Source organism: Pygocentrus nattereri, chromosome 19 (genome assembly GCF_015220715.1).
Source record: "Pygocentrus nattereri isolate fPygNat1 chromosome 19, fPygNat1.pri, whole genome shotgun sequence".
Taxonomy (NCBI): Eukaryota; Metazoa; Chordata; class Actinopteri; order Characiformes; family Serrasalmidae; genus Pygocentrus; species Pygocentrus nattereri.
The window spans coordinates 8,068,887-8,213,065 of NC_051229.1; the positions used below are offsets into that span (position 1 = coordinate 8,068,887).

General features: G+C 40.2%; 4 protein-coding genes and 1 non-coding gene across 8 annotated transcripts; 2 read left to right on the plus strand and 3 right to left on the minus strand.

Annotated features, from left to right (window-relative positions):
• Window positions 1-451: 451 nt before the first annotated feature.
• LOC119261648 lies at window positions 452-635 on the minus strand. The gene has a single exon (XR_005129143.1). It is a non-coding gene; the product is annotated as a U2 spliceosomal RNA (small nuclear RNA).
• An 11,820-nt stretch (window positions 636-12,455) lies between these two features.
• On the plus strand, window positions 12,456-50,599 carry mmp16b (matrix metallopeptidase 16b (membrane-inserted)). 2 transcript variants are annotated; one of them, XM_017702500.2, is made up of 10 exons: window positions 12,456-12,879; window positions 28,881-29,029; window positions 31,932-32,054; window positions 36,534-36,853; window positions 42,265-42,426; window positions 45,208-45,425; window positions 46,793-46,931; window positions 47,228-47,378; window positions 48,035-48,150; window positions 48,644-50,599. In XM_017702500.2, the coding sequence occupies exons 1-10, from the start codon at window positions 12,757-12,759 to the stop codon at window positions 49,006-49,008; spliced, it is 1,866 nt and encodes a 621-aa protein (XP_017557989.1). In that variant the 5' UTR covers window positions 12,456-12,756; the 3' UTR covers window positions 49,009-50,599. The 2 variants fall into 2 exon arrangements, with proteins under 2 accessions (XP_017557989.1, XP_017557990.1); XM_017702501.2 differs by having other exon boundaries at window positions 36,534-36,838.
• Window positions 50,600-67,801: 17,202 nt separating this feature from the next.
• On the plus strand, window positions 67,802-79,283 carry pter (phosphotriesterase related). 2 transcript variants are annotated; one of them, XM_017702503.2, is made up of 5 exons: window positions 67,802-67,906; window positions 69,122-69,566; window positions 72,618-72,883; window positions 75,162-75,302; window positions 77,444-79,283. In XM_017702503.2, the coding sequence occupies exons 2-5, from the start codon at window positions 69,135-69,137 to the stop codon at window positions 77,652-77,654; spliced, it is 1,050 nt and encodes a 349-aa protein (XP_017557992.1). In that variant the 5' UTR covers window positions 67,802-67,906; window positions 69,122-69,134; the 3' UTR covers window positions 77,655-79,283. The 2 variants fall into 2 exon arrangements, with proteins under 2 accessions (XP_017557992.1, XP_017557993.1); XM_017702504.2 differs by having other exon boundaries at window positions 67,802-67,897.
• A 3,370-nt stretch (window positions 79,284-82,653) lies between these two features.
• Window positions 82,654-85,461, minus strand: c1ql3b (complement component 1, q subcomponent-like 3b). Its single transcript, XM_017702463.2, has 2 exons — window positions 84,580-85,461; window positions 82,654-83,199 (listed from the first exon to the last, which is right to left on the minus strand). Exons 1-2 carry the CDS (start codon window positions 85,423-85,425, stop codon window positions 83,020-83,022), a joined length of 1,026 nt encoding a protein of 341 aa, XP_017557952.2. The 5' UTR covers window positions 85,426-85,461; the 3' UTR covers window positions 82,654-83,019.
• Window positions 85,462-111,072: 25,611 nt separating this feature from the next.
• On the minus strand, window positions 111,073-141,569 carry gpt2l (glutamic pyruvate transaminase (alanine aminotransferase) 2, like). Of its 2 annotated transcripts, XM_017702507.2 has the most exons (12): window positions 141,430-141,569; window positions 140,804-140,984; window positions 121,503-121,592; window positions 121,040-121,148; window positions 119,216-119,349; window positions 117,699-117,942; window positions 116,663-116,742; window positions 116,423-116,559; window positions 114,851-115,025; window positions 112,740-112,895; window positions 112,538-112,650; window positions 111,073-111,642 (listed from the first exon to the last, which is right to left on the minus strand). In XM_017702507.2, exons 2-12 carry the CDS (start codon window positions 140,942-140,944, stop codon window positions 111,552-111,554), a joined length of 1,470 nt encoding a protein of 489 aa, XP_017557996.1. In that variant the 5' UTR covers window positions 140,945-140,984; window positions 141,430-141,569; the 3' UTR covers window positions 111,073-111,551. The 2 variants fall into 2 exon arrangements, with proteins under 2 accessions (XP_017557996.1, XP_017557995.1); XM_017702506.2 differs by lacking the exon at window positions 141,430-141,569 and having other exon boundaries at window positions 140,804-141,285.
• Between the last annotated feature and the right edge of the window lie 2,610 nt (window positions 141,570-144,179).

A 144,179-nucleotide genomic window follows, 5' to 3' on the forward strand; every position in this document is an offset into this window, starting at 1 on the left:
CATCCGTGCAGTGACAGTCGTGGGCTGGAGGTTAGGGAGCTACAGTCCGACAGTCCATGACTGAGGTGTCCTTGAGCAAGACACCTAACCCCCAACTGCTCCCCGGGCGCCGTGGATAGGGCTGCCCACCGCTCCGGGCAAGTGTGCTCACTGCCCCCTAGTGTGTATGTGGTGTTTCACTTCACGGATGGGTTAAATGCGGAGGTGAAATTTCCCTGTTTGTGGGATCAAAAAAGTATCACTTAATCACACTAGTGAAGACACACGTTAGGGGCAGTGAGCACAGTGGTGGGCAGCCCTATCTGCAGCGCCCAGAAAGCAGTTGGGGGGTTGGGTGCCTTGTTCAATGGCACCTCGGTCATAGACTGTCAGCTCAGGGGACCGAACCGGTGACATTTCAGTCACAAGGCTGGTTCCCTAACCTCCAGCCCACGTCCACCCCCCAAAAAAAAGGAGGTACACCAGAGGTGCTGCAAAACCAGGTCGATGCCTGGAGAGCACGAAGCAAGCTCCCCTCTGTCTCCCTGTTCTAAAAGTCTATTTAATATGTAGTCCTCATAAAGAGGACATATCAGATATTAAACTGATAAGAACAGGTGCTACACTTGGTCTTAGCCAAAAGACAGAGAAGTGACTTACTGTCCAAAACCATCAGAACTTCAGATGTCTGGTTCCTCTCACCACACCTGTGAACAATTCTGGCTCCGTAAGTTTCTCTAGAACAGAACAATTCACACCAAACCACTCTGAATGACTTTTACTACATCTTAACTACTTAGTTATGTGTAAATGCAAAGCTTTTCGTTATGCAAAGTTTAATTCAGGTAAATCTCTATTTGAATCTTCTGGGTTTGTGTTAAGCGGTTTTAAAGCAGGATGTGTTGCTATATGATCAGAGCTTTAGCTGCCCATCATCATGGATTAAACCTACACCAGCAATCCCAATTACAGCAGAGAAGAGGCCAATCAATTACAGCGCGTGCTCATGCACAGCTCATTCATGAGAACAGGAATTAATCTACTTCACACACTAAGCAGGGCAGATGAGGAGCGTGGCTGCAGCAGCCTGCGGCGGGCTGGGATTAATAACACTCAATTGAGAACAAGCTCAAGGTTTTCATTTTCGCGCGACGCGAGCCGGCGTGTGACAGGAGCGTGTAATGCACATTGCAATTTAGATATCAGCCGAGAGAGATAGTGAACACTGAGGCGCCAGCCAGACAATTATCAGCAAGCTTTCCTCTCTCAGCCGTGCACTGCAACCTGTAGCCAACTGAACAATGGCCTGATTTAGGACGATGGCATGTTGCACAAGGGGCTTTTCAATTGTTTATTTACTTATTTACTGCAGTACTCATACACATGTTTCTTGGTGTTATGTTGCACCAAAGGACCTGTTATTGGCATAAATGCATTTATGAATTTGTTTGTTTGCATGTATGTTTATGTGTCTATGTATCACAATACACATACATTTATGCCTTGCTTGTATGTTGTGCAAAGGGTTCCTCCAAAGACTTATTACTTATTTGCACATTTACTTATTTCTCACAGTACACATGCACATGGTGGTATGCAGACAGTATGTTGCACAAAGGGCAAAATGCTGTGTTATTGGCATTAATGTATATAATGTACTTTATACCTGATGTTTCAATATATATATATTGCTGCTGTTGGAACTAAACCTCGAATCTTGTTTTTTGTCATTTTTAAATTTTTAACATAATCTGGAAATGCCTATTGCCTTTTACATTATGTGTAAATTTCATGATAAACAGACCAAAAAAAAAAAAAAAAACGGTCCAAAATGGCATGAAAAGATGCCTGGTTCTATTGACTTACATTAAAAGTAAAATATGTTTTTTCTTTCTCCTGTAAAGTTACCATTTTGGAGATACGAGGTTTTGATCCAACAGCAGCGATGTTTATATGCATACATGCATACATATGTACGTATGTGTGTGTATGTGTGTGTATATATATATATAGCATATTTCATGCTAAGAGATATAAAATCTTAGAAAAATAATGGCAATGTGAAAATACATCAATACACAAAGTACATAAAATCATGCAAACTCCATACAAGATGTGTGCCCTTTTGCCCTTTTGCCCTTTTGCCCTTTTGCGACAGTGGGCCTCTAACAGTTAAAGGGGATCTTTGTCAATACTCTCTAAAGCCTTTCCAACCTATGTAGCTGCTATGAAACACATGGACAGGCCAACTGCACATTTAACCTGAAAATATCTGAATAAATTTCAAGCTGTTATTTCTTTTTAGGAAAAGCACATTTTCACTTTCTAAAGAGGAATTTAACCAGGTGACCCCTGTGTTGGTCATTGATTATTGTGATAGAAGCCTTTATCATAAACACATACAGTACATTGATTGTTGCTCCGGAAAAGGTTATCCCCATGATCAAACAAAGTCTTGGGACTCTTTCCTCTGCCTCCCTGTTGAGCTTGAGTAATTTAGGGGTTATGTTTGATCAATCCTTGTTGTTAGGCAGCTTACCAGGTCTTGCTTTCTTCATTTAGGAAAAATTAGCAAACTGAGATTGGTAGTTTCAAATGCTGAGGTAGAAATGCTTATACATGCCTTTCTTTAATTTGGTATAGACTATTGTAATGCTCTTTTCTCTTCGCTTAGTATGCTTGCTCTTGGTCGTTTGCAGGCTATTCAGAACGCTGCTGCAAGACTACTTACAAGGTCGAATAGAGGGTCCCATATAACCCCCTTACTAAAATCTCTTCATTGGCTTCCTCTTATATATAGGATCCCGTTTTAAATTCTTACTCTCACTTACAGAGCATTGCATGGGCAAGCTCCTGCATATGTGGCTGATGTACTTCACCCACATTTATCAGCTCGCTCTCTCAGGTCTAACAATCTAAGGTTATTGTCTTTGCCACATACTCGCTTAAAGACTCGTGGTGATCGAGCATTCGAGGTTGGAGCATCTAGATTATGGAATGATCTGCCTGCTCTTTTAAGGTCTGTTGATTCTGCTGATTCCTTTAAAAAACAGCTGAAGACTTATCTTAACAGGCATTTGGGTAACTGGTCTGTGTTAGGTTTCTATCCTATGTGTGTTTGTTTTGTGTTTGTCTTTTGTTTAACGCTGTGTTTTTGTTTTTGTAAAGCACTTTGTGACCTACGGCTGTGAAAAGTGCTGTACAAATAAATTTTACTTACTTTACTTACTTTACATGACCCGTTCTGGTCTTGTCGCTCTGACTTGCACTTGAAAATAGGTCAGTCCTCCTTGGCTATGAAAGCAAGCCGGCATATGTTGCTGTTCATTTACAAAGCTGTCTCCAGATACACGTACACATTAGTCTTGACCGCTTGACGCCCTGATTATTCCACTTGTGCACAAGGCCAGCCTGACGTGTACAGTTTCAATCATAATTCAGTTCTGATTTCTTCTGGGTCTCCACCCTGCTGTTGTAGATGTACCATTTGATTGTATTGTACTGCTTTACGTTACGTATCGCTGCTGACGGAACAAAACCTTTCATCTCCATTTTTGTCATTTTTCAGTTTTTGACACAGTTTGAAAATGCCTGTTGGCCTTTACACTGGGTGGAATTCTCATGATGGATGGACCAAAAGAGACAGCCCAGAATGACTTGGAAAAATGTCTGGTTCCATTGACTTACATTAAAAGTAAAGTAGGTTTTTTGCTTTTCCTGTAAAATTACCATTTGAAGTTTTGTTCCGACAGCAACGATTTACAAACCTTCAATTCAGACCAGTCGGCACATTGTGTGAAATGCAAATAAAAACAGAAACTGATGCCTGCAAACAGGGCAGGTTAAGACAAGGAACATTAAAAGGAACATGCAGGAAAGGTCTACACCTTTAAGAGCAGTGATGGGTACGAGCTCATCACTTGGAACAGTTAATAATCCAACAGTTTAAGAAGATCATTCCTCAATAAGTATTTTTTTGCATTCTACAGTGCACAATCTCATCAAAAGAGTAATGTTCTGTGCGTAAAGGGCAAGGCAAAAAACCTTACCTGAGTGGCTGTGACCTTCAGTCCTTGAGGTGGCATGCATTAAAAACAAGCATGCTTCTGTGATGGATATCACCACATGGACTTGATAATACTTTGACCAACTGTTGTCAATAAACACTGTTTTTTGTTGCCTCCACAAATGCAAGTTAAGACTGTACTGTGCACAGTGTAATTAATATGTCAGTATAGTCCAGAAATGCTGCCAACGTCTCTTGATACTTGATACACAGTGGAAGTGTTTTTTCAGGGTTGTTCATGTTGTTTTCAACATCACAGCTTCAAGCTACATTCAGCACTTGTTACGAGATCATGGCTACATAATGTGCAAGAGTACAAGTGCTAGACATGCCTGCCTGCAGTCCTGAACTGTCTCCGGTTGACAACATGTGGCCATTATAAAGCCCAAAATATAGCAAAGGCCCAGTCTAGTTACACAGCTGAAGAACTGCTTAACAGAAGAGTATCAAAACATTTAGCTTTCAAAACTGGATCAGTTTGTGTCTTCAGTCCCCAAGTGATTATTATGTGATAGCTCATCTGTTGCTACACAGTTTGTGTTGGTCATCCTCTAGTCCTTCATTAGTGGTCACCAGACGCTGGTCACCGGACGCTGGTCACAGGACGCTGCCCACAGGACGCTGTTGGCTGGATATTTTTGATTGGTAAACTATTCACAGTCCAGCAGTGACACTGAGGTGTTTAAAAAACTCCAGCAGCACTGCTGTCTGATCCACTCAGACCAGCATAACACACACTAATACACCACCACCACATCAGTGTTACTGCAACGCTGAGAATGACCCACCATCCAAAACCATACCTGAGCTTTGGTGGTCCTGTGGGTGTCCTGATCAACTTGAAGAACAGGATGACAGTGCCAGAGTATGCAGAGAAACAGATGGACTACAGTCTGAATTGTAGGGCTAAAAATTGGTGAGTGGAGCTGATAAAATGGACAATGAGTGTAGATACCATATGGAGGTGGTTTTAGCCCTTGTGTGGTGTTGAAGTGTTTGTTACTCAGTGGTATGGTGGACCCACCACAGTATTGTTTGTCTAAATCAATACATACCTAAAAATTTACGTAAAAATATCAGATATTTAAAATACCACAAGTGCCCAGTGTAAGGTTCTCCTTTAGCAGCTGTAGCCAGTCAGCAGCCTGTCCATGTTGTCGACCTTCACACAGGCACAGGCATATACAAACAGACACAGGCACACACATACTAACAGCAGGCCATGTAGGAGGAGAACAGAATGAAGGACACAGCAACTCCACGCCTTTATTCCCCGCGGGTTCAGCCCAACACCACATGTGTAATATACACTCACCGGCCACTTTATTATACACCTTGCTAGAAAAAGGTTGGACCCCCTTTTGCCTTCAGAACTGTCTTAATTCTTCGTGGCAGACTTTCAACAAGGTGTTGGAAACGTTCCTCAGAGATTCTGGTTGGTTATTTGAGTTCCTGTTGCCTTTCTATCATCTGGAACCAGTCTGCCCATTCTCCTCTGACCTCTCACATCAACAAGGCATTTTCGTCCACACAACTGACCGCTCACTGGATATTTCCTCTTTTTCGGACCGTTCTCTGTAAACCCTGGAGATGGTTGTGCGTGAAAGTCCCAGTAGATCAGCAGTTTCTGAAATACTCAGACCAGCCCGTCTGGCACCAACAACCACGCCACGTTCAAAGTCACTTAAATCCCCTTTCTTCCCCGTTCTGATGCTCGGTCTGCACTTCAGCAGGTTGTCTTGACCACCTCTACATGCCTAAATGCATTGAGTTGCGGTCATGTGATTGGCTGATTAGCTATTTGTGTTAATAAGCAACTGAACAGGTGTACCTAATTAAGTGGCCGGTGAATGTAAATGGGGGGGGGGGGGGGGTGAACAGAGTGAAGACACTGAAAATGTGTTGTTTACATGTTCTTCACAGAAAATGAGCAAAGACCAAGGAAGCTGGATTTAAAACAATAATAAATCAATAAATACATTTTTTTCTTTTGGTACACATTAAAAATGGGTCCCACGGACCCCAACACCACACAAGGGTTCTTGATGTGGCCAGTCAATCTATATTTAGACACATATCATGCTAAAGCCAGACCCTTCTGTGGACGCTTCCTTTGATCTAATTTGGGTCTCCTTGCATAAATAAAGATCTGAACTGAGTTCAATGTGTTTACATTGAGCTGAAACAGACGCTGCAATAGGTTATAGGCTATACTTGAACGTTTCCGGAATAAAAACCCAAAATATCCCTTCTATTTAAAATGCTGTAATACTTTACTAAGCCAAAGTTTAACTTTCTGTGTAAACAAAGTTCATTCCTATTATTACTACAAACCATGACTAATGTATTTAATCATTTGAATCACCAACTCTCTTCCCTTTTGCTGCATAGTGAAACAGCACCATCTATTGGTGATAGCTGTAACTGCAAGAAGTGATATGACCACTGATCCCTGAAGAGATCTTCACAAAAACCTTCTGAAATATTTGAAATATTTTAAGAACCTACATTCGGCCCACGGCATTAACCATAGTAATAAACTGTTTGTTGTAGCTGTAGTAGCTTGTTAAGTGAGAAATCCATCACTAAAAGGCTAATATTTATACTGCACAGGTATAAATAGAAGAAGCTCCTAACTTTTACTTGCAAAAATTGCAAATCAAACAAAGAAGTTGCTGGCATTCTCTGTCAGTATGCATTCTAAATATCTTCTGAACATATTACGATTTTACATATTACGGTGGAAAACACCATAAATAACTATTAACTATCTTAAAATACTGAGCTCTGCCAAATTCTGAGTAGACTGACAAATCAATGTGATCAGTTATTAATCTCAGCGTTATTGACCTCTTCAAAAGCCTGAGTAGACTGATAAATCAATGTGATGGTCAGTTATTAATCTCAGTGTTACTGAGCTCTGCTAAAGCCTGAGTAGACTGATAAATCAATGTGATCAGTTATTAATCTCAGTGTTACTGAGCTCTGCTAAAGCCTGTGTAGACTGATAAATCAATGTGATCAGTTATTAATCTCAGTGTTACTGAGCTCTGCTAAACCCTGAGTAGACTGATAAATCAATGTGATCAGTTATTAATCTCAGTGTTACTGAGCTCTGCTAAAGCCCGAGTAGACTGATAAATCAATGTGATCAGGTATTAATCTCAGTGTTACTGAGCTCTGCTAAAGCCTGAGTAGACTGATAAATCAATGTGATCAGTTATTAATCTCAGTGTTACTGAGCTCTGCTAAAGCCCGAGTAGACTGATAAATCAATGTGATCAGGTATTAATCTCAGTGTTACTGAGCTGTGCTAAAGCCTGAGTAGACTGATAAATCAATGTGATCAGTTATTAATCTCAGTGTTACTGAGCTCTGCTAAAGCCTGTGTAGACTGATAAATCAATGTGATCAGTTATTAATCTCAGTGTTACTGAGTTCTGCTAAAGCCTGAGTAGACTGATAAATCAATGTGATGCTCAGTCATTAATCTCAGTGTTACTGAGCTCTGCTAAAGCCTGAGTAGACTGATAAATCAATGTGATCGGTTATTAATCTCAGTGTTACTGAGCTCTGCTAAACCCTGAGTAGACTGATAAATCAATGTGATCGGTTATTAATCTCAGTGTTACTGAGCTCTGCTAAACCCTGAGTAGACTGATAAATCAATGTGATCAGTTATTAATCTCAGTGTTACTGAGCTCTGCTAAAGCCCGAGTAGACTGATAAATCAATGTGATCAGTCATTAATCTCAGTGTTACTGAGCTCTTCTAAAGCCTGAGTAGACTGATAAATCAATGTGATCAGTTATTAATCTCAGTGTTACTGAGCTCAGCTAAAGTCTGAGTAGACTGATAAATCAATGTGATGATCAGTTATTAATCTCAGTGTTACTGAGCTCTACTAAAGCCTGAGTAGACTGATAAATCAATGTGATGATCAGGTATTAATCTCAGTGTTACTGAGCTCTGCTAAAGCCTGAGTAGACTGATAAATCAATGTGATCAGTTATTAATCTCAGTGTTACTGAGCTCAGCTAAAGTCTGAGTAGACTGATAAATCAATGTGATCGGTCATTAATCTCAGTGTTACTGAGCTCTGCTAAAGTCTGAGTAGACTGATAAATCAATGTGATCAGTCATTAATCTCAGTGTTACTGAGCTCTGCTAAAGTCTGAGTAGACTGATAAATCAATGTGATCAGTCATTAATCTCAGTGTTACTGAGCTCTTCTAAAGCCTGAGTAGACTGATAAATCAATGTGATCGGTTATTAATCTCAGTGTTATTGAGCTCTTCTAAAGTCTGAGTAGACTGATAAATCAATGTGATCAGTCATTAATCTCAGTGTTACTGAGCTCTTCTAAAGCCTGAGTAGACTGATAAATCAATGTGATCGGTTATTAATCTCAGTGTTATTGAGCTCTTCTAAAGCCTGAGTAGACTGATAAATCAATGTGATGATCAGTTATTAATCTCAGTGTTACTGAGCTCTGCTAAAGTCTGAGTAGACTGATAAATCAATGTGATCAGTTATTAATCTCAGTGTTATTGAGCTCTTCTAAAGCCTGAGTAGACTGATAAATCAATGTGATCGGTTATTAATCTCAGTGTTACTGAGCTGTGCCAAAGCTTGAGTAGACTAATAAATCAATGTGATCAGTTATTAATCTCAGTGTCACTGAGCTCTGCTAAAGCCTGAGTAGACTGATAAATCAATGTGATGGTCAGTCATTAATCTCAGTGTTACTGAGCTCTGCTAAAGCCTGAGTAGACTGATAAATCAATGTGATCAGTTATTAATCTCAGTGTTACTGAGCTCTGCTAAACCCTGAGTAGACTGATAAATCAATGTGATCAGTCATTAATCTCAGTGTTACTGAGCTCTGCTAAAACCTGAGTAGACTGATAAATCAATGTGATTAGTTATTAATCTCAGTGTTACTGAGCTCTGCTAAACCCTGAGTAGACTGATAAATCAATGTGATGCTCAGTCATTAATCTCAGTGTTACTGAGCTCTGCTAAAGCCCGAGTAGACTGATAAATCAATGTGATCGGTTATTAATCTCAGTGCTACTGAGATCTGCTAAAGCCTGAGTAGACTGATAAATCAATGTGATCAGTTATTAATCTCAGTGTTACTGAGCTCTGCTAAAGCCAGAGTAGACTGATAAATCAATGTGATGGTCAGTCATTAATCTCAGTGTTACTGAGCTCTGCTAAACCCTGAGTAGACTGATAAATCAATGTGATCAGTTATTAATCTCAGTGTTACTGAGCTCTGCTAAAGCCTGAGTAGACTGATAAATCAATGTGATCAGGTATTAATCTCAGTGTTACTGAGCTCTGCTAAAGCCTGAGTAGACTGATAAATCAATGTGATCGGTTATTAATCTCAGTGTTATTGAGCTCTTCTAAAGCCTGAGTAGACTGATAAATCAATGTGATCAGTTATTAATCTCAGTGTTATTGAGCTCTTCTAAAGCCTGAGTAGACTGATAAATCAATGTGATCGGTTATTAATCTCAGTGTTACTGAGCTCTGCTAAACCCTGAGTAGACTGATAAATCAATGTGATCGGTTATTAATCTCAGTGTTATTGAGCTCTTCTAAAGCCTGAGTAGACAGATAAATCAATGTGATCAGTTATTAATCTCAGTGTTATTGAGCTCTTCTAAAGCCTGAGTAGACTGATAAATCAATGTGATCGGTTATTAATCTCAGTGTTACTGAGCTCTGCTAAACCCTGAGTAGACTGATAAATCAATGTGATCGGTTATTAATCTCAGTGTTATTGACCTCTTCTAAAGCCTGTGTAGACTGATAAATCAATGTGATCAGTCATTAATCTCAGTGTTACTGAGCTCTGCTAAACCCTGAGTAGACTGATAAATCAATGTGATCGGTTATTAATCTCAGTGTTACTGAGCTGTGCCAAAGCTTGAGTAGACTGATAAATCAATATGATAATCAGTCATTAATCTCAGTGATACTGAGCTCTTCTAAAGCCTGAGTAGACTGATAAATCAATGTGATCAGTTATTAATCTCAGTGTTACTGAGCTCTGCTAAAACCTGAGTAGACTGATAAATCAATGTGATTAGTTATTAATCTCAGTGTTACTGAGCTCTGCTAAACCCTGAGTAGACTGATAAATCAATGTGATGCTCAGTCATTAATCTCAGTGTTACTGAGCTCTGCTAAAGCCCGAGTAGACTGATAAATCAATGTGATCGGTTATTAATCTCAGTGCTACTGAGATCTGCTAAAGCCTGAGTAGACTGATAAATCAATGTGATCAGTTATTAATCTCAGTGTTACTGAGCTCTGCTAAAGCCAGAGTAGACTGATAAATCAATGTGATGGTCAGTCATTAATCTCAGTGTTACTGAGCTCTGCTAAACCCTGAGTAGACTGATAAATCAATGTGATCAGTTATTAATCTCAGTGTTACTGAGCTCTGCTAAAGCCTGAGTAGACTGATAAATCAATGTGATCAGGTATTAATCTCAGTGTTACTGAGCTCTGCTAAAGCCTGAGTAGACTGATAAATCAATGTGATCGGTTATTAATCTCAGTGTTATTGAGCTCTTCTAAAGCCTGAGTAGACTGATAAATCAATGTGATCAGTTATTAATCTCAGTGTTATTGAGCTCTTCTAAAGCCTGAGTAGACTGATAAATCAATGTGATCGGTTATTAATCTCAGTGTTACTGAGCTCTGCTAAACCCTGAGTAGACTGATAAATCAATGTGATCGGTTATTAATCTCAGTGTTATTGAGCTCTTCTAAAGCCTGAGTAGACAGATAAATCAATGTGATCAGTTATTAATCTCAGTGTTATTGAGCTCTTCTAAAGCCTGAGTAGACTGATAAATCAATGTGATCGGTTATTAATCTCAGTGTTACTGAGCTCTGCTAAACCCTGAGTAGACTGATAAATCAATGTGATCGGTTATTAATCTCAGTGTTATTGAGCTCTTCTAAAGCCTGTGTAGACTGATAAATCAATGTGATCAGTCATTAATCTCAGTGTTACTGAGCTCTGCTAAACCCTGAGTAGACTGATAAATCAATGTGATCGGTTATTAATCTCAGTGTTACTGAGCTGTGCCAAAGCTTGAGTAGACTGATAAATCAATATGATAATCAGTCATTAATCTCAGTGATACTGAGCTCTTCTAAAGCCTGAGTAGACTGATAAATCAATGTGATCAGTTATTAATCTCAGTGTTACTGAGCTCTGCCAAAGCTTGAGTAGACTGATAAATCAATGTGATCAGTTATTAATCTCAGTGTTACTGAGCTGTGCCAAAGCTTGAGTAGACTAATAAATCAATGTGATCAGTTATTAATCTCAGTGTTACTGAGCTCTGCTAAAGCCTGAGTAGACTGATAAATCAATGTGATGGTCAGTCATTAATCTCAGTGTTACTGAGCTGTGCCAAAGCTTGAGTAGACTGATAAATCAATGTGATGATCACTTATTAATATCAGTGTTACTGAGCTGTGCCAAAGCTTGAGTAGACTGATAAATCAATGTGATGATCACTTATTAATATCAGTGTTACTGAGCTGTGCCAAAGCTTGAGTAGACTGATAAATCAATGTGATGATCACTTATTAATATCAGTGTTACTGAGCTGTGCCAAAGCTTGAATACACTGATAAATCAATGTGATGATCAATTATTAATCCCAGTTTTACTGAGCTCTGCTAAATCCTGAGTAGACTGATAAATCAATGTGATCAGATATTAGTCTCAATGTCACTGAGCTTTGCAAAAGCCAGTGTGATGGTCTGTTAATTATAAGTTAAAAATAATGTTAAGAATTTAGTTGCTTTTTTTGCATAAAACATATTAATACCCTGCTGGAAAAAACAGTGCAGGCCAGTATGCATTCTGCACTGGCCTAAGCCGGTTTATGCTAGTCTAGTGCTGGTTTAGCTTGCCCAGCATACCAGCATCAAACACAACGTTCTGGTTTTGCTGGCGACAAGCCTAATAACCTCTATTGCTGCTGGCCAGCACATCAGCTTCCCAGACTCAAAAGGCTGGTTTTGCTGGTGTGAATCGAATAAAAATCACAACTGCATTTTCCCCATGAGCTCTGTCAGTAAGCATTCTAAATATCTTCTGAATATTTTCAGCTTTTTTTATGCATTCTATTGGAATACACTACTGAATATATATAGGACAGTCTATTCTGTATTCAGCCATCTCTGCATTTTCAAAGAATTCTGCTCAACTTTCTCTATATTCATACCCACCATGTGACGATATTTAAATATTATTTAATAGGAAAATATGTCATTTGCATAACCACATCACTACAATTGCTAAAGCAGTGTGTTATTTATGAATTGACAGACTGAGAATGAAAGCGGCCTCGTGGACAGTCGCCGGCGCGCATGCGCAGAACCCACAGATCGTTGCTGCTGCTGCTGCTGCTGCTGCTGGCCGAGGTGCTGCTGCCCGGCTGACCGTAAAAGGCGGACGAAATGTGGGGACAGAGGGGAGCAGCACACGATCCGTCCAAGGAATGTGGTTAACCAGAGAGCCTCGGACGCAAAAAATCCTTTTCTCCTGGGTCGCCCCGTTCTGGTCCGATATGCTGTTCACGGAGACTGTCTGACGGAGCGAGAAAAACAAGGCGCCCTTGATTTGAGGAAAAGCGACCGTTAGAAAACGACCGTTAGAATCCACAAACATGAACGTGTCGCTTCTTCCGAAGGGACCGAGGCTGGAGGTCGCTCACACGGCGCTGGTGTGGCTGTGTGTGTCGATGTGTGTCGCGTGTTCAGCGGTGGGAGAGGATGATTTTAGCGTGGAGGTAAGACTGGCTGGCCCGCAGGGTCCACCATTCATTCGCCTTCTCCTCTGTTTTTATCAGTAACGTTACAGCGCTGAGGCGCAGCTGTACGGCTGTGTGTATTCGCCAGCGTCTTATTCGAATTTTCCATTCCACCTTAAATGGGGTGGCCGTTGCATTCTGGCGCCTCGGCTAACTAGTGGAACTACTGCGCGGTTTAAGGTGGACTGGAAGATTCGAATAAGAAGCTCGCCTCAGCCGAGTGAAAAACGGGCTAGTGAGGATGGCTGTTGTTAGACTGAGACAAATTCAGTGATTTTGCTGACTGTAAATGACTGTGAGTGTTAGTCTGCTGTCGGTTGAGCCTTGTCTGTGTCTTGTTTTTCGAAGCTACTCGGATAAATCCCCGGTGTTGAAAGCCTCTAGTTAGCTGGGTTAGTGTCCAGTTCATACCGTGCTAATATCACAGCGATGATTTGACACCTATTACAATGTTCAGTAAGCACCACGATGCTGTAGACCAACCACATTTCGTTCCCTAAGAACATCTCAGTTGATGACTCCTTGAAGTAAGATGTGTGAGTATGGAGAACCTTTTTAAAGTTTAAAGAACATTATGAGGAGCTATGCCGCTCGAGAGCCATCTGTCCATTTGGAACATTTGCTAGCTAACTTAGCTCGCGTCACAACGTTGAGGTAACGTTAGGCTAACAATAGGGCTGAATTAATGACATATTACAAAATTATATTTAATACAATTGGCCTTTTTAGTGTTGAATTAGCTCCTATAGTGTTTCATTGACACCTAACTGTAGTCTTGAGTTAAAAGGCCTATTCTATATTTTCTCTAGATACAATTTTTATAGTGTTGTATGTATCAAAAATTTTTCTTACCTGAACATTTTTAAACATTTAATAAAATCTAACAGGCTGTTTTCTTTTTACTGTGCCTTGAGAGTGCTATATGTAAATGAGCTTTGTTCTATTTGGCTGCTCTGTATTACACTCCCTATAACTTCACTGCTAAACTGCTGTGGACTGAATAGGTGGATAAATGACATCAAACACATTGAAAATAGACTTTTTTAGCTTGGTTTCCGCATATAGACTGTGTGAAACTTTAATTTTCAGCTGGACACAAAATGAACAGCTGGACACTGTACATGTTAATTCAAAACTGGGGCTTTTGCTGTGGAAGGAGATGCTGTGGGCTCAATTTATTCTATTCTATTCTATTCTATTGATGAATGGGCACCTAAAGTTACCATGTTTACTTAAAATCTAACTAATATTACAGTTCTGAATTAACATCTGCAGTGTTGAATTGCATCTATTGAATTAGCAGTGTTTTATCTACAGTGTGGACCATGTAACGTTACAGTACAGTGTTTATTGGCATCTAACTGGACACAAATTAACATGGATAGAATTCAACACTGGCAACTCAACACTGGCAACACTGTTTTATTCTGTTTTGCTGTATTCCTTTCTATAACGTTCAGTCCTCCCACAGTCAGCCGCAGGCTCCTCTGCACAGCACTGCCATATCAAGTAGGTTATATTAAGCCTGTCTAAGCTACTGTACAGACTTGACTGCAGTTTCTTCAGATTAAAGCCAGGCCTATACATATCCCCTCATCGTGTATGCCTTTAGATCCCGAGCCCCAGCGGGTGGGTGTACGAGGTGCAGGCGCTGCAGTGTGTGATTGCTCTGCTTCTGACCCAGACCCCTGTTCTCTCTTTAACACTGGAACGTAGGCTGTTGTACAGTCAGTCTTTTTGAATTGTATATCAATAACCAGATTTTAAATGGAAATAAGGCTTTGAATATACCTGGCCTCAGTGCTGCAATGAGAAAAGTGTACCACATGAAGAATTAAGGAGCTCCCTCACGTTATGTAATCCGCCTGGTTTCTTTGCCCCATATTCCTCAAGGCCAGAGCGGGCCTAAACATGACACTAAGCGCTGTTGGGTTTGCTCGGAGAGAATTTGTCATCTTCTGTTGCTGTTTGACTGGAGGATTATTGTAGCGTATTATAGCTATGCACGGGAAATACGTGACCCATTGTCGTGCTTACACTGGGGGTTGTATTGGGTAAAGGTTTCAGCACAAAAAGCCTTTTCATGGATTTGAGAGAAAAGACAGCCGTCTAAATGGACAATCTGGCAAAAAAGGAAGCAGCGTTTTCAGTGTGAAGTTGATTTGTCAGGTCATGCTTTGAGCTTAACATTGCAGTTGACATAATTCATTCTTACCACAAGCCCATTCGTCCTTTATACTACACAGCAGGGGTCAGCAATGACACCATAAGCATTGTGCAGTCATACTCACATACAAAAATACAGTGTCAGGACATGGGACATGTATTGCATATATGCAAGCAGCTATATGTGAAAATAACAATTCTAGTATTGTTTTCATATATATAAGCATCTATATGCAATAATATGTCCCACATGTATAATACACACAGTCATGTACAGAAGTATGAATACCCCTAGTCAAATTACATGTTTTGGGGAGTTTGGTGAAAATAAGTTAACACATCCTCTACAGGGAACAAATGTAAATATATAATTTTTTCTTGTGCTGAGTTTATTTGGAAAGGAATAAAACACAAATGTAAATATAAAATGTGCCACAATCCTGCAATGTAGCACATTTTCTGTTTTATTTTTTATGCTAAATTCAGCAAATGAACAGTAATTGTGTATTGGAATGTGCACAAGTGTGTGCTTTGTAAAGGATGTGTAAATTTATTTTAATGCAGAAAATTGGCAAACACACACACACACACACACACACACACACATATATATATATATATATATATAATTGTTATGACAAGAGTACAGTATACCATTTTCTTTCTCTTGACATTGTACGTTAGACCTGTTGTTCTCTTTTTCTCAGGTCTTCCTACAACCCCAATTCCAAAAAAGGTGGCAAAGACATTAAAACTGTGTCACTTTATTAAATGAATGATATGCAGCTAAGTGCAACATATGTAAAGTGTTCGTTGCATGTAAAGGTGAAAAGCCTTCCAATCTGCTAGCTTCTGATTCACCATAAACGGTGCAGCAGTTATTTGTTGGTGCCTCGGGAGTTATAATAATAACCGCTGAAAATTTGAACAAGAAGCTGAAGGACAGGAAGCCAAATTCAGCCTTATTATTATAAATTCAGTGTTAAAACTACAGGTAAGGTAGTTTGATAGTCTGAATGTCCTTATCAGAAAATCTTTCCAGCATTAAACGATTAAAAAGCATATTTTGCTTAAACTTTCCTATTGGAGGGTTGGGGGGTGATATTACAATGAAAACGTAATAGGTAGCATAGCATAAATCGAGTCGATAGATATCGATACCAAGCAGTGTTGGTGTTGATATCCATATCAATAAAATCCTAAGAGTAGCTGTTCCTATCATTAACAGCGGTTTGGCAAAGTATTCCAGAGCCCATGTGGTGGTATCCATCGCAGAAACATTGGTTTTTAATGCAGGGTTGTCTGAGGGGCCGAAGGTCTCAGGCATTCAGTTGTGGCTTTCTGCCTTTTCCTTTATGCACAGATATTTCTCCAGATTCTTTGATAATATTATGCCCGGTGGAGAGTGAAATACCTAAAACTTTGCAATCGCTTGTTGAGGAACGTTTTCTTCTACACTGTTGGATTTTTTGTTGCCGCGTGTTGCCGGCATCAATTTCAGAACAAGCATGTATCTGAAAAAACAAGCAGATAAAACATTAAATATCTTTATACTGTTTTCATTTACATATAAAGTGTGTAATCACTAATTTCTGTTTTTATTTGCATTTTATTTACTGTCCCAGCATTTTTGGAATTGGTGTTGTATTAGGTCAGGACACTTTAAACTGAAAATGTGCAAAAACAAACACACACACACAATTTTCCTTTCATCCTCCCTCTTCTCTCTGTCATCCGTGTAGCTCTGTTGTCCTGTCGTGTTGTCCGCTGGCGGGGTTACAGTGGTTGGCAGCAGCTGAGTTGGGAATTCACATGTCAGTGGACAGTGTGTGTGCACGTGTGTATCTGATGCGTAAGGTGATGGTGCATGGCTGCTCAGCAGGTGGAACTTTACTTCAGCCAGGAATAGCTCAGAGAATGCTGGGCTCATAGAGCCAGCAGTTTATCCAGGATGCCCTGAGAGGATGGCCTTTACCCAAGGCTTTCAGTAGGTGGAACCATATTTAGCTGTATTCTAAGCTAGTGATGCACACTATTTGCCAAAAGTTTGTAGACACCTGCTCATCCAACGTTTCGTGTGGAATCGAGGGCATAAATAAAAAGTTCCCCTTTGCTGCAGTAACAGCCTCGACTTTTCTGGCAAGGCTTTACACTACATCTGTGTGGGTTTGATTGCATTTAGCCACGCCAGCATTAGAGAGGTCAGATACTGATGTTGGGATTATTAGTTCTGGATCACTAACACACCTCCAGCTCATCCCAAAGGTATTGAATGGAGCTCCATCACTCCAGAGAGCACAGGTCTACTGCTCAACAGCACAATGATAGTGGACTTCTTATCCCTGTAGCCAAAGAGGACAGTAATTAGAAGGGATGCTTACACATATAAATATAGATAGACAGATAGATTGATAGATAGATAGATAGATAGATAGATAGATAGATAGATAGATGGATAATATGGCCAGAAGTATGTGGACACCCCTCCTAATTACAGAGTTCAGGTGTTTCAACCGCCCCCATTGCTAAAAGGTGTATAAAATCAAGCACATAGCCATGCAATCTCCATGGACAATCACAGGCAGTAGAATGTGACTTGGAACTGTCAAAGGATGCTACCTTTGCCACATGTCAGTCTGTGAAATTTCTACCTCGATAGATCTGTCCCTGTCAACTGTAAGTGCTATTGCTGTGAAATGGAAGCATCTAGGAGCCACAACAGCTCAGCCACAAAGTGCTAGACCACACAAATCTGCATAGTTACAGTTCTTCACTTCCCCAGCCCGTTATACCTCTGGCGCTTGGCACTGGGCAAAGTGACCTTAGGCTGATGTGCAGATGCTCTATTTAATTATTTCAGCTGGAGTGAGTAGTGGAGAGGAATTGGGCAGAAGGCTGTGTTATAGTAAGTCTATAGTAAGTCTTTTGCTAAGCTGTTGATATACATGAATACCTAAAATACTACATGAGTTAATAGTGGTCACAACTCTCAACTGTTGCCATATGGACCTCGACTGCGGGAATTTATTTGTGGCTCTAGTACATAGCACTGGGTTAGACAGGCTTTGAGTAAAGGACTATTTTAAAAGTCTATAGATGGAGGTTGTCTTATCTGGGATAAGCATCTATGATCTCTTTTAATGCATCTACATCTCGGAGGGCTTTGGATTTATTAGTTTAGTGAAAGCTCACCTGCATTTTACCAACAAATCAGATGCATTGTGTCTTACAGGCTTCAAAGCTTATAATATCACACAAAAACATACAGATGAAAGTCAGAAAACACAGATAAAACAGAATGTTTGGCTCAACAGTGGAAAGCAGGTGGAGAAAGAGAGAGAGAGAGAGAGAGAGAGAGAGAGTGAGGGAGAAAGGATTAACTGGTACATATCTGAGGCTTTGCAGCTGGATGCTTGGTGCTTTGGCAGCTGGTTAGTGGGCAGACAGCTGTGGACCAAGCTGATCTGCTTTTGGCCAATTCTGATTCTGAACTCACAATTGGCCAGTTCTGATAGCGACCTTTGGCCGACTTGCAGTGTCCAAGCTAGGGAGCTCTGCTTGGCGATGATGGCAGATAAAATGTGGATGCTAGCGCGAGCTTCTCACTGGAAAACGTGGCAGTTCCTTTGTTTGTGTGGAAACAGCAGTGGCTAATGTTCAGCAGCAACACCATTTTGCTACACTGCCTCGTGTAGCTGCCTGCATTGATCGTCTGTTTCGCTGCAAGATGCAAACGAGAGTGGAGAGGGTGAGAGAAGAAGCAGGCTGGGCGCTCTGAAGGAGAATTGGCATGATGCTTTATTTTCTGTGGGGATTTCTGGGTTAGGTTTTTTGCCTCTGATCCCAAGTCATTTTAAAGAGAATATCTGCTGAAACCAAGTCCAGTTTGATTTTTATTTTTCATAGATTATACAGCGGCACAGTGCCCACTTGAATTACAGTGCAGTTTGCAAAACCAGTCCGGTTATGGTAAGATATAATGTAGATATTCTTTGTGCTGCATTCTAACATTTAGATTTTTTGGCTCCCCTTTTGAAATCACCATTATGTTGTTTTGAATAATCTACTTTTACATTTTAAGTTGGTGTAACATGCACAAAGTAGCCTTGTCCTTTTTCTCGCCTTTGAATGCACTTTTGCTTTTACCACTACATTTGATGGATAATTTTATGTGCAGCTAATTTAGCTGTGTTTTGAATAGAAATGGAATAGAATTCAGAACCACCGGCCAACTGTGTTTGCACACTGTGGAATTAGACCTCCGCATTTAACCCATCCGTGCAGTGAAACACCCACATACATACACACTAGTGAAAGCACACACACTAGGGGGCAGTGAGCACACCTGCCTGGAAGGGTGGGCAGCCCTATCCATGTCTCCGGGCAGCTGGTCTACCTTCGGTCCCATCCTGTTGGCTCAGGGGAATAACGACCCACATACGTGTGCAAAGCAGTTCCCTTTTCTCAGCTTTGAATTTGCTGGTACTCTCACCACTAGATATTTTGGTTCATTTAATATGCAGCTAGTTTAACTATGTTGTGACAAAGGCGGCTAGCCTGACTGCAGTGGACACACTGGCATTGTGGATTACAAGTGTCCTTTCGGTTGTTTTTGTTTTGCTCTATAAAATAGTTCCACATCGCAGACATTTAACATCTAATGACACATTCCGTGTTGTAGAGAAGTCCACTCCTAGTTCAACTTTGAAAGAAGCTCAGAAATGGTAGGAACACTGGACTATTTATGAGGGAAAGCAGGTGGACGCTAAGACTCAAAACATGGCATTGCATCATTTTAAACAGATCATTCATGAGATTTGCTGTGGCAGTTTCTCACACAACTAACATTAAGCACAATACATGTTAGATTGACAACAATGTGGTTAACGTATGTCTGTGTTCTCTCAGTCTGCTTCTCATATTAACCTCATATTTGTCAAGCGCAGCCCAAGGCATGCACTGTCATCAGGGGCGGTAACAGTGGTTGGCAGAGTTGCATATTATGGCGCAGGTCGGGTTTCCATTCAAACGTTTTTGCAAATGATATGTACATTTTAGAAATTTCAGTAGAAAAAAGGAAATTCACACACATGACACAGGCTACCACGATTAGGGGCTTCATCAAAATGAGCAAGACGGAGAGATTTAACTCAGCTTTTGCTTCAAGTAGAATTATATTTACAACCATTTGCCATCTTTTTATGGCAGCTCAGAGGTGCCAGGGCAAGCAGTGGCCCACCTAATGAGGGTGGAAATCTCAGTTCCACCCCAACAGCATCCATGCTGCGTCTGGGAATGCAAACCAGACAATTCTGGGAGCTTGTTCGCAGATACATTATTCAAACGAGCTTAGAAATATTTCAGAATATCAAAAGCAGCCATGAAGAAGCTGAAGGAATAATGCAGTCATGTGACTTACAGCTTGCTACATCATTGTTTATTCAGAAAACCCTCTACCATCACTTTCAGCATTCAGATTTGGTAATAATCTAACTTTCCACCTCATCCTAGCATAAAAATCTTTTTGCGATATTTGGGTGTTTTTTTGAATTTCACATTTTTTAAATTTGCAAAAAAATAGTGGATGGAAAACCCGCTATAGATTTGTACTCTAGCCTAACTGCAGCCTACTCTTACCTAATGTGACGTGGAGCGAGGAGGCGGACGCATGTGCTGAGTCGAGCGAGATTTATTTCAGGCAAATCCAGGGTCATACAACCAACACTGAGATATCACGGGACAAACATGAAGAACAGAAACGCAGAACCTCAAACAAGAATGAAACAGCACGTCAAACACAATCAAACAGTACATCCAAAAAACAACAATAAACAACAAAGGCCAACACATACCAAGGCAAACACAGGGCTTATATACACGAGGGCTAACAAGGGATCACAAGACACAGGTGGAAACACAGGTGGGAACAATCAGGGGCGGAGTAACCAAACAAGGGGGCAGGACAGAAAAACCAAAACAAACACACATAGAAGATCAGGAAGTAAACACGAGCACATGAGGAGACTGGGAGGGGCCAATTGTGACACCTAAATATTTTGGCAGCCAATATTTTATCTAAACTGGATTGTTGTTTCTTGATTTAATTTATTTGAGGGGATATTGTATATATCATTTACTAAAATACAAATATCAGATCAGACCTGGTCAATAAGAATAGGCCTATGCTGGTAATAGAATCCTTTTATTCAGATATGGAAATGTGGAAATAACTGGTATTTTTGGTTTGCTTGTCCTTTCATTTGACAATAATGACAAAGATTAAGCTTGAATACACATCACACATTATCATTGCTCCCACGTTCACTTCTGAGTGAGGAAGCGTTTCAAAATTACCGCAGATAAAAAAGTTTTTACTGCCCCTGGGAACTGTTATACATTAACTCATAAATATATTAGGGGTGTGATTCTCTAGGCACCTCAGGATTCGATTTGATTACGATTCAGAAGCCTGCGATGCGATTATAAAACGATTATCGATGCTTTTTTTCCTGTACAGCATTTCTATTTTCTCACTGTGTCAGGAGTGATTGGTACTTTTAAAACAAAGTATTTGCAATGATCTACAAAGAATTTACTTCCAATATCTTTTATTAATAAATCAAATGGAAGTGATGTGGTAAGTGAACTGGAAGGCTCTCATTCACTGCGCTTGCTTGGAGCACATTAGACGCTGCTGCCGCTCATCTGTGATAAAATGCGCAGTTACGGTGAAATAAGACCCAGTGGTAATGGATGTCCATGCAGCACGTTACAGCCATCCTGCCTGTTTTCTTTAGTGATTTTATATCTTGGGTTTTGGTCTCGTAGAGAGTGAGACATGGGGCGTTTGTAACACAACGCGATAGCGCTGTTTCACAATGACTGAGACTCAGACTGCAGGTCACCTAGCAACGATGCGTTATTCGCATTCATAAGCCGCGCAGTTGGTTTCCTGGCAAGCTAAATCTGCAATGAGAGACTGTCAAACACTAAAAAGTGGCAGAGGGGAAGTCAGCTTCTCTTTCAAATTCTCCCGTTCCACCTTAAATGGTGCCGCATTTACATTTGGCACCTCAGTCAGAATTTAAGGTGGAACGGGAAAATTCGAACAAGAAGCAGGAGCGACTTCAAGAAGAGACTACAGCCTCGTAAAACAGTCAAACACTGAGAGACATTTTACTAGAGACTGATCTACTTTAGAGGAAAAGTTTTCTGGCAGAGACGGGAGGAAAGTGGCTATAGCTAAAGCTTAAAGCAGAGCAATGTACGTCTGCGTTTTCATTTATATATTAACTTATTCTAGGACATCAGCACAACCTGAGATATACTGGACATAAATGTTGTGGCTCCCAAGGTGGTTTGATTTTTGTTGAAAGGACAAAATGGTTCTTCTAAACATTTGGGTTGTGACTCCTGACCTAACCTGGCTTTTAATGCAGTGGGAGCTGGCTGGACTTTCGTGTTTCCAGTGGCGTTTTTGTTATGTGCCGTCACAGAGTGTCTGCACCCCTAATATATATATATATATACATATATGGAAAACAATATATATGGAGAACAATATATACCTGTAACGATGGGGCATGATAATGAGGCGGAAATCCAGTGTCAGGGTCAAAACAGTCCAGGGTCACAGAGCCAACATGGATTAAACGGGGAACAGACATGACGAAAGAAACTCAGTATAAACAAACAACAGAGGCTGGAAGAAACAAATTACAAACATAGACCAAACAGCATGAGAATACAATACAAAGACCAGCAAACTCACAGGGGAAAACACAGGGCTTAAATGCAACAGGGATAACGAGGGTTAACAAGACACAGGTGGAAAACACAGGTGGTTACAATCAGGGGCAGAGTCTGAAAACAAGGGGGCAGGACTGGAAAGAAACAAAACAAAAGCGCGTGGACAGGACTGGGAGGTAAACACAAGCACATGGACAGGACTGGGAGGTAAACACAAGCACATGGACAGGACTGGGAGGTAAACACAAGCACATGGACAGGACTGGGAGGGGCCAATCGTGACAATACCGAATATATATTTATCAAATATATTCTTGCAATCTATGAAAATGGCCAAAAATATATTTGTGAAATATAATTTTACAAATGCATTTATTTGTATTACCATATTTTTTCAGTTTTATATAGCTCTAACACAAGTTACAGATATGACTAAATATCCATGAACTAAATGGCACTGACTTTGCATTAACCATGTACATATGTGGTAAGGCAGTACTCACAAAATGTATTTCAGATAAACATGATTTCAAATCATCAAACTGCATTTTGACAGTGTATCAATACCTACATTACTTCCTTCGGCCATGTTAAAGGCTTATTTGCTTATACTTAAAATTTTCAATAAAAAAATAAATGGAGCACAAATTAATTTCAAAAGGTACTCTAATTAGTGAGATACATAAGATGAGTACGTATTTCAGCGATTTTAATACAGATGTATCTGATAAATACATATGTACAAACATTTATTTTTGTATGGCATATTGATGTGTAATATTTTTCCAAACACTTTAAAATAAATGTTTGATTTGATTACTGTGGGAGTGAATTTTGAAATGCAGTTTAGTATTTGAAAAGTATTTCGACATGGACTGCAATGCGTTTGAAATGTATTTCAAATATATAAAAAATGTCCATATACTTTCCATATGTGTTATGTTGGACATTTCACCACAGTGTTTACTTGAGTTGTCATACATGACATTGGTGAAATGCTAGTCAGTCCTTCAAGATTTTTTTTCTGTCATTCTCACCATCTGGCACAAGTAAGCTTCTGTAGCTTCCTCACGCTGCTAATTTTCATGTTGTCATTAAATGATGAGATTTAGGCAGGATCCAGCAGAGAGCGACATGACAAAGCACTTTGAACACTGCAGCAGCAGGCTGACTGGCTAAACATTTATCTCCGTACGAAATGTGATAAGATGAAATGTCGGACATGGATAAACGTCAAGTTGCGTCCAATTGCTCATTCCTTTTGTCGAAAAGAATGAAGCTTGATTTATGTAAAAGCCTCTGCTTATCCACTTAGCATGACTTTGTGTCTCATTTCTATGCAGGTCCAACTCTCTCATTCAGAGATGGCCTGATTGGATGCAGACTCAGGAAGGCTATTTAAATTTTATATGAACTGGATGGTGTTGTGTAGCCTGTATCCCTCTGAAATCCAAGCAGAGATGTAGGCCATCCATAAATTTGTGCTTGTTGCATTGTACTGCACCCAACCTAGCAATGAAATAAACTGCCTTGCTTTGGGTTCTCTGTAATTATGCTTGATGTCTATGTTTACCACACAGTTTTGAGACTAACAGACACTTATATACACGTATAAAGACAATAAACTTGATTTCAGCTGAAATAAATTGTATTATTTTGTTTTTTTATTACCAAAATTTGGCCAAGCTGTGCAGAATATTGGCAAAAATCCTATTTAACCTTGTCTCACCTAGACCAAGTTTAACCCCTGGTATAGCAAGGGCCCGCTGCAGGCCTAATGTTTAATTTCACATTTCTATAACCTAAGAATAGCTCAACCAGTTTGCATTGGAGACCCTATAATTACTCAATAATAAGTCTGACTGTGTAGCCTATTAAGATCACAGAATGGTCCGTTTGCAAAATTATGACTGACGTGCCGCTTATCCAGTCACAGTCACATCTCTTAATATTCCCTCCTCCATCCAGCAAAGGAAAAAATGAAACGACATAACTATTAAAAACAAACCTGCAGTAAAAATGACGGTGGCTGTAAATTAGAATTCTTAAAGTAAGAAATAGTGGAAAGTTGTTACTGAGGTGTTACGGTCTCATTTGTGATTAAAACATTGTTTCTTAAGATTAATATTAATACACCCATACACGTACCATTCTTTGTAGTGTTTTATTAAAATGTGCTAAAATACTTTGTGTAGAAGACAACAATTCCTTATCCAACATTGCTCTGACTTACACTAGCGATAGCTCCTCTGAAGGGGCAGCTTCTATTGCTAAAACAGCTGTAATGATGAGCGACTACATAATTTCCCTGGTTTGATTAATGTAAACATCATTTTCAGAAACCCTTTTCTGTTCGCTTTAATGATTGTGTTGTTAGTTCTCAAACGTGTATGCCTCCACTGTGCTTCTAAGTGTTCCTTTGAGCTACCGAACCTTTTAAGTGTTAAACCAGGTTGCCTGACTTGAAGGTTTGACAGATGAAGCAACATTAACTAAGGGAGGTGGGAATTCTGAGAATTTTGGAAACCGTCAGTTACGCTGAATTACATTGAATTGATTACAATAGTTGAATATTAGAACAGTGAGTTTAGGACCTTGAGCTGCGGTGCAAATATTTTCCTGTTGCAGGAGATGGACAGAAGCTATGAAGGTCACCACCATTCTAAACCACCTTTCAACAGAAAGGCCTTGTTCACTCTGTTGCACTTTTCTGTTGCACAACAGCCCTGTTTTCAAACCGTGACGCCAGCTATCAAGACTAACATGATTTTTAGTCAATGAGAGTGTGTCTGTTAATGGTTATGTTTAGTAAAAGATAGATGTTTGTTTTGCAGTTGATTGGCTGTGTTATTTGTGGCTTAATTGATAAAGCAAGTGTTCCCAGTAATGTGGTAGTGTTCCTGGTATTTATTCAAAATCTGTGTACATACTGTATTGGGTAGGATCACTGTGTGCATATTGTACTGGGCAAAATGATTCTTTATTGGCTCTGAGTGCCTGCGGTACTTGTGTGTATTTAAAGCGAGTGGGCCAGGCTGCATGACTGAGACATGCTGTGGGTCTGACGACAGCACTGACTGCATGTATGGCTCTCACCATGGTAACACTCCTCTGTGTATCTAGACACAGCCAAACCCCTGCTGCCACTGCGTTTTCTTCTGATGAATTATTAAAAAGCAGAAGTAATCAGCTTCTCTCGCTCTGCTATAGGCCTAGATGTTATGTCTCCTGCTTGAGAATCAGTGTGAAGCTTAAGCACTGCACCATTAAGAAGAACTAGAATGAAGAAGAATGGTGCTTACACATTGTGTCCTTTGCCTTGAGGTTTAGTATTGAAATGGCATATGTTATATGGCATTAATATTCAAACTCTAAGCCAAAGCTAAGCCAGTTAATTGAATTGCCTGCGTCAGCTGTGGGACAGCCCCATCCTTTTCACCCCTAATCACAACAACCTCCTTATTCCATATAAAAGATATTCTTTATTCATGTCAAAGACATGTTGATGGTGATTTATAGTTACCAGAACAGCTCATTAGACTAAGTCAGATCATTATTTGAACAGTGTGGGTAAATATAAACTGAAGTTAAATGAACTCCCAAGCCTGACATATATGCTTTGTAGGAAATGGTCATTTTTTAAGGGTCAGTTATCTCCTCTCTAGCTGAAATTCAGGGGGCATATATACACAAATGGAGACACTTTGTGAAATGTTTAAAATAATGCAAAATAACAACTTAATAAGAATACGTTTTACTTACTTTTTAGTTACTGTTGCCTTTCTATCATCTCGAACGAGTCTGCCCATTCTCCTCTGACCTCTCTCATCAACAAGGCATTTTCGTTCACACAACTGCCGCTCACTGGATGCTTCCTCTTTCTCGGACCATTCTCTGTAAACCCTAGAGATGGTTGTGTGTGAAAGTCCCAGTAGATCAGCAGTTTCTGAAATACTCAGACCAGCCCGTCTGGCACCAACAACCACATCACGTTCAGAGTCACTTAAATCCCCTTTCTTCCCCGTTCTGATGCTCGGTCTGCACTTCAGCAAGTTGTTTTGACCACCTCTACATGCCTAATAAAGTGGCCAGTGAGTGCATGACATATTCTGCATTCAAAACACATTGAGTTTGCATGTATAAGCTCTAACAAGTCATGTATCAGAAATGCAGACTGCGTTTCGTGTTTGAAGTTTTGCCTCCTGGTTATTTTGTTTTTGATCTGATAGGACTCAGGTATCCTGTAGATGTAGTCAATGCATATTAAAGTCAGACATGAGTATGGCATACCAGGTAGACTGTGAAATACAAGCCGGGAGTTGTTTCTGAGGACATTCCGTGGCAGAGGAAACAAATCTAAACCATAATATCCTATCTCACGGTTGGTATGATAGTGTGGATGCCCATGACACTCAAACTGTGGGTAGGGGCTAACTAACAGCATGAGGAATAGGTTCCCTGTCACGACTCCATTTTTATTACAGTGGCGATGCAGGAATTTAAGTACCAATACACAAAACATTCTTTTCACAAATCTGAAATAGGATTGCATACATATCAGTTATGTACAGACTTGTTAGGTGTATTAAACTCGGGTCCTGGTAACAGACCCTTCAAACAGACCCTGGCAATTAACAGATGAGTGGAATCTCATATGTTTGAGAAGTGAAAAGCTACTCTGAGCCAAACTGTGCTGAGCACTGAAATTCAATTTTCCTCACCTATCAGAATGTCTTTAACAATATTTTGTTAAATATGTGGTAAATGTTTCAGTGATGTCATAATTTGATGCTGATATTTCAATATGAATAGAGATGGAGGTCTGTATGGGCATGAAATTGAGGCCAGACACCTGTACCTGTGACTTGCAGACCCAGTACCATTTGCATGCGCTAACAATGATGGATTATCTCATATTTACAGAGTTTTGCAGAGTTTTGTTACTAAGCGCTTGAGTTGATTGGCAGAAAATGTCATGCCAGGATAAACTGACATGTTACACATCTGTATTTTATTTAAAGTATTTATCATCATAACATTGTTGTGAAATTGCTGATTGCATCTGGCTGTGAAAATCATCTTCCCTCCTCTAATCAACTTTTCCACTGTCCTAAATTTCCCTTGCTGCTGGGGCTACTGCCAAAAGGCTTAATACTGCAAAAAAAACATGCAAAATTCAAGAAAATAAAAACAAATGTACTGTACAAAAAAAATCACTCATTAGAAACAAATCCAAGCCTGATATTGTACATGAAAGATCAGCCCGAAACCCAGTATTACTCCTATATGCAATATAAGGCCTACATGCTAAGGACTGTTTTTCTACTTACATGGCCATTGTAAGATCATGATGACTAACATGCATCTAATATGCATTGATTTCCACACGTAAAATATACCTGACATTATATATATGGGGGTTATAGTGGTGTCATATATATATATATTCAATTATCTGTAACAATAAAATGGCGAAGTGCTAGTTTGTGAGCTCTGCGTGAACAGGATTCCAGGACGAACGGATGGCATTTTTCATTTCAAAAACGGCTAATGAAATACGTTTTTAAGCTAATTATTGTACATAGTTAGCTACTTAATGTATGCAGCACTTTGACAGAATGGGCTGCCAAGTGTTTAGAAGTAGCTGGTATATTTCTCACACATTTTTTAATGGGCAGAAACTGATACGCTTGAGTGATGTTTGTAAGAGTATTGTTAGCTCTTTCTGTAAAATCGCTTACAGTGTGAACTGCACATCCTCAGGATGGAGTTAGGTTTATCAGAACACAAACATGGAGGCTAAGCTAATGTTTACGGACCGTTCTGCTTCAAAATTAACGTCTTCTTTTCCAGTGAAAAGTGAGCTGCTTCCGTCTTCAGGTTAAGTTGTTGTCTAACTCTAGGTTGGACATCGCTTTGAATAATGTTGAATGATTGTTGAATTTAACCAATCTGAATTTAAGCTGAATTGAATCTGTTTTTTTCCCAATATTGATGCAGTAAATATAACATTGAGGTGTGAATGTTTTCTTCTGACACTCTTTTCTCTTTTCTTCATTTGCCAGGCTTGGTTAGAGAGGTATGGCTACCTCCAGCATACTGAACCCTACATGGCTGTCCTGCGTTCTGCCCAGACCGTGCATTCAGCCATCGCTGCCATGCAGCGCATCTATGGTCTTAATATCACAGGCAGTTTAGACCAGAACACCATAGCGTAAGTAAACATAAACACTGTCCTAAGCCACTCAGACTTGCTGCTATGAATGTGCCGTTTCTAATCAATAATGTAGGCCTACCAGCAATAAATCATCAAATGTTTACCATCATTAGAGCTCGAGAGCCAGATGTACCTACAAGCACAGATGCATCAGAATATGCTTTGATGCCACCACAATTTATGCTCATAATCAGTGGTGGCTGATGCTTTCTGACACAGAGGTGGAGATAATCTATTGGTGAAAAATTAATTATAAAGTACCATTCAAAACCAAGGAATCTTTGGTCATATTAGTTTTATATTATTCTAAATCCAGTAATACGTTATAAAATGTAGATATAAATATATCTAGAAAATAAAATAAATAGAAATATTAGAAACAAGACTCTAAAAGTTATAGATGTTTTATTCAATATTTCAGTTATTTTGGGAATAATAAAAATTATGAATCAATGCTAATAAATATTATAATGTAATTGTCTTTGATGTATTTTCTGTCAAGTTATCTGCCTTGAGATTTGCTCACCACTTTGGGCGCACAAGAAATTGTGAATATTAATTTACATAATGCGGGACACATCACTGATGTTTCTTCTTGGTTTACTTTTTCTTTTTTCAGATTCTGTTTCCTACTAATCATTTTAAACCTGTGAAAGTGCACAGGACCAACATATTAGATTCATTTTATACATTTAACTGCAACCCTTTGGGTTTTATTCTATTGAAAATATTGATTCCAAGCTTTTGAATGCCTGTTTTGATCTGTTTTGCATTTATATATCTATTTTTTCCCCTGAAATCAGGCTGACAACATCAGAAGTGTCTCTTTAAAAAACAGCTATAGCTGCTTAATTGCACATTCACAAATTGGTATTGGCAGCTTCTTTCAAAATCCTCTTTGAAAGCTCCACCAGTCATCACATACAAAAGCTGAGCTTCCAGGTGGGAGACTCCTAGTGAAGGCCGGTGTTCGAGCGGGACCCAAAATGACAGCGTAAAAGTGTCCAATAAACGTTGATCTTGGCTTCACAAAAAAACATGAATTTGAATCTGCCATTGATTTGCATTGAAGCCTGGCTTCAGCAGGGGTCCATGGGATGTGCTTCCAGTGGCTCCCACAAACAAATCCATGTAGACTGTTCTGTCTATCAGACACAGCTTGCATTATTAAACGAGCAGTGCCAAAATACTGAACTGCAGTTTGAGTGATGAGTACGAAAGAGACATTGTCGTTGTCAGTTCCATGTTATGAATCCTATTTGTGCCTGAAACTGGTGCAGAAGATCAGGCCCTGATTGTTTAAATAGATAAATTTTTCAGTAGCATGAAGGATTGAAATAATAAATCATATATGGAGATTATATCAGATACACTGTTCCTGAGGTGACTTATCTGACATGTTTAAGCCATAGGTTTAAGCTTAGGTTCAGTGTTTTTAGCTATACTTGCTAGTGATCTAGATGAGGGTGCCAAACTGATTCTAGCAAAGAAGCAATGGTGCATATTCAGGGAGGGATGTGAGGGACAGCCTTCGCCACTTTTTTAAATTATGTGAGATCATTTTGGGGGTCATGGGATGGTTGTTGAGAAAAGTACACAGCTGATTTGCAAAACAACCATCAATTATTATATAGCTGTACATTCCATTTAAAAGCTCTTAATTTAAGCCAAAATAGACTTTCTTTCATGTTGTTTGCTCAAATATTTATGATGCAGATCAAACAATAAATTTTATAAGTGACACGGTGCAATTATATCAGTACCAATGGCAATAAGAAAAAGCCATTTTAATTGGCAATAAAATTTTATCTCTAAAATCTCTGAATATGTATGATATGATGTATGTATTACTTGTGTTTGTGTTTTTTAATATTGGCGTAAAAGTATGAGAAAACTATACTATAATGGCAGGTGTACTTTGTTTACCCAGTTTTACGTTTGAATTGCTCCATGTAAGCTACAGTTGTGTGCAACAGATTGAACTCTTCTGGTCAAATTACACGTTTTGTTGATTTTTTAAGTGAAATTAGGTTTTAACACATCCTCTACAAAATCTGGTGTTTTTCTGCTACATTTACAACATAATTTCTATTTATCTGCTGAGTTAATATGTTGGAAATAATCAAAACATACCTTAGAAAAAGCACCAGAACTTTTGCACAGGCCTCATTTTATGTTTAATTTTTTCCCAGTATGTTAAGCTTTATGCAAATTGTGCATTAAAATGTGCAGAAGTGTGTTCTCTGTAGAGGATATGCTTTTTTCACTTAGAAAATCCACAAAACATGGAACTTGGCCACTCAAACCTTTGCACATGACTGTATTGACTCCTGACGTTGGTTTCCCGCCAGCTTGTCAGACTAAATTTGCACCCCTGCAAAAAGAGACAAGAGATGACAGTGTGAGAGCATTTTCAGGTTCAGACAGCCTCAAGATGGAGGCTTTAAGCTTAAGTAAAATTCCTCTGTTCACTTCACTGGGATTTTTTTTTCTGTATTTCAAATTTTGCCCCTGAGCAGGATGCAGGTTTCATATATGAATAAGGAAAGTAGTTTTTTTCTTAAGAAAACAATTGTAGGCCCCTTATTATTTGTTTCATACACTTCTAAATGTCTTATGCATTTGAATTTGGTGACGGTGTTCAAAAATCTTGGCCTGTTTGTGTTTTAATCCATTTTTTGAATATTCTGTGTATTCCTGAATGAGAAGAATCAGCATATGAACTCTGTAGCTTAGATGCCAGAAAAGTGGTTCTACTTTATTAGCTTCTATTGACATTGTACACCAATCGTTAGGTGTCACATAGGGGTGCCAGATAATTGATTTGCATTGTCTGACATGCTGGGCTTTGGACTGTCACACTTCAATTTGTTTTTGTGGTGTTTTTTTCCCCTCACAGCTGGATGAAGAAGCCGAGATGTGGAGTCCCAGATCAGGTCAGGAGTTCTTATAGCTCGCGGTCGCGGAAACGACGCTATGCACTGACTGGTCAAAAGTGGCAGCGCACGCACATCACATACAGGTGAGCGAGAGATCCATAAACAACAGTCATGCTCTGTCTGATTTCGAGACCTATTTCATGCATAGATGCATATGCTGACTACTAAAGTATGTATGGGCCAAATTTGTGTGCGACATACCCCTTTGTATATGGAGGGCCCCATGACGGTTGGCTACTCCACCACTGGCTGGCTGCTAACTGTGGTCTTAAGATTTAGTCTTAAGTTTGAGAAATGAGTAAAAATTCATTTCCACCAAATACTTCCAAACCAAAGTTTCCAGATTTATAAATATGTTATGGCATTGTAAAGTCTTTCTTGGCTATAGAGGACAAACTGGGTGAACCTACTACAGCGCCACCCTGAGGCCCACCAGTGCTGCAGCTCTATTTATTTAAGAATACCAAAGGTAGAAGTTCGCTGATTGGTGGGTGATGTAGCTGACCGATTACCTTTCCCTTAATTTGTATTAGAGTGTCTATTTTTTTCTAACGGACAGCATAACTTCATTTTCAGGAACCCCCCAGAATGTTTAATTGGAGACATTCAGAGGTTAATTGGGAGGTCCCAGACCCCCCTCCCACTGTCCAAAGACATGCAGTCAGGCCAAAATTAGCCAGAATAGGCCAAATTGTCCCTAGGTGTGAGTGTGTGTGTGTTTGGATGTGTATGTCTGTCTTTTTGCCCTGCAGTGGACTGGCGACCAACCCAGGGTGTATCCTGCCTTTCGCCAAATGACCACTGGGATAGGCTCCAGCGCCCCACCACAAACCAGAAGGAAAAGCAATTTAGAAAGTGTGTGTGTGTGTGTCTGTGTGTGTGTGTGTGTGTGTGTGTGTGACAGGAGAATGAAAAAACAGACTTTATTTTTAATGTAAGTCAATGGAACCAGACTTTTTTCCAAGCCATTTTGGGCCATTTCTTTTGGTCTGTTTATCACGAAATTTACACATGATGTAAAAAATAACAGGCATTTTCAAATTATATCAAAAACTGAAAAAAACATCAAAAAGATACGAGATACGAGGTTTTGTTCCAATAACAGCGATATGTTTCCTGCTTTTATCCCTGATGCTAAAAAAATGAATAACTTGTACTTAATGACCATTTTGACTGACAGTTTAATAAAGGGTCCTCTGACATTTTGCACAGGACTGTGTTTGAAAATTACCATTAATTTACCGTTTGTGCTGTGTTATTGATTACTTACCCTCGATTGACTTTGCCTCTGTCCTCGGCCAGGAAATGGCATGGATATCACAACTTGGCAAATATATGCAGCTTCAAAACGTTCAGGGTACCCGACTTTATTATCCGTTCTTGGATTGTGGTGCTTCTTGGTGGGACAATAGCATTTCTGATAAAATCAAAACCACTTGAAAGCACTATTAATGCTTTAAGTGCTTAGTGGTAAAGGCCAGAAATAGAGTCTTGACAAACTGTTCTCCAGAGCAGTTAGGACAGGCACACATACAGGCCAGCGGTCAGGAAAAACTTCAGCTCTTCTGCCCCACATCTCACACTGCAATGGAGACATAGTGAAGCATAAAATAACCTGGAATATTGACTCTTTAACCTTCAAGGAAGCTGTTTTAATTTCCTGGAGATTATGCTCTGAGGGGCTGGGGGGGAAATAGGTGTTCTCACCTCAATTTAGAATTGCCTGGTTACAGCAGGTGATAACGGAAATGATTTATTCAAATCCATTTTTTTAATTGAAGGGACAACTATGCAAATGGAATGTAAATGAGGCCCAGGCCTGTCAGGCGGGAATGGTCTGCTGACAGGTCTCTAAAGAGCGAGAAGTGAATGGAGGAGCCAAAGGAGATTTTCTGTTTCTTTCTGTCTGTCAGCGAGAGATAAAGACTTTAATGTGCAAAGTTCAGCAAATCTGCCGCCCGTGGAAGGGCCTCTTCAGAGAGTTCACTTTTGAGCTTTCGGAAATGCGGACAGAAAAAAAAAGACTCTTATCCTGTTTCTGAGTTGTTTTCTCATTTTATGTGGCAGTCCATCTTCTTAATGGCTCCTGTTTGAGTGTATATAGAGGTCGGCCTTGTGCTATTCTGAGTCCAGCTTCGTGGTTACTTTTATAATGATTAGAATAAGGATTCGGAAAGAGGCAGCTGGTCCTAGGTCAGCAGCAAAAAATCAATGCCCTGCGCTCTGTTTTAAAGCAGTGGTAAGATGCAATAGATGTCCTGGTCATATTCTATCTGAGTGACCTACTCTACAGCGGCACACTTATTGATCATTCTCAGATTGGCTCGTCCTGTGTGGATGTAATTAGGATGTAGGTTATTTATCTGGATTTAGAGCTTGTTAAATTGCTCCCTAATGGTACGACTGTAAGTCATATGAAATTAAAATGCAAAAGAACTAAAGCCCATGAGGGTCTATGATGCTGGTGCTGGCAGGTTGATATTACCCATGAGCACGATCTCAGCAAACCAGCAATAGGAATTGTACAGTACTGTTCCAACAGTCAGAGACCACGCTTCATTTAACTTCTAATCAAAATGCCCCTTAAATATAAATGATTTGTTTTTCATGATCAGGAAAAAAACAACACATTTTAACAAGAATTCCAGAGAATAACTACATTTTTCAATATTTTTTTCAGTATTTAGTGCATCCACATTTTATGACAGTCTTTTCACTCACTTTCAATTTTTCTGCAGGGATGTTTTTCCTCACCTCCAAAATTCAGTCTTGAAAGTTGGTTGCATTCTCTTTTTCTCACGACCCAAATAATCCCAAGCACACTCAGTGCTGTTGAGGTCTGGACTCTGGGTTGATCAGTCAATTATCTAGAGAACATCAGCAGCTTTTTAGTTTGATTAGATCGTTTTCTATTTCCTCGTCTCAGTAAGAGCATCTTATATCACTGAGTCGTCTTCTCACAGTGGAAGGATGGACGGAAACACCTGTGGATGTTGTCAGATCTGAAGCAACTAGATTTTCTCCTCTCTCTCAAAGATGAAAGCGTTAAGCGCAGTTTATCTGATGGTGCTTTTGGTGTTTACCAGATCTTGCACAGTTGTTAGGGGTCACATTCACATTTTCTCTGTAGCTTTTAATCATTTTTTCAACTCCAGCTTTGGAACTCTTGGACTTTTACTTTGCCTTATGCAAGTGGACGATACTGTATCTCCTGAAAAATGAATAACTTGTACTTCATGGCTATTTTGACTGAAATTTAAATACAATCCGATAAAAGGGTGGTCTGACTTTTGCATTGTACTGTCCTTCAACATTAGGTTTCAAGAGACCAAGTGAAACATTACACATATATGTACTGAGTTTATTAACTCCACCTACTTTGTATCTATGCTCATAAATCATTTTGTCAGAAACACCAATCATATAAGTGCACTTTGAGGATTTACAATTACATACTGTAGTCAATCTGTTGCTACACAGTTTATCACCCTTCTCTGTGACATCCATCTGTGGAAAGGGACCACCAGAGGGCCACCACTTATTTAGGTCGTGGATCACTGTCAGACTGTCATACCAACATGATGTATGGTTTTGGGTGTTTCATGTAACTATATTTCACATCACATAAGCGTAGCTCATTTGTATTAACTCTCCACTCTGTTTGGGCTTTGACGAGCAAAAATGTCAGGAAAAGTTTTGCCAAGCTGAGTTCTAGATAGAAGAGCCACAGTGGCTCAGGGAGTTAGGGGTCCAGACCACTGACCTGAAGGTTTGCAGTTCAGTATTCCAGTGATTGTTCATTTAAAGCGAAAGAGCTGAATGCTGTAATACACCTGACCCTCCTCTGACCACGGTTGACCATTCATGTACAGGAGGCTAGACTGTTTCTCTTTTTTAGACGATTGCACTTTGACATCATTTTCACTCAGTCACACTGGCGTCTTTTAGGTTTCAGGTTCTTTTTATCACACACTTTTTATCACTTTGCCACTTTATCACTTTATCACTTCTGCTCTTGCATATTTTATTAGGGCATGTGCCAAATGAGTAAATATAAATGTAACTGTACATACTGTTGTGCCCTTGAAGCCAAGTGCTTAGTCATAAGTTGCTCCAAGCATGCTGTCATTTCCAAGGCGTGCATGGAAATGAGATTAAATAAAGGTATAATCCAACCATGAACTGGATCTGAGAATCTCACTGAGAATCACAATGATTTGATTCAGTTATGATTATTTAGGAAAAACGTGGCATGATGAAATCTCTGATTTGAATAGATTTTATTACGTTTGTACAATTTAGAATTATTTTTTTAAATGACTTAAAATATACACAAGTGTAATGTAGATCACAGAACAAATTAGACACACTGTTTAATTACTGGCTAAAAATGAGTGAATACTTAAGTTATTATTTATAAAATGGAAGAAAATTATTATAATCAGTTACAATTATTATAATCAATTATAACTGATTCTAAAATTCCAAAATTCATGTAGTTTGATCCTCACCTTGATTGATACCACCCTTAATAGCCAAAATCTGATGCTTTCTCTCTTCAGCATAAAGAATGTGACTCCTAAGGTGGGGGCTCGGGAGACCCATGAGGCCATCAGACGGGCTTTTGATGTGTGGCAGGGCGTCACGCCACTGAACTTCGAGGCTGTCCCCTATAGCGCTCTGGAGAGCGGGAAGCGGGATGTGGACATCACCATCATCTTCGCATCTGGTTTCCATGGTGACAGCTCTCCTTTTGATGGTGAGGGAGGCTTCCTGGCCCACGCCTATTTCCCAGGGCCTGGGATAGGAGGCGACACACACTTCGACTCAGACGAACCCTGGACCCTGGGCAACCCCAACCATGATGGTGAGAGAACGGCAGGTTAGGGTGTTTTTTTTTTACCTAATTTTTTGTTTGTATTGAAAGTTGTTTATCTCAAGGACAAATCGTAATCTGTTGATAATATGGTGATAGTATGATCGTAATTGTTAAATAGCTTTTCCAATACAAATATTTTTCTGCAAAGAATTTACAGAGTTGAAGTTATGGAGAATAAACAGACATTAAGTTTGAGGAAAGCATCTCAAAATGAGGAAGCTGTGCAAAAGAACATCCTTGGCAGTGTGGAACTCTTTCTTAAAAAAAAGTTTTCTTATATCAGATGTTTTTTCTTTTCTTTAATGTTAAATACTATTCAGATGTAAAGCTGACCATTAGGAAATACAGTGGTGAACTATGATTATTAGAGCTAGGCCTTTTGGCTGTAAATGCCAAGACCTGGTCAAAAACAAGGATAAAAACACCTCTATAGTAATACTAATTTTTGCTAGCACCCGTGTGTGTTAGTGCTAAGCTAACAGCAACCATTTTTAGCCATTTTGAATTAAACATGGACATTTGGAGCCTGTAAAAGATATTCCATATTATGTTTGAAACTTGTACACTTAGTACATGATCAGTTTTACAATAACTTAATAAAGAGTCTTGGCATAGAGCTGCCACTGTATTCCATTTCTAACAAGTGATTGAAACTACAGCTCATATTCACATTCAGTGATGTATCTAGAACTTCCAGAAGGTCTAGAGTCCATGTGTCAAACACAAGGCCTGAGGGCCAGATCAGGCCCAAGGCACAATCCTATTTGGCCCCAATACTGTTTTACTATTCTGTTAATATTAGCCTGTTTCACAATGCACTGCTCTCCTACCCTAGCAGCAATCTGTGGGACAGTGGATACACCTCACTTCTACACAATTCAACCAATATAAACATCTAACGTCAACAAAGCAGCTCAGAAACTGAGCCCAATAATTAATGAACTTGCCTAGTTCAAGCAAATAAGTAGGTTTAAAAGATTGAGCTCCTGTGGATGTTTACATTTTGAATATTTCAAGTATTCATGTAAGGTCTACTACAAGTGCCTGTAGTTTGAAGAAACAATAGCGAGTTTGCATTATAGCACAGCATTAATTAAAATGAAATAAAAACATAGTCATTCTCTGGCCAATGAGTTTGTTGAGATTTTTAAATGTGGCCCATTCAGTGGTTGAGTTTGACACCCCTGGCCTGAAGTGACATCATTCCTCAAAAAATTGGTCCCACCCCAAACATGATTGGTTGATTCCTGTCAGTTCCTAATTATGCTAGTGGTTATTCTCACATATTAGACCTTCAGTTCAGCAAAAAATCTGACTAGATAATCCAACACTAAAACAGGAGTTTTACTGTAATAACTACAGAGCTTAAATACAACAAGCCTGATGATTCTGTAGAATGAACATTAACTAAATAACAGACGTGTCATTTTTAGTTCACAGAAATCATAGGACTAGAAGACCCTGAGGGTTCCCATCTGAGGAAATGTCAATAATAATTACAAAAAATTAATGACATTGATTTGGCAAAGTATATCATGACAGAGTTTTTGCCCGTGTTGAACAACACTGTGATGCATTTGAACAGTCAGGACATTTTTTCTGTACTTCTGAGTCACAAAAATGTGTGGTGTCAAAGCTAAAAGCAGCAACATTTTGCGTAATTTTACTGATTTGCATAATCGCTTCATTTGCATGCGGTGATTAATTTGTTTTTTAATGAGCTGTGCTGTTTTTGTTTGTGGTTTTGTTAACTCCATGTCTGTTTGTGTTTTTGTGGGCAAAAGTTAGAGCGTGTTTGTGTGTGTGTGTGTGTGTGTGTGTGTGTGTGTGTGGTGTTGCTTGACACGTCGAGTTTGCAATGAGCATCCATTAGCCGAGGGGTAATCAGATCCTTCACTTTGCCATGAGTTGCACTCCGAGGCACTCAGCTTTAATAACGTGAATCAAGCTGGACACGGAGGGCTTTTAAGACGCTCTCCTGCCAGCGCTGAGCACCTCCGCCACACCCCTAATGAATACTGGCAGCTCCGCTTGCTCTGTCCTGCTGTCTGCAGGCCTGATAGCGCTCAGACACACTCGCTGTCTGCATTTGTTGTCCTCTTTATCCCTGCACGTGCCCCGCATAATACCACCACCGATTAACTGGCCTTTATAAGGTTCCACTCTGCTGTCCATATGGACCGTATACTGCTCCACTTTCTATATGTGGAGCCAGGCAGCTGTTTGTGTGGCCCAGATTAAACGACAATGACTGGATTACGAGAGCTGGATTTTTCAGCACTGTATGCCTACAATGGCACTGTTTTTTCTGTTGTTATCATAACAGTCCTGTGAGCTGTCCGTAGATGAATCATCTGATGGGTGTTCAAGTTTGTACACTGCATTATTTCTGCAGCAGTCTCATATATTAGGCCTCAGTTCAGCTCTTGACGTCTTAATCAGTGGGAGAAGTATCTTGGCTGTATCTATCTTGATACCACAGCAAAAAAATATCTAGCAATATAATAAGTACTTATTATAATAAGTATTATAATACGTTTTACTACGATACCACAATTTACTCTGTATTTTTGTATTTTTTAGTTCACAGAATTCATTAGGACTAGAGGAGGCTTCCCCTCTGAGTAAATGTATATTCAGTTCTGCATGAAATATATAAATACAACATGCTGTGTGCTTTGCAGTCTGTGTGTTTTTGGGGAGGGCTTTCATGGGGGTGAGTGGGGTCCATCAATCACTAATCCCAATTTTCAATGATAAGAAAATATCGTGCTAATTATTTTTGGATATTGCCAGACCTTGAGAGTGACACAGTGGTACTTGATGTCCTGGCAAAATAAGTTTGACAGCACTTTCTAGAATATAGAAATATGGTGCACATTCTGTATACAAGTAGTTTAATTATATCGTTTCAAACTAAAATACTGAAAACTTCAAATATATCTAAAAAACTCTTTTCTTTCTTCAGAAGTGTTGAAATATGTTTAAATCTTGAGTCTGTATATCGGGCGGTATGTTCTCAAGTTCTGATCTGCTTTCATCAGGATATAACTACACTACATTCAAAACAAGCTGAAGAAATGTGTCAGGTGCATATTCATCACAAATTGTACATTTTAATAGAAATAATACAGCTGCAATTTTTTTAGCCTATTACAATCATAAGAATAGGCCTATTGAGGCTGGTGTTTTCTTTTCTGTTCTGGCATGTATCACACATGGTAATCATTTTGCAAAAAATCGTGTTTGCTCAATGTTCCCCTTACAAAAGAGGTCATTTAAGACCATTAAAAAATGTAATTTATAATTATCATTCTTCCCCTTACTGAAAATGTAGTCAATCAGTCAAGGTACATTAGGAGTCCCAAGTTTGTTTCAGTTTTACAGTGGAGCTCAGAGGCTAATAGGCTAACAAGAAGGTAAAGGAAGCTTAGGACCATAAAACATCTGTGTTTTCTTCTCCAGTAAAGTTACCCGTTTGGAGATACAGTATGTTGGCTTTATGCTCATTATACATTATACAGGCTGAAGCACAGACACTTTGGGGGACAGCATGAACATGATTAAACTTAATTTAAACTTAATTTACTCACTATTGCAATGAATCTTATTAAGAGAGACACTAATTATGTTTCACCTAAAACCAAATGTAGGGTTTAAGAGTTTTTCTGTGCAGGGATTTTAACCCCAGTCACCAGCATGCAAAGCCATGGCGGCACTCAATATACTATTTAATTACCATATAGTATTTACTTATAACTCTGTTTAAGAGTTAAATATAAATCCCTGTTTTTTGTGTAGTAAGTTAACAGTCTTTATAGCTGATGTTATGTTTGGTTGTTATTCAAAAGGTCCAAATTATGGATGTGATGCTTTCTGAAAGAGATTATTGGGGTTTAATAACTATGATTTCCAGTGCTGTAGTGATTAGTAACAGGTCAGAGTTTCTGAGGAGACCCACAGGCGGTTGGTACTGCACCAGAGGGGGTGGCCAAGAGTGCTCAATCTCATAGAACTCAAGCCCATCAACAAGCTCTATTCCTACGGCAAGGCTGAGCCTCAGCTGCCTGAAACGGATCTTGAAGATCTTTAATTGTGCACACAAAATATGTTGCGTTTAATGCGAGTCATTATGAGTGAAAGGGGTTACTGTGCTGTTGCACCAAACTGTACTCAGAGGCAATCTTGACTGCACACTGCTGAGTCAAATGAGTCTGCTGGAGCATGCTGTGTGTATGTGTATGAGCTGTTTTTAGTATGTTCGCATTGGCTTGTTATGGAGCATTCTCCCTGAGGTAAAGATGTGAATGCCAATCCATCCAACTCCCAACTGGACAGCTTGACACACACACACACACACACACACACAATCAAGCAAGCACACACACACACACATCTCGCATGTCGTGATCTCCCTCTGCGCTCCTGGCTTTTCACTGTTGTGTATTATCTTCAAGCATGATGCACTGAAATGCCGTAGCCAGAGATTACTGACATGATTATACCTGACTGCAGTCACCCACGCACACATACATACAAAGACTTGCTGACCCTCAAGGCCAGATGCTGTTTTTTATGCTTATACAAAATATTACAAAACATAAACAATGAAAAATGCAATAGCGTGCACAGTAAGCTTGGCTTTTGCAGCTGTTACAGAAATCTAGTGTGTATGTATATTGTATTGTCAGACGCCACCTTTCATTTATTTAATTTCCAGTCAAAACAGCTATTAAATATGTTATTTACGTTTCAGCATCAGGAAAAAACAGAAAACATATATTTAACAGAAGCCTCAACAACTAAATGCAGTATTCATTTTTTCTGTGTTTAGTGTGTCCAGGCCTTGCCTGTATTAGAGCTTCCATTCCTTTTGAGCAGTTTGCTGTCAGCTTTTCAAAGAAATCTGTAGAGTAATCTCTATTACATTCTGTAATGGACTCTGGAGTGGACAGTCCACTGTTAGAAAAAGACCAGCTGTTTTGAAATTGCTCTCTTTTGTCTATTTCCTTTCTCAGTAAAGACGTCTTGATAGCTACACATCCTTTCAGACCCATAGCGCTGAGTTGTCTTCTTACAGTAGGAGGACTGAAAGAAACACCTGCTGATTTTTTCACATCTGTGAAAAGTGCTGTTTATCTGATAGGGGCAGTTTTGGTGGTCCTCCAGGTCGTGCACAGTTGTTCAGGAGTCCTGTTTTCTTTGTAGCTTTCAATCATTTTTCTTTGACTTTCTCCTTTAATATGCAAGTGGAGTATCTTCTATCTTTTCTCATTATCCTGAAAAATGAATAATATGTACTCGATGGCCATTTTGACTGGATGAATGAAATGAATGAAGAGTGGTCTCTGCCTTCTGCCCAGTAGTGTGATAGCGTGTGCATTTAGTTCACTTGTCCTTCTGCATTACTGTAGGCAATGACCTGTTCCTGGTGGCGGTACATGAATTGGGCCACGCTCTAGGACTGGAACACTCCAATGACCCCACCGCTATAATGGCTCCCTTCTACCAGTACATGGACACAGAAAGCTTCAAGCTGCCACATGATGATCTACAGGGCATCCAGAAAATTTACGGTATAGTTTGAATAATACTGAAAATCCTAGCTATTCTAACACTGTTAAACATTGTTTCCCGTTCTTTGTTGATAAGTGTGTCTTTAAAAGAATGTCCTTCTTATATATACCATTCATTTAAATTAGGGGTCCAGTCTTAACCACAAAGGGCAGCAGTGGCTGCAGGTTTTCATTACAGCAAAGCAGGACCACACATGCTCAGTTGTTTAAAGACTGACAGATTAAACGAATGAAATCAGGTGTGCTCTTCTTGTTTGAAATGAAAACCTGCACCCACACCGCCCCTTTGTGGATAAAATTGGACACCCCTGATTTAAAGGACCCATGTAATGAAAACAGTAAATGTCCTTGGTTTTTCCTGAAATGAAAGTGTTTGATTTACTGTGGCTTCTGCTGTCTTGTTCCACACTGTCCAGTCCTAAGTTGTAAAAACAGGTCATTTTGAATTCATCATGACTGTGATGTCACAAACATGAACACATTTACATATGACTGCCCATTCAGCCTATGACAGCTGTACCATCCAGTCATGTGGAAGTGATGTAGTGTTGTTTCTGCAGACAGTCTGTAGCAGAGCAGCAGAGCATTTGCTGTTCTTGCCAATGGAGCATTTTTAGCCTTCCAAAGCATTTGCACATCCCAAAGTAGTGGCTGAAGTTTATTTTAATCACTGTCCCTCAGGATTTCAGTCCAGAATTACAAGTTTGCTTCATATTTCAGCTCAAACTGGTTTTTCAGTGAGGCACAATGTAAGGCAGCCAATCAAAGCAGAGGTAATTTACATATACCAGTCTTAAAGGGCATATTTACCATTTTTATTGCTTTTTTGTTGTATTTGTTATATAAGCTGTCAGTGTGGTTTTGTGTACCAAAAACATAATACATAAATGACCATTTCCAGCCTCTGTTTATCCGTCAGAATTAAACAGCCTGTTTTTAAGTTGCCTTGATAAAGCCAGTTTACTCTTCACTTTTTTTGTAAAGGTGTTCACAGGTTACAAATTTTAGAGTAGAACCACAAAATCTTGCAAAAAAGGAGTGTCTACACAGAAGTAGTATCCTTGTGCTTTTGGGATCACACATATTGTTTTTGCACATTGTTCAAACACAATTTTTTTGCCCTAAGAAATGAATGTTCAGAAAGCTTGTAAGCAAACTGTTTCACAAAGGTCTGTCACACTGCCTCTCATAGACATTACATACCGACTCACATACATACTAGAACATATTTGTACATATATATTAGCAACCGCATAGGAGATCATATCTACGGCCTAGAAACACCTTAGCAACCACCTGGGATACCATAGCAAATGGCCTAGCAACACTAACCTTTTAACCATGAACCTAGTGTTCCATAGCAATTAGCTTTGCCAGGCAAACATTTTACACACAATGGTAGATATAAATGAGCTCTTTTCTGATGTATTGTGTTTTGTTCAAAAAGTCCAGGCTGAAACACTCCTCATAACTTTAACATGACTGGGTGTTAAACTCCTATAAACTAAACTAAACTACTATAGTCTGGACAGGCATATATATGGAAATATGTTTGCTTTGACATCACAAAAGCAGTGAATTCAAAACAGGCTGTTTCTGCTGCGTAGACCATGCTGCTGAGCAACCGGTGCTTTTTAAAACTTTTAACAATGTTTACATACTATATCAAATGCTTTTATTAAAAAAATGGAAACTTTGGCTTTCCATGATATGGGCCCTTTAAAAGCACATTAATAAAAACAGCTTATTTAATTATAAGAAATAAAGAGAAGTGAAAATGTGCGATGTTGAGGTGGACATGTGAAAATGTGCGATGTTGAGGTGGACACGTGCGGAGACAAGCGAGATTTATTATGGGCAAATCCAAAATCAGGGTCAAGACAGTCCAGGTTTAACAAGCCAACACGGAGAAATGGAGGGAAAGACATAACGAGATAAACACAAAAATCCAAACATATCAAACGAAGACCAACACAGACCAGGGCAAACACAGGGCTTATATAATAGAGGCAAGATGAGGGACATGTGGGAAACAGGTGGTAACAATCAGGGGAGGAGTCAGACAACAAGGGGGTTGGACTGAACCAAAACAAATGCACATGGAAGATCAAAAGGTAAACAAAAAGTACATGGAGAGTGGGAGGAGCCAAACATGACAAAATGATGATCTCAAAATGAATTATGTAAAAACATAATCCATAAAAACACTCAGACCATATACAGGGTTAAAATAGACTTTATAAGGTAGTAAAATGTCTTTAAACATTCTATTATATGTACTATGGTCTAGTTGATATTGAAAGACTTGGTAAAAAAAACGGCACTATATATTAGCTCCTTTCTGCAGGCCTCCTATTGACCATCCTACCAATGAAATGAAAATCAATTAATCAGATAATTTTATGAAAAATTGCATTTTATGGCTGCTGTGAAAAGGGATTAAACTAATTCTGAATAGTCCGCCAGCCAAACATAACACTGAATAATAATGAAGTGCCGGAGGATGGTTAAAGTATTAAAGTCACTGAAAAGCCAATGCATTCATGTTTGTATTTTATCTAGTCGGTTTTAATATAATTGCATAATAAAAGCTACATTTTTAAATATGTGCATTGTTGCGCAGTGGAAATCTTTTGAGATCTGAAAGGATTGTTGAGGTCTTATTGTTTAGCAGCATATAATAAGACATATTGAGAGATTTCTGCTGGACACTGTGGTTTTATTCGCAATTTACAGTACCACAACATCTTTGGACATTTTGCGATCTTCTGATGATTCCAGGTCCCCCAGACAAGAACCCTCAACCAACCAGATTGCTTACGACAGCCCCACCTCCTCGCCTACACCCTCCATCAGATCCCCGAAAACATGACCGTCAGAGTCGTCCTCACCGGCCACCGCAGAGGTCCAAACCCTCACACCCCAACTCCAAGCCCAACATCTGTGATGGAGGCTTCAACACACTGGCCCTCCTACGGCAAGAGCTGTTTGTCTTCAAGGTAGAAAACACTGTAATTTTTCTAGACCTCTCAGCGTTAACCTGATTTGGTCTGCTTATCGTTACCAAAAGTGAAAGTGGTGGCAGTCGGGAAATGCGTTTTAATGTTTTAGTTCCTTATTGTTGCTGAAGAGAGAGCTGTTTGGCAAATTAATTGTAGTTTTAAATTATTCTGTGGGGACTGAATAGGTTTTATGTTGAAGATTCTTTGCAGCAGCTGTAGTAATCGTACCACCTTTACCGCAAAACATGACTATAATAATAATTAACAGTAATTCTTTATTTTTATATAGCGCTTTATCAAGGACCCAAAGACGCTTACAATTCAAAGTACATAAATAACACACTAACACAGACAACAAGAGCACAATACTACGAACAAAAAGACAAGGCAGCATATGGGAGGTCATATGAAAGAGCATAACAGATTGAGGGCAGGTTATGAGTGTGGTGGGGCAGACCAGTTATATAAGAAATGCTGGATAATGACAGGGTCAGACATTGAAGGCATGAGGGAGGTTATAAGCAAGTGCAAAAAGATAAGATTTCAGGTTAGACTTGAATATGGAGAGTGAATTTGATTGTCTGACCAGTAGTGGAAGAGAGTTCCAGAGTCTAGGGGCAGATCTGGAGAAGGCTCGGTCACCAAAGCCTTGGAGGTTAGATGGAGGACTATAATCTCTTTATTTGGAAAATAAATAAAAACGAAGTTTAGTTTATTAAAGTGTTTTTAAGGAAACCTTGAACTTGTTTAACTTGATTCTTCCACTAACTTAAGTCTAGAGTTATTAATGTCGTTCTTATATTTTTGAGTTACATTGGATAATTATTTCAATTAAATTACAGTATTAATTGCATAGTCATGTACTAATTAGTTTACATTCGATTTACGTTCTGTGAAAGGTTTGAGTCATTTGTTATTTTCATTGTGAAAATGTTTTATTACCATAAAACAAGACGGTACACACAGCATTATCTTTTCATCAGATTCAAACCATAATGAAATATCTCCAATTTTACTCATAAATACAGCATTGGTAAGGATTGAATGCTTAGATTTTATGTTTTCAACAAAATTTGTACACTTGTTTTAGTGAGCTACGATCAAGAAATATGTAATATTATAACATTCTCATGTTATCACCAGCAATAACTTCCCACACTCCCTTAAAAGCTCAGGCATATTACATGCTAAGGCTTATTATTCATATTATTTAAGGAAATCAGTTACAAATCATTTGAATCAATGTAACTTGATTTTTTCCTACAAAAATAAAACTACAAAAAATGTCATAATTGACACTGTTTTCAAATTAAACTGTGTTAACATTCACGAATCAACCTTCATGTTATGCTTCCTCTGATTAGGACCAGTGGTTCTGGAGGGTACGGGATAACTCAGTGGTGCCCGGGTACCCCATGCAGATCAGCTACTTTTGGAAAGGTTTGCCTCCCAAAATCGATGCTGTCTATGAGAACAGTGAGGGCAAGTTTGTCTTCTTCAAAGGTGAGCGCTCATCCTGGGAGATCAGAATCATTTATTTCATTTAGATAACATTGCATTTTCCTGTTGAGCTCCTAGATTATATCACATTAATAGAAAATCTTCTCAGACTTTATCAGTTGTTTTTTTTTTTTTGTAAAAATGTCTGACTGAAATAGATTTTACTTTGCAAGCCGTTTGTCTGTTATGTCTGTCTCTGGTCTTTGAAAGAGAAAAACTTGTTTCAAGTCATTTCACAGTTCATGTTTCTTTTGGTAAGCTCTGCTGACGTGGTGGATTTCTTTTCCTTCTTTCTAAAGGTCACCGTTTCTGGGTGTTCAAAGATACTACTCTGCAGCCCACGTACCCTCAGGATATCTCTCTATTCGGCAACGGCATGCCCACTCAGAACATTGAGACGGCAGTATGGTGGGAAGATGTGGCCAAAACCTACTTCTTCAAAGGGGACAGGTCAGTAAAACTGCCTGAGAAACATAATTGTTTCTTTATTCTGTTATTATATCAGTACATGAGTAAGAGTTAGCTGTGTTTTTGAAAAAAAAGTGGTTGCGTTTGGTCATTTGAGCTGCTCTTAATTAAATTAGGGCCAAGAGCATTTATTCATAATTATTGATAACAGCTATAAATGATAGGTAGAATTTATTTGTTTTTTTTCTATTCATTTTGTGTGCATGTAAGTGTTCTGTATTCCAACCCTTTATGTGAAACTCTACTGCTTGTTTTACTTCATTTATATGAAGCAGAGGAAATAGTATCAAGCACAGTATTTTACAATAGGGATGCTCTGAAATGTCAGCCACCAAACATTTTGGATGGAAGTGGTCAAAAGTGGCACTTTGGTTCTTCCGCCATAACAGAAAAAAGGCTGAAATTGTGAGCCTAAGAAAAAAAACAAACAAAAGAAATGTTAATAAACCATTTGAATTATATTGAAAATGAGAAACATTTAATACTAAGCAGACATATTCAAACAGTTTGGGCCGAAGCAGATCAACAGTGGAAAAACGTTGTCTTATGCATTTCGTGGTTCTGATGTACTTATCAGTTCAAGTTGCTGAATTAAGTTGACTGTAAGTAAAGAGGTGACTCTTCTCAATTTGGCCCAGGTACTGGAGGTACAATGAGGACATGAGGAGTATGGACCCAGGTTACCCAAAACCCATCACCGTTTGGAAGGGCATCCCTGACTCTCCTCAGGGTGCCTTCGTGGATAAGGCCAACGGTGGGAACTTCTCAGACATCTCGTTTAGTGGCAGCTGATCATTCATCATAGAACTTTGTTTCCATGTGTGAGCATACTATTGTGACATAGTGTTATCTTTGAAAATGGACAAAAGTTGCAAAACTCAGATTTGAAGATGACTACAACTATTTATAGCTATGCAACATGGCTATAAACTGTTTTGTCCATTATAATGATAACAGCATGTCCTACAGTGTCAGAAACCACATAAGCAGGTCTTTAACATAATTAGATGCAGTTTAGGGCAAATGCACAATGATTTATGCAAGTAGTTTGCACAATTCAGGTTAGTGGGTATAAACTTCCATCCCTTGTTATCTACATTAGCCTTGTAGCTCCAGTGCAAAACTTTGAATATGAATCATGTCTCTTCTAACTGACCATATTTGGTGTAAGAAGAAAATTTTGCATATTCAATTTTTGGACAAATGTTTGGTTTTATAGCATATCTGATTTCTTTTGGCCACCACAGGTTTCACATATTTCTACAAGGGGAAGGAATACTGGAAGTTCAACAACCATCGGCTGCGGGTGGAGCCCGGCTACCCAAGGTCCATCCTGCGGGACTTCATGGGCTGCGACGGTCTCCCCTCGGATCCAGACTGGGACTGGGGCCCGCCGCTAGATGAAGAGCCTCCACACTACGACCACGATGACGTGGACATTGTCCGCAAGCTGGAGAGCACGGGCGGCACTGAGAAAGCAGTGGCTATCGCCATCCCCTGTGTTCTGGCCCTCTGCATGATGGTCCTGCTGCACACGGTCTTCCGTGTCAAGAGGAAGGACACTCAGCGGCACATACTGTACTGCAAACGCTCCATGCAGGAATGGGTTTGAAAAGGAAAGGGTCAGATTTCCAATTCCAAAACTCTTTGTGGTTTGAGAAACCTACCTTAAATATGAGACACTTGCCAAAACCGGTTCTAGAACTTCAATCAGATTTGAGAAGGAAATGGTCCAAGACATTTTGTAATCTGAGAAATCTTCTTAAATACAAGGCACATAACACTGGTTCTCTCCAAAGGGGTAGCGTAGGACTTCTGTCAGATCTGCAAGTGACTCATACAGGAGTGGGTTTGAAGGAAAGATGCATCTGTCCCCATAAGACTTTGGCATAAAAGAAAGGGGCATGCCACATAAGTGGTGTAGAACATCTGTCAAATTAAAATCAGGTGAATGAGAGGAAGGACGGTGGAATGCTAATGTTCTCCACATGGTCTCCACTCTTCAGGAGCTGCTGTGTAGATGCTATCTGAATCCATTTTGAGACTTCAGAACTTCTCTCTCTTGTCAGTTCTCAAAGAAGCTCTGAACAAGTCATTTAAGGACGGGCTCAAAATGATGTATCCTTCAAGTACTTATGTATGTACTACATAAAAAGTGTGGACTCTTCTCATGTTCCTCCAGAATATTAATTTATGTTGACAGACTGATACCCAAACCAAATACGCCCTTTGTTTCCAAAGAGGATCGCTTTGCTCATGTTTAATATTCCGAGCAGTTTACCCTCTCTTGATCTTCGTTTGAGTGTGAATCGACAGTGCATTCATCTTCAGGTTTTAAGCTGTCTGTCTACAAGGTCATTCATGGCAATCAACCAGAAAAGAACTGCTATGGCAATCTCTGTCCAACAAAGAGATGTAAACTCTACCTGCAATATTTCGTTGAATGCCTTAACCACATATCTATGGAATTTCTTTTTTCTGTGTAACAGTGTACGTGTGCCTGTGTGAATGTCGCTGTGTATATGTATGATGAAGGACGTCAAGTGAGGGCCAGGTACAGTACATAATCTTCAAACATTTGAGAGGTTTGGAACCACTAGAATTAGCAAAGTAACTGAAAATGGAGTACGGGCTTCCATAAAACTCTGCAAATGTCCCTTAAAGTAAAACTTTAGAAGAAATTGTCTAACATTCGGAGTAATCCCTGAGTAATCCCTATTATATTCCGCAATACCATTTAGACCTTACAGACTGTCCATAATGTAATCATGTAGCTACATTGATCCATTGAAATGAGTATAGAGGTGTGCTACATTTGATACATGACTACATTGCACTAAACTAAAATACATCCAGTTGCAGTAATAGACCCAGTTAAGCCATATTGCACCCCAGAGTCACACTATTATACAGTTAACCCTTAGAAGTTGAGAGTTAGAGTTATGTATTTCATTGTGCTATTCAAGTCAAATGTAATTACGTAATTACTATGTATTACAAGGTGAGTTAATTTGCCCTTCCTTGTTTTGTAAAACAAGAATGTTGTTGCACCCATTGACGTTTCATTAAATTTAGATCATAATAAAATATGTCCTCTTCTATATATGTAAATCAATGTGGTATATATTGGAAGTTTAGACCCCCAATTTTTTTCTTCTTTCAATTAGCTGCAAGTGAAAAGTAATTAATGTAATATTTAGTAACACATAGGGATTTCTGAATCATATCAATATTGTCAGATAATTGATTACTACGTTTGTAACTCTGTTGGAATGTTTTACTTCTTCCATAATGCTAATCAAGGTAAATGTTTTCCCAGTCTCTACCTACAGTACTGTGCAAAAGTCAGAGACCTCCATTCAGTTATTTAATTCCACTTATATAAGGAAGAAGGGGGCAGTCATGGGCAGGAAGCTAGGGAACCAGCCCTGAGTCGACAGTACGTGACTGAAGGCATTTAACCCCCAACTGCCCCCTGGATGCTGTGGATAGGGCTGCCCACAGCTCCGGCAGGTGTGCTCACTGTGGTGTTCTACTGCACAGATGGGTTAAAATGCTAAGGTCGTAGGACTAATAGGGACAAAAAGAAGAAGACCAGAGGAAAACAAGTGAAAAAGCACGAGTTTACAAAACTAGAGTTCAAAATAAGAGCCACAGTGAAAATGGGACTCCTGACAACCACCTTCAAGACCTGGTAGACAGCAATACCGTTCACATTAGATAAACAGCACTTTGAGCGAGAGGAGAAAATCAAGCTTCACTCTTGCGTCAGTCCACAGATGTTTCTGTCCATCCATCCACTGTGAGACAACTCAGCACTTTGGATCTGAAAGGATGTGTAGCTGTCAAGAAGAACCTCACTGAGAAAAGGACATAGAACCACAGACCCACACCCCAACATCACTGAATGTGCATGGGAATGCTTAGATGCTTAGAATGCAATCAACTTCTACGACTGAACTTTGGAGGTGTGGAAAAATATCCCTGCAGATCTTTGAAAACTGAAAGCATGTCTCCTAAAAGGAATGGAATCTGTAATAGAGGTAAAGCATAGACGCAAATTGATATTATATTTAGTTGATGTGGCTTCTGTTAAATAGCTTGTAATTAATGGCTATTTTGACTGGAAACGAAATACATGAAGGGTGGTCTGACTTTTGCGTAGTACTGTACGTACTTACTAAACATTACATATTGGGACCACAGCTCCCTTAATGGCGCATCCTTAGTAAAATTTCAACCTGCTTTTATTAATGCTGGCAATAACTACAATTTCTAAGGGTTAAAACTGTAAAATGCGCAGATTCAGATATGCAGACTTTATGGCCTAAAACCTGTTGAGTCTGTATGGAACTCAGTCAAAGAACAAAACGCAGCTAGAAATGTAGTGTAACCGTTTTGACCGTGAGTATGAAGACCATGTGAAAAGTGTTAATCTTTCTGTTTCCACAGTCTTTGCTGTCTGGACTGTTATTCCGGAAACAGAGTGCCATTCTGCCAAACTCACTGACCCCTTAACCGAAAGTGCTGCGTCACTTTCACATGCCTTGTTTCTTTTGAGCCTTCTATCATTTATTTTCTCCTTTTTTACCAACAGATCTGCTGTAATCAGGCGTCATTAACGTCCTCTGAGCTCATTAAGGACTGGCTAGTGAGGTGCGCTGTTAAAAGGCGTCTGACACCACGCTATCCAATTAGCATCTTCTACAGGTCTGGAAAATTGCACGATCGGTGGGAAGGTGTGAATACGCATGAGCGTCCTGTTATTCTCATTGCCCATGTGATGGCTTTCTGACGTACGTGCTCATCTCTGCCTGGGGAGCCAGATGTGTATATCTGAACGTGCTGTATATATCTCATGTAGTGTCTTGAATATGGATGTGAGGGGCAGATTATGCAGTACATAAATACTAAGATATCAGTTACCCTGCACTTGTCTGTGTCGTTCTTTTCAATGAGCTACTTCTGCTAGAACTGATCTGACTGGTACTTTATATTATTATATTTAACATCCATCCATCCATCCATTTTCTAAGCCGCTTCTCCATCAGGGTCGCAGGGGGGTGCTGGAGCCTATCCCAGCAGTCTTCGGGCGGAAGGCAGGATACACCCTGGACAGGTCGCCAGTCCATCGCAGGGCAGACAGACAGACACAGACAGTCACTCAGACCCAGGGGCAATTTAGCATATCCAATTGGACTGACTGCATGTCTTTGGACTGTGGGAGGAAACCAGAGAACCCGGAGGAAACCCACGCAGACACGGGGAGAACATGCAAACTCCACACAGAGAGGACCCTGGTCGCCCGGCCGGGGAATCGAACCCAGGCCTGCCTCGCTGTGAGGCGACAGCGCTACCCACCACGCCACCGTGTTTATTTAACAGCAAAATCCAAATCTGTGATTTTGATTCTAGATTTGATATCGGTGGATAATTTAAACTCTTCATGGGTCCTGAGTACGAATGATACCGTTATAATATTATAAAGCCATAAAATAATACATTTGGATTTCATATTCAAACACAAGGGAAAACATTCTGACTATTTAGGGCCCATATCATGAAAATCTGAGTTTTCCTCACTTTTTTGTATAATGAAAAAGAGTTTATCATAGTACCTAATATCTTGGGTGGTATAACAGTAATAAGGTACACCAATCAGGCATAACATGATGACCACCTCCAACGTTATTGTCCTTTTTATCAGCTCCTCTTACTGTATAGCTGCACTTTGTAGTTCTACAGTTACAGACTGTAGTCCATCTGTTTCTCTGATACTTTGTTAGACCCCTTTTACCCTGTTCTTCAGTGGTCAGGACCCCCATGGACCCTTAAAGTACAGGTACTATTTGGGTTGTGGATCATTCTCAGCACTGCAGTAACACTGATGTGGTGCTGGTGTGTTAGTGTGTGTTGTGCCAACATGAGTAGATCAGACACATCAGTGCTGCTGGAGTTTTTAAACACCTCAGTGCCACTGCTGGACTGAGAATAGTCCACCAACCAAAAATACCCAGCCAACAGTAACAAGGAGTAGAGGATGACAAACACAGATGAGCTACTGTCTCTTACTTTACATCTGCAAGATAGATTGACAAAGTCTAATAGAGTGGACAGTGAGTGGACACTGTTTAAAAACTCCAACAGCAACACACACTAACACACCACCACCACATCTGTGTTACTGCAGTGCTGAGAATGATCCACCACCCAAATACTACCTCCTCTGTGAGGGTGCATAGGGGTCCTGACCACTGAAGAACAGGGTAAAAGGGGGCTAACAAAGTATCAGAGGAACAGATGGACTACAGTCTGTAACTGTAGAACTACAAAGTGCAGCTATACAGTAAGTGGAGCTGATCAAATGGACAATGAGCGTAGAAACAAGGTGGTCATCATGTTATGCCTGGTCAGTTAAAAATGATGCCTCCATCTTAAAATGATGATTGTATTTCAGTATTATGATGTTCCATGTCTGACACATTCATATTTTAGATATTTATTTTTTTTATATTTTAGAGGAGGTCACTGATTGGTGGTGTGGGAGCTGCCCGATAAACTCAGAAAAACTAAGCACGATAGCGGCTTAGCGACAGCTAACACACCACAAAACGCATTTGATTTCGACTTTCACTCTAACAGCATTCATTCAGCTTAAACTTACCGCCACAGAAATCCTCTAAAAGCCTTTCATATTAGCTTCATTCAGCTGGAACTGAGTGTGTGCTGTGGTATGTGGCATGATTGGCCTGCTAAGTAGCTTAGCCAAAACGCTACAGTCCAAACACCACAGAACAGGTTTCAGCTTTCTGTCACTTCAACACCAGCCAACCTTCTGCTCTCTCTTTATCTTCTGCAGGTGTTTCAGCAGAGCAGCGCTCCGAATTAAACCTGTATTGTAGTGTGTGGCTCTGTTTGGGTCTGTATCTGCTTGCTAAGCTAATGTTAGCCAAAGTGAAGTTAGCGTACCAGGCTACAGATCGAAACCATGATATAAGATCATGAAAGATTAGAATGTTAAGAACTTAACCCAGAAATATTTATATGTTAAACTGAATAATTTGTCTGGTTCATCTGTGCAAAATTCCAAAAGAACAAAGCTAGCTATGCTGGGTTGGCAGGATATGTAGCTCGCTTTGTGCATAGGAGCGCAGTCATGCTGCAACACGAAGAGGCCATCTCCAAATTGTTGCCACATATAGCTAAATGCTTATAATTGTCTAAAATGTCTTTGTATCTTGTACCATTAAAGGTTCAGTGTGTAAGGGGGGGTCTGTTAGCATAAATGGAATACAGTATACAAAGTCATGTTTTCATTAGTGTATTATCACTTGTAACTATGCAGTGTGAAAAGAGTTTTTGTTAGCTTAGAATGAGCTCTTTATATCTACATATTAAGCATGTCCTCTTCTGACAGAGGCCACCGTGTTGCGCCCCCATCTTTCTACAGTAGCCGATGATGGACAAACCAAACACTGGCTCTAGAGAACGCCTTTTGCCTTGAACTCTGTGGCATTACGGCACTGGTTGGAAGACGTAGAAAGAAGAAGAATCAGTGGTTGCTGCCGGTGCTGGCTAATCCTTTGCATTGTGAGAAGTTTGAGAATTCGAATGTTTAAAAATAAAGGCTCAAACGTATTATTTTAGCACATGAAAAATCAAGACAGGGGGGATCCTCATCTTCAAAGAAACGAAAACCTCAGTACTATACGCATGGAAAGGGAAGGGGTGAGGGAGGGTCATTCATTTGGTTGCAATCTGCAACCTCACCACTAGATGCTGCTAAATCTTACTGCACGTTTAATATCACCCTTCCCTGAAGTTAAGGGGCCCAAACCCTGAAAAACAGTCCCAGCTCATTATACCTCCTCCACCAAACTTTAATGTTGACACTTTGCATTAAGGTAGGTAGTGTTCTCCTGGCAGTGAAGCACGATTCATCACTCCAGAGATCCGCTGCTCCAGAGCCCAGTTGTGGTTTCTACGCTAATTATTAATTCAGTTTAATAATCATACAAATTCTCCAAAAACTCCTAAAGTCTCTATAGAACTGCAGTGGAACTTCATACCACATCCAGCAGCTTCAGAAATAAGCATTCAGGCAACACTGATACTGGTATTATGGTAACATGTCTACATTTTATTCCTTTTACTAGATTTGCAACTCATCACTGACTTTGAATCCTAAACGTATGAATTGTAAACAAAGTGGATGAATGAGCGAACTGTATTTATTTCCATTCAAATCATTAAACAATGCTTTGGTCGTGACCCGGTGGTGTGAATATTACATGAATGTACATATATGAATACTTATTAATGAAGAATTCAAAGGTGTTGCTCACATTGTGTGTGCATGTATAAAAAGTAGTATGCATACTTAACATGTAGCAAGCATGATGCTTACAGATGTAGTTTGCATACTTAAAAATAGTTAATTAATATTAAATGTATACAAAGTAATAAACAAAAAGTAGCATGCATATTATATGCATCAAGTTTGCATACTGTATGTGCACTTAAATATGAAGTTTAACTACACATTCTTAAATAATAGTGTGCGTAGTTTATACATTTATTCGTACTTAAATAGTAGGCTTAGCAAACCTCAAGTATAGTGTAGTTAAATATGTAGCATGCATACTATAAACATTCTATGAAATATGAATTCTATATACATACTGCACCTCATTTTCTTTCCTACAGCAGCAAATGGGTGGAAACTACTTGTCTTTTGTTACTGTATTTAAGTATTATTATTATAATATTAATATTAAGTATATCTGTATATTAAGTATTATCTGCACTTTTATCGAGTATTATTGAAATTGAATATTCATACATTTTGCTCAAACACATTTATAGGAGAAAAAAAAAACGTTTACACCTGAAGTTGTCATTTCGACTTTCAAAGCACACTTCACACAAACACGAACCTCGTTTTTCTCTTGCCAGTGGAATGTCATTAACAGACTGATATTAATTATTAACTTTTTTCTTCAGAATTAATATCAGTGTAAATGAAACTCCTCTTTGTGGAAGGACCAATGCCACCCGTTGTTCAGCACACACAGATAAGAACAAGGTTGAGCCCGGGTGGGCTCGCGAGTTGGGATAGAGTCTGACCATCTCACATCCAGCTAATGTTAGTTTAATGCCCTGGATATTGATTTTATGCATTATGCTATTTTCATTTTATATGCTTGAGATGTTTACATGTTAATACTTCTGGCCTTCGTTCAAGCACATCTTTGGTTTCATACTTCCACTTTTAATAAGTAAGATTTTTAGTAAGTGACACAGTATCCAGACTTTTGTTTAAGTATAATTTCTCAGTTTTTTCCACTCCTGAACAAGAATCCCCCAAAAATATTGGGCCTATATTTCATTTAAATACCCAGCCACCCTTGCCTGCTTAATTGTGAGCTTAGTCTCACATTCTGCACCAAATTAAAGAACAGATGTTCTATTTAAGGCCAATTTAATACCAACAATTAGTTTTTGACTTTTGATAGTGTTTGATAGTGTTCCTACGGAGCCCCCTGTATAAATAAAAATAATGCATGACCAAGCCTTATTATTGCGTGGGAATGAGATCTTAATGTGTGGCCATGGCTTAGTAAGATAGTGTGGGAATGAGATGATTAAGTCGTGCACTTGACTTAGTAAGGCGTGGGAACGAGATCATGGCTTACTAAGGCATGGCCACGCATTAGGATCTCGTTCCCACGCTTTACTAAGTCATGGCCATGCATTATTTTTATTTATACAGGGTGCCACCAGCGGCTCTCCATAGTATTCCACCTTGTATTTCTGCGTCCTTCATCCATTACCTTCAGCTAAACCATGATGTCTTCTTTTGAAGTTGGACATGAGTTACACTGACAATGTACCGCCACTAGATAGCAGCAGTTCCTCAGGAAATTCCTCAAAAAAGCCTAACACAGGCTTTCTCGAGAGCTGGAGGCCAATAAGAGAAAAGCAGACTAAGAAAAGCTTCTAAAATCAAACAAAATGAGCAAAACCAGTGATGGATCTTCTCTAATTGATCACAGAGGTCAGTAAAGCATCTGTACACTTGAGAGTGGAGTGGACAAATATATCAATCCTAAGTCTCAAAGGACAAGAAGGCAGCATTTGTCTTTTGTACTTCTGAGAGCTGCAAACAGTATCGAGAACAGTGATCTTCTCCTCTCTCTGAGCTCCAGACCCATACTGGGTGTGGAGAGCTCTTCATAAATTAGCCCGAGGTCTTGCTGTGAGATCTCTGGTGATGCTGCTGTGATTTCACTCATCAGTCTGGCGCAACTCCTTCCTTCCCTGCTACACAACAATGCCAGAGTGAATGATTACAACAGCCTCGTCCACACGTTTCCAGATAGCTCCGAAAACACCACTTTTATCAGCAAGGTAGTATGTATACTGTGCATATCTATTTAAAAAGTCATACTTAATACTTAGTTTTTTAAGTTATACTTAAAAACTAGCACTCATATAGTAGAGCACACTTCAAATATACTTAAATGAGTACGAGATTTGTGTGCAGTTCAGTACACACAAAACATTAAGCACACTAAAGCACACAAAATTGTTTACATGATGTATGCAGACTGGTGTGCATACATAGAATAGTGTGCACACTTAAAAAGTAGTATGCATAGTGTATAGTGTATGCTTGCGCAAAAATTAGGATGCATACTTAATATAGCATGCCTGTTGCACGCATACTCAAAAAAAAATGTATGCATACAGTGCCCACACTTAAAGTATTAAGCATCTATTAAAATGGTGCACATGGTGTACTTAAAATATAGGATACACACTTTAAAAAGTAATGGATATAATCTATGCATACGTCAAAATGTGGCATGCATGCACTATGAATTCTTACAAAAGTAGTATGCCACCTTAAAAATGCCATTCATTTTAGTGCATGAACATCAATATCTATACTTTAAATGTAGTATGCATCCTTTAAAAACAAGTTTGCATATTGTATGTATACCTAAAAATGAAGCATGCATCACGTATGCACACATAAAAGAAGTCTAAAAGAGTTTTAAAAGAAGTGTACATGCTATATACATGCTCCAAAAGTAGTATGCAAAGTGTATGCGTACTTTAAAAATCCTATTTTCTTACTTAAAAAGTAGCATACATAGTGTGAGCATACTTAAAGTAGGTAGTATGTATACGGTATTTATTGTATACTTGAAAATTTTGTAGTGTACTTCAAAAGTAGGATGCATAGTGTATGCATGCTTCAAGAGTAGCATCCTTACTAGTATACATCCTAAAAATGCAAGTACATTTTACAACATAAAGTGCAGTTTAAATTGTGCCATTTATCCATAACAATTAGGATTCATACTGTATAAAAATAGTATGTATACTGTATAAAAGAAGTGTATATATTATATGAGCTCCTTGAAGTGCATAATGTATACTTAAAAACGTATGCATACTTAAAATATGCCTATAGTATTTGTGCAAAAATATACATTGTATATACATAAGTAAATGTAGTATGCATACTTAAAAGTAGTATGCCTTGTATGTGCATGCTTAAAAAGTAGTATGCTCACTAGCAGACGACTTAAAATGCATGCACTTTTTAAGAGTGCAGTATTCAGGCTTAGCAAGTAGTGTGCATGTTGTATAAAATATATGTATGCATGCTTGGAAAGTAAGATGCATGAACTTGAATAACATCCCATTCTTAATCCATAAGGTCTAATATGATTCAGCGAATCCTATGATTCACTGAGCGACCCATTCTTTCAACGTTTGTAGAAGCAGTCTGCAGGCCTAGGGGCTTGGTTTTACACACCTGTGGCCATAGAAGTGATTGGAACACCTGAATTCAATGATCTGGATGGGTGAGTGAATATTTTGGCAATATACACTCACCAGCCACTTTATTAGGTGTTCAATTGCTTGTTAACGCAAATAGCTAATCAGCCAATCACATGGCTGCAACTCAATGCATTTAGGCATGTAGAGGCGGTCAAAACCCCCGCGACCCTGACGGAGAAGCGGCTTAGATAATGGATGGATGGATGGATGGATGGAGGCGGTCAAAACAACTTGCTGAAGTGCAGACTGAGCATCAGAATGGGGGAGAAAGGGGGTCTGAGTATTTCAGAAACTGCTGATCTACTGGAATTTTCACACACAACCATCTCTAGGGTTTACAGAGAACGGTCCGAAAAAGAGGAAATATCCAGTGAGCAGTCAGTTGTGTGGACGAAAATGCCTTGTTGATGTTGAGATGTTGAGATGATAGAAAGGCAAGAGTAACTCAAATAACCAACCTGAGGAATATGTCCAACACCTTGTTGAAAGCCTGCCATGAAGAATTAAGGCAGGTCTGAAGGCAAAAAGGGGTCCATCCTTTTACTAGCAAGGTACTTTCAATAAACCTAATAAAGTGGCCGGTGAGTGTAGTGTAGTAGCAAATGAGCATTGCAGCTGCTCCACATCACATCAGGTGACCTTTCCTATTCTGAATGTAGCCTGCAGCATGGGCAGTGGCCATGCCCTCTTCCAGGCCTAAATAGACCTACTGGCAATTTTAAACCAAAGAGTTGGTTGCACAGATTGTTGAAAAACACAGAACCAGACTTATTTCCTTGGACTTGATTTGAGTATCTGACCTAACATGATGTCGACACGTTCTCTCTCTCTGTTGTCCACCCTCTCCTGTCTCAGACATGTGCCTGAGGTAATGTGGTCATCTTCTTGCACAGGCCTGCAGGCATCTGCTGCAGACAGTTCAGCTGTGATCTCATTCTCTGGCAGAGCCGTCTCAACTCTTAACCGACCATGTGCTGTGACATAACCACGCTCCGTCCATCATCTCAGGCACAGTCTCTGATTTCCATAAACTGATTTGAAAGGCTCCGAGCTCAGCCAGCCGAGATGAGAAGATTAATCCTAAACTAATTCGCACCTGAAGTTGCAGTGCTTTGCGGGGTTTGGATAATGGAGCGCTCACAGCGCCTGCAGATAAACCTGATGCACCACTCAACTGAAATCCTACTTCAGGTATGATAGTGACGTTCATCAAAACGGCGGAGATGAAAGACAGGAGCTGCATAGGTTTATTTTAAAAGAAGCACTTTTCTCACCGTAGCCCAGCACAGCCGATACATTCTGACCTTAACATCAGCTCATAGATTGTGGAAGATGGAATGATGAGACGTTGGGGCAGCCCAATGTGGCCATTTTATCAGAAACACCTACCAGATAGGTGGACTTTTTATTTTAAGATTAAAAATGATATTTTTTCAACGTCCCTGAGCTTTGCTTCCCCATGACACCAACTTACTTAGTCATCAAAATAATGTAGCATTACATTCAGTGATGTGATGAAGGTGGCTTGTAGTTCTCTCCATCCTTGATCATCATCCTCCACCAAGCACATCATGTCCACCCTGCCACACAAAACCGTCAAGGAAACTTGATATTATTTATAATTGTCATGCAAAGTTTTCCGAAAATTCATATAATTCACTGTAAAAAAAACTCACATTACTTATAATAGTTCTGCAAGAAATGCTCCACCCCATCCTATTCACCTCCATCACAACCTCAGTATGATGGGCTTGTACTTCTCTACACTCTCAGAAATAAAGGTAGTACTGAGGCAGGACCCCTATTGTCAGTGGGGTGGTGCCCTCGAAAGTGCATCTCAGTAGCTTGTATCATAATCCATTAAAGGTATGGATTTAGGTACATTTTAAAAAAAAAATCCTGGGGCAGTCATGGGCTGGAGGTTAGGAACTGACCCTCTGACCAGAAGGGCACCGGTTCGATCCCCAAAGTTGAGAATACGTGACTGAAGTGCCCTTGAGCGAGACACCTAACCCCCACCTAACCTGGGTGCTGCAGATATGGCTGCCCACTGCTCTGGGCAAGTGTACTCACAGCCCTCTAGTGTGTGTGTGTGTGTGCTCACTAGTGTGTATGTGGTGTATCACTGCATGGATGGGTTAAATGCGGAGGTGAAATTTCCCCGTTGTGGGATTAATAAGGGTCACTCAACTTAGTGTAACTTAACTTACAGTAAATGTTCCTGCACAGCATCTTTGTTTCTAACAGTGTATTGAAGTCCATTTTCAGCAAGCAGAGAGGAAAAATCGCCTGCAGCCCCCACCCACCCCCCCACCCCCCACCTTCTCTGTTTCTGGCAGGAGTATGTCAAAATTTTGGATTAGTATCACATCACATCTAATTTTCTCAAAATACTGACTTTGTATTAAAATGAATAACTATTCTTCTCTAAATATTGGCATTTCCTTGGTTTAATGACTTATTTTTCTTAACATATTGACTATGTACCTCAAAATAATGGATTATTTTCTCAAAATGTTGACTATTGTAAAAATACGCTAAAAAATGTCTTCAAAATTTTGACTTGATATTCAAAATAATTACACAATTTCTCAAAATACTCACTAAAACAATGACTCGTGGTCTCAAAATAATGACGTAATGTCTTGAAACAATGGATTTTCTCAAAATGATGACCCTCAATACAATACATTATTCAATTTTAAGAAATTTAAGTCCTTGTTTCAGGATAATAAGTCATCATTTTATATATCATTTTATATTAAGTAATTATTTAGACATGCATAGACAATATTTTTAGATTTGGAGTTCAGACAAAGATTAAAAGCTACAGAGCTACAGAGAAGCTGCAAGATCTTACCAAAACTGCCCCCATCAGATAAACAGCACTTAAGGCTTCCATCTCTGAGAGAGGAGAAAATCAAGCTGCCTTAGATCTGAAAACATCCACAGGTGTTTCTGTCCATCCTTCCACTGTGAGAAGACAACTCAGCGCTGTGGGTCTGAAAGGATGTGTAGCTGATCAAGAAGAACCTCACTGAGTAAAGGAGACGGACACATCAAACAAAGAAGCTGAGCGATGGACTGACCACCCCAGAGTCCAGACCTCATGCATTTCCTGCTACCAACTTCTATGAACGTTGGAGGCGTGTCTGCAGATTTTTTGAGTAACTGAAAGTGAGCCTCCTGAATAGAATGGACACTGTAATAAAGGTGAAAAGTGGTCACAATAAATACTGAAAACCTTTTATTATATTTAGTAGGTGAGGCTTCTGTGAAATTTTGAGCAACGGACACTGAAAAATGATGGAAAAATGAATAACTGGTACTTTTAACTGTAAATGAAATACATTATTGGTGTCTCTGACTTTTCCACAGAAATGTATTTGTACCCAATAAACTATCGACTCAAACTACAGTGAAGCTGTCAGATATCGATGCCTCGAAACACTCTACTCCAATGAGTCAGAGCAATCCAGCAAAGCCCGCTGTAGCATATCTGGATTCCATTCACACCCTGTGGACTCATCGCTAATGTGAATTCTGAGGCAGCGAACCATATCACAAGCTGAAAACAACAAAATCTCCCTCAGCTCTAATGAGCCTCTGCTGGAGGACCTTTCATTTTCTGCTATGGTGACGTAAACACCACTGAAACAAGTGTGCTTTCCCACTAAGTCACCACAGGCTCTAAGAACAATAAGGCAGTTACTGTGTAAGGCCTCTTCAAAAGAAGTGAATGCCAGAAAAACAATATCAAAGGGGAAGTTCACTGGTGTTCTAACATTTCTGCAGAACTGAATGGTTAGGATTTAAACAGAATCAGAGCGGTTTGATGTGCAATGCTCTGTTCTAGAGACACTTACAGACAGGGCCTCTGGAACCTCGGTAGCAAGCGAGCATTTGACCCACCACTTCTCCAAGTACAAAGTACTTTTCTCATTTTATTATATAGATAATTGTTGAAATGCTTTGACAGTACAAATACCTTCCTGCGTTTATGGTGTCTACTACATACACTATATTGCCAAAAGTATTCGCTCATCTGCTTTCACACGCATATGAACTTGAGTGACATCCTCTTAATCCACAGGGTTTAATATGATGTCGGCTCACCCTTTGCAGCTATAACAGCTTCAACTCTTCTGGGAAGGCTTTCCACAAGGTTTAGGAGTATGTTTATGGGAATTTTTGACCGTTCTTCTTTGCAGTCTCTGCTCTAATTCATCCCAAATGTGTTCTACTGGGTTGAGATCAGGACTCTGTGCGGGCCAGTCAAGCTCTTCCACACCAAACTCTCTCATCCACGTCTTCATGGACCTTGCTTTGTGCACTGGTGCGCAGTCATGTTGGAACAGGAAGTCCCCAAACTGTTCTCACAAAGTTGTAAGCATGAAATTCTCCAAAATTTCTTGGTCTGCTGAAGCATTAAGAGTTCTTTTCACTGGAACTAAGGGGCCGAGCCCAACTCCTGAAAAACAACCCCACACCATAATCCCCCCTCCACCAAACTTTACACTTGGCACAATGCAGTCAGACAAGTACCGTTCTCCTGGTAACCTCCAAACCCAGACTCGTCCATCAAATTGCCAGATAGAGAAGCATGATTCATCACTCCAGAGAACACGTCTCCATTGCTCGAGAATCCAGTGGTGGCACTTTACACCATTCGATGTTTTGCATTGAGCTTGGTGATGTAAAGCTTGGATGCAGCTGCTCGGCCATGGAAACTCATTCCATGAAGCTTTCTACATTGTTCCTGAGCTCATCTGAAGGCCACATGAAGATTGGAGGTCTATAGCAATTGACTCTGCAGAAAGTTGGCGACCTCTGCGCACTATACGCCTCAGCATCCACTGACACTGCACTGTCATTTTACATGGCTGAGTTGTTGTTGTTCCCAATCACTTCCACTTTGTTATAATCCCACTGACAGTTGACTGTGGAATATTTAGTAGTGAGGAAATTTCACGACGATTGGTTGCACAGGTGGTACCACACTGGAATTCACTGAGCTCCTGAGAGCGACCCATTCTTTCACTAATGTCTGTAGAAGCAGTCTGCAGGCCTAGGGGCTTGGTTTTATACACCTGTGGTCATGGAAGTGATTGGAACACCTGAATTCATTGATTTGGATGAGGGAGTGAATAGTTTTGGCAATATAGTATGTATATATATATATATATATATATATATATATATATATATATATATATATATATATATACACTTGAGACGGACTCCACAACCCACACAAGTGGCTCAGGTAGTGCAGCTCATCCAGGATGGCACATCAATGCGAGCTGTGGCAAGAAGGTTTGCTGTGTCTGTGTCCAGAGGCTGGAGGTGCTACCAGGAGACAGGCCAGTACACCAAGAGACGTGGAGGAGGCCGTAGGAACCCAGCAGCAGGACCGCAACCTCCGCCTTTGTGCAAGGAGGAACAGGAGGAGCACTGCCAGAGCCCTGCAAAATGACCTCCAGCAGGCCACAAATGTGCATTTGTCTGCACAAACGTTTAGAAACCGACTCCATGAGGATGGTATGAAGACCCAACGTCCACAGATGGGGGTTGTGCTCACAGCCCAACACCGTGCAGGACACTTGGCATTTGCCAGAGAACACCAGGATTGGCAAATTCACCACTGGCGCTCTGTGCTCTTCATAGATGAAAGCAGGTTCACACTGAGCACATGACAGACGTGACAGAGTCTGGAGACGCCGTGGAGAGCGATCTGCTGCCTGCAACATCCTTCAGCATGACTGGTTTGGCAGTGGGTCAGTAATGGTGTGGGGTGGCATTTCTTTGGAGGGCCGCACAGCCCTCCATGTGCTCGCCAGAGGTAGCCTGACTGCCATTAGGTACCGAGATGAGATCCTCAGACCCCTTGTGAGACCATATGCTGGTGCGGTTGGCACTGGGTTCCCCCTAATGCAGGACAATGCTAGACCTCATGTGGCTGGAGTGTGTCAGCAGTTCCTGCAAGATGAAGGCAGTGAAGCTATGGACTGGCCCGCCCGTTCCCCAGACCTGAATCTGATTGAGCGCATCTGGGACATCATGTCTCGCTCCATCCACCAATGCCACGTTGCACCACAGACTGTCCAGGAGTTGGCGGATGCTTTAGTCCAGGTCTGGGAGGAGATCCCTCAGGAGACCATCCGCCACCTCATCAGGAGCATGCCCAAGCGTTGTAGGGAGGTCATACAGGCACGTGGAGGCCACACACAATACTAAGCCTCATTTTGACTTGTTTTAAGGTCATTACATCAAAGTTGGATCAGCCTGTCGTGTGTTTTTCCACTTTAATTTTGTGTGTTTTACTCCAAATCCAGGCCTCCATTGGTTAATAAATTTGATTTCCATTGATGATTTTTGTGTGATTTTGTTGTCAGCACATTCAACTTTGTACATAAGTTTACTATAAGGTTTACATTACCGCTGCCCTTCATTGCTGCACATTGAATCCTGAGGGCTGTGTTCACAGATAAACTGTCCTCAGAACAGCTGTGGCTCCACTATAAAATACAAGTGTGCTGATGAGCTACCCCCTAAAAAATGATAGCTAAAAAATAGCTCTTGAATTAATATGTAATGAGTATTGTATGTTTTTTTTTTCAAAGATATACACACTGATATTTTGTGTGTGTGTGCGTGTGTGTGTGTGTGTGTGTGTGTGTGTTCACTTTAAAACGGTTAAGTAGGAAGCAAAGTGTATTCAGGTTGGCCGGATATTGTAATTTTTGTTCATATTTGACTGGTTTGTAGCAAACGTAAATGTTTATAAACAGCACTTTATGGTAGATTCATTCACTTATCGTGCTGTTATGCATTGCTAGATTCCTTTATGTGTTGTAACCTCTGGGGGCCATGGTGGTGAGGGGGCATTTGAAAGCACTGTGGTGATGCCCCACCAGTTTTTGAGTTCAGGACGCACATAAAAACCTCAGCTTTCCATGTTTTGCCCATTTTTGGAAGTGGAAGTGAGTCAGAATTGTTCACAGTTGTGGTGATAGGAACCAGACGTCTGAAGAGTTTAATGGTCACAAATACGCTGCCTGATGCCTAAGACATCATTTCACGATAGATTTTCTGAAGGTTTTGGCCTAAAACATATTTTTAAAAGCTGTGCATGGTGGAGAAGTACATGCAGGGTGTTGTAAGGCAAAATCGTCTCCAAAGAAAACCTATTTTTCCAGGTTTACCACAATTTTACCATCACCAACATTACATATAAAAACCCTCACGCTACAAAGTGACCTTATGTAGAGATGACATCATTTTAGTACAAGATTGGGCCAAATCTGACAACTACCCCAGTGTGGACTACAGAAAAAAGTACAAAATTAAAGGGTCGGTCTTCTTGGAGAATCTGAGATGGAGGAGAAAACTGACAAACCCTTCTATGTGGGTTTGTTTTGTATCAGATGGGGAGAGAATTGAAGCCGCCTGGCACAATTTGCAGGCCGTCACTAATGAATAGGCTCATTCCTGCTCTGTCTCCAGCTAATTTTCTACATGGAGGGAATCACATCCCTGCTCAGACGAGTCCCTGGGACCTGTCACTGCTCATTACATCACATTCACACAGAGAAAGCATTTTTATAGCTTAATTAGCTACTGGACAGTGCTTCATCCAAATATAGCTGTCTTTCTGTCTGTCTGTCTGTCTGTCTGTCTGTCTGTCTGTCTATCTGTCTGTCATTCTTTCTTTCTTATCTATTTAGCATAAGAAACCTGCACGTTAGTGTTTTTCTCCATATTAGTTTGAATCCTCTTAAAAGCTCCTAAATGGTTCTTGGCTCTGAAAAGTGGTATAGAACCAAAAGTTCCTTTTCATGACTCTGAATTTTCTGTGTCATGTAGAGGCAGAAAATGACCTCAGATCAGCTTTCTTGCTCTGTGATGTTTGAGCAATATTTTATTTATTTATATATTTTTAATTTTTTTTATATTATTATATTTTTAATTATTGTCTCTGTTTTCTTCATCCATACTGTGCTTTAATTCTTAATATATTTATAATATAGCTTGTTCTACTACACTGAACTTGCTTGATGTCCTTGATAATGTTATACTTTTGTCTTCTACCCTATATAAAATACTTACTGCATTGCATGTATGAAAGATACAGTACAAAGATGATGAGGATGACAATGATATTATTATTATTATTATTATTACTACTACTATTATTATTATTATTATTATTATTATTATTGCCTATTGCTCTGTGTTAATTGGATTTTGTAAAATTTTCTAAATTAAATTAAATGACATTAAATAATGTAAATTAAAAGCCATAAAACATTTTCTGGCTTTATTTCTTAAGACGTTTGTGAGTGTGCCACCTTATTCTGTGGTTACATAATGATTGAAATAATTTCAAAAGTTGAATATAACTATGCTTAAATCCAATCAGAACTGAATACAACCAGAGCACTAAAATATTTTTAAAAAAATTAAATGTAAATAATTTTATCGTTTTAAATGTCTTTTATTGACGAGTTCCGGGAATTGGGGAACTCTCGCGATAGTTCTGTGTTGAAATCGCGCGGCTTGTTGCCCGTTGCTCTCATAAATATACCGACTTCTCCTCTGCGTTCGCTAACGTGTCGGAGACGGACGAGGAACGTTATTTGCAGGTTTCACAGGTTTACTGTCCCTTTTATATGCTTTACAGCTAAGGCTTTGCTCAGAATATAGCGTTTTATTTTTATGGTCGTTGTAGCGCCTGTGGTGTTGCTATTTTAAGCCGTCGTTGCTGCTGCTGCAGGTCTGCTGGACATCTCCGTGTAAACTAACTAACTAGCATTATATATATACAGATTTTAGAGTTAACTGGTGTTAACAGGGAGGAAAGCATGGATGGCATTATTTACTGCTTATATACGAATTTAATCTGAAGTTAAGTTAGCCCTTATTCACCAATTTTTTATTCATATTTCTCGGTCCACCTTAAATGGTGCTGAGGTTCCGTTCTGTCGCCTCACAGGCGGTAGAATGTAACTGCTGCATTTAAGGTGGAGCTGAAAACTGGGAGTAAGAAGCCAGTTTCACTTAAAATGGTTATCTATTTCTGCAGGGCTTGTACTTCAAGGCTGCCTTTGGCTTCATGTGTTGCCTTCTGTTGATTTTTTTTTTGTTATTGTTATTAGAGCAACGTCATAACTTCATTTACTCTAATTATAAGAAGGAACTTATATTGTGTATTGCATATATGTCAGCATCATGCTCCACTTATGGTAAATGCTATATGGCAGAATTTGTAGTATCACAATACTTCAGAAAGATTGTAACAATGCACAATATATCACATTTTATTGATTTTTTTCTGACATCTGATGACTTTAAACAGATACAGAAGTGCCACGTTTTAAAATGTCTATAAAAATATGAATCCAGTGATTTGATATTTTACATTGTGCTGCACCAAATCCAATTAATGGTGATCGGTTATGTTGTCTTCTAATATTACAAGCAGTTGAGAAGTGTTTTTAAGCACTGATAATGTCCACAATATTCTCAGACAAGCATATTGTGATGTAAATGATCACGATAACCGTACATATTGTTCTACTGAACGAGAATCTGCTCTTATGTAAATGAATAACTGGACTAAAGTGCTTTGTTGACTCAGGTTAGTTCAAAGTTCAGTGACCTGTGAGAATTGATGACATATAATATATTAAGACAGGTGTTGTCTCTTTACATTTTACAGAACTGAACTAGTTTACCAGTAAGCGGTGCACCATTCTGCCATTCTAACCATGAGCATAACTGATTGACTGACTAAATTTCAGGCTGCGTAAACCTGTCAAGAGTCAAAACTGACTCTGAATAGGCTGTTCCTTTTATTTCATTCTCAGCATCTACAGAGCCATGTCCGGTCTAAGTGGAAAAGTCCAGACAGTGCTGGGCCTGGTGGATCCGAGCCAGCTGGGTCGCACCCTGACCCATGAGCACCTGACCATGAACTACGACTGCTGCTTCTGCCCTGTGTCTCCAGGGGAAGAGGCCATGACAACTGCACCCATGGAAATGAAGAACGTGCACTGGATCCAGCAGAACCCATACAGCCATCGGGAGAACCTGGTGCTATCCCAGGAGACGGAGGCCGTGCGGGAGGAGCTGCTGGCCTTCAAAAAGGCTGGTGGGGGTACCATAGTGGAGAACACCACTACAGGTATTGCTCGGAATCTGCCCGTGTTGCGGCAGCTGGCCAAAGAAACAGAGGTGCACATCGTGGCAGGGGCGGGATACTACTTGGATGTCACTCACTCGGCAGACATGAGGAAGATGACGGTAGAGAAGGTGTGTCTGCTAATCGCACTCTGAATCAGGGATGAGACAATGCACATATTTTTAGATTTGATATCATTTTTGATTAGAGATTGTATCCCTGCTGTTTTTATTGCTTCCCAGTAACAACTACTAGAAACTGTAAACAACTTTACCAAAGGGCCCGTCATTTTATTGTGGAATCAGGCATATTATATCTCACCCCACCCCAAACAAAGCCCCACTCACGCAATTTACTGTATACAGTAATAACGATAATAACATACTAATATCAAACCAAATCAAATTTGTTTGTATAGCGCTTTTTACAACAGATGTTGTCACAAAGCAGCTTTACAGAATTTCGGAAAAGACAAAGTTTCAACAGGACTGTAAGAATGTACAGAAACCCCCTGGTGGGCAAGCCAGGGGCAACAGTGGCAAGGAAAAACTCCCTCAGAACTGAGGAAGAAACCTTGGGAGGAACCAGGCTCACCAGGGGGGACCCATCCTCCTCTGGTCAAACTACCTATAAGTGATTATATTACTAATATTAATAGCAGTAATATTGGTATTAGGAATAACTAGGAGTCTATGAGAACATCAGTGTAGGGTGGGCAGCTCGTCCAAGGCAGGTGGTGGCAGCTGGGGCATGGGCAGCTGGTCTGAAGTGGGTAGCAGGAGGGCTCAGCAGTCAGTCGTCCTTCAGTGTCCAGCCAGACCTATGGGTGATTTTTTACTCGGAAAGAAAGCAGGTAAATGGAATTAGTTTTATTAGTTTTATTAATATAATTGTATGCAACTACTAATTAATATTATAATAATAAAAGTATATATATATATATATATATATATATATATATATATATATATATATATATATATGTATATATGTGTATATATATATATATATATATATATATATATATATATATATATATATGTATATGTATATGTATAATGTTTTAATATCTTGTTATAGTTAAAGTTTGGCAAACACAATATAAGTGCAAAATAGAAATAATCATAAATTAACAGACATAATTTTAAATCACTTGAAGCTATGATTTAGATCAGATTAAAGGTAAATAAAAAAGAGGGGTAGATGTGAAATTACAAGCTAAATTAAAGATACTTTCAAGTGTTTCTTAAAAGGTTGACTGCCTTATAAAATGTGTTTGCAGAAGGTATCTGCAGATAGGAAATTGCATGCTGGAACATAAACTGTACAAGAATTTACAGGTGACAGCATATAATGACCACAGAATGAATAAATGAATTTGTGCAAATATTGTACCCAATAAAGTGTCTAGTGTCCAGATGTGCAAGATGCGCAATGAGGTATGCAGAAAGTGCAATATGTGCAACACGCTGTCTATACATGCAGATGAATAGAGAAACACAAGATAAGCATGAGATTCAGATTCAGTCCTCCTTTCTCTCCACCCTTCTCTGCTGGTCCCTCTGGGAAGAGTTGAAGAGCCTGATGGCTCTGGAGACAAAGGATCTCCTGAATCTGTCGGGTGAGCAGCTCTGTGACAGCAACCTGCCACTAAACATGCTCCTCCTGTCCATGATGATGGTGTGCAGTGGGTGGCCATCATCCACCATAACGGAGAGCAGTTTGTGTAATGTCCTTCTCTCAGCCACCTTGACCACAGAGTCAAGGTACCATATATAAAAAGAATAGCAAAGGCCCCTAGAGTGAACTCTGTGGGACTCCACAAGAAATGTTTTTTGGTGAAAGATTTCCCAGGAAAACCAAGAACTGTCTATTCATTAAATAAAATTTTAAATATTTTAAAACCGTGTTTAGGTGGTCACCCCAACATTCAAGATGGTGGATTAGAATCTTAGAAAGTGCTTTGAAAGCTGCACTAAGATTGAATAAGACCAGAATAGAAGAACTTTGTGCATTTAGTGCTGAACCTGAGATCATTCACAAGTCCAGTCAGTGCTGTCTCAGAACTGTGGTTAGAATGAAAACCTTGTTGAACTTTACCTAGTATCATAAAAATTAGAGACACATTTATTTATTTGAAAACAGCTTTTTCTAAAACCTTACCTAAACCGATACAGTTTTAAAGTTTGAAACTTTATTTTTCAGTTGTTTGATGCTGCATCAAAATCGCTGCAAACTTACTGTAAATGCACCAAATGTGCCTAAATTGACAGGTCAAATAGGGCAATAAGCTATGATAGGCAATTGCACACAGTGCACAAGAATGAATAGCGTCATAAAAATGCAAAGGAGGGCTGTCACTTTCAGTTATGTTAATGATCAAGTAATCTGCTGATTAGTTTGACTTAACCAAATAGTAATAAAGCACAAACCCATGTCTGAGTAATTATTTTGTGTTATGCAGTATTAAATAAGGGTCTGTATGTGGCCCACAATTCAATTCTCACTCTCATAACTACTTTTATAGTGGATTCAAAGTATTTACCGAATAGTGGTTACCAAGTATTTCATACTAGTTCCTAAATATTGGAACAGTAAGTCTTCTTTATTACTATTATTATTATTATTTAATAATAATAATAATAATAACTCTGACCCCAGGGTCGTCCTAGGACCCGCTGGAGGGATTACATCTCCAAGTTGGCCTTGGAGTGGCTTGGGGTCCCTGGGAATGAGCTGAAGGAAGTTGCGGGGGACAGGGTCATCTGGGATTCTCTGCTCTCCCAACTGCTACCGCGACCCTATTAGGACTAAGCGGTTAACGACGACGATGATGATAATAACTCTGGGGTTGATGAGATTAACGCTTTAAATGTAGTGGATTAAAATGTGTGTGTAATTTTCACATTAGGAAAATATATTATGTAAACACAGTTATTACTAAAAGTGAGATTGAAATAGAAAATTTCAGTAGGGCCCCATTGCTGTCTGTGCCTGGGGTCCCAATATCATTACCTGCAACCTGAAACCACTTTAGAACCTTTCAGGTTTTTCTTCCTTGTAGAATATAGCAGGATGTTACTGCAGCATAGCAGCCATGTCATATGCTTGTAATCGTTTTTCTCTAGGGCAATCTTACATGTTTTTTTTTTTGTTTGTTTGTTTTTTTTTGTCCATTAAAGCTCACTGATGTTATAGTGAATGAGGTGCTGCATGGGGCGGATGGCACTGATATTCGCTGTGGCGTGATTGGGGAGATCGGAACCAGCTGGCCAATCACAGACAGTGAGAAAAAGGTCCTTTGCGCAGCTGCCCATGCCCAGACTCAGCTGGGCTGTCCTGTCATCATCCACCCGGGTCGGAACAGCGCTGCCCCCAAAGAGATCGTCCGTATCTTGCAGGAGGCTGGAGGAGATGTCTCCAAAACTGTCATGTCTCATATAGACAGGTGAGGAAGTGGGCCTGAGCAGTGTTTACTTAAAAAAATAAATATCAGCATCAGACGGGCGTTTCGATTTGGCCAATATTTTGGACAAATATTTTATGAAGCATTTATTAGCAGAGTAACCACATAGAATTTTTTTTTTTTGTAACCGCATAGAAATAAATAATGTATTTTCTTTGTAATGCTAATTCAGTACTCACATCAGCAGATATGTGCAAGAAAAAGAAAGAAGAGTAGAATTTCACAGTTTATCCTGAAGTTTTAAGCCTCAAATCAAACTAACTTAATATAGAGATGTGCTTTCCGACTAGTTTTGATATTAGAGTTCATGAAAGGATATCTGATTAAATGGAAGAAAAGCAATGCCAAAAAAAGGACGAAAAAAAATTCAACTAAAATTTATGTACACTGCCACATTTTTTTAGGTGACAGCACTCAAATTTAGCATCATGCAGATGAATCCATTTTAAAACAATAAAAACATTTTACAAAAATAGTCGAGGAAAATCTGCAGGCTTTTGTGTCAAACGTGTAACAAAACAGACACTAATGAGCTAATACTGTAGCCAACTGGTAACACTGGATGCTGATGGAGACTTGTCCTCTACAAGTGTTCATTCCTCTTCAGTGGATGATGTGCCAACTTATTAGTTTGTCAAAGAAACATATTTTAACTGTTTGTGAATGTAGCTAACATCAACCTAACATATTCGGAATAAAAGCAATTTAGTGCTATCTCTGCTTTCTCAGGCAACAATGGATCCTTGGCTGTGCATAACTACTAGGGCACCTATGTTTTTGGAGTAGTATAACATACATACTTGGAAATATGAGCAAAACTGACTTCTGGCTGCTGCTTGCAAATCTCTGATTTGTTTACTGAATTCTGAGCTGTGTTCCTTATTTCTGTTCTGAAGTATCTTCAGTTTTGCTGATCCTTGCCTTGTTTCTGTTTGTTATTATGGATTTGTTTTCATTGTTGTTCTCTTCTCGTGAACTGACCCCTGTTTATGATGACTAGGAGTGTTGGTTTGCCCTGAATAAAGCTAGACATGAGCCCTGCTTCAACTTCCCCTTTGTTACAGAAGACTTTGCCAAACAGGGATGCAGTGAGTAGTAGCTTTTGACCCTGTGCTGGAGGAAAATCCCAAAGAGCTTTTTGGGAGGTCTACATCACTTCAGTTCCAGCCCCTGTGTTACTGAGGTGTCCACACAGCAGTATGGTCAGGGCCTGCCCACTGGTATGTCCTTCGGGACCAGGCGATGCGGGCCAGGGAGTTCCGTCTGCATGGGCCCCAGCTTCCTCCAGCCTGGTCCCAGACATAATATCATACATTCAGTGAAGTCATAATGTCATACATTCAGTTGTGTGAAAAAGTTTGGACAGCTGTGGCCAAATTCTATATATTTTAAGTGGAAAGAAATAAATACAAGCTACAAAAATAAAATTTTCTGTAAATGTTTTTGCAGAGTTTGTAATATTTGATTAACTTTTATCACAAAACCTGCAAAAGCTTGGACTCTTTGTAGTTGAAAAGTTTCAGAACTTTAATTAGCTTGTTAGGCCTCAATTGCCCTTTTAGGACTGGTTAGGCAGGTCAGTTAGAGATGGACAGCTTAAGACTGTTACAGGATGTAATACATTCTCTGACCCTTCAAACTTTGTGGTCAACAATGGGTTCCTCAAATTAACTGGCTGAGTATCTGAAAATGAAGCTGATTGAGGAAGACTATAAAAAGATATCAGAGTGCTTACATCTGGCTATTTCCACTGTCTGGAAGATCTGGAATACCAAAGAAACCCTAATAGAACTGCTCAAATGCTGGCTAAAGAAGAAAGGCAAAGCAAAACCCCCATACGATGGTGAATGACCTGCAGGGAACTGTGCAGCATTGCTTGCATATGATCAACAGGAAAGCTTTATCAGAAGTACACATTACTTGCGACGTCCTCACAAAAGTCAGTGTCCGAAGTATACAAAACATCGCCTTGATAAATCAGAAGCGTTTTGGAAACAAGTGCATGGAAATCAGTATTTGATGAAAAGAACACCTTGTCAGCTGTTAAGCATGAGGGTGGGTCTGTTATACTTCAGGGTTGTGTGGCAGCCAGTGGTGTTGGCCAAAGCCAACAAGTGTTGGTTTGCCCCAAAATATCTACTGTGCGATCCTGCCTTTGTTCAATTAATGATTAAAAAAAAACTATGTGCTTAACTGCAGGTGATAAATTCTAAAGTGCTTTTGATCCATACATTTTCTTTTCAATGTTCTATTTTCTCAGGACAATATATGATCCCACTGAGCTGCTGGAGTTTGCAAAACTGGGAAGCTACATTGAATATGACCTCTTTGGCGTGGAAATGCTGAACTATGCCTTCAACACAAGTGTAGACATGCCGAGTGACAGCCAGAGGGTTCAAGCGTGAGTATCAGAAACAACTTAAGAGGGTGATAAACGTCCACGTTGTTCATGTCAGTACTCAGAGTATTTACTGACAGTATTTTGATGGTGGACGTTAACATGTACAATAATTATTAGGGATGCTCTGGAATTTCATCCAGCAAAACATTTTGGATGAAAATAGTCAAAATGGCAATTTTAGTCATTTTAGTTCAGCTGAAAGATAAAAAAAAAGGCTGAACATTTTGGCAGAACAAACAAAAGATAAAATAGCTCTACTACAAATTGTTAAAATCTAAGACATTACAATTCATTTGAGTTATAATGAAATGTCTGCTATTAGGGATGGGTAAAACACACTGATCATACAACTTCCTTGTTTCTACGCTCATTGTCCATTTTATCAGCTCCACTTACTGTATAGCTGCACTTTGTAGTTCTATAGTTACAGACTGTAGTCCATCTGTTTCTCTGATACTTTGTTAGCCCCCTTTTACCCTGTTCGTCAGTGCTCAGGACCCCCATAGACCCTCACAGAGCAGGTACTATTAGTGTGTGTTGTGCTGGTACCAGTCGATCAGACACAGCAGTGCTGCTGGAGTTTTTAAACACTGTGTCCACTCACTGTCCACTCTATTAGACATTCCTACGTTGTCAGTCCACCTTGTAGATGTAAAGTCAGACATGATATCTCATCTGCTGCTGCACAGTTTGTGTTAGTCATCCTCTAGTCCTTCATCAGTGGTCACAGGATGCAGCCCACAGGATGCTGTTGGCTGGATATTTTTGATTGGTTTACTAATCTCAGTCCAGCAGTGACACTGAGATGTTTAAAAACTCCAGCAGCACTGCTGATGGTTATTGTGGTAAATGATGTTACAACATGCTTTTTTGAGTTTATCATGGCAATGATCATACTTCTAGAGCACTGAATGACAATGAATCATAAAAAAGGACAAATTTAGCAGATTTAGACTGAGAGTCTGTAAACAACAGTACCCAGCATATAGCAACTGTGTAAACTTCATAGTAACAAGTGCGTTTGATATGCTTTGATACAGTTTGATAACCTAGTCATAAATATGGTTTGACGGCATCACAGTATTAAACCATTTAAGAACACACAAGGTGGTTCAAATTAAAGTAAAGGTTATGATGAAATATGAACATCAGAACATGTGCCTTTAAGATATTACATTGGCATTACATGGCAAAATTAGTTTGTTTATATTGTGTAAGGTGGGGTTTTCAGGTGAAAAATACCTCAGTGCATCCTGTTATATACATTCTGTATGAAAAACAAAAAGATTTAATCCGCTACCACATTTACATTGTTACTGTAAATAGTCGCCTCAGTTATCTGGTACATTCCTGAGATGTTTGCCACTGTTGTTTAATGCAGTAGTTCTCATGGGGTTCACCGTGGGGTATTGCAGATGGTTGCAGAAAAAAAAAATGAAACTGAACAAAAATGAAAGATGGATGGCAGTTTGAGTGCTTACTGAGACCAAGTGATTAAATACGTGAATCAGATGTGCTTCTGCAGCCACGTCGGCCCTTTGCAGATAAGACTGCATCTAGACTATTTCAAGTCGAGAGTCCAGATGGGGGAGGTTGTGGTGAAAACAGACAGAGGACAAATGATTTAAGGCATTATTGATATTAGGGTGGTGGATCATTCTCAGCATTGCAGTGACACTGACGTGGTGGTAGTGAGTTAGTGTGTGGTGCGCTGTTATGAGTTGATCAGACGGAGCATTGATCTAGTGAGAATCATCCACCATTCAAATAATAACTGCTCTGAAGTGGTCCTGTGGGGGTCCTGACCGTTGAAAGGACATGGTGAAAAGAGGCCAAGGAAGTATGCAGAGAAACAGACAAACTACAGTTTGTAATTGTAGAAGTACAAAGTGCATCTATATGGCAAGTGAAGCTGTTAAAATGGACAATGATTGTAGATACAAGGAAATGTAATTAATACAGTCCTACCTAATGGTCAGTGTGTGTGTGTGTGTGTGTGTGTGTGTGTGTGTGTGTGTGTGTGTGTGTGTTATTGCCTTTTTAAATGTGCCATCATTTATCGTGAAATTATGTTTTATTTATTCATGTAACTGTTTTGAATGTGTGTGTTTTCACTGAGCGTTTTTGTGTCACTCTTTTAGGCTGGCGTACCTGATCAAAGAGGGCTATGAGGACAAGCTCGTCATCGCTCACGACGTCCACACCAAGAACCGTCTGACCAAGTACGGTGGCCATGGCTACTCCCACATCCTAAAGAACATTGTGCCAAAAATGCTTTCTCGGGGCATTACCCAAAACCAGGTGGACAAAATACTGATTGACAACCCTAAAAAATGGTTAACCTTTAAATAGACATAACAACACCTGAATGGATCATAAATTAGCTAGACCAAAGACTCTGTGACCAGGAACCGGAACTGTTAAGTGCTTTAAGGCCCAGCACAGTTTTTTGGAACATATTTCAATAATATATATTTCCATAGACTCGGTGTCCATTAAGTGTCAGATTTTACAGTTGTAGTTAACTTACTCCATCAGCTTGTTGGCCAGGCATTTCTGAATAATTTAGCCAGTAGGAGTAATATATATCTAGTAACAAAATTAATAATAAAATAATATGAACACTATTTTTAATCTGTAACATCGTACGTGCAATCAGTACAACAGTAGTTTATGACTTTCTTTGTTGTTAATTGAAGGTTCGTTGCTGATTATGAGCCAAAGACATGTTCTCTTCCATGTTACCTGCAGGAACAGCAAGTGTCAGAAAAGCTGTTTCTTTCAGCTTGACTCAGCTGGCCGATCCCAAGTTGTGCTGAGCTCAGTTTTTAAATAAGTCTGCAGTAAAAGGCTCACTACACACTCTCGTACATGAACCCTAGAGAGAAATTTGGGCCATGTTATTTGGATCTGAATGCAGAGAGTGACCATACTCCCTCTTACACCCGGAACCTGTATATGAAAACGTGCACCATTTAGTACTAGTTGTGTGTGGACTGTGGGAGAGTGAGTTGATTTCATAGATAATGAACATACAATAAGTTAGTCTGTAATTTGCTGTAGCCTAATTGGTGTAACGCATGACATCAAAGTTTACACCAAATAAAGTGTAATTCCAAAACAGTGGGAGTTAGTTTAGGCCATGGCTGCTCAATCCTGGTCTAGTAGATCTTCCACCCTGGAGAGTTCAAATCCAACACACCTGGCTCTAATATTCAGATGCTCCTAAAGGCCTTCATTAACTGGATCAGGAGTGGAACTAAGCTGTGCAGGGTGGTGGATCTCCAGAACCAGGATTGGACACCCTTTGTTTAGGGACTCCCTAGCACAGTAAATGATGTGCTGTATAGTCAGACTCTCAGGTAATGCAATGTTGTGAGTAAGAAAGGTAAAATACTGTGCTGGGCCTTTAATTAAAATGAACTGCTTGTGATATTAGTAAAATGTCTCTGTGTTAGCAATGTTGTATATTACTGTTTGATTTATGCAACTGAAAGCTGTGAATGAAGATTCATCTTTGGCAACAAATCATGGGGACCCATAAATTCAATAAGCCCAAAAATATCACCTTGGCAACACCATAGACATTATTAAACGGAAAGAAATCAAAAGCAGGGTAAGATTTATGACTTTTTGTATAATTCCATGAGGATAAGCCTTGATTTGATTAATTTGCAGCCTCCATTCAATAAAACAAGGACGTTTTAGTCAAATTTGGGACTTACTGATTTTCAAATAGGCACAAAGATGAATGAGACATCCTTTGATTCCACATAAATGCCTTCAGATAATCCTCTTTGCTCAGTGGGGCCTCAAATAAGGGCTATTCAAATCAATGCGATGTTTAGACTTTAACAAAGTGTAATTTGTCATTCTTGCATACAAGGACGAAAGCCTAATTAAAAATGCAGCCTAACAATAGCAATAACTGTGCATACTAACTGCAGGGAAATAAACGGTGCTCATCATTTTCAAAGTCAACTGTGTTTCTTGTTGTTCCTTAATCAGTTCGTTTAATAGCACTGCCCGTTCATTTGAATGGGACACCTTTTTGTAACAGTTGAATGTTTAGAACTAATGGCTAATGAAGCAGTTTCTTTGAGGCATCTATATCCAGCCAGTACAGCATCTGTGGTGGAGCAGGTGGCTTCTCTGAGTGACTTCCTTTCAAAACAAATGGCCCTGTCATTGGCTCTCGGTGAGTAACGGCGTAAGGTTAAAAAGAACTTGCAGAGAGTGAGCCATCACACGCTAACTCTGAGGCAGCAGAGCATGTTGTGTTTTGAATAACACTCTTTTGGATCGGTTTCTGCATGTGTTATGAGAGATTTGCTTGAGCTTTATGGGTTGTCATGACAACAACATGCATAGAAAAGTCATCGTTTTTATAGAAACAGAAATAAACCTAAAGCGGCACCAAACCTTGCTGTTGACTTCAGTGCCAGAAACACAGATCATACAGGTTGATTCTCAGAACCTGAGACTACTTTCATTCTTTATATTAGACTGTAAGAGATTTGTTATCTTTCAGTGATGAATCAAATAAATGCCATTTTTAAATCTTCTTCTTTCGGCTGCTCCTTTTAGGGGTCGCCACAGCGGCTCATCTGCCTCCATCTTGCCCTATCCACTGCCTCCTCTACTTTTACACCAACCATCTCCATGTCCACCTTCACTACATCAATAAACCTTCTCTGAGGTCTACCTCTTCTCCTTCTAGCCGGCAGCTCCATCTCCAACATTCTTTGACCAATATATCCACTATTCCTCCTCAACACATGTCCAAACCATCTCAACCTGGCCTCTCTGGCTTTATCTCCAAACTGCTCCACCTTCACTGTCCCTCTGATCTGCTCATTTCTAATCTTGTCCATCCTCGTCACTCCCAACGAAAATCTCAGCATCTTCATCTCCGCCACCTCCAGCTCAGCCTCCTGTCTTTTAGACAGAGCCACAGTCTCCAAACCATACATCATAGCAGGACGCACTACTGTCTTGTAAACCTTCCCTTTCACTCTTGCTGCTATCCTTCTGTCACACATCAGCCCTGACACCCATCTCCACCCACTCCATCCTGCCTGCAGCCTCTTCTTCACCTCTTTTCTACACTGTCCATTGCTCTGGATGGTTGACCCAAGATATTTGAAGTCATTCACCTTTACAACCTCTACTCCTTGCATCTTCACCTTTCCACCTGCCTCCCTCTCATTCACACACATGTATTCCGTCTTGTCTCTACTGACCTTCATTCCTCTCCTCTCCAGTGCAAACCTCCACCTCTCCAGATTCTCTTCCACCTGCTCTCTACTCTCACCACAGATTACAATGTCATCTGCAAACATCATGGTTAAAATGGTTATAAACAACCTGGTTAAAAAGTCCACTGCCTTCTCTCCTAAACATCTCCATACCTCCACAGGTATGTCATCTGGACCAACTGCCTTTCCATTCTTCATCCTTTTTTAAAGCTGCCCTCACTTCCACCTTACTAATTCTCTGCACTTCATCATCATAAGTTATCATATCCTCTACAGGGGATAAACTGAAGTATGTACAAATGTGGCATAAACATATTAGTAATGTTTATAGGGTGTTCAGGACCGCACAGCCCCACCTCAATTTGAACTTTCATGATTTTGTTGTTAAAAAGTGAGTGAAACTTGGTTTTCAGCTATATGGGCCCTTTAATGTTAAAGTGGACTGATGTGCCACTGATGAGTGGAATGTAAATGGTCATTCTGAGTGGTTTGATGTGAAAAGTTCAGATCTAGAGAAACTTACTGAGTTTGAGTTGTTCACAGTGGTGGTGACAGGAACCAGACATCTGAGGAGTTTACTGCTTAATAATCGTAATAATTAATAATGCTAATAATTAATAATAATGCCCAAATCATTCATTCACTCAAATGTGTGTGTGTGTGTGTGTGTGTGTGTGTGTGTGTGTATACACACACATGTAAACATTATGACCACGCTCATTGTCCATTTTATCAGCTCCACTTACTGTATAGCTGCACTTTGTAGTTCTCCAGTTACAGACTGTAGTCCATCTGTTTCTCTGATACTTTGTTACCCCCTTTTACCCTGTTCTTCAGTGGTCAGGACCCCCATGGACCCTCACAGAGCAGGCACTATTTGGGTGGTGGATCATTCTCAGCACTGCAGTAACACTGATGTGGTGGTGGTGGTGTGTTAGCATGTTGCGCTGGTCTGAGTGGATCAGACACAGCAGTGCTGCTGGAGTTTTTAAACACCTCGGTGTCACTGCTGGACTGAGAACAGTCCACCAACCAAAAATATCCAGCCAACAGCTGTGGGCAGCATCCTGTGACCACTGATGAAGGACTAGAGGATGACCAACACAAACTGTGCAGCAGCAGATGAGCTGTCGTCTCTGACTTTACACCTACAAAGTGGACCGACAAGGTAGGAGTGTCTAATAGAGCGGACAGTGAGTGGACACGATGTTTAAAAACTCCAGCAGCAATGCTGTGTCTGATCCACTCGTACCAGCACACCACCACCATGTCAGTGTTACTGCAGTGCTGAGAATGATCCACCACGCAAATAGTACCTGCTCTGTGAGGGTCCATGGGGGTCCTGAGCACTGAAGAACAGGGTAACAAAGTATCAGAGAAACAGATGGACTACAGTCTGTAACTGTAGAACTACAAAGTGCAGCTATACAGTAAGTGGAGCTGATCAAATGGGAGTGAAAACAAGGAATAATGGTCATAATGTTATGCCTGATCGTTGTGTGTGTCTGTATATATAAGTGTGTATATAATGGTCTTGTAAGGCAAAAGAGTCCATTCAGCATGTGTAGGCTTGCTGGTGGCTTTGAATAGTAAATAAAGTGGCTTCATTTGTGTTGTACACATTGTGACCCTTGGTTCCCATCACCACCACTGTAAAGACATCACGGTCAGTAAATTTCTCTGCTATGCAGCTTTTGACATTACCTGCATCTCAATTTTGAAAATTGGTGGATTTCCCCTTTCATGAACATTTATTTCTTTTCCTACAACGTGCCCATATCAGAGACACCAGGTTTTGTTACGACAGTGATGCAGTATTACTCATGATAAGACTGTGCAAATGAACAAAAGCATATCAGAGCGGAGGGCAGTTTGTAACAGGAGGATGCTTTTATTTTACATTGTCCGTCTGACATAATAAAATTCATGACGTTTATAAAAACAAAGCCTGTGAACAGCCGCCACTGAAACGTCGTAATGACAGGTTGATAACTGCTCTAACTGTTAATAAACAGATCCTGAGTTTACCCAGGATCTGAGCTGAAAAAATGTTTTGGATGGAGTGGACACAGCAGAGTCAAGCCTAGCCAACAACAAACACAGCATGGCAGATAACTCAAACTCTTTAGCCTTTTCTTTTTTTTTTTTTTTTTTTAACATCACAGTGATTTGTCTAAAATCTAACCGGTGGGGGTCACATGCGGGTTGCTGCTTCCAACTGCTGATCACTTTTGGCTCCACGTCAGTGTTCATGAAATATGGTGGAGCTCACAAAGTTGTTATAGACACTGTGACCCTCTTGTCCAGCTTTAGTAATGGTAACATTTTAAGTGAATTCTTTGCCTCTCGTCATTTCACATGTAGCCCGTTTTAATGTCTCTGGGTGAAGAGTTTATTATTATCAGCACCTGACCTCTATCCATCTGTCCATTCGTGCATGCAGAAGGTCTTGGTGTGCACTAATCAGCGTAGAGCATGAAACCTGAGAACGTGCTATATTTGTTGCTGTTGCCTCCATGTGCCTTGCCTCCGTCCAGCTTGATGTAGATCTCGTCTCCAGGCTCCAAGTGCAGCACAACGCTGTTGCTGGCGTAGTCGTAGTTCTGGTCTGCGTCCTGTGCGATGGCGCTTGCCCGCACCTGCGAAAACAAACACTCACTTAGAAAGTCAACAGAGCACAGCTGAGGGATTGTATACTTGGCCTGTAGTTTTATTTCAGCACCATGGACAGCAAAGTCCTGCGTGCTTAATAAACACAGCAGAATCCAGCTTCCAGTCCTGGTTTTTAAATACTGGTAGTTAACTCGATTAATGGCCCATCAACTGTTACACCTACCAGTAACGTCAAAATCCAGGACTGGAAACTGGATTCACTGTCAGGATTTGAAGACCTCTGATCTACAGCACTGAAGTAACATCTACACTCTGAAAACCAGAGGGTTCTTTTGAGAGATACTAAATAAGCACAATGTTTGTCAGCCTAAAGAACTTTTCCATGGATGGTTTTATAAAGAGCCCATATTTAATGTAAAGGAGCTATGCCTGTTATTTTTCACCTGCAACTGTACATCCAAGCCAGTAACCATTTACAAAGCTGAATTAACTGAAAGTGCTGCATTGAGCAGCAGAGTTCATGTACGTTCATCTAGAGACAGATAAACACTGTAAGACCTCAGTCAGCAGTTCAACTCTGTTGGAGTTCATACATGATTTTGCTGTTTGGAGCCAAAATAATCATAAGCCAAATTCTGTGCACTTTATTGAAAACCCCCAACTTGTAGCTCCATCTTACTGCTGTTGTGAGACCGTAGCCCATCTGTTCGTGCAGTTTGTGTTAGTCATGCTCTTGCTCTTCATCAGTGGTCAGTTTTTGACCACAGGACGACTGCTAATTTGTGTGGTGGTCAGAAACTGACCATTGATGAAGAGCAAGAAGACGGTGAATGGGGCACACTTTAAAAATAAGTTTCCAGATGGCTCTGGAACTTTGCATCATGTGAAGGTTCTTTAAACTCACACCTTATTTATAAAAATGGGGTTTTAAAGTTTTTTTGGGACACCATTTTTAAAAAATGTGGATGTGGGCTAGTTAAATGTACATGGAAGCAGATGAGCTAAGGTGTATACAGTGGACATATAAGGTTGATGGAGCTAATATGGTGATCATGGAAGAGTGGAAGTACCAGCTATATGTTTTTAATAAAGTGGAAGTAAAATGTGGAAGTAAAAGAGGTGTTTCTAATAATGTGGTCATTGAGTGGAAGTACATGAAGTGGCCAAAGAGACGAAGCACAGTGTGTGTTTCAAATAAAGTGGTCAGTGAGTGCAAATACAATGCAGGTGTTTCTAATAATGTGGCCACTGAGACAAAACACAATGTAGGTGTTTCTAATAAAGTGGCCAGTGAGTGAAAATATAAGGCAAGTGTTTCTAATAAAGTGGCCAGTGAGACAAAGCACAATGTTGGTGTTTCTAATAAAGTGGCCAGTGACTTTAACCCTATAATTTCCGACACCTACCTGGTTGTTTTTGCACAGATCGGCCCACATGCTCGTGCCGTCGCCTCCTCTCATGAGCACGTGATAAACGAAGAAGTAGATGCCCGGAATGGAGCACGTGAACTTGCCCGTGGCGGGGTCGTAGTGGTTGCCAAGGTTAGTGACCACATCATCGAACTTGAGCACCTCGTAGCCCTCGTGCTGCTTCTTGAGTCCCGCGTAGAAGGCGATTCTGGGCACGGTGCTGTACGTGGCGGCGCTGATCACACCCGTCACCCCGCGCGCTCCCGGTGGTCCCGGTAACCCCGGAGGTCCTGGTTCCCCGGTTTTTCCCGGTGGCCCCGGAGGTCCGGGAGGTCCTGGCTCCCCCCTGGGTCCAGTCCGCCCCGCGCGCCCGGGCTCGCCCTTTGCGCCGCGGATCAGCGTGGTGGGCGGCGGCTGCAGCGCCGTGCCCGGAGCCTCGCTGCCCGTGTGACCGTACGGTTCGCACACCATCCTGCACGCGCCCAGCGCCTCGTAGCGCGCTCCCGAGGCGGACCCGGCGGCCGCGCGCACCAGCACCGGGATCAGCACTACCAGCGCGAGCACCATGACGACGCCCAGCAAGCCGGCAGCGAGCGCGCGCGCCCGCACGCCCAGCCTGACCGGCTCGCGCCTCGTCGTCGTCTCGCGCGCAATCTTCACCTCACAGAAGAGTGAGTGTGAGAGAAAGAGAGTGTGCGCGTGCGGAAAAGACTGAGGTCCAAAAGTGAGCGCGCGAGTGAATAAATGAGGGAGGTTGGTGCGCGTGGTCACTGTGGTTTTGGAGAGATGGAGACGCGCGCTGAAGAGAAGCGCGAGAAAGGAAAGTAGGAGAGAAGAGTACATCCCTGTGATCCCACCTGAAAGAAGGAGGAGAGAGAGAGAGAGAGAGAGAGAGAGATGAAGAAGTGAGTGAGAGAGAGAGATAGGGATGGAGAGAGAGATAGAGAGAGAGATATGAAGAAGTGAGTGAGAGAGAGAGATAGGGATGGAGAGAGGGTGAGAGAGAGAGATATGAAGAAGTGAGAGAGCGTGATGGAGATGGAGGAAGTGATAGAGTGAGAGATATATGAAGAAGTGAGTGAGAGAGAGAGAGATAGGGATGGAGAGGAGAGAAGAGGAGAGAAATAGAAAATTCCACCTAAATTCCACCTTGTTGAATTCTGTGGTTGAGACCTAAAGAAAAAGTCATCCAGAGTGGATTGATGGGAATGTTTAGCTGTAGAGAATCAAATGTCTTTACAGTGGTGGTGATGGGAACCAGGCGTCACAGTGTCTACAACACACATATAGTCATTTTATTTACTGTCCAAACGTGGATGATCATAAATAATGATACATCTGAAAAAATGAATTTTCTTTGGGGGCTATTTTGCCGTACAACACCCTACAGGTACCTCTGCTATGAATATATTGTTTAAAAAATACATTTTAGGCCAAAACCTCAAAACAATCAGGAATTAGAGTCACAGGCACAGGTTCCCATCCCCACCACTGTGAACACCTCTGAACTGAAAAGTTTTTCTAGAACAGAGCGATTCACATCAAACCGCTTGTCCATATCTTAACAAGTTAATTATGAAATTTGAAAAATTGGTGGATTTCCCCTTTAACTGTTTTCATAACAGTTCTACTGGAGTCTCTGCTGTGCTCTGTTACACTGTGTACTGTAATCAGTCTCTCTTCACTCATCTGTCTCGATCGGGTGCCCACTGCTCACCCGTGTCCTGGACCTACTGTACAACGCTGGGCAAACCTCACCTGCATGAACTGAACCTCCTGATGATGCTGCTGCTGCACAGACTCCAATTATTTTATTCTAAGGTTAAAACCTTATACTGTGAGTTATAATCGCTCCTTTGTTACGGTTTGCTATCTGATGTCGACCAGAGGAGGATGTTGACCTTGACTTGACTACAATTATACTTGTATTATTTGCCAGACCAGTGAAGTGCTGTACATTGTGACTGAATTAAAGAGAGAAACAGAGGGAGAGTTAACTACAGTGTTAACAGTTTTCATTACAGAATCTACAGCGTTAACTTTCTAATCTCATTAGGTCTTTATAAATTCCCATTTTATGACAGAAACACCAGCAAGATGATATTAACTGAACTGAACTGAGAGAAAGAGTGAGATGGAGGGAGAGAGAGAGATAGGGAGGAGGGAGAGAGAGGGAGAGAGAGAGAGTAAGAGAGAGAGGGGGAGAGGGAGAGAGGGAGATGGAGGGAGGGAGGGAGAGAGAGTAAGAGAGAGAGGGGGAGAGGGAGAGAGAGTAAGAGAGAGGGGGAGAGAGAGAGGGAAAGAGAGAGAGTAAGGGAGAGAGGGAAAGAGAGAGAGTAAGAGAGAGAGGGGGATGGAGAGAGGGAGAGAGAGAGAGGGAGAGAGAGTAAGAGAGAGGGGGAGAGAGAGAGGGAAAGAGAGAGTAAGAGGGAGAGAGGGAAAGAGAGAGAGTAAGAGAGAGAGGGGGAGAGGGAGAGAGAGAGAGATGGAGGGAGGGAGAGAGAGAGGGAGAGAGAGAGTAAGAGAGAGGGGGAGAGAGAGAGGGGGAGAGAGAGAGTAAGGGAGAGAGGGAAAGAGAGAGAGTAAGAGAGAGAGGGGGAGAGGGAGAGAGAGAGAGATGGAGAGAGAGAGGGAGAGAGAGAGTAAGAGAGAGGGGGAGAGAGAGAGGGAAAGAGAGAGAGGGAGAGAGAGAGTAAGAGAGAGAGGGAGAGAGGGAGAGAGAGAGAGAGGGGGAGAGAGAGAGGGAAAGAGAAAGAGTAAGAGGGAGAGAGGGAAAGAGAGAGAGTAAGAGAGAGAGGGGGAGAGGGAGAGAGAGAGTAAGAGAGAGGGGGAGAGAGAGAGGGAAAGAGAGAGAGTAAGAGAGAGAGGGGGAAAGGGAGAGAGGGAGAGAGAGAGAGAGAGAGATGGCGAGCTCATGTTTGGCTGACAGCTTGAGTGTGAGAAAGGCTGCATGACTAGGTTGGTGAATAAACAAACTGAATGAACTCCTGTATTAATAAATACACACTGCTGTTAATATAAACTCTGTACAGTGTCTGTTCCCAGCTCCAGTCCTGCAGTCCACGTGCTCTGCACAGGATAATGTTTCCATGCACACCACTACCTTAAAGAGTCCATATTGTATAAAACAGAATTTTCCTCACATCTGGAACAGTTTGATGTGTATTAGTATGTGAACATTATTACAGAAAAAAAATCGTTCACTCTCCAGTCCATATAACCCTTACATGAAAACTAGGCTGCAAAACTGACTTTTAAATTCTCTTTTTTATGATGTCACAAAAAACAACACATTTACATATACCCACCTTTTCAGCCTACAGTAATATAGCGCCACCCATTCATACTGAAGCAGAAAACATTCATGAAGTGAATCCACTCATTCACCTTAATCTTTTTACCCCTACAGCAAAATTTTGGGCCTTTTGAAGCCTAAACACAAATTTTCTGATGAGCTGATTTTGAGAAAAAAAAAAGTTTTGTTTCAGGTCTTTTCAACCAGCTGCCGGGTCTTTCTGATGCTGTTCTCCCAAGAGGCTGGGAGGGGGTGAAGTTATAAGTGTTTCAGCCTGGTTTGCTTCTCAAATGAGACACAATGCACAACAACCAATCAGAACAGAGCTCATTTACAAATAGTGATGGATAAAGAAGATCCGGGGACACTCATGAGAATGTCTGGGCTTAATGTTGGTGGGACTGTAGATTTCTTAGGGTGGAAACAAACTGAGTGTGAAATTTCTTAACCAATCCAACGCCTGCTCGCTGAAGAAGGAGAGGAGGGGACAGTGAGGAGCAGAGGGGACTGTGAGGAGCAGAGGTGGCAGTGAGGAGCAGAGGGGACAGTGAGGAGCAGAGGGGACTGTGAGGAGCAGAGGTGGCAGTGAGGAGCAGAGGGGACAGTGAGGAGCAGAGGGGGCAGTGAGGAGCAGAGGGGACTGTGAGGAGCAGAGGGGGCAGTGAGGAGCAGAGGGGACAGTGAGGAGCAGAGGGGACAGTGAGGAGCAGAGGGGGCAGTGAGGAGCAGATTGTTCGAACACAGAGCACTTGCCCTCGTCTATGTTAGCCTCAGTGTGCAAATCAGCTCTCTGTGCAAACTTTGCAACATAAAACTTTTTTCAGGAATGCAACATAAAATTTGAGAATAATTGCTGTGTCTCATTGTCTGGGGGGCAGTCGTGGGCTGGAGGTTAGGGAACTGGCCCTGTGACCAGAAGGTTGCTGGTTCAATCCCCAGCACCGACAGTCCATAACTGAGGTGTCCTTGAGCAAGACACCTAACCCCCAATTGCTCCCCAGGTGCTGTGGATAGGGCTGCCCACTGCTCCGGGTAAGTGTGCTCACTGCCCCCTAGTGTGTGTGTGTGTGTGTGTGTGTGTGTGTGTGTGTGTGTGTGTGTATTCACTAGTGTGTATGTGGTGTTTCACTTCATGGATGGGTTAAATGTGGAGGTGGAACACCTGAGTTCAATGATTTTGATGGGTGAGTGAATACTTTTGGAAATATAGTGCATATACATTGCCATTATCAAACGATAGCATTTGCTAACCAGCTTCTTTTGCCTGTGTTAACATTACATTAAAATTACATGGTTGAAAAATTTGGGGGTGGGCTTTAAAGGGGGTGTATGCTTGTTAGCGGCAGTGTTCTTTGCAGTCTGGAACCAAAAGTTGAAGAAGTCCCCAGATGTGTGTCATTTTGAGATCACATCTGGCCCACCAGTAAATTGATCAGTTTGAGTTGGAAGGTTTTGGTGCAAATGCGCCAACATTTATTACAGCAATTGACATTTGTATCTGGAAACTTTACCACTTTTGTAGAGACTTTCCACTCATTAATATTGACGTTATAAGGAGTTTCAGCCTGGACTGCTACATAACAATGAGAACATATAACAGTCTTACAGGCACAGTAACAGAAACAGCCCATTTAATCCTAAAGAATAAAGGGACGTAGGAAAAGGGTGATGTGAAAATGAATCATGGCTGTGATGGACTTCGAGGAAAATAATTAAAATATATTAAAAAAAAAAAATTAAGATATAGGCTGTTTAACTAAAACTGCCCACTTCATGGTCAAATTTGCAAGATTTTGTCATTAAGATTTAGCAACTTTTTTATAGAAAACATTTATTTATTTCATTATAAATATTCAATATTCAGTATATGTATTACCAAAATTATATTTATTCTTTTGAACAAGAGGATTTTAAAGGAACTGGGACACAGTTGTCAGCTAAAGTGAGCCTTATCAAGAGATAAACTCCTTCAACATTTCTGAAAATGGTACTGCGAAAAAAAAAAAAGCAAAATATGTTAAAACAGTTTATTAAATCTGCTTTGGACATATTTAAACATCCATCCATCCATTTTCTAAGCCGCTTCTCCGTCAGGGTCGTGGGGGGTGCTGGAGCCTATCCCAGCAGTCTTCGGGCAGAAGGCAGGATACACCCTGGACAGATCGCCAGTCCATCGCAGGGCAGACAGACAGACACAGACAGTCACTCACACCTAGGGGCAATTTAGCATGTCCAATTGGCCTGGCTGCATGTCTTTGGGAGGAAACCGGAGAACCCGGAGGACACTCACGCAGACACGGGGAGAACATGCAAACTCCACACAGAGAGGACCCCAGTCACCCGGCCGGGGAATCGAACCCAGGCCCTCCTAGCTGTGAGGCAACTGCGCTACCCACCACACCACCATGCCGCCTATATATAAACATGTAAATATGTGCCATTCAATCAGAATATAGTTATATGTAATATAATATAATGTCATAGACAGCACCACGTCTCTTGTATGTGCAGGTCAGTGATGGCTATGAAGAACGTCAGCAACATGGACAAGTTTCCAGTAAGACAAGGTGCCTGGTGGAGTGTAGTGGAACAGGAGGTTTTCAGAGGCACAACTTCAAATGTTATGAGAAAAAAAAGAAAAGCTGGCAAGATGTCTGCGTGAGGGACCTACAAACCCACAAATTTCTCAGTTAAAAAATTATGATAAACACTACATTATCATAATGTAGCTTCAATGTATTATGGTCGTTTTCTTCATAACACACATAAAAAATCACTAACTTGTTGATACGAAGCTGAAGTCAGCTGTTCACCAGGTTCTTGTTTGACTTTTCCCGTTCCACCTTAAATAGTCCAGCAGTTCTGACGCCTAAAGCGCCAGAATGTAACTGCTGCATCATTTAAGTTGGAACAGGAAAATTCGAACAAGAAGCTGGTGGACTTCAGCTTCGTATCCACAAAGAATTAGCTGTTGGCTGTAATAAATAATTGTCTTATCCCCCTCTTTGAAGGCATATAATGCCCTAAATAACTAAGTGATGAGCTGAACTTTACCCTTCTCTGCTATCACTGAAGACGGGTCACCTACAGAGCAGCACTAATAGCTGTTAGTGAAGAAATGTTTGGTTTTTTTATTTGAGGATTGTTACAAATGAAACAAATGAGATTTGCCATTTATTTATTGAGGGAAATGATCCAATAAAACATATCTGTGAGTATCAAAAGTATGTAAACCTTTAGGATTAGCAGATAATCTGAAGGTGAAATTAGAGTCAGGTGTTTCCAATCAATGGGACGGCATTCAGGTGTGAGTGACCACCCTGTTTTATTTAAAGAACAGTGCTCTCTTACAGTCTGACCTTCACAACACATGTTTATGGAAGTGTATCATGGCACAAACAAAGGAGATTTCTGAGGACCTCAGACGAGGAGTTGTTGATGCTAATTAGGATGGAAAAAGTTACAAAACCATCTTTAGACTTTAGTTTGGACTCCACCAATCCAGACAGGTTGTGTACAAATGGAGGAAATTAAAAAATATTATTATGCTCTCCAGGAGTGGCCAACCCACAAAGATCACACCAAGGGCAAGGTGTGTAATAGTCTGCGAGATCACGAAGGAACCCAGGGTAACTTCTATGCAACTAAAGGCCTGTCTCACAGTGGCTAGTGATAATAATAAACTCATGTCAATAATAAACTCCTCTCTTAGCCTTGGATACATCCCAAAAACTGTTCAACTAGCAGTAATTAGACCGCTGATTAAGAAAGCTAACCTTGATCCCTGCGAACTATCAAATTCTAGACCTATCTCAAATCTCCTCTTTATATCTAAGATCTTGGAAAAAGCGATAGCAAAACAATTAAGCTCCCATTTGTGTAGAAATCATATACATGAAAAATTTCATCTGGTTTTAGGCCTCATCATAGTACAGAAAGAGCACTAGTGCAAATTGTAAATGATCTTTTATTATTCTCTGACAGATGAAATGTGTCTTTCCTCCTTGTGTCCTCCTTGATCTTAGTGCGGCATTTGACAGAATAGGCCACTCTATCTTACTAGACAGACTAGACAACCTTGTAGGGGCAACAGAAATAGCTCTCTCCTGATTCAGGTCCTACCTCACTGATCGTTATCAGTTTGTTAATGTAAACAGTGAATCATCTGTCCTTGTGAAAATAAAGTATGGTGTTCCACAAGGCTCTGTTTTAGGACCTATATTATTCACAATATATACGCTACCACTGGGCACCATTATCAGTAAACACGGCATAAATTTCCACTGCTATGCCCAATGACACTCACTTATATATACATCAAAAGAACTGGATGATAAAATTAAACTTTGCAAGATTGAGGACTGTATAAAAGACATAAAAGACTGGATGTCGAGTAACTTTCTCCAACTTAATTTGGAACAGCAATCCTGCTTCTTGGTCCAAAAGTAGCTAGTTGCATTAAGCTCATCTGTAAAAAATCTGGGTGTTGTGATAGATCCTGAACTGTCCTTTGATGCACATATAACTAATATCACTAGAACAGCCTTCCTGCATCTCTGCAATATCGCTAAATTAAGAAATGCATTATCCCTACAGGACGCAGAAAAGCTAGTTCATGCATTCATTAATTCAAGGCTAGATTACTGTAATGACCTGCTGTCTGGACGTCCCAGCAAAAGTCTCAACAAGCTTCAGCTAGTCCAGAACACTGCAGCCAGAGTCCTCACAAGAACCAGAAAGTTTGACCATATTAGCCAAGTTTCATCAACCCTGCACTGGTTACCAGTTAAATTTTGCATTGATTCTAAAATTCTATTACTGACCTATAAAGCTCTAAACGGGCTCGCCCCTCAGTACCTGAGTGAACTTCTCTCCTACTATGAACCATCACGCCTACTTAGATCACAAGGGGCTGGCTCACTACTGGTACCTAGAATTAATAAAGCTACATTAGGGGGGAGAGCTTTCTCATACAAAGCCCCCCAGCTTTGGAATAATCTTCCTGTTAATGTTCGGGACTCAGATACAGCCTCAGTCTTTAAGTCTCTGGCTAAACACTTACTTGTATAGTCAAGCCTTTGATAATTAGTTTTCCCCGTCAGATCTAGACCTGGCAGAGTCTCTGCTGCTCTGTTAACACTATAATCTGTGATCATTCACTCGTTACAGAACTGACTGTGTTTTTCTTTCCTTTCTTTGCTGAGTAGAACAGCTGCCCATCCTGTGCGTCTGATGCTGTTGCCTCTTCTGCCTTGATCAGGTGCCACTGCTCACCAGCCATCTGGACCGGCTTGACCACCATTGAGCTTCTTGCTGTGCACTGCTGTGCAATCCTCACCTTCAGATGCTGCCACTGCATAATCATAAACTAATAAAATTAACCACTGCCCCACCTGCTTTTCCCACTTTGTACTATAATACTTTATACTAACAATGTTTGCTATCCAGTGTCAACCAGAGGAGGATGGGTTCCCCTTCTGAGTCTTGGTTCCTTTCAAGGTTATTGTCCTCTTGGTCTTAGGGAGTTTTTCCTTGCCACTGTCACCACTGGTTTGCTCATGGGGGCTTGGACCCGGATTTTCTTTTCATTTATTTTCTGCAAAACTGATTGTTCTGTAAAGCTGCTCTGTTGTAAAAAGCGCTATATAAATAAACTTTGCTTGCTTGCTTGCTAATGTTAAAGATCATGAGTCCATGATCATGAGAACACTAAACAACAAAGGTGTGCAAGGTTGCAAGGAGAACGACGCTGCGCTCCAAAGAAAAAACATTGCTGCCCATCTGCAGTTTGCTAAAGATCACATGGACAAGCCAGAAGGCTATTGGAACAATGTTTTGTGAAAGGATGAGACCAAAATAGATCTTTTGGATCTAAATGAGAAGCATTATATTTGGAGGATAACCATGCATCCCAGCATAAAAACCTTATCCCATCTGTGAAACATGGTGGTGGTAGTATCATGGTTTAGGCCCATTTTGGTGCCTCTGGGCCAGGACGTCTTGTCGTCACTGATGAAACAATGAATTCTGAATTCTACCAGCAAATTCTAAAGGAAAATGTCAGGACGTCTGTCCGTGAGCAAAAAGTCAAGAGAACATAGGTCATTCGTTTAATTTGGTTCTCTTTATCTACTATTAGTACTAGAAAATATGGTGAAGTCTTAGGTCAAATGCAGAAATCTGGAAAATTCTAAAGGGTTCACAAACTTTCAAGCACCACTGTATAACCATATTTAAGGGTGTAGAGCACACATAGTACACTAATGTTGAAACTCAGTGAGCACTTGCAAAGGTATTATTTTATGATTCTATTTATTCTCAATGTCTGTTTATTTATTTTATAGACATCTGTCAAATGCAGTACAATGTAGCATCAAATCATCTGGGAGGAAAGTGGTGTTACAAAATATTGCATAAGCGGCTCGTGAGCACTCAGTTTTAAACCTACACCCACAAGCACACACACAAACACACCCTCTGAGTCAATGATCACTTGTGGCTGATCTAGTCCTCTCCAGCTGGCACGCACCATGGATTACTCAGTGTGATTGGACGATCAGCAGCGATTATGAGTCACATTGCATCTTCAGACGCACAGCAGTGCTCCAAGCAGGCCTCTGAAAACAAGAAGCAACTTTTACACTTCATAGCATTTTATTATATCTGAAGCCATGAAGGTGCTGCTCGTCCAGGAGACTCTTCCAAGGAGGTTGTCTCCCGTTAGTGTTAATATATATTGCTAGAGCTGTGAACACACCACCTGTTTTGTGGAAAAGTAGCGTGGATATAAGGACGGCCAAATGAGCAGAGCTAAGGCCGTGCTAGCTGCAAGATATGCTTGGTCATATTAACAGCTTTGCTGTCAACCCAAACAACTGTCCCACAAGCTTATTTTCAAGGCATGGTATTGCAAACTGTTGGCATAATCTGAGGCGAAGTTGTTAACGAGTCCAGAATTGCTAACCAGTGCCAATACACAGTTTGCTTACATTAAAAGTCTTCAGTTCTGGTCCTGAAAGGATAGAGTCCATGGCATAAGTAATGCTTATGGGCCCCAGAAAAAAAATGATATATATATTCATATATATTCATATTCACAGACTACTCACATTTCTGCAAACATTTTATTATATCTTTTCATGGGACAACACTATAGAAATGAAACCTGGATATAACTTAAAGTAGTCAGTGTAGAGCTTGTATAGCAGCATAAATTTACTGTCCTCTGAAAAGAACTCAACACAGCCATTAATGTCTAAATAGCGGGCAACACGAGTCCACCTCACAGTGAACATGTCCAAATTGTGCCCAATTATGTTGTTGTCCCTCCCTGGTGTCATGTAACTCGTTAGAGGGCAGGGCTATTAAATTTGGTGTTTTGGGTAGAATTTGCTCATACTGGCCACTGGATATTCAACATGGCACCTCATGGAAAAGAACTCTCTGAGGATGTGAGGAATAGAATTGTTGCTCTCCACAAAGATGGCCTAGGCTATAAGACTGCTAACACCCTGAAACTGAGCTGTAGCATGGTGGCCAAGGTCATACAATGGTTTTCCAGGACCGGTTCCCCTCGGAACAGGCCTCGCCAGGGTCGACCAAAGAGACCATGTGTTCAGCGTCATATCCAAAGGATGGCTTCAAAAAACAGACGCATGAGTGCTGCCAGCATTGCTGCAGAGGTTGAAGAAGAGGGAGGTCAGCCCGTCAGTGCTCAGACCATACGCCACACAATACATCAACGGTCTGCATGGTTCTCATCCCAGAAGGAAGCCTCTTCTGAAGCTGATGCACAAGAAAGCCCAGAAACAGCTTGCTGAAGACAAGCAGTCCAAGAACATGGATTACTGGAACCATGTCCTGTGGTCTGACAAGACCAAGATAAACTTGTTTGGCTCAGATGGTGTCCAGCATGTGTGGTGGCACCCTGTTGAGGAGTACCAAGACAGCTGTCTCTTGTCTACATTAAAGCATGTTTGTGGTAGCATCATGATCTGGAGCTGCATAAGTACTGCTGGCACTGGGGAGCCGTGGTTCATTGAGGGAAACATGAATTCCAACATGTACTGTGACATTCTGAAGTACAGCATGATCCCCTTCTTTTGGAAACTGAGCTGCATGTCAGTTTTCCAACATGATAACAACCCTAAACACACCTCCAAGATGACAACTGCCTTGCTGAAGGTAAAGGTGAGGGACTGGCTAAGTATGTCTCCAGACCTAAACCCAATTGAGCACCTATGATGCATCCTCAAGCAGAAGGAGGAGAAGTGCAAGGTGTCTAATATCCACCATATTTCCCTCAATTATTGCGGTATTTTACTCAGCCATCGGCATATTTACCTCAGTTGCTGTCATATTTCACTCAGCCTCGGCATATTTACCTCAGTTACTGTCAAATTTCACTCAGCTATCGACATATTTACCTCAGTTGGTGTCATATTTCACTCAGCCTTGGCATATTTACCTCAGTTACTGTCAAATTTCACTCAGCCACTGGCATATTTACCTCCGTTACTGTCAAATTTCACTCAGCCACTGGCATATTTACCTCAGTTACTGTCAAATTTCACTCAGCCACTGGCATATTTACCTCAGTTACTGTCATTTCACCAAGCCATTGACATATTGACCTCAATTACTTGCAAGCAAGCACACAGGTGCTTTACACAGGTGTTGTCACAAAGCAGCTTTACAAAACAATCAGTTTTACAGAAAGAAAGAAAAGAAAAATCCGGGTCCAAGCCCCCATGAGCAAGCCAGTGGCAACAGTGGCAAGGAAAAGCTCCCTAAAAGAGGAAGAAACCTTGAGAGGAACCAAAACTCAGAAGGGGAACCCATCCTCCTATGGTCGACACCGGATAGCAAACATTGTTACTATGAAGTTTTATAGAACAAAGTGGGGAAAAAAAGAAAGCAGTTTCATTAGCTTATGATTATGCAGCAGCAGCAGCAGTGGTCAAGCTGATGGCTGGTGAGCAGTGGCTCCCGATGAATGGCCAATAGCATCAGACGCACAGGATGGGCAGCTGTTCAACTCAGCAAAGAAAGGAAGAAAACAAAGTCAGTTCTGTAAAGAGTGGCTGACCACAGATTACAATACAACAGAGCAGCAGAGACTCCGGCAGGTCTAGATCTGACAGGGAAGACTAATTACCAAAGGCTTGACTGTACAAGTAAGTTTTTAGCCTAGAGTCCTGAACATTAACAGGAAGATGATTCCAGAGCTGGGGGGCTTTGTATGTGAAGGCTCTCCCCACTGATGTAACTTTATTAATTCTAGGTACCAGTAAGCCAGCACCTTGTGATCTAAGTAGGCGTGATGGTTCATAGTAGGAGAGAGGTTCTCTCAGGTACTGAGGGGTGAGTCGGTTTAGAGCTTTATAATTAATAGAATTTTATAATCAATGTGCAATTTAACTGGTAACCAGTGCAGGGTTTATAAAACTGGGCTAATATGGTCGAACTTTCTGTTTCTTGTGAGGACTTGCAGCGTTCTGAACTAGCTGAAGCTTGTTGAGGCTTTTGCTGGGACATCCAGACAGCAGTGCATTACAGTAATCTAGCCTTGAAGTAATAAAAGCATGAATTAGTTTTTCTGCATCCTGTAGAGATGCATTTCTTAATTTAGCAATACTACAGAAATGCAGGAAGGCTTTCATGGTTTTACTCAGCCACTGGCATATTTACCTCAGTTACCGCCATATTTATTTATATTTTGGCGGATTTTGGCATATTTCACTGAGTTATTGACATACAGTCTCATCTGAATGTATTGGTATGGCAAGGCCAATTCTTTTGTTTTTGCTAAACACAAGATGAAAATGAAGTCCAGAATTTCAACTTTCATTTCCTTTCTTTGTACCTTTTACCTGTAAAGCAGAAATTTTGTCAATTGTAAATGTGATAATCCACAAAATTACATTGAGGATTTTAGTCCATTAAATCACCCCTATGCTTCCTTTAGTGTACTGCAATCTGTCAGAATGACTGTATATCATGTCAACACAGATATAGAGCTTTAAAGATAATCTTCTTTGTCAACTAATGGTCACAGCCAAAGTGATTAGCATTCTCCTCTGATAGTGTTGAAGCCCTCACTGTAAGAGAACTACATAGTTCATGATGTTACGCTATTATTGAAGTCTTTGTTTTGGGTAATTAAAGAATACACCTATATGTACGTCTAAGTCAGGACAGGATTGGCAGAGCAGGCCCCCTTGTCGTTTTTGACTTGGACATTTTAAAGTCTTGAATAAAACATGGATGTAAACCCTCTCAGCAATGACTGGCTGAAAATCAAGCTTTTTCAGTTATGTTAATGTGTTCAGACTCTGGACCGTCAATCTGCAGCAGATCTTGTGTCAGTTTTAAGGGCCTTGTCATGAAATATGCATGACGGCATTTATAAACAGAGCGTAGACTTTGAAAAGTAGCTGACAGTAGCTGACAGACCAACGGCTTTCAGACAAGATGAGACTGAATGTGTTATTTGCTATTGAGCCCCAGTGAGAAACCCTGTGTTCTTCTTTAGATCAGTGGGACCCCAGTGAGAAATCCAGTGTTGGTCTATAGATCAATATCCCCATAGAAAATCCTATGTTCTACTTAAGACTAAGAGAATCCCTATATAAAAAAGTATATTCTTCACAAGATTAGTAGAACAACAATATGAAACCCAATGTTATTCTTGTAGATCAAAAGAGCCCCAAAATGAAATGCTACATTCTTCGTTAGATCAACAAAGCAGCAATTAGAAATCCTACGTTCCTCATGAAGTCAACAGAGCATCAATTAAGAAACCCCATGTTTCTCAAAAGAACCCCAATGAGAAACAATATGTTTTTTGTTAGATCAATAGAACCCCAATAGGAAACCCTATATTCTTTATCAGATCAGCAGAAACCCAATGTGGAACAGTATGTTCTTCTTTAGATCAATAGAACACCACAAGAAACCCTAGGTTCTTCTTTGGTTCAATAGAACACTAATAAAAAATGTTTTCTTTAGATCAGTAGAACACAAAAGAAACCATGTTCTTCTTTAGATCAATAGAACCCGAATAGGAAACCCTATATTTTTCATTAGATCAACAGAACCCCAATATGGAACAGTATGCTCTTCTTTAGATCAATTGAACACTAATAGAAATGTTTTCTTTAGATCAATAGAACACAAAAGAAACCATGTTTTTCTTAAATCAATAGAACTCCAATAGGAAACCCTATTTTCTTTATTAGATCAACAGAATTCTGTGTTCCTCAACAAGTCAATGGAACATCAATAAGAAACCTAATGGTCCTCTTTAAATCAGTAGAACCCCAAGAGGAAACTCTATGTGCTTTGTTACATCAATACAACCCTAATAAGGAGTCTTGTGTTCTTCTTTAGATCAACAGAACCCCACAAGAAACCTTATGTTCTTCTTTAGAACAGAACCCCAGCAGGAAACCACATGGACCTCATTCTCTAATGTCTTATCTAAAAGTCTTAGGAAAAGTCTTATTTAGACCAAAGGAACCTCAATAAGGAATCATATGTTCTTCTCTAGATGACAAAACATACCCTTTCTTTCTTGTTAGATCACTAGAACACCAATAAAAAACTCAAAGGTTATCCTTAGATCAACAGAACCACAAAATGAAACTTAAATGTTCCAATAGCAGCAATAAGAAGTCCTATGCTCTTCTTTAAATCAACAAAACCCCACTTATAAATCCTGTGTTTCTCAAGTTAATAGAACATTCAAAACATAACCAAGGACTTAGGATTAATAGAATCTCCCTAGGAAAGTATACAAACAAACATATGGCATATGGCCTTCATCTTCTCCAAAGACTTTTCAGCGTGGTACCAATTAACCTGATTTAAATCCATTACTAGACTGTTTGGATCATCTTCACTGCCTCCACTTTTTCAATGGAGATGTTCATTATGGTTCATCACCTCCGGATCACCTGCTGCTCGCTGATGAGTATGTTTCTATTGAAGTGTTTGTGAAGTTTCTCGCCCAGCGCCAGAATGCAGATCTCGAGCGCAGATGAGACCGGAGGAAGAGCAGGTGTGACCACACCATCACCCCCTCAAATCATGTCCTCCTGCTGGGCCGCCACTCTCTCCTGCCGAGGGATGACTTACTACACTTATGCAACCCTCCAGAACCCTCACGCAGTTTGGTCAGGCCTGAACAAAGCCATGCAAGGATGTGTCCTCTCCTAACGAACACCGAAATACATTCGGAAGAACAATGGCAGTGTCACATTCCAGTGAAGTCACATTCACACTAATGTTGTATAAACGTTTTATCCATTTTAGATTTACAGATGAAGTCATTTAAATCAAATATATTTCTAAAACAAACAAATAATCACTGTGCTGAAAAACACTGAAGAGCCTTTGCTTTTCTTGCTGTTTCTAATGACAAAATGTCATTTATGTCATGCATATTATGGAAAACTGAAATTTCCCTACCTTTGTGCCCGAAGATAGCTCAAAGTGGACCCGTTTCTGACTGCAGAAGAGTCAGATGCAAAAGTTTGAACACCCCTTGTCAAATTATAACAAAATGTTTAGTTGATTTTGTGAAAATGATTACACATCCTCTGCAGCCTATGCGTAAGGCTCCAGTCCTCGCAGGCCAAACCTCTGTAGACTTCAGCACACTGCCTCATTAAACACCCCTGATTCAGCTCATCAGTTGATTAGAAAGGCCTTCACGACCTGATTTCAGTGTTGGAGGAGGGTAAATGCTCATACCCGCAGCACTGTGGCCCAGAAGGTCTCCATTCTGACGTGCCTGCTTGACAGGGAACAAACTTATGTTTTTTTTCCAGTATGTTAGATTCAGCAAATAAACAGCAATTGTGTATTAAAGTGTACAGTAATGTGTTCTCTGTAGAGAATGTGTTAGCTTTTTGAATGCGACTGTATCTCTATTGCTCATTTTTCCTGAAGCAGCTTTCCTTCCTCCCCCAGTCTGTCGAAAACTATGAAAAAGCAAAAATATCAGTCAGGTTGTGATAACAGCCACGCACCATTTGGGGAGCTTTCCCTACACCTCTAAGAGGTGCTGTGTATGTGGGTTGAGATGTCTGCCACTGACTTCATCACTGAGATGAGCTCTCAGGGTTTTGAGTGCTGATCAAGGATCAGCTGTAGATGCCAGAATTAGCACACTTTCCCACTATTAGGGATGCAATAACGATAATAATCAATAATTAAGGCACTGCTGTGGCTGATAGCAGCACCACTAATTTGATTTCTCTATTGTTTATTATCGACCACCGATGTACACATGTCCAAAGGTTTGCAGGCACTTGCTTATCCAGCATTTTTTAGGAATCAAAAGGTATTAATAAACTTTGCTGCAGCAACAGCCTCTACTCTTCTGGGAAAGCTTTGCATTAGATGTTCGAAACACTGCTGTAAGAATTTGATTGCATTCAGTCACAAGGGTATTAGTAAGGTCAGGTACTGATGTTAGATGATCAGTTCTGGATCACTCCAACTCATCCCAAAGATGAAGCTCCATCACTGCAGAGAATGCAATTCCTCTGCTCCACAGCCCCAAGATGAGGGGCTTTACACTCCTCACTCCTGTAGCTGATGATTGGCATTGGGAACCTTCAGTGGTGAACTGTTACTATTAGAGCAAGGCCTCTAACTATGCTAATTGGTGCCAGCCCCTCTGTGGGGTTTTTAATAGTATGTTAACACTAAACAAATATTGGTGCACATGAACATTTATGGCCATTCTGGATTAAGCACAGATTTTGAAGCTTGTCAAAAACATTCTACATTTCATTCGAAGCTTGTAACATACATTAAGGTATATTTGACCTTGTAGCATTTTTTTACAGTTACTTAATAAAGACTTATGACAGAGCTGCTGCTGCTATTTTCCATTTCCAACACCTTAATGACACCTGGTTAGCCTATGGCTTATATTTACAGTGAGTGGCGTATCTAGAAAGGCCTGGAATTATATTATTTCATAAAGGTGGTCATCCCAACCATTGGAAACCACAGAGTGATTGGTTTATTCCTCTGTCACTTAATTATGTTGGCAGCTAATCTAAAATGTAAGGCTTTCAGCTCCTACCCAATGGGAGAACTTGCTTGGCTGTATTTACCTAATTACCTCAGTGTATCAGACAATTTCCAGCAGAATTTAACCCTTTTGTTTCCAACCAAAAACAGTGAAATAAGAATTTTACTTAAATACTTGCAGTTTAAATACAAAAAGTTTGACAATTCTGTTAAATAAAATGGAGCTAAAAACTACAGACATATTTCTCAGAAATTATTATGCCTGCTTTGAAGGCCTAGATGTCCTTGAAGGTTTACCACTGCTGAGGCTCATGTGTAGCAACTTCAGCTTCACCTTTCTATTGCCAGTGCTTTTCTATGGAGATTATACAAGCTTGTGTCAGCAACAAGTAGCTGAATTCACTAAAACAAACTTATTTTAGAACCCGCTTTCTCACGTGGCTGCTACATCTCACAAACCAGAACCGGTGAAGCCAGGCCTAGCCCCCTCCCCAGGTTGTCTGATCACATGGCTAAAGCATTGCTGTCCTGCACCGCACGGCCCGGTTCGTCTCCCTGCCCACCAGAGCTGTTTGCACTTATGCAATGAGCACGCATGATCAGAGTCCCTACTGGGTGTGAACTCCTCAGGCCTGGCACACACACGTACCATGTCTCTCCCCTTCTGCTGATGCACCAGGCCATGACAGAGGGGAAGCATTACTAATGTACAACAGACACCATAAGGGGGGGCTCAGAGACTGCATGGGCCGATGGAGAGAAGGGAAAACATGTATAAGCTTGCATACGGTGCATAATCGCTGTCCAAAGTCATAGTTCATTATCAGGGGTTTAACTGGAATGTAGGAGGTGGGGAACACCTTATATTTCTGTCATGGGTTTCAACAATGTGGGACTAGTAGCATTCAGTTGTGTGATTATATGCAGTTCTTAGCAATGACTTAAAGGAAACTACTGTACTGTGCAAAACTCAGAGAACAGGCCCCAGTCATTAAACACAAGCTCATTCATTTTTCAGGGTCAGGAAAGCCTCCAAAACTAAGCATAACATCAAATCTGTTATGATTTCATTTGTTCGCTCCTTACATTCGGGCACCCAACTGCCACTTTAACTCTTCCACCCTTCCAAACTTAAAACCAGTGCAATGGACTGACCACTCCAGCATCCAGATCCCTACATCACTGAAAGTGTTTGGGTTTACTCAGATCATGAGAAGCAGAGCATGCAAACAATTTCTAAAACTGAACTTTGGAGGTGTGGAAAAATATCCCTGCAGATTGCTTGGGAAAAACTGAAAGAGTGAGTCTGAAAAGAACGGAAGCTGTGGTAAAGGTAAACAGAGGGGCTGTAATGCAGACAGACTTATCAGATGTGTGTGGTTAAGACAGAGGTCCAAGAGAGGTGTAGCTGAAAACCACACCAAGGTCAAAACCAGACAGAGATAATCCAAGCAAACAATCCAAAAGGGCAAAGACAAAAGGCAAAGTTCAGAAATAATGGAAACAGGTTTGGCGCACAGACAGAACAAAGCAAGAAATGCCACTTAGCAGCGCTATTGAAAGAGCCAACATCTCACAAAGAGCTACCCTGAAAGCCTGGGCTTATATATTAACTAAACAGGTAAGAATAATCAGACACAGGTGCTGCACATTAATACTCAGGCAAGAGTGAGTGGTGATTGGTTGATGCTAGTGGTGAGATTGTCAGGTGATCCCCCAGAGGACTCTGGGAAATCGAGTCTTTAGTGAGAGCAGGATCAGAGGGATTTGTAACAATAAATCTGTAAATACTGGAAAAATGATATATAGCCATTGGCTTCTGTGTGATTTCTGTGTTATGCATGTTTTCTGTTTTTTTTTCTCCTGATGCTTAAAAATAAATAACTTGGAATGGAAATGAAATAAATAAGAGGTGGTCTCCAGTGATGGTCTTTTTCACTGTGCTGTATATCTGTCTACCTCAGCATCTAGCTAAATAGATAAAGATAAGTAATGACATGCTTTTTGATTCTGAGGTCAAGATTTGAGATTTTTGGTCTTTAAAAATGTTCAAATGTCTTGATTCTGCAGAGCTCTCATCCTATATTATACAATTTGGTTTGGCTCAAATAAATAAAAGTTCTCAAATAAAACTTTTTCACCACCTACCTTCCTACAACATAAACCCTAAAAATCACAAATGCCTGGAAACGATAGGTAATTTCAGTAAAAAAAAAAAAAGCTCAGTCATTTGCTTGTGGGTGTGTCCATAACATAAGCCACACCCACATTACTCTAATAGGATGCACCTACATGCCTAGTTTTCATTATTAACAATGACTTCACCAAAAGGTGGTAATCAAGTGACACTCGGAACACTTTTTACACTATTTCAAACTTTTTCAACACCGTCTTGAAATCATTATAAGCTACACAAGCAGGGTTAGCTACCTAGGCAGTAGAATGTTTCAGAATTAGCCTATATGGTATGTAAAATTACAGAGCTAAAAAAAAATCTACTTAATGGTTAAGACATTAATAATCAATTTATGTAGCAATCTGGATAGCTGCCTTTCATAAAGGCCACTGTTTTGGTGCACTCCAGCCAAATTAAACCCTTGTTCTTAAACCCTAAATGCAGAGCATGGGTCACCAGCCGACTGTGACCTCAACTACGTCTACCTCATCCATTTTTGGCATTGTTAGAAAAACATATTTTACAATTTCATGCCAGTTTGTAGGTCACTTTGTACTACAGGTAAGTGCCAGGCTGCTAACGCTGATGATGTGCATGTACTGATGATTTTGCATTTGAGACCAAACATCGAGGCGGCCCTTCTTTTTTGGGTCTGTGTGTGATATGAACATGTAAAGATGTTTGATGGTCTGAAAAACTCCTGTGAAATCCAACATATAAACACGATTTCAGGGCAACTCAAAGCAGCACATACAACAAATGTGTGTGTGTGTTTTTGTCTCCTAACTCAGTAATGCTACTTCTTTCAATTAAAAAGCATTGAGGTACAAAAATTGCAGAAATTTTATTTTTTTTACCAAACTAGCACATTAAAAAGTGGTAGGAAAGTTTCTCAGAGTTTTTGAGACATATTTAGGAAACCGTATTCTAAAGTTTACGTAGGGTACGGCTGGCATAAATCAAATTCACTTCAGCTTCACTAACATGCTGTATAATGCACATTGCACTGGTGGCCCTCACTGCTTCCACCACCTGACGATGTTTAGTGTCTGGTAGCTGTGCTATCATCACTATTTTGAGCTCAGACACATGCATACAGTATTTAGGGCAATCAAGACACTAGAACACTCCCTCTCCAAATTGCAGTTCAGGTTTGCAAGGAAGAACATCGAATGGAGAAGAGACAAGATCGGAGGTCAGCACGAGAGATGTGGAGAACAATAGAGTCGCTGATTGGCAGTCAGGTTTTCCTGCCCACTGTTGGAAGGTTTGTGCCTGTAATGGTAACAGCGTTAATTGCAATGGTGGAGCATAATTGCAGATGCCTTACTGAGACATATGAAGCAAAAGCGAATGAAGGGAGGGAGGGAAGAAGGAAAAGAGAATGAGGGGAGGGAGGGAAGAAGGAAAACAGAATGAATGATAGCAGGTAAAAAGAACTTTTTGTGGAGTCCGCTGAGGCGGCACAGTGGTCTCTGAACTGACCGATGGACGTTCCATCCATAATCCAGGTCACACTGTTAATTATCGCCATCACAATATTTAGTACTAATATTTCGCAGTAAAATACCATGAACACAATTTTATTTCTCTAATAACAAAGCAAATTATCATGAGGTGGATGTTGAGTTGCACCGCACAGGGTTACAGAACATGGCAACAACAGATAATAGAACGATTTATTTATTCATTTATTTGATTGTTTAAATGTGGACACACTAAATTGCCCCTAGGTGTGATTGTGTGAATGTATATGTATGTCTGTCTGCCCTGCTGTGAACTGGCGACCTGTCCAGTGTGTTTCCTGCCTTACGCCCCAGAGACCGCTGGGATAGGCTCCAGCCCCCCCCCCCTAAGCGGCTTAGGAAATTTGTGTGTTATGAATGCTGGAACACTTTGTAACAAAACATTACTGTTTACTGGTATTGCCAGATTTGTGCACATCAGCAAAATTAAAACGTCTGTTTAATGATATATATTTAGTATTTTTTGTTTTAAAAAAAACGCTTTATCTGGATAATCTACTTTAGATGCTTCAAAGATACTTAATTTACTTCCAAGTTACATTCAACTAAATATCTTCTAAATTGACCATAATTTTCTCTAAACTCTAAACCTGCTCTAATCCTAACCCTAATCTTAACCTTAACCTCAAGATAAAAACCTAAACCCAACCCTCACTCTGGTCCTAGCCCTACCCCTGGTCCAAATCCAACCCTAACCCCACCACTGTGCACAATCAACCGAGTTTCTACAGATAGTCTGTTAATAATTTGAACATCTTTAGAGAATCTATATGGGACTACAGTGGATATCCAGATGAAGTGAGACCCGAATTTGTTCAGCAAAAGGTAAAAATTACAGTAACGCTAACTTGATGGCACATTTTAGCCCATAGATCAGTTGCTAGGCTAGCAGGATTGGCTGATCCACCACTAATTTCCAATTGTTGTATGAAGTATTTGCATAATGCATGCTGGGTGTTGTAGTAAGAGACTGTTGATGAACAAGTACATGAAAACAATATAAAATTGTAAATTCTAGGGAATGAGGGGATAAGGCCAGGGGGCGCAATGCTGCACTTCAGAACACTACAGAACATGACAAAAACCCTTTAAACCCTCAATGTTTCTATATATGCTTCTCTATCTTCATACAAGCTCAGAAATACAGTCATTTCCCGAATCTGCAGACGTTGGTCAGACACATGAAATTGCATGCAGAGTTTACAGCTGCTGAAGCTGCTGCAGCAGTTTTGGAAAGTAGCAATGAAGGTAACGGAGCATTCTGATATGAAACATATGAGGATGATATTATATGCAGTATCATATATGCCTATGTATCATATATGCCTTTAAAGGTGAATTTAAAATGATATGCAAAAATTATGTGACATCATCAGTCATCATCAGCTGATTGACTAATGACTCAGCATCAGATTTCATAACTATTACCTGAGTAATCTCCAGGCCTCTACACCTCTAAAAATAGCTCCACTGCTACAGATTCCTCCACCAGTATGATACACTGAGCAAATTGATGAGGGAGTGTTGACAATGTGCTGCAAGTTTACATCATTACTCTGCATATCTCTGGTTTCATCTCACAAAACCTATATGGAAAATTGGACTGATTAAGAGCACAAGTGCAGAACACGATCATCTGATCATGTCTCGCTTCTCACTGAGTGACTGCTCTTCATTTTTTTTGCTTCTAAAATTAGAAGCAGTGCAAAAAAAGACGTCCCCAAAGCTTCCATGAACCAAAAAATGAAAGAGCATTTGTCTATTGGAAGCTGCTATGGTGATCACCAACAAAATCAGCATCTGTTGAGTTGTGAATGCTCGTATGCTGGTCAACCAGCATGACCATGTTGGGTGACCGACTAAACCAGCACTAGGCCAGCATAAACCAGCATAATCTAATATAACGCTGTTATCGGAACAAAATCTTGTATCTCCTTTTATGTCGACTTTCAGTTTTTGACATGATTTGAAAATGTCTGTTCCCCTTTACATGTAAATTTCATGAAGAATGGGCCAAAAAAGGCCCAAAATGACTTGTTAAAGTCTGGTTCCATTGACTTACATTAAAAAGTAAAGCATGTTTTTTTCCTTCTCCTGTAAAGTCACCATTCTGGAGATTTGAGGTTTTGCTCTGACAGCAGCAATAAGCCTAGACCGTAAACATATTTCGCAAGTCTCCCAACAATTGTGCTTTTTTCCATCTTTTTGTGACCTCTGATAAAGATTGGGATGTAAGTAATCTTTAAACTCAGCTGGAACTATTTTGCTTCTGCCCCAGGGTTCGCATTGGTCATCCTCTAGTCCTTCATCAGTGGTCACAGAACGATGTCGACTAAATATTTTTGGGTGGTGGACTATCCTCAGTCCGGCAGTGACATTGAGGTGTTTAAAGACTCCAGTGGCCCTGTGTCTCGTACGGGTGCAAATTCTACTGCTGAAGTTTCAATTGTCCACTTGAACAGGCCTGATTGGTTCTATAGTTTCCATTCAAATAACTTAAAAACAGCAAAACTTAAAAAAAAAGTTAGCATTTCAGCCACAGTACTAGAAAATAACATTAAACCACCATTACATCAGTGCTAATCTCCTCTGCAATGTTAACTGCTTTGCAAACTTGCAGGTGTTTTTCGCTGCACTGTCGATCAGTAATTTTTATTTATATTGTTTATTTATATAAGTGGTATGTAGAACCATTGATCTATGAAATGCATTGCTTAATAATGCACCTCAATCCAATCTTTTTACCTCACCAAAATCAGTGGGAAACACCTAAACCGGCAACACTGCCTCCAAAGACTGATACAATAAACTTCACCTGAGCTAATAAAGTATTATATAAAGTAATGGAATGTACCTTAAGATGGTGTAATGGATTCCTCTGAGGGGAAAGAGGTCAAGTGGACATGGATGACTATGATATATGTGATTATTTTGTAGACAGAGCTGCACAACATTGGCGCAATACTAGTATTGTGATTACACTGTGTAATTATAAGGCTACACACTGTGACTGCAATACCATAACATGAAAAATAATCTGTTTTTGTTAGTACCTTATTGATTCATCAAAACACTGACACGACCAATTGTTTCGAACTTGAAAATTGGTCAATTTGTACAGCACACAGAAAAAACAGTGTGACTGGATAGAGGGCTTTTTTGCCTGTGGTAGCCTTCTGCAATATCAGTATTGCAAAGGTCAGTATCATGATAACGATTAATAAACAATATATTGTACAACCCATCACCTTAGAACAAAAACAAAAGGCCTGTTGTGAGTTTTCCCCGTTCATCACAGCATAGCATATGAATGAGCATGTCTGGATGAATGAATGTTCTACTGTCACATGTCTCTGTGCTGGATTCACACTTACTGTATATTCTTGTATGTTGACTGTCATGCCCAACATTGCCAAAGCAGATTATCTGCTCATCATACTTGGCAATAAAGCGACTCTGATTCCTGAGCACACTGACCACCAGCAAAATGAGTCAATGTCACTGTGGACCTAAGCTCATTTAGATAAACACATGATACAAAGTGCATATCGCATATACCTCCAAAATGTTCACTTCACAGGAGAAGGAAAACCCCTACTTTAGTTTTAATGTAAGTCAATGGAACCAGACTTTTTTCCAAGTCATTTCTTTTAGTCCATTCATCATGAAACTTACAAACAATGTAAAGGGCACCAGGAATCTTCAAATTATGTCCAAAACTGAAAAACGACAACAATGGAGATATGACAGCGATATCTTTGCTGTCCAAGAAAAGCATGCATCTCCAACACTGTAACTTTAAAAGAAGGCAGCAATGTTCTTTAGTGTTATCTAGTGTTAAAAAAGATGCATGTTTATTTTTCCTGGACAGCAATGATATGTTCAAGCTGAAACCAGCAGAGAAATCAGCTTTAAAATGCAAACATTCAAAAATATTTCCACTGAAAATGTGAGCATGAGCATTTCAATGATTCTGCTATGGCAAGTTTGCCCTCTTGTGGTTAGAAGCCTGTGTTGCACCCAAAGGAAACACTCGGTTCTTGTAGAAAGAAGTCATTTACTACATTGTGACTATTATAAATTAGAAATCATTAAAACGTATGCACATTGTAATATTATAATTTACAATTATACAAGTGCAAGACTACAGCTTGTCTAGTATGCACTGCATATGCTGCCTTGTTCATTGGTAATTACTTGGCTTTTGTAATTACTTGGTCCCTTAACCTGCAAATAAACACCTAACATCCTGCCACATATTAGCCCATTATAAGGTAAAATTGTAATTATTGTTAATTAATTAGTGCTACAGATCTTACCCTTATGATTAAACATCACTACAATTAGGCTGGTCACAATTATTATATGATTGCATGTTGGCAGTTATGTAAGGTGATTCATTGCTTGACTTAGTGTGTCTGTCGTCTGTTGAGAGCTACTACTATAGATAGCAAGTCAGCCACTTGAGGCTTTTACTTTCATAGTAATGTTTGTTTATTTGATGTTAGTTTTGCTTTGAGGTGGTAGCTGTAAGTAGTGTTTTTTGATGTTGATTCATAATGCATTTATTAATATCACATTTACAGAGCGTGGTGATTAAAATGTTCATTTGATGTTTATTAATGCCTTTAGAGGGCAGTGGTAATGTTTGTTTATACGATATTTATTAATGCCTTTAGAGGTTGGTGATGAGCAATTTATGTTTATATGATGTTTATTAATGCCTTTAGAGGGTGGCGATGAGAAATGTTTGTTTATATGATGTTTATTAATGCCTTAAGAGGGCGGCGATGCGTAATGTTTGTTTATATGTTTATTAATGTCTTTAGAGGGTGGCGATGAAAAATGTTTGTTTATGTGATGTTTATTAATGCCTTTAGAGGGTGGCGATGAGAAATGTTTGTTTATGTGATGTTTATTAATGCCTTTAGAGGGTGGCGATGCGTAATGTTTGTTTATGTGATGTTTATTAATGCCTTTAGAGGGTGGCGATGCGTAATGTTTGTTTATGTGATGTTTATTAATGCCTTTAGAGGGTGGCGATGCGTAATGTTTGTTTATATGATGTTTATTAATGCCTTTAGAGGGTGGCAGTGAGTTGTGTTTGTTTATAATGATGTTTATTAATGTCTTTAGAGGGTGGCGATGAGAAATGTTTGTTTATGTGATGTTTATTAATGCCTTTAGAGGGTGGCGATGAGAAATGTTTGTTTATGTGATGTTTATTAATGCCTTTAGAGGGTGGCGATGAGAAATGTTTGTTTATGTGATGTTTATTAATGCCTTTAGAGGGCGGCGATGAGAAATGTTTGTTTATGTGATGTTTATTAATGCCTTTAGAGGGTGGCGATGAGAAATGTTTGTTTATGTGATGTTTATTAATGCCTTTAGAGGGCGGCGATGCGTAATGTTTGTTTATATGATGTTTATTAATGCCTTTAGAGGGTGGCAGTGAGTTGTGTTTGTTTATATGATATTTATTAATGCCTTTAGAGGGCAGCGGTGAGTAACATTTATTCATTTGATGTTTTTTTTTTAAATAGATATCAGCCACTTATGGTTTGCACGTTAAAAGTTGAATACAATTAATAAAAAAAAGACAAGTTATAAATCCCACCTATTTATATAGCAATTAATCATCAGTTCACTGCGACCCAGAAGGATAAGCGCTTTAGATGATGTGTGTGTGTGTGTGTGTGTGTGTGTGTGCATAATCATCAGTTAAAATTTCATAATTGTGACAGGCCTAAGTACAGCTCTGTAACAATAATGTTCAGAAGTGCAAAAAGTATTTCATAAAACTGAGAGCTATCCTCCTAAAAACACGAGGAGGCACGAGGAAACAAACAGCTTTAGGCACTTTTTGGTTGGAACATGAACGTAAGGAAAAGGCGATTGATCTAGGAAGACGAAGGGGGAGGCGTTAAGAGTATTGCTGGGTAAATTGCTGGTGGAACTCCTTCAGTTTTCTGAGCATGGTCTGTAGTTTATCAGTGGGCGGTAGGATTGTCATTCTGTGAGGAAAAAGAGATGAAAAGAGAAATGGTAAAGATTGGACTGTGGTCAGACAAAAAGAGGTGCACACAAACAATTATTAAACATTGCTACCAAGTGAACGCCTGTTCATATCCATATTCAGATCCCTCAGGGTTTAATATTGATTTGCTTTATCAGAGTAAAAATAAAAGGTGCCTGTGGTGTGAAATATATTTATATGCATGTGTTCTTGCTTATAATGGCAATGTGTGTCACAAATAAAACAAAAAACTAATAGAAAAAATAGACTGAAAAATAAAAAGTAGGTACATCTCTTCCGCAGCATAAACATGAATGAAATGACATACTCTGCCATCTAGTGGCAACTATAAATATTACAGGAACTTACAGATAAGGTGCATTATCCTGCATTATTTCTGCTCTCATCTTTGCACAAGACTAAAAATAAACCCATATGCAAAAGCATTACCCCCCCCCCTCAACTCCCCCATGTTCTGCTGATTTTCTAAGTGAAAATAAGTGAACAGACTTAAATATGACATTTAGTGCACGATTTCAAATTATTTGTAAAGTGTAACATATGGGGGGGAAATAAATCAAATTATATATATATATATATATATATATATATATATATATATATATATATATATATATATATATATATATATATAATGTTTTAGACCTTTTGCAAAGGCTGCAATGCATGCTCTATTTGTTCTAATGTGTTCAATTCATCCAATAAACAGTAACTGTGCATTAAAATGTGCAGAAGTGTGTTCTCTGTAGAGGATGTGTGACTTATTTCCCCTCAGAAAATCAACAAAACATCTCATTTGATCAGGGGTGCCCAAACTTTTTTCCTACGACTGTAGCTCTGAGCTCAACTGATCCACTGATTCAGAAACACACCTGAAGTGAAAGGTTCCCTCTTTTTGACCAAACCCACTGCCAGGGACTAAACAAATGCCTGTTTCTTCCAGGAGCTTCATACAGTAGAACATATCTGGAACCTGGCCCTTTGCCTGCGCACAAACAGAGACACTACGTAACCATTGCACTGATGGACAAATGGCAGAGCAGAGAACAGAGAGCAGAGGAAAGCGGGAGTGACCTTGGCATCCTTTATGGCACGCTCGGGCAGCGTGATGCGGGGGAAAGAGTACATGGCTCCCTGCACTGGGTTACACCTGATCCCTGGCACCGTGTTCAGAATCTCCTCTGTCATCTTTGCCTTCTGCGCCAGGTTGTTCAGCGTGGCCGTCTTCTCCTGCAGAACACACAACAGTCACAGGACTGAGGGAGCTGATACAGGGCACTTGAAGTAGGGCAGAGTTCTGATGATGACTTCCACAGAGTAACTGATGCATAGACTCACTACCTTATATCTACACTTAGGCCCAATCCCATTTAACCCCTTGCCCCTGCCACTTAGCCCTCTATTTTGCACACTCATGCCTAGGGGGGTAGGGTGTCCCGATTTTTGCTGAGATAGAGAGGTAGGGTGGAATGTTAGGTCCTCCAAATGGAGGTTTTTCAGAGACACACTCCAAACAGTGTTATGAACAAAAAAGAAAAACGGTCACGATGGCTTATGAAAACAATTGTATTATCTTACTTTAAAGTTGTTTCAATGTTTTATGGGCATTTTCTTTATAACAAGCATAACAAATCAATGTCTCGGTAGCTAGGCTAAATTTTCTAGGAAGCCAAATAGTCCAGCAGTTCGAGGAGCTGAACTTTACCTTCCTCCGCTGTCACTGCTAACTGGCAGGGTTGCCTATAGAGCAGCGCTAGTAGCCTGTTAATGAAATAACATTTCATAGGGGGAGATTTTAACCACTACCCCTTATAACTCAGTTCCAAACGGCAAGGTGCCACTCAAAAACAAAGGACAGGGGTAAACAAAAGAAATGGGACTGGGCCTTACTGTCCATTTTACCCTCTTATAGGTGCACTTTACACCAATGAGCAAAAACATTATGACCATGTAATGTAACATAGTTATGTTATAACTGAAGTTTGGGGGGAGGAACATGCCTGAAGCCCCACCTTCTTTCAATCTAACGCCCCATAAATTCACATCCTCACTTTCTGTTCCCATCATGACGTGTTCGCAATCCCCACTGCCACCCCATCTCCTCCCTGTTCCTCAGTCCTACATCAGTCCTACTACAGCTGACATTGGGTCTGGCCTTCTAGCTACAGGCAGAAGCTGCATAAGATCTCAGAGTTCTCCCCCCTCCTTTAATCAGTCTTCCCTCGTACTACTACCATGTTAAAGGGTCTGAAAATGTAAATTTTCAGAAAAATCTTCACAAAATGTAAAAGAAAACAGGACTCATCAGACCAGATGTCCTTCCTCCTTTGCTCCAAGTCAAGTATCAATGTTTACTGTCCACTGTAGGTGCTTTTGGCTGTAGAAAGGAGTCAGCATTTGCACTCTGACCTCTCTGTGGCTACACAGCCCCATATGTACAATGGTGCATTCCTCCTGTAACCACTATTAAAAATTTGTGACGTGTGCCACAAGAGCCTTTCTTCTGGTTTGGACCCGGTGGAATAGCTGATTTGTAGTTTGTCCTTCCTCGGACCATAGTCAGTAGCTACTCACTACTGCTGACTGGGAGCACCCCACAAGCCTTGCCGTTTCAGAGATGCTCTGATCCAGTTGTCTGACCAGCCACTCAGGTCTTCACACTTGCCCAGTTCTCCAACATCCAATACGTCAACGACGAGAACCGACTGTTCATGTACTGTCTACTATATCCCAGACCTTGACGTGCTGTTGTTGTGACATAACCAACCTTATTAACTTCATCTATGGTCATAATGTTTTGTCTTTTCAGTGTATAGTTCACAGATCACGTTACAGTTCATCTTTTTCTGCATAATGTGTTGATCCCACTTTACCTTGTTCTTCATTACCCTCACAAGACTACCACTGAATAGGTATCATTCAGGCAGTGGATCATTCTCACCACTGCAGTGACTCTGCCTATTAGTGGTGGTGGGTGTGGTGTTGGTGCAAGTGGATCAGACACAGCAGTGCTACTGGAGTTTTTCAACACTAGATTCTCTTATGAGCAGTAAAGAATGTCCTGGATACAAATCTCACTATTTGCCTGCCGAGTTGGGCTGGATTACATCAGACTGGACACTAATACTTATCAAAAGTAAAACATTTCTACTGTAAAAGTCTTCAGGAGGGAAAGTGGATGGTACCGCAATGAACTGAGCGTATGATGGCTCTCCAGGCTGGGGAGGGTTGGTCACCAGGGCCATGAGTGCTTGGCCAGGCACAGGAGGACACAAACGCACGGACACCAGCTTAGTGAGCTGAGCCTTCACTTCAGGATCCATATTTATCACCTCCATATAACCACCTCGAAAACCACACCTGAAAAGCAGAAATAATACAGTTATTTATCGCAGTGCTGAAGAGTGGCAAAAATCTGATTTACATAATTTTCCGCTTATCCCAAATGTAGTCAATGAGACAAGACATGACCGCAGTCCGTTTCTTTAGTTTTGCACTGGAGCTTCTTATGTGGTTTCTTGCTGTTTGGACCGTTTTTAGCTTTGCAGCATACTTTTGTTGATTTTTCTAGATAACAATACGTTATACAGTGTCAGAAAATACATAAGCACATCTATTTGACATTCCTTAAAGCACCCAGACCACCAAAAACGGGATTTTCCTCACTTGTTCAAAAAATAAATTGAGGCAGTATGTAAACACTGTTTCCTCCCTTGGAATATTTTGAATGAGGAGCAAAGTAAAGCAGCCAATCAGAACGGAGATCATTTACATATATTGCTCTTAAAGGTACAGTAACAAAAAAAAAATAAGCCTGTTTATTTTTTTAGAGATAAAGAGAAATGTAAAAATGAATGATAGTTTTGTACATAAAGAAACATTTGTTTTTGTACATAAATAAATACAAAAGTACCTAAAACTGAAAAAAAAAATAAAAACAAGGATTAAATAGGTTCTACAATGAATTGTCACTAAAGTCATGACAAAAAATGAACAAATGACAGTGCCCCAAAGTATCTTTAAAAAATAATGTAATTCAATGCCTTGCATGTCCAACAGCTCTATGCTGGCAAGGATGTTGGCCTCTGTAGCACATTCTGTGTAATCTACTGTAATACGTTTATTTTACGTAAACGGATTTATTTATTGTTGTTTTTTTCTTTCGCCTTTCAGGTATGTCCTAAATTTCAGTTTAAGCCAGTAGTTCTCAATTTTGTGCCACCAAACATTAAATTAAACTCCAAAAAATTTAAGTTGGTCATTCACCAAGCGTTCTCAAACCCACATTCTCTTAAAAACCCACATTCACCAGTGTTTTATTTGGGATTTGTTCTTAGGTAAGAACATAATCTACACACAGTTAAGAGCACAAGGTATGAAAACCTTTTCTTAGACCCTTTCTAAAGAACAAATTTAAGATAAAACTAATTTAAGTAGGAAGATATTGGTGAATGAGGCCCACTGATACTGACGACGACTGTGAGCAAATCCAGTTTCAAATTACTGTTACCACGAATGGCAGGTGTCCCAGATGCAGGTAAAGCCAAGTCCAGGATTCAGTTACAGTCCTAATGGTGAATCACTATTGTGACTCTTTGGGCGGGATTTAAACTGTGCCTGGGAAACTGGTCCCGATCCGGCTTAACAGCTTCAGTGTATATTTCAGTCACCTCTGTTCTACCCTGTTCTTATGAATGATCTTCAGGGAGTACTCCAGCTTTTGCTGATGAATGTCTCTCAGCAAGATATGCACTCACTCTCCCATGTAGCATTTGGAGGTGGAGTGGAATGAGGCCAGTTCCACTGTGCTGGAGAACTTAGGGCCCATCTCAAATAACACCTTCTTGAAAGAGTGGAATGCACAGCCTTCAGCGTACACGTTATCCTGATAGACCTGAGAGAAGAACGTCAGGGTGAAAGGGGGAGGTTTAGGAGAGGTTTCAACATAGACTGAAGCAATGGCAAGCGACAAATTTCCTTTGAAAACACTGTGTTACCTCATCGGCCATGAGGAAGAGATGCTCCTTTGCAGCGAATCGGATCACGTCCTCAATACATTGTCTGCTCTGTACTTGACCTGTAAGAAGAAAGGAGAGATCCAAATGAACCACTTCCAGTGTAATGTACTTAGTTCTTTTTAAAATTCAATATCACATTATTTTCTATCATGGTATTACAGTATCAGATGATATTACGTTTGCTGAGTACTGATACTCTGTTACTTTGCTAAAAGAATGGTTCACAAACATCTCATTCAGTCTTATGCAAACATCTGGCCACCTCTGGTCAAATGATGTGTTATCTTCTAAGTGAAGATAAATCAACACATTCTCAACTAAGAACACATTTCTTCAGATTTTAATGCATGTTTACTGTTTTTTTTTATTTTAAAATACTGGAAGAAAATACAGCACGAAATGTGGCCTGTGCAAAAGTTTCTGTTCAAAAATTTCTGCACAAATTCTATTTATTTGCTGAGTTTAAGGTATTGGAAAAAAATAAAATACAAAATGTGCAATAACTTTTGCACAGGCCACATTATATTTTATGTTTTTCCCCCCAGTGTGTTAAATTCAGCAAATAAACAGTAATTATATATGTATGTGGTACCATACCTCCAAAAGTAGTGGGAAAAAGCTTATTGTTTCAAAACAAACAAACAAAACAAAAACAAAACAAAAAATCCCATGACATGCTAATAACATGCCTCTATATTTGGGTGATATCTTCTTCATTTGTTTTCAGCTAGTTTCACACTGTGATTGGAGGTTCATTGTTTGGACTTTTTTTTGGTTTGGAACTAATAACCTTTTCAGCTGAGAAGATTCAGCTTCAGATTCAGACTTATATGGTGGGATATTCTATCCCTGATGGCCGTAGGTTTCCATTTCTTGTTTGCTACATTAGTCTTGCAGCACCAGTGCAAACTTTGGGCATTTGTCCTGTTTTTAGGGTGAACTAGCTTTAAGGGCTGGTTGGTAATAAGGTCATATACGGTTTCTATAATTATAAAGTTATAATTATTTATGGTACCTGTGGGGTTGCCAGGATTGATGATGCAGAGGACGCGTGGTCTGCAGTGTTCTCTGGCAGCCTCTAGGGAGCGCTGCAGCTCGTCAATGTCCAAACTCCAGCACTTCTCCTCGTTTAGGTAGTAGTTGATCTGCACGGCGCCAAGCTCAGCTAGAGCGGCAGAGTAGAGAGGATACTGTGGGATGGAGATCATCACACCTGTACGGGTACGTCCCTCTCCTGTGGTCAGTAACTTCAGTATGGTCTAAACCAGTGAGAAGAGAAAGAGAGGAATAGATTTGAGAGTAAAGAATAAAAAAAAAACTCTGTGAGTACTTGGCTGATACATATTAATACAGGCCAATGTTTCGCCTACTGTTATACAGGCCAAATTCATATGCATCCTGGCCTGGATAAGCTGATTCTCCTTCTGGATCGCGGGGATTGTCAAGTATAAAAATGCATTAAATTCAAATAGCAAGTTGAGCACAAATTAATTGATATAGTAGTGCGACAGTGTTGTGTTTGGCAGATGTGAGCTGGCTTGTGCCAGAGGATCAACATCTACTGTTCAACATTCTAGTTACAGTAAACTTTAATTACTAAATGTCTTGGTCCTTACAGGAACAGAACATATAATAAGTGTCTAAGTGTTTGAGAATGTATATCTCTGTGTGTCTGCCCTGTGATGGACTAAGCGACCTGTCCAGGCTGTTAAAATATATGAGACTGAAATGCATGAATTCTGCCTTTTTATCGAGGAAACCAGTGAGGGCTCCCCCTCTTGAATGTCTGCTGACATAACTAATCAAATTCCTATATGGATCAATCTACCCAACTGGTTCAAAGTCAGAGGTAAAAACACATTTTGGACTTTTAATGGACTTTGATGGACTTTTGCTTTAAACGAGCAGAACTCAAAAATGATACAGCTTTGAACAGCTGTACATAAATAAAATCCTAATATTTTTCTTAAAACACAAAGAAGTTCACTTTATTGCAGAATATGTGTTTCTGTAGTGACAATTCTTAATGTTACCTACGGACTTTCCTACTTTGGGACAAATTTATTTCAAAATAATGGGATTATTATTATTTATTATGTAATACTGTTATTTAATATTATTATTACTGTTACTATTCTTACTATTGCTATTATTATCAGACAGTAAAGACTACATACACTGCCCTTTCATACTGGATTTTAATCATTCCACAATTATTACTGTCAGACAGTAAAAATTACACACACTGAAGATTCATTCTGGTTTAATACTGGATGGATCTTATTGGCACTCATGCATACCCTATATAATACATGCCAAAACTAATCCAGTTCAAATAAGAGTTGTGTTTTTGAAGATTGTAAACCAGCTGATTATTTAAACCCAGAGTGCTTCACTCAGAGTGCCTATATTTGTGAAGCAAACACACCTGCACTTTCTGCGAAACTCAAAAAGCACTGTTATGTGTAACAGAGTGATGTGAGGCATGTGGAACATGTTCTGTTCCTGATTGGTTAAAAAATGAGAACACACCACAATGCCATCACTGGCTCCCGTGGTTAGGTAGATGTTGTCTGGGTCACATGCTATACCACCGTCGCGATGTTCAATGTACCGGGAAACGTCTTGCCTCACGCAGTCTATACCCTGACTAGCGCTGTATGCACCTAAGAAAGGTAGGAGGGAGAAAGAGAGACAAAGGATGAAGGTCAAAGGTGAGATCAGGGGTCAATAAAATCCAGCTCAGTTGACATGACTTATTTCAAACCAGCCAAGAAGTCATGGGTTTAACTAGTGCTGTCAAAGTGAACGCTTAACTCCACTAAATGTTTTAATGCATTGTCCTGGTTTGACCTTCTAAAGCATCCATAGTTCCAGGCTGAAGCCCAGCTGCTCGCACACCATATGCTGCTATGATTCAATTGCCATAAAATTATTCTTAATAAAAACAAAGTTATTTCTAACTATCACCATCAATTGAATATCTGTGTTAGTGCTTCTTGATCTCAGCACTGCAATTGATACTGTCAATAATAACATTCTTTTAACCAGAATGGAAAGTGGCTCCTAATATAGCAGTACGAGAACAAAAGGGCTACAATCACAGAGTCACTGTTGCTCTCACTGGACAGATGAAAATGACATGATTTCCATGTTCAGGTGATGATAATAATGTTACTGAATTTTTGAGAGTACATAAATAAGTATTCTGATTAATCTTATTTTTGTCTACTTATATATTGTAACAAAATGTACTGCTTTTCATTGGAATAACATATTTTTTTTCGGGTCAAATTTGTGCCAGTAAGACCAATTTACTACACAAAATAAGGTGATTAACTGTGATTAATCACAATTAATCATGATTAATCACAATTAATTGTGTTCACAATTATTTGTGATGAATCACGGTTACTTGTGACAGCCCTAGTATTAATACTACAGAAGCCACAGTTTCAACATGCACTCACCATAACATACACCTAAGCAGTGCAACATGAGTGGGAGGGTGTTATTGCAAAAAACCTTCATGGCCATTGTCTTGTGCCTGCAGACATATCACAGCCATGAAGTTATTCACGATTCCATATGACCTCATATGTTCAATTGCTTTTATCCCACAGTCTTACAAGTAAATATCCACTGTAAAAAGTTTTTAGTATTATTACTTTTTTACTTTGGTTTTTTATATTACTTTCACAGTACTTTACTGTATCATATTAACAGTAAATAACAGTAAAATAGCAAGTATATACTGGGACTCCACAGCCACCCATCACAGTCATATTACTGCGATGTATGTGTATTCTTCTGTATAATTAGAATAATAAGCTGTAATTAAAAAAAAAAAAAAAAAACAGTAATCTCCTGTATTTTTTTTTACATAGCAACTGTAAGAGTAATGCAACTGAACAGCCAGCAATTCACTGGAAACTTACATATGAAAAAACGACTTCAATTGTTTTGAGAATTTAAATAAAGGAAAAGGCAAAGTAAAATAAAATCAAAAACAGCCTCAATGAACATATTTATTCCCCAAGTTTTTCAGTTAAACATGCACAAAGGCACATATTTGAAAGTGATTTGCTGTGCAATTACAGATGACTTGATGACTGATGAAGATTTTGCTGGGAAAACTTTGAAAACTATAAAAAAAAAACTTTGAAAAATATGCTATATACTGTGCTGTCCTGGAAATAATTAACATGTTCTTTTTTACTGCCAATTTCTTCTACCAGGAAAGTAGTTCCAGCAGCTTAGAGAAAAAACAACCACTGTTGTTACTTAGCAACTGGTGGTCAGAACAGTAAAAAGGTGTTTTTATCAGATACATCAACACTTTTCAACCAATCGTACCAATACTGCTTCCTCCACACGCCTTGAGAATGCGCCGTGCACGGTTCTTGGCATCTTCTGGAAACTTGTTATCGTCGAGCAGCTCTGGATAAGAGCACAATGCCAACACCTTGAAGAGAAACACAGCAAAGAAGATAAAGAAACACTGCACAGACATGTATTTTTCAAAGAAACTGTGAACAGCTGGTTTGGGACATGGTGACGATGAACTGTTGTTCATTTGAATACGTGCAAATCAGTTTTGCAAAAGTAAACCAGTGGTATCTGATAAGATGAATTTATACACTTTTTAAGCACTATTTTGAAAAGTTCAGAGGAGATTTTGCATGTAAAAATTACAGGTGCGAATGCACAGCCTGAGGCTACAGCTCATGCAGTCAGGACCAGAATATTTGGCTCAATATTTGAAAAAGAGAGTTCAGATCTCTGATATGAAGTTTTAGGAGCTGGAATGTGAAGGTACCTGTCTGAAAAAGGTGATAGGCTGCTGTCCCATAGCATGGGCATCTCCAATATTGGCTTTGATGACCTCATTAAAGGGTTTCTTCACTCCCTGTAAAATAAAAAGTCAACAGTAGCTCACATCTTCGTTTTTGACATGTGTTTAACCACTTTTATTTCTTCTGTCAGTTATAAAACACTCAATGTTCTGACTGTATGAAAAATAGCTGGTAGGCTAAAGTTCAAACCACCGCTCAGAAACATCTAAATCATGTTAATGCCAGGTTAAAAGTGAAGCAGGCAGTAGTTCTTAGCTCTTTTTAATATATAGTAATAGTACATATAGTATTTAATATATAGTTTCACAGGGGACAATTACATCACTCATGCTCAGACATGAACACTGTAAATAAAAAGTCTTAGGTCAAATCCTATTTCACCCCATTTACCACTGAGCCCTTAGCCCTCAATTTTGCACGTTCATGTCTAGGGGTAGGATGTCCTGATCTTTGTTGAGATAGAGTGGTAGAGGGAAGTGTTAGGGTTAGATGGTCCTCCAAATGGAGGTTTTTCAGAGGCACAACTCCAAACGAAGTCCATCCATTTTCTAAGCCGCTTGTCCCTCAGGGTCACGGGGGAGTGCTGGAGCCTATCCCAGCGGTCATTGGGAGGAAAGCAGGATACACCCTGGACAGGTCGCCAGTTCATCGCAGGGCACATAGACTCACACCTAAGGGCAATATAGCATGTCCAAACAGCCTGGGAGGAAACCGGAGGAAACCCATGCAGACACAGGGAGAACATGCAAACTCCACACAGAGAGGACCCCGGTCACCCGGCCGGGGAATCGAACCCAGGTCCTCCTCGCTGTGAGTCGACATCGCTACCCACAGCGCCACCGTGCCGCCCCCAGACGAAGTCTTACGAGAAAAAAAGAAAAATGGAAAAATGGCTGCGCGAGCGAACAAAGGAAGCCAACAAATTTTTGTATTTCCTCCATTAAGAAATTGTGATAACCACTGTATTATCTTTAGTTTAATGTCATTTCAAACTATTATGGCCCTTTTCTTTATAACAAACAGAAAGAATCATTAGTGGTATGCTGATGTCTTGGTAGCTAGCTAGCTAAATTTACCATTCCCCCTTAAATGGTGCATATATTATATTCTGGAGCCTCACACCCAAGAACTGCTGCTCCATTTAAGATGGAATGAGAAGATTTGAACGAGAAGCTGGCGAATAGCTGACTTCAGCTTCATATCAACAAAGAATCTGAGGTGGGCGATACTAAATATTTGCCCCCCTTCTTTGAAGGCATATGATGCCCTAAATGCAACTAAAGCCCAGCAGGGACGTTGCTAAACTTTACCCTCCTCTTCTGTCACTGTAGACTGGCAGGGTCACCTACAGAGCAGTGGCAAGGTGATGCTCGAAAACAAGGGTAAAAATAATATATGGGACTGGGCCTTATGTTATTAGCATTTTATGTAACTGATATATCTACATAGACCTGTTAATGAAAAACTGTGTATTTGTAACAGTTGAGTCCAATCATTGTAAAACAAACTATGAATTTTGTTATTCATTTATGCTTATCACACTTGGCTCAAACCTGGAAGGTCAAATGCTCATTAGCTCCCATTACTTGTTAGCTACATTGGCTCTGCAGCTCCTGTGCCAAAACTCAGATAATCAGATCTATATAACTTCAAACGTGCACATAATTGCAATGTCTTCTTATTAATCTATGACCTTTCAACCTTTCCTTTTGCTTTTGAGGCCTGCAGCACAAGTTAAGGAGCGCTACACACTCGGCTTATCAGCTACGCAAACAATTAGCACAGAACACTGGTTCCCACCTGCTGATCTCAGCAGTTCTCCTTTTTCTCTTTCTCTCTGTTTGCTCTTTGCCAAAGCCAACAGTCCAAGTGTTCTCAACAACCTCTTGATTTCTCTCTCAAATCTCAGGCCTGGTCCTCTCTCAGTTCAGCAAATGTGATGATGATTTTCCATTTCAGTATAAAGCTGTGTTTTTAACTGTGAGGACCTGTCATGTTCAGACATCTCCGTGTCCTTCATATAACTACAAATGAAAGTCAAATGAAAATACATGAAAAGTCCAAAAAAAAAAAAAAATGGGACTCCTAACAACCACCTGGTAGACACCAAAACTGACCCCAACAGACAAACAACACTTAAAGCTTTTATCTTTGAGATAGAGGAGGAAATCAGGCTGCTTCAGATCTGAAAACATCCACAGGTGTCTCTGTACATCCTTCCACTGTGAGAAGACCACTCAGCGCTATGGGTCTGAAAGGATGTGTAGCTGTCAAGAAGAACCTCACTGAGAAAGGGAGACGGACACATCAAACAAACCGGCTGAAAAATGGACTGACCACTCCAGAGACCAGACCTCAACATTACTGAATGTTTGTGGGATCACTCGGATTACGAGAAGCAGAAAATACAACCAACTTCTAAGACTGAACTTTGGAGGTGTGGAAAAAACATCCCTGTAGATTTCTTTGAAAACTACTTTTTGAAAACTACATCTGACCATTATATTTAGTTATTGAGGCTTCTGTGTAATTTTCTGTTAAATATCTTTTCAGTTTTAACTGACACTAAAAATGTACTTAATGTCTGGTTTGATTTGAAAATGAAATAAATGAAAAGTAATCTCCAACTTTTACACAGCACTGTATCTAAATCTGGTTTGTTTCCAGAAAACACCTCCATTCCTTTGCAAAGGTAAAGCTTCCTAAATAGCTCGTCTTGGAAGTTAGGTCTGTAGAAACCTTCAACTGTTATTGAACTTTTACATCACATGGAGTTTCTTCAAGCCTTTAGAAGGTTCTTCACAATCATACATTTACAAAAATGGTTCCATTAAAAGGTTCTTTAGGGAACCAACAGTGGTTCTTCTATGGCATCACTCCAAAGAAACCTTATAGCACCTTTACTTTTATGCATGGACTATGCTATTTTGAGTGTAAGGGAGGTAATGCCATGGGTCAAAAGGGCTGCAGGCTATGGAGGACAATGACAGCTCTCAGAAGATGAGTGTGTTGGGAATATGAGAGAAAAAGGTCATCTGCTCTGATTCAGCACTGATGAGATGCTGGAATAACAGACAGACACTCTGACAGAGTGTAATGGATAGCCAAATATCCAAAAGATTACACCCCCATATTATAATTTAAAGACTTTTACAAACGCTTCATTAGTTCTGTTAGTTTCAAGTTTCTAAACAAAGGTTGAAAGAGACCTACAATGTTCTGTAATTGTAATAGAACAGAAAACCCACTGATTTAAAATGTACTTTTAAGGCCACAGTATATCTGAAATACTGCACCACACAGAGTCTAGTGTATAGCATCACATCACATAGTGTTGCACTGAATAGTAGATAGGAGATCCACAATGTTGGAGGAGGTGTGTGTACTAGGGATGCACTGATACTACTTTTTCCCTTCCAATACCAACACCAACACCTGACCTTTTTGATTATGGGATGATAACGACACTAAATCTATCTCTCATAACAAGCTTGTCCTGATACTGAAAATTCCACTTCTTAAATATTTTAGATGTGTGTGTTATACTTTAATAAACACATGTGAAGTAGGTTTTCCTAAGCCTGACATCATTTTTAACACAGTTAAAAACACAAGCACTGCTCACTGCTGCTCATCTTACTCTGACTGGATTTGTGATGCTCGTTCTCATGGTAACATCTACACTAAGTGGTTCTTTATGCGTGTGTGTAATTTTGGATCACATCACTTATAGTGTGTGTGTAAATGGAGATTTTCCTCGGATAGTTGAGTAGAGTGAGCCTAAACACTTCAGTCTGAATGTATAATCAAAATGTTTTTAATTAATGCAAAGATTTTTGCCAATCTAATTGCCAATCTCACATCCAAATATATCTCTGACCATCATAGTGAATATTTAGTGTATATCACACTCATTCTTGCAGTCAGCTGCAGTAGCTTTATCGGATTAACTGGCCTTGAGTCCACACTGCTGTGTGACGCAAATGACCGACAGAGCCATGCCGCAGGTGGGGCTAAAGGACACACTAGGCCAGCTAGTGCCTTGCTCAGCCATTCAGATAAGGTGCTCCCATTAGCATATTTTACTCAGTTTGTATGGTTTTTTTTGGGTTTATTCTTGGCATTTTGGTAAAAAGAATTTCAGTTGGTGTATCACCCACTACCATTGTCTTTGCATGAAATACTGATGTTACAAATTTTTCCATGTGCATTTTTTTAACTTCTGTCTACTGCTGCACATGCAGGTATCACTGTATGTATTGGTCAACTCATCGCTGAAACAGATACTGTTTTTAATTGCCAAAATCGGCACCAATGAGAAGGTGTTGAAGCAAGTACTGAGCTTAGAAAGCCTCAACAGGCTTTCTGTCCTTTTATAAGCACAAAGAATTGCGTTGAAATTATTTCTGTGTGAAGTGACCATTTGATACAGATACACATACACTATATTGCTAAAAGTATTCACTCATCCATCCAAATCACTGAATTCAGGTGCTCCAATCACTTCCATGGCCACAGGTGTACAAAACCAAGCACCTAGGCCTGCAGACTGCTTCTACAGACATTAGTGAAAGAATAGGTCACTTTCAGGAGCTCAGTGAATTCCAGCGTTGTACCGTGATCAGACGCCACCTGTGCAACAAGTCCAGTCGTGAAATTTCGTCACTAATAATTTTTCCACAGTCAACTGTCAGTGGTATTGTAACAATGTGGAAGCGGGGTCAGTGGATGCTATAGTCCTCCAAACATCATGTGGCCTTCAGATGAGCTCAAGAACAGCGTAGAGAGCTTCATGGAATGGGTTTCCATGGCTGAGCAGCTGCATCCAAGCTTTACATCACCAAGTGCAACGCACATCATTAAATGCAGTGGTGTAAAGTGCAGACACTTTGTGTCTACTAGTGTGGACTCTACAGCTCTGGAGTGACGAATCACGCTGTCTGGCAATGTCTGGCAATCCGATGGACGAGTCTGGGTTTGGTGGTTGCCAGGAGAATGGTACTTGTCTGACTTCACTGTGCCAAGTGTAAAGTTTGGTGGGGGTTGTTTTTCAGGAGTTGGGCCCGGCCCCTTAGTTCCAGTGAAAGGAACTCTTAATGCTTCAGCAGATGAAGAGATTTTGGATAATTTTGTGGCAACAGTTTGGGGACGGCCCCTTCCTGTTCCAACATTGACTGTGCACCAGAGCACAAACCAAGGTCCATTAAAACATTGATGAAAGAGTTTGATGTGAAAGAACTGGACTGGCCTGCACAAAGTCCAGACCTCAACCCGATAGAACCCCTTTGGGATGAATTAGAGCGGAGACTGTGAGCCAGGCCTTCTCGTCCAACATCAGTGTCTGACCTCACAAAGGCGCTTCTGGAAGGACTGTCAAAAATTCCCATAAACACACTCCTAACCCTTGTGGAAGGCCTTCCCAGAAGAGCTGAAGCTGTTATAGCTGCAAAGTGTGAGCCGACATCATATTAAACCCTATGGATTAAGAATGAGATCTAACTCAATTTCATATGCATGCGAAGGCAGACGAGCGAATACTTTTGGAAATACAGTGTAAATATTAGGAGGAAAAGTGCTTTGCATGTTGCTTAAAATGCTTTTCTAATGGACTTTTCTCTAAATAAAGCATACGGAGAGACTCAGAAGATGAGAGTTTACTGGATACTTACACTAAACTGGCTGTTCTAGTGTCACACCAGCTGAGTGAAAATGAAAAAAGAGCTTCTGAAAGTTTGGCTTTCATTTCAGCAAAGAAATCATCTCTCTGATTCCTGAGCCTTCACGCTAACTCCAGCTGTTTTGGCATGTGAAAAACAACAGCAGCCGCAGTCAGCAGATGGTGAGGGCCAGCTAATGAGCGACAGGCTGGGGATGTCTTTCTGTGGATGTTTGAGCTCTGTCCAATAGAAATGGCTGCCAAGTCTATCTGCAGAAAACTCCCATCGGCTGAATAAATAACCCTCACCATCAGGAACCCCCTCTCCTCCTATTCGTTGAACAGTAGAGCTGCTTCTCAGCCCCAGCCATTCAGGAAAAGCCATATGAGAAACACCCCTGGGATCAGCAAAGCCTCCAATCATGTTCAGTCTGAGGGTGGATGGTTTTATTGGAAACAAAAGTGACATGCACTACACTGCATTGTGAGAGACTGCACGTGGAGTTTGGTCAGATGTCCAGAACAAGTTCTGTCTGGTTCATCTCTGGACTTTCTGAGTGAGATAACAGCACTCATTGCTATAAAAGAGGTGCCAGATAAAGTAGCGTGTCATACAATAAAGTCAAGTGAACAGGCTAATGAATATGCTAGGCCTGTATATTAGGCCTGTAACTATCAATTATATTAAAAAATCAAGTAATCGGCTGAACAACTTGACAATTCATTAATTTATCAGTTTTTTTAAAAAGCTGCAAAATAAATTGAATAATCAAGACAAGGAATTTGTCAAAAAGGCTGCTAAAACCAATTCAATCGATCAAATCAAATTCCTAAAGGGGAACTCTGTTGATATTTCAAAATGTCTCAAAATTCAAAATTTCAAAATTAATTTCATTAATTGAGATGTAAATCAAGTCATTCAGAGTGGTTTGATTCACAGTTGTTCACAGAGGTGGTGATGGGAACCAGACGTCTGAAGAGTTTAGTGCCTGTAAAACCTCCCTTACACACAGTTATTATATTAAGTGGTTATGAATACACTGTCTGATGCATGAGGCATTGTTTTGCAATAATTCTGAGATGAGAGCACCCAAAAGTGATTATTTCCTATTTATTCATGGAGGAGAATTACATGCTGAGAGTTGAAAGGCCTAAATATTTATTTTTTCAGATTTTACTATTATCAACATTATCTATAAAAACGTGTAGATTCATTCACTGTTTTAGATAGTAAACTATGTGCATTGTAGACAACATGACTCACCACAACTATAAAGAGTCTGAGTCAGCAAGTTTCTCTACAATTAACTATTTCAGATCAAACCACTCTGAATAACTTTGTTTACATCTCAAATTTAATTATGCAGAAATTGTGAGAAAAAAAAAAACAACAACAAAACTTTAATTCACAAACACTGAATACAAAATGAAAAATCAAACCTAAAACCTAACAAAACTGACTGTAACCTATTATATGGGTTATAAATTACACCATTGGATATCATAGTTTTAACACACCACCACATCAGTGTTACTGCAATGCTGAGAATGACCCACCACCCAAATAGTACCTGCTCTGTGAGGGTCCATGGGGGTCCTGACCACTGAAGAACAGGGTAAAAGGGGGTAACAAAGCATCAGAGAAACAGATGGACTACAGTCTGTAACTGTAGAACTACAAAATGCACCTATATAGTAAATAGAGCTGATAAAATGGACAAAGAGAGTAAAAACAAGGAGGTGGTCATAATGATATGCCTGATCAGTGTATAGTGGCCCCAAAAATTATTTGGACACTTTTTCCATTGGTAAACTCTAACAAACTTCTTTATGTCACAAACTGTTTCAGAGAAAAAAAAATGTATAGCACATCAGGCTGACGGTAGACTATGTGTAGAGAAAGTCTAGAAAACTTTATTCAGACTGCGCTGACGGTGCTGCAATGCAGCTGTGGTAACAACTTGAGTTCATTAATGGGATCAAAAAACTACAAAGGCGTTTTGGAGGCAAAGCTGCAGATGTCTACGGAGAATCTGGTTGGTGTGGTGGGTAGCGCTGTCGCCTCACAACAAGGGGGGCCTGGGTTCGATTCCCTGGCCGGGCGACCAGGGTCTGTGTGGAGTTTGCATGTTCTCCCCGTATCTGCGTGGGTTTTCTCTGGGTTCTCCGGTTTCCTCCCACAGTCCAAAGACATGCAGTCAGGCCAACTGGACATGCTACATTGCCACTAGGTCTGTGATTGTGTTTGTCTGTCTGCCCTGCGATGGACTAGCGACCTGTCCAGGGTGTATCCTGCCTTCCGCCCGATGACAGCTGGGACAGGCTCTAGCACACCCCGTGACCCTGACGGAGAAGCGGCTTAAAAAATGTGTGTGAGTGTAAAGCAATGATTGAAGTATGAGGGTTTATCAGTGTAGAACAGATTTGTAAAGGTTTTTTAACAAATCTGACTCTCGCACATTGAAAAAAAGCCGCCTCCAGTGAGGAGACGTTCAAAGCACTTTTATAAAAAACCTCTCTGAGTGGCTCAGTGGCTCAGAGTGGGGGGGTTTAAACATACCTGAGGGCAAAGCCACCACACAGACATTTAAATGGCAGATCCAGGAGACCAAACGTTACAAAATCATATAGGAGATAATTACGGGTATTTAGTCAGCTTCCACAACAACTTAACCTTAACAAAGCCTTAAAAAGAAAACCTGATATTAAACGAACTGGTTATACTGCTTTAATACTAGCTGAGGGAAAACGGAAAAAATAGCCTTTGTTCAATTTAACAAAGGAGTGTATTAAAGTACAGGGTGTAAGCCAGGAGTGGGTTAGGCCTAGGGATAAGAGAGAGAGAGAGAGAGAGAGAGAGAGAGAGAGAGAGAGAGAGGAAAAGAGAAAGAGAAAGAAAGCATGAGAGAGAAAGAAAGAGCGAAAGAGAGAGAGAGAAATAAAGAAAGGAAGAGAGAAAGAGAAAGAAACAGAGAAAGAGAGAGATAGAAAGCAAGAGAGAAAGAGAGAGAAAGAAAAAGTGAGAGAGAGAAAGGAAGAGAGAAAGAGAGAAAGGAAGAGAGAAAGAGAGAAAGAAAGCGAGAGAGAGAAAGGAAGAGAGAAAGGGAGAGAGAAAGAAAGAGAGAGAGATAGAAAGGAAGAGAGAAAGAGAGATAAAGAAAAAGTGAGAGAGAGAAAGGAAGAGAGAAAGAGAGAGAGAAAGAGAGAGAAAGAAAGAGAGAAAGAGAAAAGAAGAGAGAAAAAGAGAAAGAGAGAGAGAAAGGAAGAGAGAAAGAGAGATAAAGAGAAAGGAAGAGAGAGAGAGAAAGGAAGAGAGAAAGAGAAAGAGAGATAGAAAGCGAGAGAGAAAGGAAGAGAGAAAGAGAGAAAGAGAGAGATAGAAAGGAAGAGAGAAAGAGAGATAAAGAAAAAGCAAGAGAAAGGAAGAGAGAAAGAGAAAGAGAGAGAGAGAAAGAAAGAGAGAGAGAAAAGAAGAGAGAAAGAGAGAAAGAGAGAGAAAGAGAGAGAGAGAGAAAGGAAGAGAGAAAGAGAGATAAAGAAAAAGCGAGAGAAAGGAAGAGAGAAAGAGAGAGAGAGAAAGGAAGAGACAGAGAGAAAAGAAGAGAGAAAGAGAGAAAGAGAGAGAGAAAGAGATAGAAAGGAAGAGAGAAAGAGAGATAAAGAAAAAGCAAGAGAAAGGAAGAGAGAAAGAGAAAGAGAGAGAGAGAAAGAAAGAGAGAGAGAAAAGAAGAGAGAAAGAGAGAAAGAGAGAAAGAGAGAGAGAGAGAGAAAGGAAGAGAGAAAGAGAGATAAAGAAAAAGCGAGAGAAAGGAAGAGAGAAAGAGAAAGAGAGAGAGAAAGGAAGAGACAGAGAGAAAAGAAGAGAGAGAGAAAAGAAGAGAGAAAAGAAGAGAGAAAGAGAGAGAGAAAGAGAGAGAGAGAGAAAGAGACAGAGAAAGAGAGAGAAAGAAAGAGAGGAAATCTGTTTTGTGTTTTTTCTTAAAAAAATCCAAACCCAAGAATGCTAATAACAGGGTTGACCCGTCTTTCCTCTGTGACCTATCACAGCCAGCGGTACGGCACTGACAATTCAGGTTCGGCCTTAATTTCATTGCCTTTAGCGCTAAATCATCTTTATAAGCTGAAACATATTAAGCGCCCAAGAACTATGATGAGACTGTTGAGTCAATGAAACTAACACCTCCATTAAAGTCTATTACTGAATTTTCAGCTTCTCTCACGTCGCGCTCTGCTGGAATACAGCCTCCAATTTACAGAGAGCTTCAGCAAACAGTAATACCATCTGTTCCCATGACGATCATTTCAGCTCAGGGTCACGACCTCACAGGTGAGCACGCTTCATTGAGTTTTACCCCAAAGTAATCTCAATGCTGTTTACAAGTCTGCAAAATATTAAGGAAAATAAATGCAACAGCACAACAGCAGTGGAGTTAATGCACATGACTAATGGGATCAGCACGCAGACTGGTTACGATACAGTTGCTAGTCATGCGCAGAGCTGTCGCTAATGGTCATATTAGTAATCGAGTAAAAATGGAAACAAACTAATAATCAAACAGTACAAAATAAAAACAATATGAAACTAGGACACAGAGAAGCTAGAACTTAGTTAAACTTAAGCAATGGTTTGTCAATTACACACAACTGTACACGATGTTTGACTCACCCCAGATGTTTTTGCAGCTAATATTGTTTGCATAACCGTATTCAGTCTGTTTAGTTCTCCTGACATCCCTGATCGAAAAGCTCTAAAATAGCTGCCAGCAACATTCAGCCACACCAGGGGTCAGCAGCCCGAATGTTGTCCTTTCAACAAAAATCAAACCACCTTGGGAGCCGCAACATTTTACGTCCATTTTACCATCTTGGCTGTAAATATGTCTCAGTATGTGCTGATGTGCTAAAAAATCTAAAAGAAAACACAGACCTACTTTGCTCTGCTTTAAGCTTTAGCTTAGCTATAGCCGCTTTTCTCGCATCTCCAGCAGGAAACCTTTCCTCAAAAGAAGAATAATTTTTTGCAAAACGTCTCTAAACGTTTTTACGAGTAAGCTACCTATTCACCAGTTTCTTGTTCGAATTTTCCCGTTCCACTTTAAATGATGCCTGAGGTGCCAGAATGTAAGTTCTGCACCATTTAAAGTGAAACGAGACAATTTGAACAAGCTGGCGAATCAGAAGCTGACTTCAGCTTCACAACTTTTAGTTTTATGTAGATTAAACTTATCAAGAAACCAGCTGGAGTGCTTATAAAAGTCCATTCCTCTCCAAATTATCGATGTTTATCTTAAATCTTTCTCTTTGCCGTTTCGTTAGCTACTAGCTAGGTGAGATTGTTTTCTGCGTTGCTATGTGACCAGCAGCCTGAACGCCAACCTTCGGGGTTAAAGGTCCTGAAACTGCTGCCTCCTCTTCAGCAGAAACATAGTGTAGAGGAATTAGGAGATATAGGCTACATTAACCTCAGCGTTCAAGATCATTTGTTGTTAAAACTCTGTTAGAAGGATCAGCAAAGCTTTATTTTACTGCAAAGGAGGATTTTATTTTTACCTAAATATCGAATCCTTACTTCTATTACTCTGCTGCCGCTGTAATACTGTGAATCTCCCCGCTGTGGGACTAATAAAGGATTATCTTATCTTATCTTATTGCCTTCTAGTCTTTGTTATAACGTTGGCCTCACTGCTCTGGTTCTAAACTAAGCAAAATTTGGATGCCAAACATCTCTTAGCTGATTGACTAAGTGGGGAGCGAGTAAATTTAATGTTTTACCACAACATTCCCTCAAAAAGACTTGTCAGGACAGGGCCAGACAGGGCTGGGTCTACCAGGAGGTTACAGTATGCGCTGCATCCTCAGCCTGTCATTTGCCTGAGAGCTTAAGGACCTACAGGCAGTTTGACTGGTTAATGTCATATTTCAATTCAGGAAATGCACATCGCAGTCAAATGACATGTTTTGTTTATTTTTGAAGTGAAAGTAAGTCAACATATCTTAAAACATCTGAGCAAACCTGAAAATGGCATTTTTCTGTAAAATTCACTGCACAATATAAAGTTATATAACAATATAGAGTTTAACATACTGGGAAACAATACTACATAAAATATGAAATGTGCCATAACTTCACACAGGCCACATTTTATGTTATGTTAACTTTTCCAAAATGTTCATTTCTGCAGCCTTAACAGTAATTGTGCATTAGCATGCATAAGTGTGTTCTCTGTCATCAGCAAAACATGCAAAACGTAACAAACCCTTCTTTTTATTTACCTTTATATAAAGCAGCCTTGTTATACTCATTTTCAAGGTTCATCATTTAATTTTTAAGGTCTTCTATAATACAGTTACATGTTTCAATGTTCTAAAAACACAATATTTTCTCATACTTTACATCTTTATTAACCCTCTGTCTGAAACACCCCATTAGAGCTCCTGTGTCTTTAGGCCCCGCCTCCCGATGAGCCCAGTGGGCTCTGATAGGCCCTGTTCACATAAAAACGGAAGTGCATAAATGCTGGGTAAAACAAGCGCCGCTACTGCTAGAGAAGCCACGCTAGATGGAGATGTTAAAACAGCTTACTAAGATCACAGCCAGCAGAAACTGGTTTTTGGCCTTGCCCTTTACATACAGAGATTGCTTCAGATTCTCTGAATCTCTTAATGATATTAATGTACCGTAGATGATGAAAAGCTCTTTGCTATTTTTTCCTGAACAATGTTATTCCTGAATTGTTGCACTATTTGATCATGCAAGCATTCACAGAGTGGTGAACCCTCCTCATCTTTACTTCTGAAAGACTCCGCCTCTCTGAGATGCTCTTTTAGACCCGATCATGTTACAGACCTGTTGCCAATTAACCACTGCTTTTTTTTTAGCATTACACAACTTTACCAGCCTTTTGTTGCCCAGAACTTTTTTGGCATTCCATTGTTGGCATCAAATTCAAAACGGGCATTTAACATTTTCAAAACCTCAGAACAAAAACATCAGATTTCTCCGTTTCAGCATTTCTTGTCTTTGTACTATTTTCAATTAAACACAGGGTCTAAATGATTTGCACATCACTGCAATTTACATTTTGCACAACCTTTTTGGAAATGGGGTTGTACATTGATACTTATAATTTCTTGTATTACTGTTTAACTTTATCACCTGTCTGTAAAGCACTCTGAATTGCCACTGGCATGAAAAGTGCGATATAAATGCGTCTTATTGTTATCATTATTCAACACATGTGTAAATGGACATGTGCGCTCCCATTTATTTCCAATGCACCTTCAGTGATTCACAGATTTTGCAGGATGCAGAAATTCTGGAAAATATACAGGAGTTGCTGTACTGGCACTTCACTGTGTGCTTGAGTGATTAATTCAAGCCCAGATGAATTGACCTGTGATAACAAGTCACCGACTGGTCATAAAAACCGGGTTCAGCACGAAATGCATCTGGAGCCAACCGGCTCTCTGAAGGGAAAGTGGACTTCAGTCTCCCTCTCATTAGCCAACCCAGCCTTTTTTGCTGTAATGTTTGTGCCGGGATTTTGTGTCATCAATTGTTTGCTGAACTGAACGTCCCCTTTATACACCCGACTCAGCCACAAATGGCCTGGTCCACTGACAATTATCAACCTGATCTGTGTCACTAAAACAAACAGCTCGTTCTGTTGGTCAAAGGCCCTCAGAAGTAACATACTGGTAGACTTTGATATGTGGGTGTGGAAGCATGTGTAAAGACCAGCCAATGCTAAACTGGTTTCTTACCCAAGAAAAAACAGTAGCTTCAGCAACCAGTCTATCTGTTCTAATAGCAGTGAGGATTAAGACAGGTGAATACACCTAATCCTGCATTTAACCCTTTAATGTCAAAGCAAAGAGACATTTCTACTGTATGTTACAATATATGTTTGTTTTGCTGTATGTTTAATAATATGAGTTTTTTTCTCAATGCTGTTGTTGCATTTATTTGATTTACCAAATACATGACCATGAACATTACCAAAGTTCAGAACCAAAAGCAAATCTTTCAGGAGATTAGACAGAAAATCAAGGTGCACTCTTGGTTCGGATCTGAAAAACAGTTTTTTCTGTCCATATTTCCACTGTGAGAAGACAACTCAGCACTACGGGTCTGAAAGGATGTGTAGCTGTCAAGATGTCTCACTGAGAAAAAAGGAGACAGACATGTCAAACAAAGAAGCTGCTGGTGTTCTCAGAACAATGGACTGACCACTGACTAAGTCCAGATCTTAATATCATTACGTGCGTTTGAGATTACCTGGATCATGAGAAGCAGCAAATGTGTGCATTAATGAAGGTTAAGGGTGGACAGACTTAATATTGAAATAAAGTATATTTAGTGAGGCTTTGAAAAGTCAGTGCTGCCTTAAAAGTGGATGATAGGACACTGTGGTGTCCCCCGATGGTGGCCACGAGAGCCAGCAGCTCAGCCACCTGGATCAAACGCGAGGCAAGTTAAAGTGGCCTCACTGCGGGACTGGAAGTGGGAAGCTCAGTGCACCGTCTCCCCCTCCTCGCCATCAGGGCCCGGGATGGGGGCAAGCCACAGGCATAAACTTCAAGGCAGCCTAAACACTAATTTCAGTTAAAACAACATTTTTTACAGTGTAGAAAGTACACATCGAATGCTTCATTTCTACATGCTGAGCCATACAGAGTGTAAACATATCGCTGCTGTTACAAAACCTTGCACCTCTGAAAAAGAAACTTTACAGGACGAGGAAAAACATCCTTAACTTTTAATGGAATTTTTCATTGGAATTTTTTCCCAAGTAATTTTGGACCATTTCAGTTGATTTTTTTCATCATGAAATTTTGACACATCCTAAAAGGCATACTAAATGACACTAAATTCCCAAACTGTCAACACCACTGAGCAGCTTTTGTTGTCTTTTATTGCGGCAGTTTTATGGCTCAGTCCAATTTGGTCAGACTCTGAAGATCAGACTACACGTTTGGCGCTATTTGGTTCATGTTTGGCTGATCCCAGGTTGTTTAGCTGTGCTTCTGGCACAGCTGCCGACTGAAAAGCTGCTCAGAGGTGATGACAATTTTCGAATTTAGTGTAGTCTCATTTTCAGAGTCTGACCAAATTGGCTGTCAGTCAAAGTAAGAAGCAAAAACGTTCAAATGGCTTGAGTGTCTCCTATCATTGTTTAGCAATGACGTCTTAGTGGAGTGATACAGTGTTTGTGAAAAAGCTGTGATGTTATGGCGAAATACCAGCAGTTAGAGTGCCTCTCAACCAATCAGCTTGCGTGGCCCGGAACTAATTGTTGTATAAAATCATATATTTATGCAAACGAGGACAGAAAAATCTATTCACACAGCTTTTCATAAGAGCAGTGCTTTGACGCTGTCTGACCCTGTTCAGCCTTACGGTGCACGAAAATATGCTTGAAGTTCTGATGTACGCAGCTATTCAAATTTCATTTTATTTTGCACTAAAATGAACAATATCTTGTGCTATTTTTGCTATTTGCTTAAATGAGAAATTACACAAGAAAAAGTCTTTGCAATGCATAGAGTCGAGGATGCACATTGGTCTAGTCAGAATAGACAAATTTAATAACAATTTATAGCAACTCTTATCATCACTGTGATATCTAACTACTTTATATGTGCACAAACCAACATGTATTATATTTTAAGAGAACAGCAAAACAAAGTAATGACTCTGCAGGGTTAATGAGGTCACTGGGTTGTGAACCACATGACATCAATTGCATCGAGAAAGTGATACGTGTGTCAGTAAGTGTGTCGCTGATTTTAGGACTGGAGTAAATACGCCTCACGAGACCCAAGCTAAATGCTTCCTATTTGAATTTGTGTGATGAAGCCTGGCTGGACTCCGTCACACAGCACACTTGAGCCTCGCTCAAGAGACGTGCCTCGCTCAAGGACACGTCAGTCATGTCCTGTCGGCTCTGGGGAATGAACTGGCGACCTTCCCCTCACAGGGCTGGTTCCCTAACCTCCAGCCCATGACTGCCGTGTATGTGTATATGTATATGAATATGTAATTACACCTGAATAGTATGGCCATACAGCAACAATAACATTAAATTTAAGGTTAATATGATAGAGCTGAGAAGTATGTAGATTCTCTTAGCCTGGTATGAGCAGAGGATTATACTCCATTGAACAAGAAAAACAATGCATTATATAACAGTTAGTTCCGATGACATGTTGGTTCAAAAGAGTCCCACCTGATATGTTATTTTTGCCAAAATAACATACCACACCCTAGTATTCAGCATTCCTGGTACTGTACCTTCTGTCTGTGCTAATGAGACAGCAAAACACATCATAGACACCCTGAGACTCCCCTTCTAAAACATTAAGGAGCACAAGGCTGCACTCCTGTTCACTTCTGACTGCACCGTAAGACAAAAATCATCACGTTTATAGCAAACGACGCAAACAACAGTAAGAAAGAACAGAAAGAAGAGACATGGCTGACAAATCTGCGGCACCCAAACAACCTGGTCCCGAATGGGACCGATACAAAAGGACGCATTGTTGACTTTGGGAGGCCCAGTGGGAGCTGCTCACCAATCAGTGTTGAGGGAGTAACAGTGGAAAGTGGAAGCAGCTTCAGACTCCCAGAGCTGCAGGGCTCTGATAATTGGTCCTGGGACCCAAAACAGCTGAGATGTTCTAGAAAGTTGTTCATGTCCCAAAGTGTTGGCAGGCAACAGTGCAGTGCCACTGCTGTGCACCTCAGCACTCTCAAAGGAGACTGCAAACAGCAGAGACGCCATGCATGTGCATCCTTCAGTCTCAAAAACTGGCCTGTTTCACGTGCCACTGAAACTCAAACCACAGTCCTGATGACAGCTCTAGACCGCAGAGCCACGAAGATGATCTAACAGACCGAAAGCTTTACTATTTTTTTAATAATGCAGTGTACATAACTGTTTCAGTGTGTACATTGATTCAATGGCCTAAACCAATTCAGACAGTCAAGCTGAGCTGGACGTTCACATTTACAAAGCACTTCAGGTTTCCATCACTCTTTTCAGCACAAGACAGATAACGTATGCATTCTCAGCAGTCTACCTTTGACAGCAGGTTTACTACACACTGATCAGGCATAATATTATGACCAATGTTTCTACGCTCATTGTCCATTTTATCAGCTAAACTTACTATATAGATGCACTTCATAGTTCTACAGTTACAGACTGTAGTCCATCTGTTTCTCTGCATACTTTGTTAGCCCCCTAGCCCACTGAAGACACTCACCACAGGGTACACTCACCACAGCAGTGCTGCTGGAGTTTTTAAACACTGTGTCCACTCACTGTCCACTCTATTAGATATTCCTACCTTGTCAGTCCACCTTGTAGACGTTAAAGCCAGAGACGATAGCTCATCTGCTGTTGCACGGTTTGTGTTACTCATCCTCTAGTCCTTCATCAGTGGCCACAGGACGCTGCCCACAGGACGCTGTTGGCTGGATATTTTTGGTTGGTGGACTATTCTCAGTCCAGCAGTGACGCTGAGGTGTTTAAAAACTCCAGCAGCACTGCTGTGTCTGATCCACTCAGACCAGCACAACACACAATAACACACCACCACCATGTCTGTGTTACTGCAGTGCTGAGAATGATCCACCACCCAAATAGTACCTTCTCTGTGAGGGTCCACGGGGGTCCTGACCACTGAAGAACAGGGTAAAAGGGGTCTAACAAAGTATCAGAGAAACAGATGGACTACAGTCTGTAACTGTAGAACTACAAAGTGCAGCTATACAGCAAGTGGAGCTGATAAAGTGGACAATGAGCGTAGAAACAAGGAGGTGGTCATGATGTTATGCATGATCGGTGTATTTTGTAGAATTATTGTACTAGCGCTTAACAATTTAGGTGCGCTGGTTCCTTTTATCCCGTTTAAACGCAGGGTCAACTTTTATGTTTTGCTTTTATGTTTTGCTAATAGAGCTGGATCACAGAACAGTGGGTTTGCTCATAGACGCATCAATAATGTGTTGACTTTAACTTGTAATTGTGTAGTTGTTTTTAATGCATGTGCCTGAGGGAGGAGCAACTCCAACTAGTCACAAATGCCCCCAAAAATGTGACAAGTGCATTTTAAACCCCTTAAAATCCCAGCCTTATTACATACTAAGGGTCATTATTCAGTAACTACAGAGACTTCAATGCAAACTAGCTACTCTTAAGTTACAGAACTGTGTAATAAAACTTTGGACTTGCTGGTGGACTCTGGCCATTTAAAGGGTTAAGTGCAATTTTAAGCCTTCTGAAAGTGCAACTCAGCTTCACACAGTCTGATTCAGCAGGATTGAGGACAATGAAAAAAGTCACGCACTGAAAAGACTTGCTTCAAATGTGTTCATCATTTCCGCAAGAGTAAAATATTACATCAGCACATTTTCTGCTTATAGTTCACTTACATAGGCAATGACAGTGCTGATGTTGTATAACTTATTATGATTAAAAGTTCCCAGACACACTTAATCAGTGCATTCAGCTACTTTATGTTGCACTCATTAAAAAATCTCCATAGAACAGCACTGACAACGGAATGAGACAAGCCTAAGGTTACCACCGCCAGCGCCAAACATGGGTTAGAAGGGTACAAAGCACCCCAGGTAATGGGCTGTGGAGCAGAACTGCATTCTCTAGACATATGGTGCTCCATCCAGTACCTTTTGGATGAGTTGGAGTGATCCAGAACTGATCATCCAACATCAGTTGCTGACCTCACTAACGTTCACGCTCTAACATCGAGCATCCAGCCATCCCAGTAGAGTAGAGGCTGTTACTGCAGCAAAGAGGGACAAACTGCGCGGGTGTCTACAAACTTTTGGACATATAGTGGATTCAGTTGAGTTAAATCACTATTTCGGGAGTAGATAGCGGTGTGAGATTCAGCCCAGGTGTCTACAAACCTTTGGACATACACTGTTCAGCCATAACATTAAAACCAGCAGATGAGCTTTCGTCTCTGACCTTACATCTACAAGGTGGACGGACAAGGTAGGAGCGTCTAATAGAGCGGACAGTGAGTGGACACAGCGTTAAAAACTCCAGCAGCACTGCTGCGTCTTAAATATTACCTGTACTGCTGTGGTCCTGTGTGGGTCCTGACCACTGAAGAACAGGGTAAAGGGGTCTAACACAGCATGCAGAGAAACAGTGGCAGAAATACAAAGTGCACCAATGGGTGTTTTAATGCTGTGGCTGTACAGTTTATTTGGAAATGATGTACAGATGTGAACTGGGTAAACTCAGGTAAACGCACTGGTCATCTTAGTGTCCTGTAAAACAAATGGGACGTTTTTGGACTCGGGCTTTACATTTATGGCACTTGGCTGACGCTCTTATCCAGAGCGACTGACAACTGGATCATTTTACACAGGTAGGCGCAAGTAGTGTTAGGAGTCTTGCCCAAGGACTCTTATTGGTATAGTGTAGGGTGCGTGTCTAAATAGGGGATTGAACCCCAGTCTACAGCATAGAAGGCAGAGGCGTTACCCACTACACTATCCAACCACCGCTATCACTAGTTCTGGTCAGTGATAATGAAGTTTTGCGAGCAAGTGATGAACCATCATCATACCTCCTTTAGCTCCTTCTCTATCTGCACCGCGCGCTGCACGATGGGTCCCCGCACTGCGTACTCCACCTTCTTCACGTTGGCGTTCATGGTGTCCACGGTGAGCACTTTCCCCCTGCGGGGGGGCACGTCGTTCCCGGCCATCTTTCTGCGGAGCAGCGTGCTGGAGGGTCTGCAGAGGGTCCTGCAGGGAGAGAGGGGGGTGAGCTTTGCTCCTGCCAGAGCCTGCGCGCCTCTGCACGGAAACATCTGCGCACGTCAGTCTGCCAGACTCGGAGAACTTCAGATACGGGTTAAAACGGGCGAGCGCCGAGGCTGCTGGCCAGCTGGTCAGCGAGCGTGGTGCGCGTGTGAACGTGCAGCTGGACGTTACGAACAAAACTACCCACGAGCTCAATTTTAGACCTTTGCACCGTGCACGAGATTTCACAAGGTGCACTGAGATTACATCTGGAATCGCTCGTGCGCTCGAGCGGGGGAGTGGGCTCGTGCACACGGTGCCTCGGCAACCACAGTAACTTTTTACTCGCTTTATATACTCGAGGTTTTATTAGGCAGACCCCCACCCCCCCACCCCCAGCACCCGCCCCCCAAACCCCCCACCACAGACCCCCGTTGGTTTTACGTACCAGAAGTGCTTGCAGACGTCTTCGGGGTTTCCGAGGCGACGGGCAGCAGCGGAGAGCCGGAGTGAGACCGTGCGGCGCTTCGCCGGCGTGGAGCGCCCCACCCCCCTCCCCGCGCGCGCGAGGAGGACCTGGGAGGAGACTTCAGCCTCCAAACAGAAAGAGTGAAGTAAGTCCGGCCCCGCCCATCTCACCAGAGACTCGCAGCCCTGCGCGCGGGAGATAACAGCACCAGGGCTTTAGGGCCTTCAGAGGAAATGAGTCAGTCATGCAGGAGTCAGAGTGACCAGCTGTCTAAGCCACTAACTGAGCAGATATCTGAGTAACTGGTGGGGCGATATCACACTAAATATATCGCTATTCAGAGAAACTCTGCTATGATACGATACGATACGCTTTTCTGTGTATCCTGTATATCAGTGCAGTCACCGACTGCCTGTTTCATCATAAACAGAGCAAAACGAGCCCGTTTACTGGGTTTAGTGCCGCACAGCGCGACAAACATTACATTAAAAACGCTTTTTATAGATTTTTAAAATGTAGCACTATTGGTTCTTTTTTCTCTGTTCCATCTGATCAGATGTCAGAAAAAAAATAATCTTTTGACTTGTCCTGTAGCTGACTGACTAACTGACTGACTGACTGACTGACTGACTGACTAACTGACTGACTGACTGACTGACTGACTGACTGACTGACTGACTAACTGACTGATTGACTGACTGACTGACTGACTGACTGACTAACTGACTGACTGACTGACTGACTAACTGACTGACTGACTCACTAACTGACTGACTGACTGACTGACTAACTGACTGACTAACTGACTGACTCACTAACTGACTGACTGACTGACTAACTGACTGACTAACTCACTAACTGACTGACTAACTGACTGACTAACTGACTGACTGACTGACTGACTGACTAACTGACTGACTGACTGACTGACTGACTAACTGACTGACTAACTGACTGACTGACTGACTAACTGACTGATTGACTGACTGACTGACTAACTGACTGACTGACTGACTGACTAACTGACTGACTAACTGACTGACTGACTCACTAACTGACTGACTGACTGACTGACTGACTAACTGACTGACTGACTGACTCACTAACTGACTGACTGACTGACTGACTGACTAACTGACTGACTAACTCACTAACTGACTGACTAACTGACTGACTAATTGACTGACTGACTCACTGACTGACTGACTGACTAACTGACTGACTACCTGACTGACTGACTAACTAGCTGACTGAGTGACTAGCTAACTAGCTAGCTAGCTGACTGACTGGCTGATCAGCTAGCTAGCTAACTAACTAACTGACTGACTAACTAGCAAGCTAACTGACTAACTGACTGACTGACTGACTAACTAACTGACTGACTAGCTGACTAACTAGCTGACTGGTTAGCTAGCTGGCTAGGTAACTAACTAACTGACTAACTAGCTGACTGACTAACTGAGTGACTAATTAGATAGCAAACTAACTTACTAGCTAATGTAATAAATAAATAAACAGGTAAGCAAGTTTAAAAATTAAACATTAATGAATGCACACAGAAATAAATGAATACATCAGAAATCATGATTTTTTATTTCATACATTTTTAATAATTTATGATTTTTTTTCACTGATTTATTTTTATTATATGACATATCCTTTCCTCTATCAGTACAATTTTTAAAACAAATTATGCAGGTATATTTAATGATTTAATAAAACAAATGATTAACAGTCAGCAATAAATCATACAAAAAAAAAAATAAATAAATAAAATATAACTAAAAATAAAATGCATATAAACAAATTACATTTATGACTTATACCCATCATTATAAATAAAAAGTGACTAAAAAGTGATAGTTATTATGAATAAATTAAGTACAAGTAATTAATTATTCAGGAGATATTTTAGAGGATATTAGATATAAAATAGTCCATTGGCATAAGGAAGGAGAAACCTCAGCATTATTGAGTGTGTTTGGGATTATTTGGATTGTGAGAAACAGAAAATGAAACCAACTTCTAACACTGAAAAAAAAAGAATGGTATGAAAAAATATCCCAGCAGATTTCTTAAAAAAATGTACAGCAAGTTTCCTAAAAAGAGCGGAAGTTGTAATAAAGGTGTAATAAAGGGAATGTATGTGCACTCCACATTGATTGATATATTTAGTTGTTAAAGCTTATATATATATATATATAATGTATATTTTTAATGTAATGGCTACTTTGACTAGAAATGATATCAATTAATAAATAAATTTTACAGGACACTAAATTAAAGGCCTCTGACCTTTTTCTGCAGTACTTTGTTTTTTGGTTGGTCTATTTTTATTGACTTTTTATCATTACTTTCAAGGGTTTATTGTTTCTCATCATTATACTTTTATGAGAATTCTTTCTCTATATATTTACAGGTCTAAATAATGGTCCGTTCATTCTTTCATTCATCCAGCATTTTGTTCCTGGCTATTAACACTGACCTGGACAGGCTGTAGTCATGCAAGAAATGTTGTGGAGCAACTTCTGGAGAATAGCTCAGTCTAGAGACACGTCTTTAAAAAGCGACCTGCCATGTCTGCAGATAGAAACAGTGAAAGAGAGCACTGAGTGAGATAAAGCTGTAGCAAGTGGAGGACATAAAGGTGGGTGCTGTAGAGACCACGCAGAACCCTAGGCCTCGGTTGAATAAAAGCCAGAGAAACGGAACAGAAACTGTAAAAAAGA

Excerpts from the sequence above, each read along its gene's own strand:
- mmp16b (XM_017702500.2), top strand. The coding sequence starts at position 12,757 with ATGAACGTGTCGCTTCTTCCGAAGGGACCGAGGCTGGAGGTCGCTCAC. Across the intron at positions 42,427-45,207 it reads GGGCATCCAGAAAATTTACG|GTCCCCCAGACAAGAACCCT; the intron begins GTATAGTTTGAA and ends TGATGATTCCAG. Across the intron at positions 48,151-48,643 it reads CTTCGTGGATAAGGCCAACG|GTTTCACATATTTCTACAAG; the intron begins GTGGGAACTTCT and ends TGGCCACCACAG.
- pter (XM_017702503.2), top strand. The coding sequence starts at position 69,135 with ATGTCCGGTCTAAGTGGAAAAGTCCAGACAGTGCTGGGCCTGGTGGAT. Across the intron at positions 69,567-72,617 it reads GGAAGATGACGGTAGAGAAG|CTCACTGATGTTATAGTGAA; the intron begins GTGTGTCTGCTA and ends TGTCCATTAAAG. Across the intron at positions 75,303-77,443 it reads GACAGCCAGAGGGTTCAAGC|GCTGGCGTACCTGATCAAAG; the intron begins GTGAGTATCAGA and ends TCACTCTTTTAG.
- c1ql3b (XM_017702463.2), bottom strand. The coding sequence starts at position 85,425 with ATGTACTCTTCTCTCCTACTTTCCTTTCTCGCGCTTCTCTTCAGCGCG. Across the intron at positions 83,200-84,579 it reads ATCTGTGCAAAAACAACCAG|GTGCGGGCAAGCGCCATCGC; the intron begins GTAGGTGTCGGA and ends TTGTTTTCGCAG.
- gpt2l (XM_017702506.2), bottom strand. The coding sequence starts at position 141,049 with ATGTTTCCGTGCAGAGGCGCGCAGGCTCTGGCAGGAGCAAAGCTCACC. Across the intron at positions 112,651-112,739 it reads GTGCCATAAAGGATGCCAAG|GCAAAGGGCCAGGTTCCAGA; the intron begins GTCACTCCCGCT and ends GTTTGTGCGCAG. Across the intron at positions 111,643-112,537 it reads GAGGGAACCTTTCACTTCAG|AATGACAATCCTACCGCCCA; the intron begins GTGTGTTTCTGA and ends TTTTCCTCACAG.